The sequence below is a fragment of the Myotis myotis genome, unplaced genomic scaffold (genome assembly GCF_014108235.1).
Source record: "Myotis myotis isolate mMyoMyo1 unplaced genomic scaffold, mMyoMyo1.p scaffold_m19_p_10, whole genome shotgun sequence".
Classification (NCBI taxonomy): domain Eukaryota; kingdom Metazoa; phylum Chordata; class Mammalia; order Chiroptera; family Vespertilionidae; genus Myotis; species Myotis myotis.
The window spans coordinates 39780953-39921607 of NW_023416314.1; the positions used below are offsets into that span (position 1 = coordinate 39780953).

Genomic DNA, 140655 nt, shown 5'->3' on the forward strand with positions numbered 1-140655 from the left:
ACCTCACCTGGGCCTGTCAGGTTCCCTGGCCTCATGTGAGGCTGCTGGGAATAGCTTCCTGGAGCTGTGGACAGGCTCAGGCGTTGCCTAGTCTGTTACTTACAGCCCAAGGCAGCTTGGCTTCCCCAGGCCCATCTCAGACACACTGACGCAGGAGTCAAGGGGAGCCTGGGAACGGTGTTCACATGGACATACAATCTGTGTCACGCTCTATATTTACACAGGAATCTGTAAAGGATTCTAACACGTAGCTCTGGTTACAAAGCACTGGACTAGCACAGCCCTTGTTTTCCTGGTGAGGAAACTGCAGCCCCCACAGGCGGCGACCTGCTCGGATACCACGGCAAGTCAGCGGCAGCCTGGCCACCCACTCTTCTGGGTCTCCGGGGCCTCCCTTCGGCACAGGAGAGGGGGTGTCTGGAGAGCCCCGCGGCTGGGAAGCTCTTAGGTTGCTGGCAGGCCACCTGGGCTACAATGGGGAGCAGTCACTTGGTGTTTCTATTTATTTAAAATTCATCATCCAAAGAAAGTTAATACATGACTGCTTGGTAGCAAGAGAAACACAATCTAAGACCGCAATGACCCACCCACCCCCAACAGAAACAGAACCAAACACAAACCCCATCTGAAACCAGACCTTTGGAGCGGTAGCTGAAGCAGCGAGGGGGCTGGGGCTCAGACGGGCTCCTGTGGTCCAGGGGCAGGGGAGAGGCTGCCCTCGAGTGACTCCCAGTTGAAGAGGCCATGTCCAGCCCCTCGGCTTTGGGCATCTTTCCTGGAGGGGCTGCCCCTGGCAGGAGGGGTGTGAAGAGCGGGATTCAGTGGTCAGAGTGAGGGGGCTCCTAGGTCCACCCTCCTACGGTGACCGCATGTGCCAGTGCATGAGACACAGGGGTGGGGGCCACTGCGAGGAGCAAGGGCCTTTTCTCTTCCTGCTCAGGCCAGCAGAGAGCCCCGTCCGAGGCCCCATCAGTGTTCCCGAGTTCAGAGACTACTGAAGGCACCGTCAATAAACTAGGAAATGCCAAGCCTGGGGAGGCCCCCAGACGGGAGTCATTGTCCTCGTCATCTTGCTCTGGGTGACTGAGGGGACTTGGTCCTTGGCTCTGGATGCTGGAGGGCGGCCCAATCAGCATGAGGCTTGGAAAGTGAAGAGGCAGCATTTTAGTGCCCTGAACATGCAGCGTGTGTGTGTGTGTGTGTGTGTGGGCGCACGCGCGCGCATGTATGTAATGGGGGGGGATTGGTCCCTCCAGGAAGGCTTGGTTAGGGTCCTCGTTGGCCCCCCAGGGCAGGAATCGGGTTTTTTCCTTCTGTCATTTCCTCCAATCACTCCCTGCCCTAGGTCATTGCATAAATAAGTGCTTGGGAAGGTACACATCTAAAAAGAAACATAAATACTGTACATGGGAAAGGATTCCATCCCCCAGCCCTCCCACTGCCCCAGAAAACCCTCCAAATATTGCACATGGCCCTCCCCAGCCCCGTGGGGTCCAGGCCTCGCCGTGTCTTTGGTAGAAGCTCCAGGGACAGAGGTCTGGGTAGCCCTCGTGCCCCCCACCCGGCCCCCATCATGACCAGGAGCACGGGAGCAGCCAGAGGGTCAGGAAAGGCCTTGGCCCACTGGCCAGCAGGAGTTCCCTCAGCACGCTTCCGCGGACGCGGAGGAACCCATGCAGGCACGGCTGTGCCCTGGTTGGACACTCGGGGCAGAGTGCGTGTGGGTTAGGAAGAGGCAAGCAGGCTGCGGGCGGGTGGGCGGCCAGGGCCTGGGCCACTCGGCAGGGTCACACCCTCCACAGCAGGAGGTGGTTCGTGCTGTCGTCACGGCCCACGGTCTCGCTGCTGCCGCCGCCCCCACTGCTGAGTCGGAAGTCCTCGTAGCCGTCGCCTCCGCTGATAACCAGCATTTTTGGCCTGGCCGAGGGGGGTCCTCGGGGCCGAGGGGAGTCCCGGTGCTCCAGCGACGGCAGCTTCTCGGGGCCTGGGGGCAGAGGGAAGGGTCCCTTAGGGCCTAAGCTCCCGCACCCCAGAAGATAGGAAGAAAGACAGGCACACTTCCCGTGGGAGATCCCACTACCTGTTGGCCAAGCACTTCCTGTTCGGAAAGAAGTGCCCACTTCCTGGCCGTTAGACCACTTCCTACCTCCTGGCTGTACTTTTCAGGCAGAAGTGACATCATGTCCCTGGGCCAGGCCGCTTTCTGTCTCTTACTGCACAGATACTGTCCTCCTCGGACTCGCTTCCTGCGTCCAGTGCCCTTTCCCAGGTGGGCGCTTAGTCTGCACGCAGACACCTCCCGCCCGGGGCTGCCCTGCTCCGGATCCCCTGCCGTTTCCTTGGGACTATGGTTCCCTGCCCCGCCGAAGCCAGGCTTGGCTAATTGCTGCTTCCTTGGTGTACGTCATTTCCTAATAGGCTTCACTTTCTAATTGTCATAGTCCATTTCCTGTCCTATCTGCCACTCTATGTTCCACTCTCTGGTGTTATTTCTATCTCCTGCTCTGACCATCACTTCCTGCCCCAAACAGACATCACTTCTAATCCTGTGTTATTTCCTGTTGTATATGTCCCTGCCTGTGCCCTATTCTAATTCTTAGCTTATAGTCACTCCCTGTCCATGACACCTGTCTGGACAGTATTTCTCTCTCTCTCTCTCTCTCTCTCTCTCTCTCTCTCTCTCTCTCTCTCTCTCACACACACACACACACACACACACACACACACACAATTTCCTAGTAGGTTGTATTTGGGGGTTTCCATAGCCTACTTCAATTTTTTCCTCCCTCTTAACCCTCCTCTGGCAGGACACTGGGAAGTACTAGCCCAAATGTCCAGTACCCTGGGGTGGGGTAGGCTACAAGACGCACCTGTGTCTGGGGGAGGTGGTGGGCTGGGGCAGATCAGGCTAAAGCCATCTGGCAGCTGGACAGCAGCCAGGAAACGGACGTGGCCGGTGTGCCCCTGGCCTAGGCCAGCAGGGCTGAGAGGCGCCCGTGGGCAGCTGACGGTACTGGGCGAGGTGGGCATGGTGAGCACGACGCCGGCACTGGTGCCCACCCACAGCAGCTCTTCACACACCAGCAGTGCTGTGATCCGCAGGCAGGCAGCCTTGTGCTGCCGGATGATGGCGTCTGAGCCTGGGGCGGGAGACAGAGAGCTGAGGCCCAGTCCCGGCCTGGCTCTGCCGCGATGAGGGGGCGGGAAAGGCTCCGAGGGAAAGGAGTGGTAGACGGAGGCATTACCTGCCAGCATCCTGTGCACGGGAGGAGTGACGTCTACCTCTGCCAGCTGCTCGAACGTGTCTGGATGGTAGAGACACACATGGGCACTGCCTTTCAAAGTCACCCACACGCCCAGGCTGGAGTCCACCATGCAGGCCACGCTGCGGCTGGAATCCTGACCCACGCAGAACGTGTGCTGGGGGGGCGGGGGGGACCGGGGGGTGGAGGGGTTAGAGAGCAGATGGGTGACTGGCAGGCCTGCCTTTCCTGTCCCCTCCCTGCCTGTGCTTCACCAGTACCCGTCCCTCCCTCCTTATACCCACACCACTCCTCCCCAGAAAGCCCACCTGATGGACGGCAAAGGCAGCTTTGCTCCCTGGTCTGAGTGATAATCTACCCAAGCTTAAGGGGAGCCTCCCCACTTAATCCTCAGACATTGAAATGGAGGTGTCGCCAGAACCGGTTTGGCTCAGTGGATAGAGCGTCGGCCTGCAGACTGAAAGGTCCCAGGTTCGATTCCGGTCAAGGGCATATACCTTGGTTACGGGCACATCCCCAGTAGGGGGCGTGCAGGAGGCAGCTGATCGATGTTTCTCTCTCATCGATGTTTCTGGCTCTCTATCCCTCTCCCTTCCTCTCTGTAAAAAATCAATAAAATGTATTTAAAAAAAGAAATGGAGGTGCCTTTCCCCCATGACATTTGAGTGGTTTGGCCTCTCCCTGGACAGCTGGATACTTTTTTATCCCCCCCACCCCATAGTCCCACCTCCCTCTCTCGTAGGCCGGGCTCACCCTAAGTCTGTCCCCCCCCCCCCCCCCCGCCCCCATCCATCCCTATTGCTACCTCCAGCTGCAGGGTGTCAGGGTTGAGGACCAGGACTCGGTTCTGGCAGCCACACCATAGCCGCCCGCCCACAGACACCATCTTGGTGATGGGGCTCCCCTGAGCACCCAAGGTCACAGATTTGAAGTTCTGGGGGTCCCAGAAACGACCTGGAGTGAGAACGGGGTAAAGAAAACAGCAAATTCAGTTCAGTATTGCATTTCAGCTTCACCCTCTCCTGAAATGAGGTGCTAACAACCCCTTTTAAAAATGAGGACACCAAGGCCCAGAGGCCTGGGAGGTGCCCACATCTCCAGACTCACGTCCCCAAGGCCCCAGGCCCCTCAGGAGAGAGGCCAACACCCGCAGGGCCTCTCGGGGCGGGGGAGGGTGGACACGCACCTGCTTCTCTTTGGTAGACCACGAGTTCCCCATTAGCCAGAGACACAAACACCTGGTTGTTCAGATACCTGGGCAGGGAAAGGGAGGGGAGGGAGTCAGGGGCTTACAGAGACCCAAGCAGGTCACGTGGGGCCAAGGGAATCACAGACAAAATGGTATGGTTCCCACGTCCACCTCTCCAGGTGAGAACGCCCGAGTCTACGAAGGAGGAGTGACTCGCCCACGGCCACACGTGTGAGAGGCACAGCTAGCCTAGGGCCAGGCCTCCCCAGGAGGGACCTGGAGAGCAGGGGGACCCAGGGGGCAGGAGGAAGTCTGCAAGTGCAGCCGAGAAGGTCTGGACGGGAAGGGCCCCGCGGTGCTTACAGGATGCAGGTCACCGAGGCCGCGTGCTGGAGCTTCATGCTGTTCCTGCGGTCGCGGATGCTGTCGGAGGACTGGTACACGTGGACACTGTGGATCAGGGCGTGCACCTGTGACACGTGCTGGGCACACCGGTCCCTGGAGTCACCCCTCCACCGCTTTATCTCCGTCTCTCCACCACCACCTCCTCCTTGCCAGGTGCCTGCTCAAGGTGCTGAGGCCCCCAGCCTCCCTGTGGGTTTCAGACCCCGCAGCAGCCCTGGCTGGCAGTACCCCTGGGGTTTGAACCAAAGCCCTCCTGCTTCCCAAAGTGAGGAGCTCAGGGTTCCAGCACTGCAACCCCAGGCCCTTCCGTGTCCCTACCAGCCATCCTCAGTGCCCAGCCACACGGAGCTCTGATAGGCCTCAGGGTCAACGCTGAGCAGGTCCTCGAGGCTGCCCCTGGTGAAGGAGCCACGGCTGGAGCGGCGAAGGGCTCGCCCATCCATGGGGCTGGTGCCGCAGGGACCGCCAGGCCCGAAGGAGCCGGACAGCGGCAGGAAGCCCGGCTCCTGCTCCTCCTCTGAACTGGTCGTCTCTGCCATGGCCTCCTTGGAGCTCGGGGTCTCCTCATCTGAGGGAGACAAAGGTCTCTGTCCCCATCGCCCTCTGCCAGGCCTGAGCTCTGATATCTTTCTGGGCCTCAGTCTCCCCTCAATGCATCCCTCTTGGCGATGTCCCTCCCGAGGACCCTTCCGCAGCCGCTCTCCCCACCCTGAGGCCTCTGCATCAGCTCAGGCTCGTTACCCTGTGGACAGCCCAGCACTACAGGCTCCTTCCTAGTCCCAGCCTGGCCCCCTCCCATCGGCCGCCATACCATGGACCAAGGGACCAGCCACTCCACACCCTACTCCATCTTCTCTAACTCGTCAGTCATTCCAGCATCTGGCCTGACTGTCCCACTGTCCTCGGGGTCCTCAGCCCCTGCCCACCTTGCAGCCCCCTTGCTCTGTGTGCTGACGTCCTGAGACCTTATCCCAGGCCTTGGCTTACGCGGGTCCCTCCTCACCCATCAGTACTCTTGGCTGCCCCCCCTCTGGGCATCCACCCTGCCTGACAGCCCGCGTGGGGCACTCACTGCCAAAGCTGGAGGAGATGGTGGACCGGCTGGCCTGGCTCTGCAGGGTCCCCGAGGGGCTGGGCGAAGACTCATCGTCCGAGTCACTGTCAAAGGGCACCAACTCCGGGCGGGGGTCACCCTCAGCAGGGCCTGGTGCCATCTCAAGGCCCGATCCGGCAATGGAGATGTGCAGGCAGGGCTGGGGCCCTGGCTCGGCCAGCATCCCTGCTTCCTCGTCTGCAGCCTCGACTTCCAGTTCTGGCCCTGGAGGCTCAGGTGCTGACTCCTGGGGGGTCCTCAGCGATGAAGGCCGCTCCCTGGGAGACAAGGAGTGGGGATGAGAGCCCCCAGGAGCCCAAGCTCAGCCCCACTCCCTGGCAAGCCCCCCAGACCCCACACCATGGACACGCCCTCAAGGCCCCACCTACATCCTAGGGACACACCCACCCACACCCATTAGGAGGGACCTCGGTGTGTTGAGGTAGGAACTCCGTCCAGCAGCCCTGCCCACTGCGGGCCTCACCGCTGGCAGTGGGGCTGCAGGCCTGGCACTGCCCCGATGCAGAGGATGCGAGCGGAGCAGACGGCGATGCAGGCCTCCACGTCGGGCTCGGCGCGCAGGCTCAGCAGGCACACCTGGCCCACGTAGCCATCACTGTTGCACACCCACACCTCTGGCGCGGGCTCCGGGCAGCTGCTCAGGGTTGGGGCCGCACAGGAGAACTGCCAACAACACCAATGGGGAAGGCAAACGGAGGAATCGCTGCGAGCTCCCCACCGCAGGGCAGGGGGGCAGGCCCACATGGGTGTGTATGGGTCCCAACACAGACCACGGGAGCAGGTGCAATATTCAGGAATGTGTGTAATACGAAACAGAAACACATGAGCACGTGCTGGCTTTGAGTATGTGCACCCACGGGACCCGGGCACCTGCACGTACCTGCATGCCACTGCGTGTTTTCATGATGGGGATGGCCTTCAGGAACTCGGGGTCTAGGCAGCTTTTGCTGGATGCTACAGTGGGGATGGACAGACAGACACAGCTGAGCAGCCACCTCATCCTGGTTCCTACCTTGCCATTTCCTTTCCTCCCCTGCCCTCAGTCTCTCTCGAGGGAGAATGAGGTGGATGTGAATTATGCCCTGCTCGTCCCTGGCCTTATGCAGGAGATAGACCTAGAGGTCTCTAAGAATCTTCTAAGCCATGGACCTTGAACAATAGCTTTCTGTGACCCAGGCTTCCTCCCAGTGTGTGTGGAGACAAGGAGTTCTTGCCATGCACTCCCACACGGGGCCCCTGACATAAGCTGACCCTATCCGTGGAATCCCCTCCCTGCAGGGAGGCCCGGGGAAGCCCTGTTTTACTACAGGCGTCTAGTCCACCCTCCCCCTGCAGGGACTGGAGCACAGGACATGGCGGGCCTGGAATTTCTGGCTGCCAATGTCTCAGACAGCTGTGAGGTGCTGCCCACTGCCCACTGGTTCTGGGAGGAGAGCGCCAGCGTGGGCCCTGGCTTACCCAGTTTCCTCTTGGCCTCATCGAAGGCCTGCTCAAAGCCAAGGCGGGCATCAGGGTGGGGGAACTCGAAGATGAAGGAGTCCGTGCCCTCGGGCCGCGTGGTACACAGCTCCAGCTTGGTCGGGGGGAAGGAAAGCGCATAGCACAGCGCCTGCTTCTCGGACAGGTCCCGGTGCATGGCGGCCGAGAGGTCCCGAAGCACGTCGTCCAGGCTCTGTGGGGGGAAAGCCCAGGCCTCAGGCCCTCACATCTCCCCACAGCCTGCTCCTGCCCTGGGGATGAGGATGGGGACCTGCCTCTCCCTCCAGAAAGTGGGACTCTGTCGCCCCTCTTAGACCAAGAGGAAGTCTGCCTTCCCCCCCCCAGACAGGATGGGCCTCTCTCCTCCCTCAGCTAGGGAAGGACCTGTGTCTCCACCTCAGGCTTGGGATACACTACTTCCCTCTGATGGGGTGAGGCTGTTTTCCCTCTTAGATGAGTGACAGGGATGTCCTCTCCCTCGGATAGGCTCAGGGGATCCCCACCCTCAACTGCAGGCAGCCTCAGGCAGAGGACGCAGACCTGGTGGGGGAAACCGAGGCTCTCGGAGAGCTTGCTCATCTGGCCCAGGGTGGTCAGGTCCTCGTCGAGGCGGCTGATGGCCTTCTGGATGTTCTCCCGATTGGTGGCTTGGGTTGCCCCTGGTGGGACAGAGAAGGCCACGGACAGATCCAGAAACAGACAAGGTCAGGCTGGAAAGGCACTCCTCCCCTCAGCGCACGACTTGCAGCTGGTTGCGGGGAGCAGCCTCACCAACAGTAAACCCCACGTGCCCAGGAATAACGCTAGCGGGCAGTTCGCAGAGAGCCCCAGGCCTGGGGGCAGGGGGCTCGGCCAAGAGCTACACAGCACAGGCCGCGGGGCCCCGGAGAACCCCCTGGAAGAGCACAGATAACGAGCAGACGGCCCTGCAGGTTGTGCAGCACCAGCTGACAAACTGGCCTGTGCAGCGGCAGCCGCCCACGGAGTCCAATGTGCTGACTACGGGACTCAGAGCCTCCACAGAGGGAGCAACGAGCCGATGCCCTGGATTTCCCTGGTCCTCTGTGCACCTCCCCCTGCCGAGCAGCCGGCCCAGAGGCAGCTCAGCACCCCACGCCCCGCGTGCATGGCTGGGGTGCACGTGACAGCAGTGGTGTGTGCTAGACAAGTCGGGGCTGGGAGGTCTGCTGTTCCTTCGGAGGGTAACTTCCCACGCTCTCACCGTGTGCCTTCTTCCATGTGACCCTGCCCCACGCCTCGCCATAGCTGGCTGGACCAAGACTGGACACTTGACCTAAACATAGTCATGTTATCAGCTGGCCTGTTCCCTCACGAGAAGAGACGAAGTGGGCCAATAACCAGCTTGGATTCCTACACAGGGGCCTATGTGGGGCAGGCCTGGGTTCACCTAGGGCAGCGGTTCTCAACCTGTGGGTCGCGACCCCTTTGGCGGTCGAACTACCCTTTCACCGGGGTCGCCTAAGACCATCCTGCAGATCAGATATTTACATTACGATTCATAACAGTAGCAACATTACAGTTATGAAGTAGCAATGAAAATAATTTTATGGTTGGGTCACAACATGAGGAACTGTATTTAAAGGGCCAGAAGGTTGAGAACCACGGACCTTGGGGCTGATCGAGTCCTTCCTCACCTCGGGGACCACCCCAGGTGGTCTGAACTGCCTCCAGCCTAGAGGTGCCCACGCCACCAATCTACACCAACCACCTCGCTGAATAAGGTGAGCGGGGCATCCTGGAGCAGCTAGGCCCAGAGCTGAGGGAGAAAGGCCGATCGGAAAAGGGCATGGTGGATCATGGGAGTTATAAGGAAGCAGAGAAAGCTGAGAGCAATGAGGAGAGCAGTGAGAGAGAGAGACAGACAGACAGACACCACAGGCGCAGGTCCATAAAGCCGCCTCAGCTCCGACAGCCTCAGCCCCAAACAACACGGATCTTTCCAACCAGCCTGTCACCTGCACTGACCTCAGGACACTTGAGTGAGTCTATGTTCCCTGTGCACAAAACTGCTGGACCAGAACTGTGCCCCATCACCTAACACGAGGGGCTTACCTGAGTCAATCAATGGCTAATAACAGGATGTCTGTGCTCCCTGTACCCCCCAGCCCAGCCCCACCCATGTTAGGCCCCTGCCCAGTCAGAAGGTGTCTTCGTGGACAGGTCCTGGTCTGGCTCGGTGGGTGCCAACCAGATCGTGTGTGTGCCAGACCCCTTATACTGGATGGGAAAGTAAGGACCCAGAGCAGAAAGCAGACGGAGAGGCAGCCAGCCTGGCCACGCTCACACCCACTAGGGGGGCTTCTCAGAGGAGGACCCCACCGCCCGAAACTCCGGAGGCAGCCCCACCTTTGATGATGTCTGCGTCTTCCAGCGGCAGCTTCCACAGCAGCTTGTATTTGCTGGCCGTGTCAATGACGCTGGCTGCCGTGTACCTGTGGGGAGCCACGGGGTGCTCAGGCCGGGGCAGGGGAGTGAGCCCCGAGAGGGACAACTGCTCCCACTTTCCCAGCCCTGCCCCCCCCCCCCCCCCCAGCCACTCACAGACTCATGGAGCTGCGCCGCAGGGAGCCCGACTTCCGCTTCAGGGTGGTGCAGACGATGAGGTCCGTGAACAGAAAGAGGGACCGGTCCTTCTTGCCACCGACTGCCTTCTGTGGGCCAAGGCATGATTCAGGCCCAGAGACCCTCCCTCCTGCCCACAGGCCCCAGGGGACAGCCCGGCCCAGGGAGGGGTGAGGACTCTCCCCCAGCTGCCCAGAGGCAGAGGCAGAGTTGGGACTCGACCCGGGGCGCCTGTTGGGGCGGAAGAGCAGGGAGAGCCGTGGGCAGAGGGTATGAGCAGACGTGTGAACACAGTAGGCTGGGAGTGGAGACAAGCTCGCAGACAACAGGGCGCTTCTTACCACTTCAATGACCATCTCCTGCCTCAGGAACCTCCGCTGTGGGGCCTGGAGCTGTGGGGCAGGAGGTACAGGGTGTCTTGCAGCAAATTATTAATCCTCATCCCATTCCCAGGCTCTGGTGGCCCCTTGGCCCCCCTCCAGGGCCAGGCCATTGGAAGCAACACCCCATCCCCCACCCGACGCCGTCAGGCCATAGACACATGCTAGAGGCAGATGTGGAAGAGGAAGGGCGGACACCACTGTGGATGTGAACACAGCCATGTCCCAGGTGACCAAGATGGACAGAGGCATGGGCAGGGTCGGGCGGGGCTGCACACACATCCTCCATGCCCTCGATGTGAGCCTCGATCTCCTGCAGGACGCGGGCGTGCCGCTCTGCCTCCTCCGCGCTCCGCACGCCCTTGTTGATGCGTTCCGCCACCTGCTTGATGTTCCGCTGTGCGTCCAGCAGGAGTGGGTGGTCCGGGTGGTCCTCAGGGGTGTGCTTCAGGAGGTCCTGGGGTGGGAACAGGGACCAGGTCTATCTGCTTAGCTGCCCTGCTGGGCCCTGGCCCCACACTGACTGCAGCAGGAGGGACTACGGGCAGATGTCACAGAGGCCTTCCTTTCCCACCAGAGCCCTGGGGACCGAGCCTCGGAGCCCCCGGCATCCCCACACGCCTCCGGGCCCAACCCACCTTCACCAGAAGCTCATAGCGTGGGATCCGCTGCACGGGCTTGATCATGAGGTCGGACAGCGCCTGCTTCTCCTTGTTCTCACGCATGCTTTGCTGAAATCCCAAACAGGGCGGATGGGCAGCCGCGTGAGGTATGACACGCAAAGAAGAGACTACCCAGGAAGCCCCTCCAGCTCAGCCTGAGGGCAGAAGTTGACCCTGCTAGGGCTGTGGTGCCCAGGCTGGGAATTCCTGGGGTCCCCAAAGCTGGCCCAAGGTGTGGGTGGCTTCCATCCCCCCAGCCCTGGCCCATGGTACCTCTAGGAACTTGAGAAAGGCAGGCCTCGCCTCCTTAGCCACACGCACGGCATCCTTCGCGTTGAGAAAGTTATCAATGTAGGCAGAATAGATGTTGACCAGGACATCCTTGGAGAACTGTGGGTGAAGACACAGGTTGGGGACCCTCAAGGTGTCCCTTACGCCACCTCACCCTGTCCTGGTTTCCATTGATTCAAGAGTCAATGTTCTTTCATTGGTACAGTCCCTGAGAGATAAGGCATGTGCCCTTGTGTTGTGTGTACATGCTGTATGTGTGACTGTGTGATGAGGTGTGTGCATGTGCATAGACATACACATGTGTAACTTGTCTGCATGCGTGTCCGTCTGTGTGCCTGGATGTGTGCTGTGAACTCAGACCAGGTTCTCTCACTTCCAACGGGGGCACTTCCATCCCCGGGTCTCCAACTCCACCAAGTCCAGGCAGGCAGGTCTCCCTCCTCCCTCTCCTCTGAACAACACAGGCTTGTCCTAGCTGCTTGGCCTTTGCTCATGTAATTCCCTCCACCAGGAATGCCCTTCCCCTCCCACTCTCACCCGTCCTCGGGGCTGGGCTCCAGCTCGGCCTCCTCCAGGAAGCAGCTCTGCCTGGAACTACACCTGGCCCCTGGCCTCCCCTGACCCTCAGGACAAGTTTTCCCTCTCCAAGGAGACAGCTGCCCCATCCCACCCAAGCAAGCCCCGCTCAGGGAAGGCACACAGCTGGTGGCTACTACCTGCAGCTTGGCTGACAGCTGGGCTAAATGTCGGGGTTCTTGGTCAGAAGCCCTGGCTGGGAGCTGGGACACCCAGTTCCTGTGTCAGCTGCACTACGGATGACTGGGGGACCTGTGGTGGTGTTTCTGGTTCTCCTCTGAGCCTCCAAGCCCATGAGCCCTGCCCATTCCCAACTCCCCAGGTGTGCCTCAGGGTGGAGGCTGAAGCAGCTCAGGAAGGAAGACTGTCCCCACAAACTGCCCCCACCCTGGGACAGAGCACCCTATGCTGACCCCTCCCTGGAGGCAAGGACTCCTTTTGCACCCCATGGTCAGCATCAAGATCTGAGTGCCTGGCCCTGACCGGTTTGGCTCAGTGGATAGAGCATCAGCCTGCGGACTGAAGGGTCCCAGGTTCGATTCTGGTCAAGGGCATGTACCTTGGTTGCGGGCACATCCCCAGTAGGGAGTGTGCAGGAGGCAGCTGATGGATGTTTCTCTCTCATCGATGTTTCTAACTCTATCCCTCTCCCTTCCTCTCTGTAAAAAATCAATAAAATATATTAAAAAAAAAAAAAAAAAGATCTGAGTGCCTGGCTGGTGTGGCTCAGTGATTGAGTGTCGGCCTGTGAACCTGAAGGTCAGGGTTCAATTCCCAGTCAGAGGACATGTCCAGCTTGTGGGCTCCAGCCCGTGTGGGGCGTGCAGGAGGTAGCCGATCAGTGGTTCTCTCTCATCCTTGATGCTTCTCTCTCGCTCTCCCTCTCCTTTACTCTCTGAAATCAATAAAAATATAGGAAAAAAAATAAAAGATCTGAGTGACACTGAGGGTGGTGATGGGCTGGAGATGTCAGCACTCGAACTGGGGTCCCATCACGCCAGACCAAGGTTCTCATCACATCGGTTTCAGGCCAGCAGAGACCTCTGAAGACCTTCTTAGGCCCAAGGCCCACTCACATCATCACAAACACATCCACATCCCATAAAATTAGATGTTCTTTTTTCTGCTAGTATAATTTTTAGAAGGAGTTTTACAATTTTGCTTCTTGAAATTATTTGGCTCTGAGTAACCAATTTGCATTTGACTATAATTTATTCATCATCATCATGCATTCTCGGAAATTCTGGCAAAATAACAAATGAATTCTAAATTTAATAAAGAAAATGGCATGTTATGTTTTACAGACATTTGGCTAAATGCTTATTAGTTTTGTTTTTTTAACATGTTTTTTAAAAACTGATTTTGGAGAAGGAAAGGGAGAAAGCAAGGGAGAGAGAAACATCGAGGAGAAACATGGATCGGCTGCCTCCCGCACTCCCCTCCTGGGGACCAAGCCCGTGACCTGGGCATGCGCCCTGATCTAGAATCGAACCGGAACCTCCTGGTTCAAGCTGGCCTCTGTCTGAGTGTTGAAGCAATCCCTTTTCCAAGGCCCCCGTCTCCAATGCAGCTTTTTTTTTTTTTTAAATGAGCATTTATTTGAGCCGAACTGATGACATATGGCAGGGAGCGGGATCTCAAATGCTCCTGCAGAACCTTGGAAAGCGTGAAGGCGGAGGGTGAAAGGGAACACAGGGTGGGACAGAGCATGAGCTCTGGAACCAGGTTTCTGGGGGTTGAACCCTGCACCACCTGCTTACTACGACTTTGATCAGGTTATATTTCTCTACCACAGAGCCATCAACTTTAAATTCAGGGTAATAATACCACCTTCTTCCTGGCGTTGTTGATAGATACAAGGTGGGGCAAAATAGGTTTACAGTTGTTCATATGGAAAATAATACAATAATTAATAAAACAAGAATAAATTGTTTCATGTACTCACAACTGTAGATCGACTTTTGCCCCACCCTGTATACTATATCTAGACTAATGCCTGGCACATACTAAATGCTAAATAGTTAGCTATTATTATTGAAATATCTGGTGGAGAAAAGCTAGTCAAGGCAAGAGTTGAGGTTAGTACTAGCATCCCTTTGAGGTCTGGGGCAGCGTCAGCACCAATTCAGGGTCAGCAAACTGAGATGGGTCCAGGATCAGGTCAGTGTCTGGTTGGGATGGGGCATTCCATCAAGCCCTGGGATTGGGCAATGTCCAGGTTCAGGTCAACCCAGGGCCTGCGGTCAGTGCCAGTGTCTGGTCAGGTTCTGGGGTTACAACTGGGATCAGAATCATTGGCCAGGTGAAGTGGAGTGAGGTGGGGTGAGGGGCCCACAGCAGCAGCCAGCCCGATCCAGGAGGGGCCTGAGGTGGAGAGGCTGTGGGGGCTGTAGCCGTAGGCAGCAGGGCCACTCACCGACTGGATGAGCAGGTCTCCCACCTTCTGCTGGGCATGCCAGGTCTGCACGCAGTGCCGCACCTGCTCCAGGAACTGCTCGTGGTGCTCCAGGAGCTCCGGGATCTGGTCGAAAATCTCGTCCACCAGCGATGGGTCACACAGCAAGGAGTTCTCGGGCTGCTTCAGTGGCTGCATGTAGCCCTGGGGACCCACGAGGTCAGTGTAGGTCTCCTCAGAGATGGCACCCCAATCCAGTGGCACAGGTGCACACAGTCACCCAGGCCTGCAGCTCAGCGCCCTGCCTCTTGGATCTCCCTCATTAGACTCAGAGCTCTAGGAGGGAGATAGGGAGGCCTATCCGCACGCCCGCACTGCACAGCCAGTGCCTGGCATAAGATGGGCGTGAGGGGCTCAGGAAAGGTTTGTTGGATGCATGAACAAGCAGATTTGGGAGTGAGGAAAGCAAGAAGACTGGGCTCCCTGGAGACCCATAGGCACACACTAAGTCAGCTAATGTTTTACTGAGCACTTACTATGTGCTGGGCACCGTGCAGACTGGGTGACACCAGTGAACAAAAAAGAGAAAAATCCCCGCCCTGAAAGGGTTTATAATCTAGTCAGATAAAATACACAAATAAAATAATAAAAACAAAGCACATTTCATCAAATCTAAGATGTATCTTTAAGAAAAAAATTTGCTATCAATTAAATGATGATGTGCATTCAATTATAAAATGCACCTTGATTTCAGAGATGTGAAAATGTGAAGAAGGGGTCTTAGAACTGACTACCTGTGGACATCACATGGTAAGTCTAAAGATGATAACCCCTGTGGGGAAATGAAGCAGGGAGGGCACGGGAGGCCAAATGGGAAGTTACTGAGGCTGCTAGTGACACTATCTGAGCATTATTTTAACAGTTTTCAGATCTGCTAGTCAGTCTGTGACTAAACCTGTTTTTCACTTCAAATCTGCATTCAGTGGTGTGTCCTGCGCATAAACAGCCCTTGCTCGGTGGCTAGTGTGCTCGTGGAGAGGCCGCCCTCTACTGGCCCGAACTGTAACTGCAGGCCAAAGAACCCTGAAGAAGTATACTGTATGCAACATTGTAATAAAATGTATATTAAACATTTAAAACATCTGGCTTGTTTTGTAAGAAAAATTCCAGAAAGTAATGCTCAACAGAATCCTCTCACGTGGCTGGGATTCTGAAAGGGCCGGGGTGATGGTGAGGAGACAGGCTGACAGCCTTCCTCTCTCAGCACTGGCCAGTCTGAGCCAGTGAATCTGACTCCTCTACCTCATATAAGTGGAATCACACAGTATTTGTCCTTTTGTGACTAACTTATTTCATTGAGCATAATGTCCTCAAGGCTGATCTATATTGTAGCATGTGTCAGAATTTCCTTCCTTTTTAAGGCTGAACAATATCCTGTTGTTAGGTACATTCTCTCTGTGCACTTTTGCATCATCATTTGTCCTCATGTGTGGTCTGTCTGGTTACTGCTGGTCTCTGCCACAGGCTGTGAGCTCCGGGAGACAGGAGCTTCTTTCTCATGCTCACTGGTGGTTCAGCAGTGAAGCAGGTGCTCCGGAGTTTGTGGAGTGAATTAATGAATGTTTCCAGGGCTCTACCTTCTGCCCTTTGCTCTCACTCTGCCCAGGTGGCTTGAACAAACTCATCCTTAACAGTGAATGCCAGGCCCCACTTCAGCTGAGACCATGCTCTCCATCCTGGGCCCCAGACCCACTGGTGCATCTCAGCTCCTGGGCTATCCTCTTCCCACACTCCCTCTTTCTGACCCCAAGCTCACCATCTTGCCCCACCTTTCCCAGGTGGGGCTCCATTAGTGCCTCAGTTGCCAAGGCTAGGGGCCCAGGCGTCATGCTGCACTTCCCCACCACACCCCCTACAGCCAACCAGTTACCATGCCTGGCCTGACCAACCCACCTCTTAAATGTCTGTCCCCAACTCTCTCTCCCTGCAGCCTCTGCGCTGGTCCTGGCCTCTCCTCCCTCGCCTGACCTCAGTGACTTTGACCTGGCCTCCTCTTCTGCTACCCACCTTCCCAGGAGTCAAGAGACTTTGTAAAGCATCAGTCATGCTACACACTGCCCCTGCTCAAAGCCCTTCACTGACTCTCCAAGAGCCTCGACAGAGTCCAAACCCTCTTCCCATAGGACCAGCCCCTGGGCTCTGCGCTGGCCACACAGACCTCTGGATGTTCTCCTTACTGGACTGTGCACATGCTGTTCCCGCTGCGGAGAAGACAGTTCAGGAGGAAGCCAGATGTCCTCCCAGGAAAATGCGCTGATCCCATGATGCACAGTTGCCCCTTCGATGCCTCAGGAGTGCCCACAGACTCACCTAGGCCCCCAGCAGGACTGAGTTCCCGTGGCAGGGGCTTGTCTCTCTTGTTTATCCCTGTGTTTCCTGCCCCTGGAGGGCCTCACATACAGGAGCTTAACGTTTCACTCCCCTCAACAAATACTTGCTCAGTCCATGAATAAAATGGAGAGGGGGTACACCAGAGGGCTTTACAACCCAAGCTCAGGCTCCGGCTGCCTTGGGGAGTTGGAAGGGCAGTGGGGTGAAGGAGCCTCTGCCCTGGCGTAGCCTGGTCTGGCCTCATGAAGGCCCTCTGCATTCTCTCCTGCCCTGGACGAGGCTTCCTCCCCTGGGGTAGCCACCTGGGGAGTTCTCTACGGAGGGCGGTGTGTCACAGGGTCACTCCTCTCTACCTCTGACCCGGCTCCCTGCCCATGAAGTGTGAGCCTGGGAGGGCTGTGAGCCTCACCTGCATCAGGGTGCGCAGCGACTCCACATACGACTGCTCCGTGTCCAGCAGGGTCATGGTCACGTGCTTCCGCATGTCCTGGGGAACAGAAGGTAAAGGGTGGGCAGTGCACATGGGCCCAGAGAGCCCACCCACACTCTCTCCCTGGCCTTTACGGTTTGCCACCACCCAGGGCTGCTGGCTGTGCTCCAAGGTGCCCTGGACCTCCATTATGCCAGCTCTCTGCTCACATGCTCCTACTGCGGGGAGGACCCTGCCCGGCATCTCTCTCCTCCCCAGAGTGCGCCTGGCTCTTCCACCCCCTCCCACGGTCGTTTACTTTTGGGCTCCCCTACTGGGCTTCTGAGAAGGACTCAAAAAAAAATCAATAACCTCTCGAATTTGCAAAGGCGGATGCCTCCAGGCCATCCCCCACTCCAGCTGCCAATTCTGAAAACCCCACCTCAGGCTCAGTGCTGTGGGGTCAGACCCCACCTGGCTGTGCTTCCCCCTGAGAGTAAAACTGTCACCCCTGCTACAGATGAAGACAAGACGGCCCAGAGAGATGAGGATGGCCCCAAAAGTCAGAGCCGGGAGGGGCGGGATCAGACGCCTCAGACAAGGCTGGGTCCCAGTTCTCTCATTAAGAGCTTAACTGAGCCCTACTCCGTGTTAGGCTGTTCTAAGCATTATATATTATTTCGTCTCTCTGACCACCCTGTGAGGTAGATATTACTATTCTTCCCGTTTTAAAAACAAGGAAAAGGAGACCCAAGCACCAGTGCCTCCGTTCTGAAAATCTGACGAATTGTAGTAGTGTCCCTTTGGGATTTCCCAAACTCTGCACCCACACCCGCAGGGACAGGGCAGCCCCTATTCTGTGGGAAGACTTTTCTGGAAACCAGCCTGGGATGCCTCCCCTGTGTCCAACTTCCTGGGACTCGCTTCCTACGGCCCCTCGCCAGCAAACCCTGTGCCTCTGTGGCCCCTCCTCCAGGAAGCCTTCCCAGGCGGACTCCACCCCGTCTCCTGTAAGTCTCTGGAGTGGTCCTGAGCAAGGCCCCTAACTCCTCTGGGTCCCAGACCCCTGGGGCCTATTCTTCCCTCTCCACTCCCTCCCAGGCCTCAGCTTGGCCAGAGCATCCACCTCAGGACCCAGCTACCGAGGCCTGCTGATCAGAGTGCACCGGGCAACACAAGCTGAGTGTCCTTGTCTGCAGCATCCCTCCATCCCCACCCCAAGGAGGCCCTCAGGGTAGGACTCACAGCGGTGCCCAGGGTCTCTGTCAGCTGAGCAGACCCAAGCCCAGGACTGTCCAGCCTCCTGTTCCAGCCACTGCTCACCCCTTTGGCTTGTGGTATGCCTGCCTCAGGCCCCTGCCCCCCGCCCCACCTCTGACTCAGGGACTCAGGGGTTAGGCATGTCTTCAAACCTGTCCTATAATGAAGCACACTCAGAAAAGTGGGCTCCTCTTCTAGAAGATCTGGGGTGGGGTGGGTGCTGAGACTCCCTTCAGCCCTGTGCTCTGTTGGACGAGAAGGCACCAGGCCCTGCCTCAGAGCCCCCAGCTTCAGACCATCTATTCACAGCGCTTCTGAGACTGTTAAAAAAATCAGAGCAGCTTCCAGTAGAAGGTAGCATGAGCTGGGCCCACCCTAGGATGGAGTTTGGGAGAGCATCCAGGCCCAAGGAAAAGCCCAGATCACCCCGCCCGCCTTGTCCCCCAGGGACATCTCAGCACTTCACAGATATGGCCTCATTCCAGCCTCACGCTCAGAGTTCTATGACGCGGTGCTGTCATCTTCACTTCCTATAGGTGAGGAAGTCAAGTTAGAGAGGAGGCATGGCTTGCCCAGGTCACACAGCCAGAGCGCTGTCCTGTAGGGCCAGGACCAGCATCCCCTCAGCTGCCTCAATCTGACTCTTAGGGCCCCAGCACCCGGAGTTCTTGCCCAGATTGACCAGCCAGCTGCGGGCCATGGGGTCTCCAGCTCGGACCTTACCAGCTATGAGACTTGGGTGGTTACCTAAGCACTTGAGTTTCCACATTCTCCTCTACAAAATGGAATAATACCTCCCTCCCAGAACTGTGAAAACAAAGACACAGGGAGAGAACAGCGCTCTCCAAACACACTGGGCCTGCACGACCCCGTCTTCCTCCCCCTCAGCGAGGCATTTATCTACGTCTGTCCGTCTCCCTGCTGGCCACAGGGCTCCCTGAGAGACGGACCGGGCCTTAGGGGCGCTTACCCCCTGGCCCAGCCCTGCCAGGCTCAGCAGTGAGGGCCATGCAGGGAGGCCTCCTAAGGGAGGCAGGGCTGATGCTGGGCCATTAGGCCTGGAGGCTGGGGCAGTTCATGCAGGGAGGCTGTCTGCAGTGCCTGCCGTTCCCAGCCTCCTCTCTGCTTAAAAGCACAGCAGGCTGTCACTCAGCTGTCAGGTAGAGGCACAGAAAACAAGGCCAGCTCCCTGTCACTGCACAAGCACCCTCTGCACATGCCCAGACACGGGTGAGTGTATGTGGGGGTGGGGGCTGAGGGGAAGCAGCGATGGGCAATGCAGCTGTCAACCAGATCAGCAGGCCCACCTGTTCTGGGCGGGACAGCCCTGTAGGCCCAGCCTCCCCTCCGAGTCCCTCATCCCTCAACAGCCCCAGCCCCAACCCTTCACTACATGGGGCGCTGAAGTGGGAAGGGAGGTGGGGGCTGAAGGGGTACAGCAAGAAGAGGGGAGAGGGGGGCTCCTCCTACCTGTGTGCCTGGGACATCACGACCCAAACCCGAGACCCCAATAAACAGGGCATGAAGACAGAGACACATGCACGCAGAGAGAAGCCATAAAGGCCAGACACTCCACAAAGAGACAAAAAATGCAGCCAAGTCACCCAGCTGAGAACCAGGGCCTTCAGCCCAAAGATGAGGTGGTGGAGAGAGAAACATACAACATAGCACAGGAAGGAAGACAGAACCACAGCCCCCCCTGGAGTTGGGGGAGCAGATCGATCCAGGCCCAGACACACAAAGCCATGGACACAGCCCCTGAGGCCTCCTCGCCTCCTGAGGGAGCACATGCTGACCCAGGAACACCCAGGACACCTCAGCAGGACACCTCCAGGGCCTGTGGGTGCAGTGGCAGGGCGCCCCCTCTCCCCTCTCAGCACATACATACACACATACACATACTAGTACATGCATACACCATACTAGTACACACACACACACTAGTACATACATACACACACCTGCAGACTCCCTCAGGCCCCTTCTTGAGCCGCGGACCCAGGCCGCCCCAGGCAAGGGTCGCTCACTGCAAGCTGACCATATCACCGTGTGAAGCACTACTAGGTCTCGCTAGGCGGGTCTCAGGGTGCAGGCCTCCCATCCCAGCTGAGTTTGCCAGCCGTTCTGCCATCCTAAGCTTGCATCCTGGTGGCACCCAACCCCAGTGCTCTGCAGCCACACCACCGCTGCCCGGGCTCCTCACACACTTCCAATCCTCCCTGCCCCCATCCCTTGCCACGGAGCCTCCAACCCCCCGGTCAGGCAGCTGATGTGTCTGATCCTATGTCCCCCGGTCCCGCGCCCCAGCATCTGTCCATGTCTCCCCCAGGCCTGGATCAGATGGATTTTAGGCCTTGGCCCAAGTTCCTGGCTGCCCCTCCCTCTCCCTCTCCCGGTACCTGGGCCTCCCCAGGTTCCTCAGCGTCTGCGCTGCTGTTCTCGGCGGGCTCCCCGGAGGCGGCGGCCGGGCCCAGATCGCGCATGTCTTCCAGCGCGATGGTGAACTGGGCCAGGGTCTTCACCATCTGCAGCATACGGCCGGCCGACCTGCCACCCGGGCGGGCGGGACGCCGGGGTCGGCGGGGCCCCTCCCTCCCTCCCTCCCTCCGAGGGCTCAGCCCTGCCGCCGCTGTGCGGTCACAGCGTCAGTTCCAGCATCGATCCGATCGCTACGCTGTTACCTCCACCGCTCAGCCAACGCGCCCGCGAGCCTGGCGCCGGCGGCGCCGGGGGCTGAAGGGGGCCGGGGCGGGGTGGGGGTGGGGCGTGGCGGGCGAAGTCCCGCCCTCTGCGCGGCCCAACCGGGTCTCTCCGGTCCAGCGGACACATCACCTCTGAGCACACGCCAGGCGGTGCGCGCCCATGGGCAAAGGCGAGTGCACTCGGTGACGCACTTTTTGTCCCCACCTGCACCCACGGAGGCACACGCAGGGGCATGCACATACCTACACAGAACAGGCCCACATACATGGGCACCTGCTCTCCTGCCTAGGTTCGTATCCACGCGTGGGTGAGAGCCAGGAGCACATACATCAGCACAGTCCTGTACAAACCTAAACCCTGACAAGCATGAACCCGACCCTGTGCAGCACCCAGGTGCACACGTGTTTCCATGTCCACACTACTATAGCCAGACACAGACATATTTAGAGATGCACACAGACGCCTGCCTGAACACGGACACTGTCCTCCCCTGGCGAGCACTCGGGCCTGACCGAGGGGCTACCAGGGAAAGGGCCCACCCCCAGTATCCCTCCTCCCACCCCACCCCGTCGACCAGTGTCCTGTAGTGGAAATAGTCCTAGAGAGTTCAGTCCTATCCCTCTCCACCCCCCACAACCCACCCCCATGGGGAGGGGCTCAGGCATTTACACCCCGCACCACCACTGGCCCCTCAAATCCCAGGTACTGTCAGATCCTATCCCAGACCCCTTAACCAGGACGGGGGAGGGGGCGCGGGGTGAACTTGTTTTGCACCAGCTCCCACCCCCCACCAGGGGGCCGCTGGTACACCGGCAGCTGACTGGGGGGAACCCTTTGCTGTGCCTCAGCTCTGGCTGGCTTCAGACTTCATGCTTCCCTGTGTACTGAGAGCTCCCACGCTCACCAAACCCTCAACTGACTCCCTCCTTCAAACCTGCTTGTAGCCGGATTTCCTGCACAGCGGAGACCTCCTGACTCCATCATCCAAACTCCATCCACCACCTCCCGCCCCCTGCTTAATAACTTCATCACTTCTGTTCTAACTTGTAGAAGCAGACCAGACTCTCCTGCCTCACTCAGGGGCTTGGCCCAGGCCCCTTCCCTCTCCTCGGAAGCACTTTCTCTTTTCTTTTAAGACTGTCTTAGTGCAAATGTTACCTCCTCAGGGAAGCCCTCCCTGATCCACAGATTAGGTCAGGTGCACTTGCTCTCAGATTCTGTTTTTCTTAACCAGGTGTCATTGTTTGTAATTTACATTTGAGCAACTGCCAGATTGATGCCCATCCCTGGGAACTGTAGCTTACCTCTGGGCCATCCCACTCTGCACAGAGCGCTGGCTAATACACAACCCCCCATTAACTCTTCCTTTTCCCTTCTCCTCACACAGCAAGCCAGCCCAAAGTTCTTGCTCACAACCTCCCCTGGCATCCCCATGGAATAGGCTCAACCTCTCCTGCTGGCCCTTTCAGCCTCCTACCCCCTCTGCCCCACTGTCTCCCCTCCCCCTGTTCAGCCCCCAACTGGGTGAGTCCACGCCAACCCATCCGCGGGAATTATTCCTCATCCTCTCCTGAGAAGGCAGGACTCAGGCTCTGGCAGCCCTGGCCAGCTCAGAGTCCAAAATATCTAACACTAAAAATTTAACTCCCCATAGACAGCTCCCAAGTAGCCAATAGTCAAAACAGGACCAGAGAATTCCCCGAGAGAACTAGGGTGACCCACACCTGGCAGCAGGCCCCAAAGCAGTGAGCACCACACAGGTGGGGATGCTCCCAGAGGCTGCACTCGGGGGCAGAGCCTGACACCTGAGAGGTGCTCGCCAAGTGCTAAGTTTGTGCCACATAAATGATGGACGAACTTCTCCGTCTCCCCTCGGCTCCAGGAGGGCCTGGCCCACAGTCACTGTTGAATCAATCTGCTGAATGAAAGAATGAATGAACGGCCTGGCCAGGCGTAACTCAGTGCTTGAGCATAGATCAGGGATGGCGAACCTTCTGAGCTCGGCGTGTCAGCATTTTGAAAAACCCTAACTTAACTCTGGTGCCGTGTCACATATAGAAATTTTTTGATATTTGCAACCATAGTAAAACAAAGATTTATATTTTTGATATTCATTTTATACATTTAAATGCCATTTAACAAAGAAAAATCAACCAAAAAAAATGAGTTTGTGTGTCACCTCTGACACGCGTGTCATAGGTTGGCCATCACTGGCATAGACCTATGAACCAGGAGGTCACGGTTCAATTCCCAGTCAGGGCACATACCCTGGTTGCAGGCTCAATCCCCAGTGGGGGTGTGTCTGTGTGTGCAGGAGGCAGGCGAGCAATGATTCTCTCTCATCCTTGAAGTTTCTCTCTCTCTCTCCCCCTCTCCCTTCCTCTCTGAAATCAATAAAAATATATTTTTAAAAAAAGAATGAATGAAGGCATGAGCGTGTGCTCTGTACAAACTGCCCTTCTGGTCCCACTCCGCAGTCATTCTCAAAGTGTGGTCCCTGGACCAAGAGCTTCATGCCTCCTGGAAATATATTAGGAATTCTCAGCTCCCCCCACACCCTACTTACTGATCTAAAACTCTGGAGTGGGCCCAGCAATCTGTGACTGGCAGCATGAACTTCAACACCTACAGCCTGTCTGGTCATCACATCCTGCTCTGGGAGTGGGTTCTTGCCAAGTCCCCTCTGCCCCTGGGGGGCAGGAACAAGGGTCCTCCTCTGCCTCCAGTTTGGACCAAGAAAACCAGTGAGTCCTCTGCCTCTTATCCTCCCAATGGGATGGACTGTGGGCTTCCCGGGGGTGAGGCCCGCTCCTCCTCCCTCTCCTCTCAGGGCTGGACACAGGGGGCAGAAACTGGGACAGCCAGGCCAACTGGCTGAGTTACGGTTTGAGCAAGGAGGATGGACACACCTCTTGATCTCATCCAAACAGCCAGGAACCAAAAATAATCCTATACCAGCATGCGGGCTCGTGGTCAGCAGGCCACCCCTGGTCCACTGCTCGATCATTATAGCTATTTAATCACCGTTAGCTTTCATTCAGAACACCTTTCCCCCACCTGACCCTCTCCAGCTGTATAGGGCCTCATTTCCTGAGTAGTTGGAGGGAACGGGGAGGCATAGCTTGGGCTCCTAAGTGAGGTGTATCCATTCCCTCAACAGCTCCAGCAGGCCTGGCCCTGCAGAAATAAATCCACTCTGGCTGGTATCTAGGAGCTCTCAGACCACACTCAGAAGGCTCAGCAGAGGGAGTCACTGCTGCCTTGGGGGTACAGCGAGGGCTTCCTATAGGAGGCAGGGTTTGAACAAGGTCCTGAGGTCAAGAAATCTGAAGATATGTGGGCGCCCAGCCTGGAGAAGGGGGTGGGGATTGGTGCCAAAGGCACTGCTTGCTGCTGTTTCATTAAAGATGGCTAATTAGATCCCAGCCTGTTGCCATGGCAACAAAGGGGTGGGTGAGACTATGAAAGGAAGCTGATAGAAGGACCAGGAACACACAGCTGCGTAATTCGGATGTCCAGGGTGTCCATATCGCAGCACTGGAGCCTGGAGCCTGTCAGGTGAGGGATCTGAGGTGGGGCTAGGGAACCCCTTGTGCAAGTCTGCTTCTGTTGTTCCTCTGAGCTCCTGTTTCAGGCATTGATTTTTCCTTTTGGGTCCCTGCAGTTGTTTGGGTGAGTCTGGCTCAGAACAGTTTTTATAAGTGTATGAGGTGCTTGGTAAAGGTCTACCCAGCCCTCCTCTCCACACCTCACACCCCACCACAACACATACACCCCTTCCCCCTACCATGTGCCAGCTCTGAGAAATACCTAACCCTCCCTACCTCCACCAGGTCTGCTGATAGCTTCCTCATCTCCGACAGAACCCCCAAACCTTGCTTGCCTGCCTCTGTACACACCCCCACCCTGCACTGGGACACTGCCCACTTGGGGCCACTTGGTCTTACAGCTGGTGCTCGACCAATTGGGGACCCAATGATGAGAAAGGACATATGGAAGGACAAATGGATGGATAATGAATGGCTGAATAAGTGAAAGGATGGAATGAGGCTAGAGGAGTAAATAAATGGATTGGTGAACAGAATGATGAATGAAATGACAAATGGAGGCACAGATACATATGTCAATAGTAGTTCACTGAGTTTTATTTTATTCCTTTGTTGACTAGTTCAATAAATATGTATTGAGTACCTTCTAGGTACCAAGCACTGTGCTAGGGATTAAAGGTGAGAAAAGAGGACTGTGCCTGCTGGGCACAACAGTGTGTGAAGGAATTGAAAAAGAAATGGCAAGTGCAGTGCGGGTTATGAAGGAGAAATGCAGGCTCTGAGGCAAGGGTCCCATCTAGCCTTCACATCTGCGTGGCTCTATAGAAATATCTGCCAGGAGAGTCTGGGTTCTGGGGCCACCCAAACTGGAACACTGGGAACTCCATAATCTTAGAATTCTCACCACCACTAATGCTGTTTGAACATTTGTCAGGTGCCAGGCATCCCAGGGCTTTCCAAACCCCGGCTGGCTCCTTTAATCCCCAAAGCACCCCAATATCAAAGGATGGTTGGTTACTGTTACACCCCATTTAAGGTTCAGGGGGGGTCACCTTACTGGAAAGGGGAGGAGACCAGTGGCCGCCTCCAGGCCCCATGTCCCTTTTTTTTTTCATTTTCACCAGAGGATATGCTTAAGAGAGAGGAAAGGGGAGAGGAGGAGAGATGGGGGAGGGGAAGAAGAAGAGAGAGAAACATCGATCCGCTGCCTTCGCCACTCTGGAGACCGGGGATCAACCCGCAACCTAGGCATGCGCCCTGACCCCAGAATCGAACCAGCAACCCCGGCAACACTTGGGTGCACCACAGGCTGACGCTCAACATAAGGGTGTGTTCAGAGGCAGACAAGCAAGCCACTGAGCCACTGTAGCTGGGCTTGTTTTTTATAGGCCCCATATTGTTAAACCACCACCTCCTGGGAGAACCCCCTCCACCTCCCCTGGCCTCACGCACTCAGCTCAGCCTCATTTGTGCTGAGGCAGCGACCCAGCAGGTGCTCCTGTCGCAGGGGGTTTTGGTGGGAGACAAAATGCTGCCCATGAGCCATGCGGAGACCCTCTTCGCTGGGAACCGAGCCCTGGCTAGTAGTCCTCACGGACCACCTGACGGTCCTGACCCCACGGTGTCCATGGACACGGAGTCAGTACCGGATGTTCACAATCTAGTGGGCCATCCATTTCACTGATGGCCGCTCATGTCCTTAGCTTCATCAATGAGACAAAGGTTCCAGAAGAGGGACTTCTTGGTATAAAGACTGAAGGCCAACTTGAACAAGATAGCTGAGGCTCAAATTCTGGCTCTACCATGTCCTCATGATGTGACCTGAACCAGATTCTTCCCCTCCTGGGGCCTCCGTGTCTCCATTTGTTCCTGAGGCCCCTTCCCTCTTTTTCCCTCTCTTCCCCAGGCAGGCCCACGTCACAGCCTGTCCCCTGCGAACCCTCCCGTCTGGAAGGAAGAGTCTCTCCAGGCTCCACAGAGTTCCCAGGCTTCATAGGCAGCTGCAAGGGCAGCGTCCAAGCCGCAGGCTCCCTGGGGACTGGCTGTTCCGGGTAGCCCCAGAATTCTGTGGAATGAGCTTTGGGAATAGAAAGGAGCGATCAAGTGCCTCAGGAGCCTCAGGTCCTTCCTGTCAAAGGGCCACTGCCCTGCTTAGGTGGCCTCTGTGTGCACTTGGAGGTGCGGCTATGACGGACACCACATGCGTCCCGTGGGACACATCCCTGTGTCTGTGTATGCCCGTCAGTGGTCTAGTGCAGCCGTCTGCGGACCACCGGCTGGCGACCGCTGGTCTAGTGCACAGCCTGTCTGTGGGTGATGGTCCGTGCAGTTCTGTGGCAGAGTTGGAAAATGAAGGGCCCACTCCAATAATAACCCAAATAGCTGTAACTCCTGTTTACTAAACACTCACTCTGTGCCAGGCAGGAGCTAAGTACTTTACATCACTCTCATTTCATCGACGGAGTTATTATTTCATTGATAAATAGTCCCTAGTCCTCCCAGGGAGGTGCAGCAGACTGCATTTCTCGGCGAGCCATCACATTTCCCACCCCACAGGCTCTTCCGACAGTGGGGCACTGGCCCTCTTCCCACAGGGTGATGAGCGTTAAGTCCCCTCTCCTTGAAACTGGATGGACCTTTGTGACTGCCACGGCCAACAGAGGACAGCAGAGGGATGCTCTGTGACCTCCAAAGCCAGGCCACACAAATGCCGTGTACAGTCAACTCTTGATTTTGCGGCCCTCGATGTAACAAATTTCAGATTTAACAGACAAAATTTCTCACCCATATGTCATGTGAAAATTAACACCCTGTTAATTTAAAAATGCTATTAACCAAGATTTGCTTATCACTAACTTAACAGGTTTTTTTGGTTATTAATTCACTGTTATTTTAAACAAATTTGAGCGAATAGGCCAAAAGTTGGAAAAAACACTGTAGTAATTTCGCTGGCATTAAATATTACATATGTATAACTATAGTCTACATATTTAAATTCAAGAGTCACCGCTCATAAACGATGTTGAGCAAATTATTAGCAGGTGATCACACCAGGCCCCTTGTGGTAACTGGCTCCCTCGTTGTATAGTGTGACTTTCTACAGCGATTTCAACAGTGGGGGCTGATGTTCTGACATGCGCTAAGCCACGCCCAGCCGTGTGCAGTGGTTTACTTGAGATGATTGGTGAATGCACGCTCTTACCAGACCTATTCAGCATAAATTTAAAATTACTGTAATACATATAGAAAACTTGTCTGTGAAATTAAACTTTTCATAAATACTTAATTTTTAAAAATATATATTTTTATTGATTTCAGAGAGGAAGAGAGGACAGAGAAAGAAGAAACATCAATGATGAGGGAGAATCATTGATCGGCTGCCTCCTGCACGCCCCACACTGGCAATTGGGTCCACAATCCAGGCATGTGCCGTGATCGGGAATCAAACCATGACCTCCTGGTTCATACATTGACGCTCAACCACTGAGCCACGCTGGCCGAGCATAAATATTAATTTTAATTACACAAACATGTCTACATAAGTAAAAACAGGTAAACTAACGAATTTGTCAAATTTTTAACATATGCATTCGGAAAACCTACTTTATCATGTAATGGACTTTCAGCTTTAACAGAGAGCCCCTCGCCCGAGTTAGTCCTCATATCGGGGTTTTACTGTATCTCCACATTGCTCTCTCGAGTTTCTCATCCTTTTTGAAAATATATATCCTCCCCCGAGGATATTTTTCCATTTTTAGAGAGAGTGGAAGGGAGAGGGAGGGACAGAGAGAAACATCGATGTGAGAGAGACACATTGGTTGGTTGCCTCCCACACGCACCCAGGCCAGGGCCAGGGAACCTGCAACCAAGGTACTTGCCCGTGACCAGAATCGAACCCCGGACCCTTCAGTTTGAGGGCCGACGCTCTATCCACTGAGCCAAACCAGCAAGGGCAAGTCTCTCATTCTTGGGACCCAGCTGCCACGTTGTGAGGAAGTCCAGGCCACATGCAGAGGCCATGTGTGGGGTATTCCAGCTGACAGCCCCGATGAGGCTCCGCCCAGATGCCAGCAGGAATGTCAGATTTGTGAGGGAGGATGCCTAGAAGGTGATTCCAGCCCAGCCACTTTCATGCTCATTGAATCCTAATACCAATCCTCTGAGCTAGTATTACCATCCAGGCCTTGGCAGATGAGTAAACAAAGGCGCCCGGAAGTGAAGCTACTTGCCTGAGGTAATGAAGTCTGATGTGGAATTTGATTCTGACACTCAGCACACCGAGAGGCCTGAGCGATGGCACCACGGTAACAAAGCACATAAATGAGGAGTCAAGCCAACCCCGAGCACCTGGCACAGGTGGTGGTGGGCTGGGGTCTCTTCCCGGGATGACTGGGAATAGCGAGATGGAATGGGAGGGAGGGCGCTGTGGCTGCCTCCCCACCACTACAAGGTCAGTAAAGGCAAAGACCTGCTCTCCCCGTGTTCACAGCCGTGGCCCAGACATACAGTAGGTGCACAATACGTATCAGTTGACTGACTGACTTGCTCTGTGACTTTCACCAAGTTGCTCCCCACTCTGGGATTCAGCTTCCCCCTCAGTGAATAAGTGAGGGGGGAGGGGCTCAGGTGGATGCTAACTTCCCCACCAGGCTCCCTGAGGGAGGCGGGTCAATGAGGCCATGCTCAGAGGTGGCAGATGGACAACCTGACCCTCCCCCCAGATGTCCCTGCCGGATCCAGGCTTTAGTGAGGAGGCTGGGGCTCCGGAAACTGAAATTCTACCAGATGCCCCACAGGTGGCAGCAGAGGCCCGCATGGCAGGGGCTATGGTGCATGGGTTTGATTTTAACATGTATTTTTTTACACATGGGTTTGATTTTAACATGTATTTTTTTACACGTGGGTTCATGGGGGTTTCCCCCCCTTTTCTTTTTTCTTTCCTCTCCCCTGCCCCTTCCCCTTATATTCAAGAAGATACAGCTAGATCTTCCAGCCTGGGAAGAAGTTTCTTAACGTCATGATAACGGCCTGAACCAGGAGGTGGGGGGGTGGGGGGAAGAGGGTGGATGGATAGACAGATCCCAATAGATATGAAAACATCTCCTGATGAGCCAGTAAGCTCTGCATAGCTTCACCTCCAGGGCCCAAGAGGCTGGGACTATCACTTCCATTTTACAGGCTGAAAAAAACAAACCCAGCTCTTCTAGGCCCTACATCTGAGTCAGGGGGCAAGTTGCCCCACCCTTGAGGGGAAGAAGAGATGCCATTGGGAATCTGATGAAGTCTCGGGGTAGGATTTGCTAAATCTGGCAACCTTAGCTCCCAGGAAATGCACCCACCACTTCTGCCCACAATCGTGGTCTGGCCTGTGGTCCCAGCTCTGGATCAGAATTTGTGGATAAGCCAGCTTCCAGAGTCTTCCCCTCCCAGTACTAAAAGTTATTTCATTCAAAGCGTTTAAACTTGGCTCATCGTATATGTGCTGCCGAAGCGAGCACATAAACTTTGCTCATCACAGAACACCGCACAGCCAGTCGAGCCCATGCAGTTGGGGGCCAGTGCCACTACCTTCTTGCTGCTACAAACATCACTTCCCTTCAGCCTATTTCCTGACTTGAAAAATGAGGGCGAACACCTACTGCACAGTAGGTGCTCTGCCAAGAAGGGCTCCTTCCCTTGCCGCCACCCAGTTCTCCAGCCTGCAGGGAGGCTGGGGTGAGGGATCGTGAGAACGGAAGTTATCCAGTGTCTGTGTCCAGCCCCTTCTGTCCTCTCCTTCCCTCCCTCGGACACAGGCACAAGCTGGGAGGAGGGGATGAGAGCTACATTTGAGTGTGTGTTGTTGGGGTGGGATGGGGTGTCCCGCCTCTAGAGCGGAAGATGATTCATTGGGCTATGGGCCAGGCACCCTGGGAAAAGCCAGGCCAGCCTCAGGCCAGAGCCCCAGGGAGCTAAGAGGCAGGGAGGAGGGAGGCAGGGCCTGTCTGAGCTGTAGCTATAGTCCTGGGGTCTCTCGAACCCCTCCCCCGCCACCAGCCAAAAGAGGCCATCTTCCCCACTTACCAGGTGTGAGAAATCTACTCAGACACCACCAAAGGCCCAGGGGAGACTGAAGTGTTATCAGCTCCTACTAACCTAGTAATCTGACCTCTGTTCTAGACTAGGATACTGATATAACAAGGCAAAGGTGCTCCCTCCCCTTCGAGCTCAAAGACTTCAGCATCGTCTGGCTCACAGTAGGAGCTTTGGTACATACATATTTGCGAATTAGTGCATGGATGACAGCAAGTATCAGTGTAATGAATGCACAGAGCAAGTCTGGAATGTCCATGTTCAATCCTCTCTTGAAGATTCCTTCTCATTTTACATATGGGCACCGAGGTCCAGAGAGGAAAGAGTCTCGTGACCCTCCAGGGCAGCAGGCAGTCCGCCGAGGGTAGATCCAGGCCTTTGGGTCTCTTCCACTATAGTTTGTCCAAAGGGGATCAGCCAGCTGAGAGGCAGTGTGGCCCCCATCTTCTCTGCCCCTCCCCTATTCTAGGACCCGGGGACATTCCCAGAGGGGAGCAAGCTCTATCCATCAGCCAGTCACTCTGGCCCTGCAGTGAGCCTTGGTGACCCTGGCCCAACCCAGAGCCCAGAGAAGCCCCCCTCCTATCATACGAGGCAAGTCTAGGATGGTGGAGATGACCAGCGACAGTGACCATGCCTTGCCCAGGTCCAGATCCCTCCACCCAGCCTCCAGGGCGCTGTCACTGGGCCTGGGCCATGCTGGCAGAAGTGGTCTCTGCCCTGGGCTGATCAGAGGCAGCCTCAGCTCCTAAGCCTTTTTGCTCTCTATCAGCAACTACTGTCCAGCCTTAGTGCCAGGGCAGCAAGTCATATGTGCGTGTGTGTGTTGCACAAGATTCACAGCTGAAGGTCAGCTTGAGCAGGTCTAGACTCGACTCTCCCAAGGCCCCAGAGCTGGAGCCACCTCTTCCAGGAAGCTGTCCTGATAACTCAGATCTGCCAACTCCCCTCCTTCTCTGAGCATCTTGGGCTTCTGGAGTTGCAGTCTTGAAGCCTCAGTCTCTCTAGGCTTACGGCTGCAATGTTGCCAGTAAATGGCACCACCTAGCACTTCACAATCTACTAAAGCAGTGGTTCTCAACCTTCCTAATGCCTCGACCCTTTAATACAGTTCCTCATGTTGTGGTGACCCCCAACCATAAAATTATTTTCGTTGCTACTTCATAACTGTAATTTTGCTACTGTTATGAATCATAATGTAAATATCTGATATGCAGATGTATTTTCATTGTTACAAATTGAACATAATTAAAGCACAGTGATTAATCACAAAAACAATATGTAATTATATATGTGTTTTCCAATGGTCTTAGGCGACCCCTTGTGAAAGGGTTGTTCGACCCCCAAAGGGGTCGCGACCCACAGGTTGAGAACCGCTATACTGAAGGCTTGAATGACCCATCGAATCAGATCCTCACAGCAACTCAGTGGGGAAACCAAGGCTCAGTGAAAAGCCGTAACTTGCCCAGGTTCTCAGGACTAAAGAGGTGGTGAGGCTCAAAACCCCCTCTGCCACTGACCGGCTGTGGGAGCTGGGAAAAGCACGTAACCTGTACCTGAGGACAGGAAGAGAGCAATGACAGACAAATAGGAGTGAATCTTTCTTGAGGGGCTCCCATGTGCTGCTTACAGGTATTTATTTGAACCTCGAGTGAAGCCTCCTGCTTTACACAAGAGGATGGTGGGTGCAGGGAAGAGCCTGCTCCAAGTCTCACAGCAGACTCCTCCAGTGGCCGAGGAGGCAGACTGTCCACATCTATTCCACAGTGAAGGAGAAGGGGGGCCTTCCAGCCCAAGGGAGTAACCCAGATAGCAGCCCAGACTCCCAGCACCAGGAGGCCCAAGGAGGACGCCCACAGCACCTGCCTTCATCACAACACTTAGGGAGCTAAAACGCCAAGGAGAAATGTTCCGTGGAATAATAAAGGAAAGAAGCATGAAACATACATGCTGTATCATCTCAACATTATGAAACATACACCCATATGTACCTGCAAGGAGAAAAGGCTGGCGGCAAACGCCATACACCAGAATCTAACAGTGGGCTGGGTCCCTGGAAGGAGGGCAAAGCCAGAGACCACCCTTACCGATGGCTGTTCCGCCCTCCAGGAAGCCCACATCTGTGCCTCCGTTTCTTCATCTATATAATAGAAAATAGGACTTACTGAGCACAGTGTCTGGAACAAAGAGTTCTCAATAAATACTGGCTGTTATGAAAAACTACAGAACCTTATATCAGAGGTTGGCTGGGCCAGCCCCGGACCCGGGCTGGCTTCCCCCAGCAGCCCTTGCTTGCTACCCCGAGACCAAGGATCTCACCCTCTCCAATGGTACCATGGTAGCTCCTTCCACCATGGGCAGGTCTGCTTGGGAGAAAGCCCAAGCTGGGCTGGGCCCCATAGTCCCTGGATGGCCTTAGAAATGGATGGTGGAGACCTTAGGATCTCCCATCTCCCATTCGAAATCCTCTGGTTTTAGACTCTTCTATGGGGTGGTTCTCCAGTGAGAGGTTGGGAGAGGCTTTCTGGGGGGGGGGGTCCCCTTGTCCCAACCCAGGTGACCACCTCTGACCCTCCACTGTCTGTGGGATAACAGAGTAGCATTTGCTGGCAGCGCTTTGTGCCTTTTCCATTTTCTCCTTTGGAAAACACACGAGAAATCAGTTGGGTCTGACCTCCTCCCTATTCCACCTCCAACCCCTCCAGTCCCCCAGGGGCAGGAGGCCCTCTCTGCCTCCTCCCTGGACAACAGCCTGGTGGAAAGCCCTGAGAGGAGGGGCCCTGTGAGCTGGCTGTTGCCATGGCGATGGCAGCCCTGGAATTTGACCACTGGGGCCCAGGAGTGGGGGCGGGGAGTTGATACAAGCCATGCTGGGGGCAGGGAGGAAGGTCCAGAGGCCCAGGAAAGTTAAGAAGAGCAAAGGGCAGGGGGCAGGGTCCCCTCTATGGCCTCAGTTTCCCCATCTGTAAAAGGAAAGAGGCATGGACCTCAAGATCTCTTTCCAGCTCTAGTCCAAATTGGAACCTGGGTGAGGCTGGGGGTGGGGGAAGTAATGAAAGCAAGGCCAGTTGCCCCTTTGATGGATGGAGACCAGAGGACAGGGACTTGCCCCAGGTGGCACAGCAAGTCCATGGTAGCAACAGGACTAGACTGTGGGGGGCGGGGTCTGTCCACTCTGGCTTCCCGATTTCTCTACTGAGAAGACAAGGACGCCTGCTTCACGGCAGGGGGAGAGGCCCTTCGAGAATGGCCATGGCTGGGCCAGCCCACACCTCTGAGACAACAGACAATGTGCCTGCTCCCCCAGCATTCCTGGGTCGGAGGCTGGCAAAGGCCCTGCCCCTCCCTTGACTGCAGTGCCAGGCTTCGGTGGATATTTTCTTTTTTTTTTTTTTTCTTTAAATACATTTTATTGATTTTTTACAGAGAGGAAGGGAGAGAGATAGAGAGTCAGAAACATCGATGAGAGAGAAACATCGACCAGCCGCCTCCTGCACATCCCCCACTGGGGATGTGCCCGCAACCCAGGCACATGCCCTTGACCGGAATCGAACCTGGGACCTTTCAGTCCGCAGGCCGACGCTCTATCCACCGAGCTAAACCGGCTTCGGCCGGTGGATATTTTCAAATGGCTGCCCGGCCTACCCCTCTCTGCCTTCCCGCCTGCCCACTTCAGGAGTACAGTGAATTCTGCTGCCATCCTCCCTCCCCATTCCACTTTGACCAAGCCTGAGTGCCATCTGGGGCAAGACTCTCTGTCCTCTGGGGTCCCCATCCATCAAAGGGGCCACTGGTCTTGCTTTGGTTACTCTCCCCCCCGCCCCGCCCTCACCCAGGCTAGGTCTGTGGCCATCCTCTGTGCCCCCATCGTCTTGCTGGCTGCCTCCTCCCACACAGTCAGCCCAGGGTCAGGGCGTCTCCAGGGCCCCTTCAAGGCCCAGAGAGGGGCTAGGACTTGCACTGATGAGGATTTGGGAATGCTATGCCACCAGCCTGTGCCCCACCTCCAACCATCCATCGTGTTACACTGGTGTGGCCCCAAGCCCTTCCCCTCACCCCATTGCCACTGCCCCTCAGCCGCCACAGCCTGGCTCCTCCAGCTGGCCCTCACACCCACCCCAGGAAGATTCTCCCATTCTGACCAAGTCACTCCTCAGCTTAAAATGCCAGCCAACTGGGGAAAAATGGAGTTGGAACCATAACTCACGCTCCGCACCAGGATAAATTCCAAATGGATCAAAGATTTAAATGGAAAACAAAACAAGAAAGCATAAAACACCAGAGGAAAACATGAGGAAGTTGCTTTATAACCTTGGAGGGGGAGCGGCCTTTCTCACCATGACTCCAAATCCAGAAGCCATAAATGAAAGACTTGATAAATTAGACCACATAAAAATGAAACCCTCTGCATGGCAAAAATACACTGTAAACAAAGTCAAAAGTCAAGTGACAAGTCAGGAAAAAAATATCTGCAACTCATAACCCAAGCGAAGGACTAACCTCCCTAACATGTATTTAAAGGTTCCTAGAAATTGATAAAACAAAAAGGACAACAGCCCAATAGGAAAACAGGCAAAGGACATGAACTGTGCACAGAAAAGGGAAACCAAATGTCTCTTGGGCATGTGGGCAGATGACCAGTCTTACTCATTGTGAGATAAACACCAACTAAAACACACCAAGGTGCCATCTTCCACTTACAAGATGGGGAAGTACCCCAAGGTCTGACTTGGTGAGGCTGTGGGAACCACGTGTCTTGGTGGACTCCTGTGGATAGCATCAAATTAGAGTCACATATACCTCTGTCCCAGCAATTCCACTCCTAAGGTGCCCTCCAAATACACCAGCCTCCACGCAAATGACCTATGAATGAGTGTGTTCACTGCAGCCCTGTTTGTAACAGCCCAGGATGGAAAATAACGGAAACAGCCTTTACATCACACAGTACAAGGAAGAATACGGAAGCTCTGAAAGTGCTGATAGAGCAAGAGCTGCAAGCGATGCTGCGCGGAGAGCAGTGTGGACAGTGTGATGCCGTCTGTGAGGAAAGTGGGGAAAAGACCCGGCATTTGCTGGTATCTGTGTATAGGAGTCATGAGAACTAATACCCAGGTGTTCTGGGGTTAAGACTGGGTAGGTACTATGAAGCGGCTGACAGAAAGAGACTTTTTGATATTTTTAAACCATATGAATATTTATTCACATTTTAAAATATACAGATTGAATTGTTTAAAACTTCACCCCACACCCGACCAGCGTGGCTCAGTGGTTGAGCATCAACCTATGAACCAGGAGGTCACTGTTGGATTCCCGGTCAGGGCACATGCCCGGGTTGTGGGCTCATTCCCAAGTGTGGGGCATGCAGGAGGCAGCCGATCAATGATTCTCTCTCATCATTGGTATTGCTATCTCTCTCTCCCTCTCCCTCTCTGAAATCAATTAAAATATGTATTTAAAAATAAATAAATAAAACATCACCTCATAATCTGACCCCTGCTGCCTGCTCATGGCTCAGCTTTGAACAGCCTTTGCAGCCCTCCTCCTCCTCAGTCTTCAAAGGCTTCCCTTCAGCTTTCCTTAGGACCGGCCCTTCTGAAGGCTCCCTCCTGAGAGGGCACCCCGGGCTCCTCCAGCACCTGGGCATCTCTGTCCCAGTCCTATCACAGCCAGTGTCCCCATCTGTGTGTGTTGGGTACTGCCTAGCCTACGGAACAGGACCAGGTCCCAAGGGGGCTCCCAGTGAATGGAGGCTGGATGAAGGGGGTGGGGCTGCTCTGGGACCCTGAGTTTGGAGGCTTATTTCCTAACTGGCCTCCTCCGGGACAATTCCAGTCTCATCTGTGATGCCCCTACAGGACATTCTCTCTCTCCACATTGCAGTCAGAAAGGAGCTTGGCCTCCAGCCCTTCCTGCAGAGAAGTCAGATTCCTCTTTCACAGGCTACCCAAGCCCTCCTCAGGTCCTGGCAACCCTTCCCTCTTATTGGCCATAGATACCGTCTATAAAGTGAGGTTGGAAACAGGCAACTTTACAGCAGGGTGGGATTTCTGCCACTGGGAATCCAGCAGAGCCCAAGACCACAGAACACCACCCCACTTCTGCACAGCCCCCTAGCTCCTTTCCTACAAGCAACTGCCCGGGTGAAAACTCTGAGCCCCCCTCAGGAACTCAGCATACTGCCTCCCCCCAAAGATGACCCTAGGCTATTCTTGGTGATCCCATCCACTTTTCTCTATCCCTGGGACCCCTCCTCAGCCAGGCCAGGCCATCACCCTCCCTCCCCCTCCAGCTTGCTTTATGATTTCCCACTGATCCCCCAGTGGTCAGTGGTCCGGTCCAGCCCATAGGCATTATCAGATTTAATTTTCACAAAACCCCTATAAATAGGAGCCATCATCATCATGCCCATTTACAAGTGCATACACTGAGCCACAGAGGGATTACGTATTTACTCGTGGTCACACAGCAAAGAGAAAGAGCTGAATCTGAACCTACGCCGTCTGACTCCAGGTCTGTTCTAACCACTACACAACACATCTGGATGCAGGTCAAGTAGGAGCACTCAGGCTGACCCCTGACACCTGGATGACCTGGCCCTGGTTGACGCACCAGCATCAAATTTCCCCACCCATATCGCACTCTGGCTACAGTAGCTCCTCAACCCCTCACTACACACGGGGCCTCCACACGTGCTGGTCTCTCTGCTCGGTGCTCCCTCCCCGGCTTTATGCTTGGCATTCCCGACTATCCAATGTTTCTGGTGGCCAAAGAGGTGGGAGCCTAGGCTGTGGGGTAGGCCAGGAAGGCTGGTGCCTGAGGTGGGCAAAGCCTGGGTCCTGAAGGGCCTCGAAACGGCAGGCTCAGAGCTCTGGCTTTCTTCTCCCCCCGTTCACATCTCCTTTCACTCACTCTCATCTCTGGGGAAGTCTCCCTTATTCTCACCTAAATTACCTCAACCTAGATGAGCCAGGGGGATTCCTGGGCCTCTAAAGAATGTGCCTCCACCTCTCCCCGATCAATGACCAAGCTGGGCCACCTCCAATCTCTCTCAAAGGGCCTCCCAGGGTGGCACAGTCTGCAACTGGGGTCTTCTCATGGCGCCATGATCAGGTTGTCCTCCTGATCAAGTGGGGGTATAACCCAGCTCCATAGGCCCCTGGTGGGGGGCATCGCCTGCTCATAGGAACCCTGAGGTGCGGAGCCTGGCTAGGCTGAACTTCTGAGCCTGTAGAGGAGCTGAAGGAAGAGGCCTGCCCAGCCCTAACCTCTCCAGCAGGACCCCTCTACCCCAAACAGGGATTCTTTGCCTGAGTCCTAAGGGGCTCCATGGAAGTACATGGGGGGAGATGTGGTCAAAGGGGCAGACACACTCCCACCTTCGCTTAAATCAACAAAATGCCAAGTTGACCTGTTTTATGGTTCTGTGTCAAGATTCTTCTAAAAGAAAGGGCTCCACTGTTCTTAAAAGCTTGGAAATTGCTGCTTGGGATCAAACCCAGACTTTCAGGGCTGGTCTTCCGGCCTCCCCAGGACCCACTGACTTCTCAGGAACCAGGGAGCTTCATGGAGCCCCAGCTGCACCCGGGCTTTCCACCACAGGCCTTGCCTTCCCGGTTCTCTCTGCCTGAAGGGCCAGGCCCCATTTCTGCCTGTCAAGGCCCTGCTGGTCCTTCAAGGCTCCAGCCACTCCCCCGTCCCTCATAAGCCTCCCTGGTCCCCCTTGTTCTCCTTTCTGAGCCTCAGTTCTCAGATGGGGCTCCTGGGGTAGGAACTCCTTCCTATCAGTCCTATAGCCCACAGGCTAGACCCATGTATATATAGGCACCAGTATGTGGCAGTGGAACTGGAATTTCTTTTAAAATTACCCTGGGCTCCAAACCCATTATCCAGGCTGATCCCAGAGTTAATTACTCAGGGCTGATTAGCAAAGGACCAACTGTGCAGTCAGCTCAGTTATTCCGCCAGTGACAATGACCGCCAGTCCTCCATCAAATCGCTGGGCTTTTCCCCTGGGAGTGAGGCCCTGCTCCAGGCAGAAAGTGGGCTGAGGCTCTCCCCCCTTCACCTGATCTGGCATCCACTGCTCAGCGTAGCCCCATGATGGGAACTCAGGGGTTTCAGTGCAGGGACGACTGCTCTGTTCATATCTGTCCAGATGGATAATGCCTATTTGCATTACTTGTTGACATCTGGCTGTTCCTAACTATTCCAACTTCGCTGTCATCAAAGAAGGTATGAGCAATTCTCAGCCTGGGTCCTCACTTCCAATATCTGCACAGATGTCTTCATGGGTATAAGTTTGTCAGGACTGAAAAAGAGTGCATGTGACACATGTCGATGTGTCACACACCTTGGGCTTTGCCAATGCTGGGATGTGTGTGGGGTCTACAGTCAACTAAACCCTCAGTGTGGGAATTGCTGGTTTCAGGGCACACCCCCTCCATCCTGGCTCTCCCAGGGCTCCTCTCTACATCTCTACCCTGAGCTCAGGGCCCAACACTGGGTGTTCCCCAGCACCCACGGCCCAGGCCTGGCCACAGGGAAGGTGGCCTGATAACTGAGGGGAGGGTGCCACAATGCTGCCTGCGGCCTAAGAGCTAAACCCCTAGGACAGGGCTCAGGGCCAGGGGCCCAGTGGGAGACAGGACAGGAGGCTGGGGGTGGGGGAGGCGGCCGGGGTTGGCTGCGGGTCTGGGCCTCTCTGGGCTCTTTGTCCAAATATGGAAGGTTCTTTTGCCTCCATTTGAGTCATGCCGGCCATGGCCCAAGAGATCTGCTTTCCAGATACTGCAGGCAGGCGGGACTGTGCCAGCAATGCCTGGTCTACCCCCACCCACCTCTCCTTCCTCTGCCTGTGGCCCATCTCAGCACCCCTCCAAAATCCTGGGCACAGCTTTCTCCACCAGCAGGGAGCCCAACATCCACCTCAGTTGCTCTCCAGCACCAAGAGAAAGGGCCACATCGGAGAGGAAACACTCATTCCCTCTATCACCTCTTCTCACTTCCTGAGGGCCCCTCATATTAAACTGAGCTCGTCCATATTTATTAAGCAACTACTATGTGCTAGTTCCTGGGGCTAGGACTGTGATTGTAAATCCAGTTAGGCTCCCCATATCCAAACTGAAATTTGCTCTCTCCTCGCATGCGCCCACCCTGGGGATGACACCGCCCCCACCAGGCAGTCCTGAAAGCCAGGAGCCTGGGTAACAAGCAAGGATTCTGGAACCAGACTGGGTTTGAACGTGAACTATGCCACTTGGTTAGCTTTCCTAACCTGGGCAAACTACTTCCCCTTTGGTTCCTCTTCTGTGTCACCGGGATGTGGGCACCTCCCCACATGGTGGTGTGAGAACTAAATGAATACACAGAAAGTGATCAGACCAGTGCCGGGTGCACAGGAAGTGCTCTGCTACTGAAAGGGGGCAGCAATAGAATTTGGGGAACCAGCTAGTATTGTAAGAAATATTAATCATGCTCTGTTAACCACGATTGTTTTATTCTGGTTAAAGAAGGCACGTACTACCCTGGCTGGAGCTGACCTGGAGATGCAGCCCTTCCTCCCCATTTGGAGCTGCCTATTATCATGGGAAGATGAACAGTTATGCTGCAGAAACCACAATCGCCAGCCCTTTGAAGATCCCCAGCCCTTTTTGCACACCTGCAGGGCTTTGCAAACCTCCAGCCTGCTTACCTGTTAACTGCCCATCTGGCACGCCCTCTGGCTATTTCCCCATGTTACCTCAGCCCTTGCATATCACTAAGCCCTCTGAAGACCCCTAGTCCTTTTGCATATCTGTAAACTGCCCTTTTGCCTAATTTTCCTTTGTACTTTTACTATATAAGCAACTGGCTTATGGTAGGGTGCAGAGCGGATTTCTGTGGCTGACCTGCTGCTCTCCCATGCTGCCGGCAGTACTGGATTAAACGCTCATGTATGATTTAACCCTGTCTCTGCTTCATTGGCTCGAGTAGTGACAGGCAGCACGGACCCATGGTTTGTCCGGTTCACTACCAGTACTGTGACTCTCCACCCCCTGACTGTACCATATTCAGTCAGGTACTGTGAACTAGACCTCCTAAGACTTTCTATCAGCTTTCTCCTAGATCTCTGCTTTAGACAAAAGTGAGCCTTGCAGCCTTGGAGTGAGGCCAGCCTAGGTTCCAATACCACCTCTCTCCTTCTGAGCTCTGCGATCCAAGCTAGGCACCTCACCCTCTTTGGGCCTGTGTCTAGTTCCCATCCCCACCCCCAACTGGTACTGGCTTGAGACAGGACACTTCGCCCATCTGCCAGCTCCCACCTGCCTGGGTGCTCAGGTATGGTGGTGGGAAGACCAGCCTGAGAATTCCCCAGGGGCAGGCCCAGCCCATCTCCTCCTGCCTTCCTCACCCCCTCCACATTACTGTATTTAATAAATGTGTTTTGATGTCCCACCCTGTGCCAGGAACAGGAGGGTTTGGCATGGGGCGGGGGGGAGGCACCTGACCAGAACCAAGCATTAGGTCACAGGGTGAACTGGGGACCACACCCCCAGAGCCTTTGAGGTCTGTCCACCTCCAAGCAGAGAGAGGTTGCAATAGCTGTGAGTCCTGGGGTGGGGGAGGGTTCCTGACACCATTGCCTGGGATGCCAAGGGGACACTGCCCAATACAGGGCCCTCTTCCAAAGGCCTGGTCGTAGCCACGGACCTGTCTGGCTCTCTCGGATCAGGGAGAGACAGTGGGTCAGAGGAGATAAGAGACAGATGGAAAGAGCAAGACTGAGGGAAGAGGGCAGGATGAAGGATCAAGGAGGGAAGACTGAAAGCAAGAAGACCCCAGTAAGGGGAAAGAAAAGTCTGGTGTGAATCAGTAGAAGAAACGGTGGAGGAGGAGGCCCCGGTCCAGGTGAAGAGGTGGGGCCGGCGGATAAGGGCTGGCCCTGCCCCCCTCCTCCTCCAGCCATGGGGCCAGGCCCAGGGCTATTTTTAGTGGAAACTGAATTTAGCTGTTCCCTCGGAAATTCCTCACCCTCCCCAGGCTACGCCCCTGCTGGCCTTGGGAAGAGGCCTGGAAGCTCTGGTCCAGGCGGGAGGGGAGAGGAGCGCCCAGGAGCAGCAAGGAGCTAGAAGGGAACTTGGGCATCTGACGAGAAAACCGAGGCTCCAATCAGGCCTCAAATATGAGTTACTCCTCTTCCTACAGCCCCTGCCTCATTCTCCTCCAGGAAGGCCTCCTGGGCTGCAGGGCCACAGAATAGCACTTGTCTCAGGTCCAAATATCATGAGGATACTTTGTCTCCATCTATATGATCCACTACTAGCAAGACTGCCTGCCTGTCCACCTACCAGTCACTGTACCCCCACCTTCCCAGAAACTGCATGGTCCAGAGCTCTCCTGGGCTCTGCCACATCTGAACTCCCACTTCACAGATGGGGGGGCTGAGGCCTAAACAACTTGTCTTGGGTCACAGCCAGTGTGATGAAAAAGGGGTTCTATGGAAAGTAACCTCACAGGGTAATCTGATTATAAATTCCCAACTGGGAATGGTGGGTAGTCACTCTCTAGGCCTGTAACTTATTTAGCAAAAGGTTTTCAAGCAAGCCCTGTCCATTGTTCTTGTGCATCTAGGTTAACACACCTTTGAAATGCCAGAGTAATACCACCCCTTCAGCCTCCCTCTCCCCAAAGGCATAACCACTCTCAAGAGGACATAGAATTTTAACCCGTAATCTAATCCCGGCCTTGCTTTCTCCCACCTTCTTGTAATCTTCCTTCCTTCCTCCTTAATTTCAAATGCATAAAAGAAACTGCAAAACTGTCATTCTCCAGAGCATTTGAGATCTTATTTCCTGTCATGTCATCAGTTTGGCTCAAATAAACTCTTATAAAAATTCTCTACAGGTTTGGACGGTTCTTATGTCGACACCAGCAAGGCAGCACAGGCCTGCCTGCTCCTTTTCTCCCCACACGCTGCCTGGCTGCCTGCGTGGGCTGCTCCCAGAAGGGCCGGGTGGGGACGTAGCCTGGAGCTCTGCTGTTCTCTGGGGACCCCATTGGGAAGCAGGAGGGACTGGAGTTAGACCAGCAAGTGGGCACAGAGGCAGGGACCTGAGCTGGCTCAGAGCAGAGGAAAAGTTCTTCCATGAGGCAGGGGGATGACTCAGATGACCCCGCATCCTGTCCCAAAGCCTCATTGTCTAACCCCAGCTTCCGATAGGGCCCTTGAGCCTAAGTTTAAACCATCAGATTTTATGTCCAAATGATCTCCCTAGTGAGTGCTTTTCTCTCTAGCCCCACGTCACCTGCTCCCTCAGCTCAGGCCTCTCATCTCCCTGTTCCCTCCAGTCCAATCACCACCCAGAGCCAGAGGATGCTTTCCAATGCGCCAATCTCACATTGCCCCTCGAAGCTCCTAACCTCCCATGGCCCCCCACTGCCTACGAGACAAAGCCGAGGCCATTTAACTTGGCACTCATGGCCTGCAACCTGGCTCCTCCACACACACAGCCTCTCTCTGTAAGCTCTGGGCAGAAACCTCCCTGCACTCTTGGCCTCAGACATACATTGAGGCTTCTTTCCTGCCTGGCTCAGCAGTAGCCCCTTAGACCCACAGTCCAAGTGTGGGGCTACAGCGTGGTGAGGTGCCCAGGCAGACTACTGGGCCTGCTCTCCTACTGCATGGCCTTGGACAAGACCTCATCTTTTGCTGGGTCCCAGTGGCCTTTCCGAATAACGCAGGGTGAAAGGTGGTTAGAAGACACGGGTGGGGTGGGGTGGGGCTGGGGGGGCACAAACCTGGAATTCAAGACCCTGCCCCTCTTTCTCCTCCTGCCTCCTGGCCTGCCAAGAAGTTGCATGTCTCACCATCAGGCCCCACCCCAGGGACATAAGAAGAGAGAGAGGGGGACAGTGAGAAACCAGGAGTGAGACCTCAGTGACACAGGCAGCCAAGATGGAGTAAGTAGGACTTGGGGGGGTGAGGGGGGAAGGGGTCCCTTCCTGTGCTTCCGCCCCTTCCCTTCCACATCTGCTCCTTGACCTGCAGTGCCCCGTCCTGGGAAAGGACTGGATGTTTGTCCAAGGGGTTGGGGGGAGGGGGCTCGGCAGTCCCAGGAGGCCAGGCTATGGGGCTGGCTGGCAGCCAGGAGCCCAGGCCTCCCTCCTTCTAGCTCGGGGGCCGGGCCTGCTCACCCCCTGGGAACCAATAAACAGGAAACAGATACCAACCTGGCGCTTGCTCCCTCAGCCTGACCCCCTCAATCACAGTCCCTGCCACCAGTCTCCCCACTGCCCTCCCACTGGCCCAGGACCTGCGCCACCTCTCCCCAGCTTCAGAATCTCAGAACCAAGAAGTAATGATCTCAAATGATCTTAAACAAAACCAACTAAGAGGTACAACTCCTGGAAAAAACCCAGAATCCATTGCGAAACCACAAAATTCTGCACTCTGTACCGGCCGTCTCAAAAGCACACTCTTTAAAGTGGCCACATCTGAGAGCTCCAGACCTGGAGTCACGGGCTGAGGGCTCCACAAGCATTATCTCTTTGGCCTTCACAGTAACTCCTTCGTGTCCCCATGTTACAGAGCAGGAAACTGAGGCTCAGAGCTGACATGAGGTTCCTTATTAGGTATCACCTAGTGAGTTAGAATCAGGCCAGGTCTGAGATGTTAACCCTGATCAGTCTGACCCCAAAGTCCACCAGGCGCACAGACCCTCAGACTCCCTACCTTGCAAGGGACCAAGCCCCGTTTCACAGGCTGGTTCCAATGGGTCTGGGGCTCTGACCCAGAGAGGGCTTCTGCTGTGCCTCCCAGGTCGAGGCTGGTGGTAACGAGAGGAGAAAGGAGCTGGAGAAAAAAGCAAGGACAGTGGTGCTTCTACCCAACTGCCCAGCCCCTCTCCCCCGCCCACCTCCAAAGGCCCAGGCTGCTGGGCCACCTGGCCTACCCCACTTGCCCTCCTATTCAGGGTTTTATCTTGTGCTTCAAAGTTGGAAAAAGATGCCAAGAATCTGAGCATCTTGGAGTGAATGTCTCTGAGAATCTTAGAATCCTAACATCTTAGCATCTCAGTCAGGAAGGGAGGAACGAACATTTCCAAAGCCCTCTTAGCATTAGTTCATTTACTTGAACAATAATCCTTGGTGGAGTGAGGGGATAATTCACCCATTTTTTGGACTCAGCGGAGTCTGTAAATGCTTGCCCTGGGTCCCGAAGCCAGCCTGGGGGAGAAGGGATCTGGGCCGTGCACCTTACCCACGGCACCCTCCATGTGGCACCTTCTAGGGAGTACCCTGGCCTCTCAGGGCACGAAGGAACCTAATAGGTCTCTGGTCCAACAGCATCAGATTCCCCCAGGGCTACTGAAGGGGGGTCTTGGACGCCTCTCTGGGGACCCAGATACCCTGGCTCCTGGCACAGGAGGTTAGGGGGCTCCTCTCCACATGTCCCTTAGATCCACCTGGGATACCTGGCAGAGATGTGACTCCCACACCCTCCCTAGACCCCGACCTTCTGTCTTTGCCTTGGCCAACTACCCTACTTGGGAGCTGCTTCAGCAAACTCAGGGCCAGCCAACCTAGAAGCCAAGCCTGTCCACAAGGGACTCACTGGCTCTTCTGTCCCTCTACCACCAGCCAGCGCTCAGCCATCATCTGGACCCTACCCACCTCAGGAGCAGGGACCCTTGTTGAAAGCTCCGTGCACGTAGGGATGATGTCCAAGCTTTCCCTGTGTGTACTCACTGCCCATCAGTGATGAATGACCAATGAACATGGAAAGAAATGACTGCAGGATAAATGCAGTGGGCTTGAATTCACAGGTTCAGCCAGGCAACCAGCATCTACCAGAGGCTCTGGATCGCAGGAGCTGACAGCCCGGCCCCTCTGCCCACCTGTGGAAGGCAGAAGAAAGGTCCCCAAAGATGTCCACATCCTAATCCTCGGAACCTGTGAATATATTACCTCACATGGCAAAAGGGACTTTGCGGATGTGATTAAGGATTTTGAGATGGAAAGATTATCCTGGATGATCCAAGTGGGCCCTAAGTAATCACCAGCGTCCTTATAAGAGGGGGGCAGGAAGTTTGGATCAGAGAGAGAGATCTGAAGGTGCTATGCTGATGGCTTTGAAGATAGAGGAAGGAGACGAACCAAGAAGTGACAGTAGCCACCAGAAGCTGGAAAAGACAAGGAAACTGGTTTCCCCTAAACCTCCAGAAAAAATGAAGTCCTGCCATAACTGGTTTGGCTCAGTGGATAGAGCGTCAGCCTGCGGACTGAAGGGTCCCGGGTTCGATTTCAGTCAAGGGCATGTACCTTGGTTGCGGGCACATTCCCAGTAGGGGGTGTGCAGGAGGCAGCTGATCGATGTTTTTCTCTCATCGATGTTTCTAACTCTCTATCCCTCTCCCTTCCTCTCTGTAAAAAAAATCAATAAAATATACTTAAAAAAAAAATGAAGTCCTGTTAATACCTTAATTTTAACTCCATGAAACCCATTTCTTCTGATCTCCAAAACTGTAAGAGACCATTTGTATTGTTTTAAGCCACTAAGTGGGTAGTAATTTGCTCCAGAAGCAATAGGAAACTAAACGACCACCCATCTCCGCCAACCAAAACCTTGGAATCAGCTCATGTCCCTCCCACCTCAGGTAGCTCTGTAAGACCCTTCTCACTCTCTCTCTCTCTCCCCAGGGGGAGTCTCAGAGCCCTGTGACTTCCCCAAGCCCCAGAGGAAGTTTTAACTGGCAACAGCACTACCTCTGGGGACAGGCCTCAAGAGTGAGCCCTGCAGCCTGACACAGTATGGGGAGAGTCCTGGTCTATGAGTGTGTGCTGGGGAGGGGCTAGAGCAGCAGCTAGTGGTAGGGGAAAGGGCCCTGGGGCCAGACCACGGTGAGTCCGGCCTCACTCTCCTCAGTGGCCTAATGGGCTGTGAGTCCCCAGCTGCCAGCACTTTAGTCTACAAGTCAGTGCAGCTGCTGCCTCTCCCAGCAGCTCTGGGAGATTTTATTCTGCTGCTTAAGAGCATGGAAAGATTGTGGCTCTGAGAGGGAGATGGACATATTTAAGGACGCACAGCAGGAAAACGGAGAGGCGACGGCTAGAACCCAGGCCTACTAACCCTAGTGCAGACCTCCCATGTACTACGCCAGGTCATCCTTGGTTACGCCACAGCTACTAGAGGGACCGTGGACACCCCTCTGGGGGCTCTGATGCCCCTGCTGAGGCCTTAGGCCCTCCATGTCATAGGCTGGAGCTCACCACTGTTCAGGGACCGGCAGCCTGGCAGTCTTCTTCTGCCTCTGTTCACCCCTGGAATGCCCCAGAGGCTGGGGGTGGAAGTGGGGGGAGTGAGGAGGGATCAACACCCGCCCATTGGGGGTGACACCAGCTCCAACAGACTCCTGCTTCCCAGGGGACCCAGGGCCCCTGTTTCAGGGCCTGCCAGCAAGGCGCCAGGCTGCCTGGGCACACTTCCCAATAAGTACACCAGGGCTTCGAGCCTTTCTGGGAAACAGGCTCCCTCTTTCCCCGCCCTACCACCACCATCTCCGCCAACTCTGCTCAGTAGGAACCATGTGGGGCCAATATATGACCCGGGCATCAGGACACCTGGGGCCAAATCCCATACTTGAGCCAAGGGCCTTGGGGAACCTCTGCCCACGTAGGGCCCTGCTTCTTCATCCCTACATTGGGGCCATGGCAATGACCACCTACTTGGAGGACCAGATGGGAGGGACAGGATTGCCTTGTGGTGGCATGTGCTCTCTGTCCTAGGAGACATGCAAAATGGAGCTAATGGGTGTCATGGTGCCTGCAGAGGAGACCCCAATGGGATATGGCACTGACATGGTCCTCACTGGGGCCCTGTGACAGCCCTACGCTCCTAACCTTTGAGCTAAGCTGACGTAAGTCTGCAAGGGACAGCCAGTGCAAGCTACAGTCCCAATCTACCCTGGGGGCTTTGTCAATCTCCGCTTCCCCACCCTAAGCAACCCTCACACACTGCCCAGCCTCAGCAGCCTAAGTAGCTACATGTTCACCTTGAAAGCTAGAGTCTAGGCCAGCCGTGGGCAAACTACGGCCCGCGGGCCGAACCGGCCCGTTTGAAATGAATAAAACTAAAAAAAAAGAGACCGTACCCTTTTACGTAATGATGTTTACTTTGAATTTATATTAGTTCACACAAACACTCCATCCATGCTTTTGTTCCGGCCCTCCGGTCCAGTTTAAGAACCCATTGTGGCCCTCGAGTCAAAAAGTTTGCCCACCCCTGGTCTAGGCCCTCCCAAAGCCCTCTGCACTGCAGCAGAAACCCACCACCTGACTGGCCACCTCTGCCCCAGTCCAAGCCCCCATCAGCTCTTGCCCAGAGTATTCCAATGGCCTCCTGACTGGCCTTCCTTCTTCCACCGTGGACCTCTACAATCTGCCCCCACAGAGCAGCCAGAGCAGGTCTATGAAGGCCTAAATCAGAGCAGGTACTCTATTCAGAACCTTCTAACACAGCCTGCCCCATCTTACCTCAAATAAATGTCAAAGACCTTCCATTGGCCTATAAGATCTACCTGCCTGGCTCCAACCCATTTCCACCCTTCCTTACTTCCCTGACCTCATTTCCTACTCTGCTCCATCCACACAGTCCTCTTGACAATTTCTCACACACACTTTACCTCCCGGCCTTTGCACTTGCTGTTCTCTGCCCAGAATATCCTTCCCCCCAGACCATAACCTGGCTTGCTCTCTCACTTCCTCCAGGCCTCTGCTCCAACCTCATCTCCCCAAAGAGGCCTTCTCAGACCTCTCGATCTAAAATAGTATACCCTCCCCGCCTGGACGGCATTGCTCATTGGTTAGAGTGCCGCCGCATGCACTGAAGGGTTGAGGGTTCGATTCTTGGTCAGGGCACATACCCAGGTTGCAGTTTCAATCCCTAGTCGGAGCTTATGGGAGGCAACCAATCGATGTTTCTCACATCAGTGTTTCTCTCTCTCTCTCTCTCTCTCTATCAATGGGAGAAAAAAAATCCTCGGGTGAGGATTTAAAAAAACAAAATAGTACCCCCTCCCTGTCACTCTCTACTCCCTTATCCTGCTTCATTTTGCTGTGCAGCCCCTGCATCTCTGACTCACAATGTACCCATTTACAGACAGGTCTCCTCTAGTCTGGAAGCTTCATGAGGCCAGGCCTTAGTTTGCTGATGTATCCCCAAGGCCTAGAAGAAAACCTGTGTCCAGAGGCTAAGTGTTTGCTAAATGGATGAATGCATTGCCCTATCAAGGGTCACCCAAGTCTCTGAAACACACTCTGACTGCATGCAACCTGCCATATTCTTTCCAACCTCCTAGGCCCTGCTCATGCTATGCCCTCCTCCTAGAATCCTTCCTTCTCTTCAATTTTTTAAAAATATGTTTTTATTGATTTTTTTAGACCACCAGGAAGGGAGAGGGAGAGAGAAACATCTATCGGCTGCCTCCTGTACACACCCCGACTGAGGATCGAACCGGCAACCTGGGCATGTGCCCTTACCGGGAATCAAAACAGTGACCTTTTGGTGCATAGGATGATGCTCAACCAACTGAGCCACATCAGCCAGGGCCCTCCCTTCAGTTTTAAAGGCCAAATTCAAGCAGAGCCTCCTCCAGGAAGCCTCCCCTGCCAGCATGAGGCCAGTCCCTCGACATCCTACAGTCCCTTCAGTCGGCTTCTAGATTCTGAAAGCTCTGATGTTTCCGCTCCCCGGGCAGCCTGGGAGTGCCTCCCCTCCGCTGTGAGGGGGGCATGTGTAGCCTGAGAGATCACAGATGGGAGGGAAGAAAGCAGGAGGGGCAAGTTCTTACACTGGGTTGGGGGCTGGGGACAGGATTAGCAGAGGCTGCCAGCCTCCCAAACCCAGCTGGTCCCTGAAATGTGGGGCTGGAAAATGTCAGGCTCCACTCTGGTCCATCCTCCAACTCTTCTCTGCTGGGGGGTGGGGGGACCACTCCTGGGTCACACTCCCCCCATTAGCCCAGGGCCCTTCAGAAGGGAGTGGGGGCAGCAGGGAATAAACAGAGGAAAGGGACAGCCCTAGGCCTGTACTCCCCCTTCCCACCCTCCTCATGCCGGGTGACAAGACATTTAAATAAAGATATTTGGTACCGCTCAGAATTCCAAATGTCCTAATCGCCTCCCCTCCCAGAACCAGTTTCCATGGAAAAATCACAGCAAAAAGCCAAGGAGGGAAAGGAGAGCCCCCATTCCGAGGGTTCCCTGCCAAGGGGAGGCAGAGATGAAAGGTGACGCAGAGCCGCAGCCCAGGCCTTCCTCTGTGAGGCAGAGAGCTGACGGGGCAGGCTGGGCGTGGGGGCTGTGTCTGCTGGGGCAGGCGGTGAATGGCAAGGCCAGGGTTCTGGTGCCTGGGCCTGGCTCTGCCCTGCCTTACTGTGTGAACTTAGACTCAACATTCTCCTTTCTGAGTCTTGAAGTTCTTCCCACTCCAACCCCCAGGCTCCAGTGAATTAAATAACCGCCATAAAGGTGTTCAGGCTGTTAGGGGTGTGCAGGTGACTCCTCCATCTGCCCCCTAATCCTGTTCCTCTACCCAGATGGCAGGCCAACCCTACCAAGAAATAGGGACCTCTTGGGCCCCTTCAACTCAAAGACACCGACATTCGAGGATTCAGTGCGAGTCCAAGTCTGACATTCTAAGAATTCAGCTCTAAAGATTCCCACAGCTTTCACATTTGAAGAATGAGACATTCAGAGTGTCTGACATATAGAAAGCACTTAAAAAATGTTAGCCACAGTTACTGCTATTCCAACATGCTAAAGTTCTGAGTCCACCCATCTGATTCTGTCAGACAAGTCACTTCCTGTTTCTTGTCTGGATGTGGCGGCAGTTGTCACATCTGTCAAATGGGTATCAAGTACCTGAGGGCAGCAGGTTGGACCACAACACTGCTTTGAGGCCAAGGTGGGGGAAGCCCTAAAGAGTTGCTGATCGTCCAGGCTATGCTTTGTGGACCTAAGTGGAAATGCCAAGGGGCGTGGGAGGCTCCCACAGCTCTACCTCCCCCCCCCCCAGCACATAAGCAAGCAAGTATCCACAGAATAAAGCCACCATGCGTGCGTTATCCCTCATTCCCTGGGCTCCTGGTTCTTATGGCTCTTGCATAGACCTGCCTTCCTCTCTCTTCCAGCCACACGCCAACTACCCTGTAGGCTGTCCTTCCTATAGAGCCTCAAAGAGTAGACAGTCTAACCTCCCATTGTACAGATGGCAAAACCAAGGCCCAAGATGACTTTCTAGGTCTTACAGTGGGTCAGAGGCAGAGCCAGGCCTGGTACCCAGGTTCCCTGCTCCCAACAAAGGGGGAAGGAGGGGATCACACCATGTGAAGGGCAAATATGAACTCAGCTAGGAGAGACCTGAGAGACTTCGACACAGCCTGGGGTCAGGTCAGGGGCCCCCTCTACACCAGGGCAGCTCCTGGCCAGCCCCATCAGCAAAGTGTGAAAGCCTCTTCTCTTCACTTATTCTGGAGCCCACACCACACCATCTCCACCCACAGTCCAGGGAGCGTGACTGGAGCCCTGGGCCTGAAACAAGGGAACATTGTCTACTCCAAGGAGGCCAGCAGGAGGGGGTAGACAGCTGCTCCCCATCTTCTTGGAGCCAAAAGGAAGGGGACAGCAGGAGGGATTTAGGCTAGCAGATGGGAGAACTTCCAGGCTTTATGAGGGGATAGGGAATTAGGAGATGGTGAATGTCTTCTGAGCCAATTCATGTCCACCGGGTTATACTGAGGCCAGGACTGCCTAGCCCTGTGTTCAGAAACTAGTAGGCAGCGGGGAGGAGGGGCGCAGGCTGGTCACTGGAAGCAGCTGGAGTGGTGGAGCCTGTTTTTCCCCTCTCCTGCCCCCAGGAAGGAAGTGACTGTACTAGCCACTCACTGTACAAGAGCCTGTCAGACCCAGACCATTACCCCCATTCTACAGAAAGGGAAAGGTGAGGCATAGAACAGAGATGTGACTAATCCAAGGCCACACAGGGACTTGGAGCTGAAGCTCAAACCCTGTCTGCTATGAGAGGCTCACCAATTCTCTCCCCTAAGAGGGGACACCAAGCTGGGCCTGGAAAGGTGGGAGGACTGGAGCAGGCAAAGGCTTAGAGCTTGGAGAGAGCCTCCACTGAGGGCCGGGAGAAGCCTGTTATGGGCAGATATGTCCACCGCATAGGCCCTGGAGGGCAGGGGGACCCTAAGCTTCCCCCTGAGGTCAGGCAGGCAGGGAATGTGCTGGAAGGTATACGAGGAGCCAATTCTGCAAAAACTCCCACCTCCTCTCTGGATCTCAATGCCTCTTCATAGGAGTAACAGCCGCCCCCCGCCCCCCCCCCCCGGGCCCCCCATCCCAGTCTCCTCGAGTCCCTTGGTTCACCCCTGCTCTCTCCCCTAATTTAGTCTTCTCCCAGAGGAGATAATTATATAGGAAAGGAAGCTGGGGAGGGGCCCCTGGCAGAAGCTGTCCCACTCTCACCCTCCCCCAGCCCCATGTTCCAAAGACAACAGGGACTGAAGTCAGGGGCACCTGAGCTGCCTTACCAGGCTCAGAAGGAAGGACAGGCCCCAAATTTCCCCTCTCCCCATTCCCTGCCTGCTGACTCTGCAGCCTTTGGTCTCCGTGAGAGACACCAATCAGAGGCAGGACCAGGGGGAACTAGAGACAAGGAGAGAAAAACAAAGAGAAAGAAAATCAGAAGGGGCGTGAGAGCGCTGGGAGTGACCAAATTAGTCCAGCATTTAGCGGTTCCAGGCTCTTACTCAGGCAGGGAGCACAGTGGGAGTGCAGGTCACGGGTTGAAATAACCCCGGGGCCATCCCCGTGATAGGACCGGAACCCAGAGCCTCAAATCTAGCATCAAGCACCTGGAACTTATCTGAACCCACAGCCCAAACCCCAGGGGCCCCTGAAGCCAGGGGAAGGGGAAAGCATCTCAGTCACCAGGAAGGAGATGGGGGTGGGGAGAAGGATAATGGACCAGAACCTCCACCCTGACCCACAGAGGCAATCCTGCCTGTGGGGGTCAGAACCTCTCAAGGCTGCTGTCTGCTGACCTCCAGCCACCCCCCTCCCTGACCCAGCCCTTCTCTAGAGGCCCCCATTCTAATCAGAAGAGGCTCCAGCAAACCTCAGGCCTCAAGAGTGCCCCAACTCCAACCCATGACTCCCCCAAAATTTGGCATCACCAGCTGGAGACATAAAACCACCTTGTCCACAATCCCCCTGCTTTTATAATGAGGAGGTTAAGTCAGAGAAAGGCCAGGACCATCAATGTACTTTACAGAGCCCTCTCTGCTACTCCACAAAGTAATGCCTGTCTCTCTCCCCTTTCCCCAGGCCCAGGGACAGACCCACACTTTAATCTATCAGAGGAAAGCCACTGGGGGAGGGCAAACCCAAGTCAACTGTGGGCCCCCCAGCCCCAAACATCCTACAAGGGGCCCGGCTAATGGGGCAGCAAGGCTCTCTAGAAAGTTCCATCACCCTCCCATCTCCTTGTGTATTTATAACAAAGAACCGGATAGGAATCTCTAAAGTCAATCCCTGAAAAACAGCTGAAGGACAAGATTAAAACCCTGTGTCATTATCACCCAGAGCACCTTGGAGCAGGTAAGAAGCTTTGAGTTAGCACGAGCAGAGGCCTGAAGGCCCTGGGGCCTGAACAGGTAGAAGCCCTCTGTCATTCACACTCTGAAAACTGCCCGAGCACTTCCAGGACCAGAGAAGCACCCTCAGACCTGGGTACCTGCCCAATGAGCACTCTTAAAAGGCTCCTGCAGAAGTCAGCGCCGGTGGCCTTCCCTCAGCCCCACCCTGACGGCCCCCCACGAAGGACTCACCACCTGCGGCTTGCTGCAGCACTTGCTGGCCGGGGCAGGCTCTTCTGGAGTCCGGGTTGCCTCTGGGGGCTTGGCCTCAGCAGAGGGCGGTGCAACCACTGGAGTCAAGCATGGCATATCCACTGGCACTGGCACTGGGGCAGGCACCTCGCCAGAGTGGAGGGTCAGCATGTACTGCTTCGTGACATCCTCGAGGGATGGTGCCTGCAATGTGGGGTGGGCCCGGGCAGGAAAGCCCACGGGCTCTGGCACAGCCACAGGAGGGCCAACAGAAGTCGGTGGCTCAGGCACCACGATAGGTGTGAAGGTGGCAGGCACACTGGCATGGCGAACGTGTTTGGAGGAGGGTCGGGCCTGATGGCCCTCCTCTCTCGGTAGCTCCTGATGACTGCTCCGGGCTGGGCGCTTCTTGGAGCCACGGCGGATGAGCCGTGGGGACAGGACATCAGCCAGTTTAGGGTCAAGGTGGAAGTCATGGTGGGCACTGGGGCAGGTAGACAGGGGTTCAGGCAGAGCCATCTCAGACTGTGCCCGGCCCCTGGCAGGACTAGGCTCCCCTGGTTCTGCCTGTCGATCTGCAAGAATGGGCTCACTGCTGGATGGAGGCAGCGTGGGCTCAACCTCTCGGATGGGCTCCCCTCCAGGGCCCTCAAATCCAGGCCCTGCCAGCTCCCCACGGCGGCTGGGGTCACTCAAAGATTTCTTCTTGGGGGCTTTGCCAGCCACCCTGTCATCCACCACACGCCCCAAGGCACCAGGCTCTTGAACAATGCTCTGAATGACCTCCTGGTATCCCTTGCTCTCTTCACTGCCCACAGACCAGTCACTGTGGCCGCTGGTCAAGCCCTCATCCACGGCTGGGGCTACTGGAAGCCCTGTTTTGGGGCTCAGTGAGCCCAGGAGGTTGCTATCCACAGAAAACCCAGAGGGCTCCTCAGAGGTGGTAGCCCGGTGGCGCTGAGGAATTGGGTCACTTAGAGACCGGTAGGCCTCCCCTGCCTCCCCGTTGCTCAGTTCAGTACCACCTGGGCCTGAAGGTGGGACTTTTCGTCTCCTGCGGAGGGCACCTGGTGTGGGAGGAGTATCAGGAGCCACCAGGGACCACCCTCCCACACTGTCTTCAGTCCCAGGGAGTTGGTTGGTCTGGGCCGAAGGCGAGTTAAGGGGTCGCCATACCCCTGTGGTGCCGAGGCTGCAAAAGGCTGAAACAGGAGGCTCAGGGTCTGCCCCAATGCCCTCGTCCGTCAGGCTGGATTCCGGGCCGGAGAGCTCCTCCTGGGACCGCTGCCCGTGGGCCATGTCCCCTGCCCACTCAGGGCTTCCAGGTGGGATGTCACTTCCATCATCCTGCTGGGCACCCATGCGCTGGATCTTCTCAAACACCTGGCGGGCCTCTTGGACATACTGATCCTGAACAATGAGGGGCAGTGGGTCCTCCTCGGCGCCGGGGTCTGCCAGCAGGAGCTCAGAGGAGCTGGGCTTCAGGGCACTGGTGCGGGGATGGCGGCGGGCCATGGGCTTCTCAGAGCAGGTAAATGACTTTGTCCTTCGAAGGGTGGCTGTCAAATCCTTGAGCGTGGGGCGGGTGCCAGGTGCTGCTGGGGCTGCTGGGGCCATGCGCCTAAGTTGCCCCCCCATGCCACCCGCTGATGGTGAGTCTCTGCCATCTAAGGGGCTACTCCCAAGGTCCCCGGGGCGCCCAGCAGACTTTCGGACCCTCAGCTCTGAAAGGTCCGAGCGCAGGAAACTGAGCAGCGTTAGGGTCTCTGAGGCAATGTCTGGGTTTGACAGGGACTTGCGCTGCCGCCTCTTGTCCAACTCCAAGCCTCCATCCCTCAATGCCCTTGCGGTGCCCACGGGTCCCTTGGTGCGGGTTCGAGCCTGGGACCTTAGGAGGAGCCCTTCTCCAGCTCCAAAGCTCGGGGAACGATACACACCCCAGCTCCCAGAGCCCCGGCTAGCCCACAGGTCCTCATCCTTGAGGGTCTCCGTGCTGGAATAGCGGCTGCTACCACAGGAGCCGGATGGGCTGGCCAGGTAGGCGGGAAAGCTCACCTTAGCCACTCGGAAAGCTCCCCCAACAGTGTCTGACAAAGACCGATGTCCCTCCTGCGGGGGACCGGGTGCACAAGGAGGTGAGTCAGTACCCCACTCCCGGGGTCCTTCCTCGCCAGGGGCTCTGGGAGATGTTGGGGGCTCCAGGCTTCCGGCTCCCCTAACCGAGTCCATGCTGCTCAGGTTTAACCCACAACTGTCTGGCTGACAGTCCTCATCCAAGAGGGCGCTCCCCGGCCTGGGGCCCGGCCTCCCTCTCCAGCGGCGGCCGCCCTCACCATCTTGGTCCTCTTCGCTGCCAGAGGAGAGGCCTCCGTGGTAGGCCGGGCTCTGCGCCCCGGGCGGCAGCGGCGGCGGGCCCTCCTCTTCCTCCTCGCTGGAGCTGGCAGCCCCGCTGCTGCCGACAGGATAGGAGGCCATGGAGGAGGAGGAGGAGCGGGAGGCCCGGGTCCCGGCCTGCGGTTGGGAGAAGCTATGCCAAGAATGTAAACCATCCGCCGGACGCTGCGCCCGCTCCTGTTGCTGCTGCTGCTGCTGCTGCCGCCGCCGCCTCCCCTCGGTCCCCGGGCCGGGCAGCGGCCGCGCGGAACGCAGGCCCGCCAGGTGGAAGCACGTCCGGGGAGGCGGCGTCGGGGGCTGTCGGGGCTCCCGGGCCGGGAGATCCCACGCGGCACCGTCGGGGCTGGGCGCCCCCGAGGCCTCGGAGTCGGCACTGGGCCGCCTGGAGCCAGGACCCGCAAAGAGCTTGCGCATCTCGGTGACGCTGGGCCAGGCCCCGCGCACGGCACCTTCGGTCGCTTCTTCCACGGCCCCGGGGGAGACGCCCCCGTCCCGGGCCCCGGCGGAGTGGTCCGGCCGCGGCGCGTCGAAGCGCCGGGAGAGCTGGCGCACCGACGGCGAGAGACTGCGGAGCGGGCGCGGCTGCGCGGGGGCGGCCGGGGGCCCCGACGCCAGCTTGGACACGCGCCGGGAGGGCTGGCCCGGGACGGCGGTGACCGGCCGGCACGCGGCGCGGCCCCGCAGCCCGGCGGTGTCCGCGGCCCCCTCCTTCGGCCCGGGCCCGCCGCTCCAACGCTCCAGCAGCTTGAACGAGACGCTGCGGTACAGCGGGGGCCGGGGCGCCCCGTCCGCCATGGTGGCGGCGCTCACTCCGGGGGGGCTGGCCTCGGGGAGCCACGGCCAACCCCCCCTGCGCCCCCGCCCCGAAGGAGCGCAGCGGCCGAGGTCCGAAGGCCCGGGCCCGGCCGCCGCCGCCGAGGGGGTTGGCGGGGAGACGGCGCAGAGACCCGAGCAGAGCTTGATCGGCTGCGGCTCAAGTTTCTGCGGCCGCGGGCGGCTGCGGCTCCATCCCGCGCGGCCCCTCCCGCCTCAGCGCCGACCCCCCGGCCCGGCCCCCACCTCGGCCGGTGCGACCCGGAGCATCGCGCGAGGCCCAGCCCGGTCCGGATCCCCTTCCGCTGCTCCGCGCCCGCCGGCCGGCCCGCCCGCCTCCCTCCCCTCGAGCTCCCGCTCCAGCTCCTGTTCCCTCCCTCTTGGCTGCTCGATCCTCGCTCCCTTTTGTTGCAAATAAACTTTGTGGCGGAGGAAAGGGGGCGGGGGGCGGGGCCTCCTCCCCAAAGAGGGGGTGGGCTCCCCGCGCGCCCAAGGCTGGGAACCGAGAGTAGGGGGTGGGGAGGGAAGCGGGGAGGAGCCAAAGGGGAGGACAAGACCGCGGGAGCGACCCTCGCGGCCCGAGCTGCCCCCGAAGGACTCACTCCGACACCGGCCAGCTCTGAGTGCGCTCAGCTCCGCGGACGTAGAGCCAGGACGCCGCACCCCCTACGGTCCAACAGCTCCCGCCCAGGGACCAACATGGCAACCTCGGACCCACACACTCGTGCACACCGATACTCAGGTACGCGGCTCTCCCAGGCGGGGAAGGGGCCGGGCTCGCCGCCAGGGGGAGTCGTGGGCGCCGCGGGCGGACTCGGGCTTCTGCCGCTCCCCGCCCCGCCCTTTCGCCACGCCCTTTATTGGGCCGTCGGAGGAGAATCGCGCTGCGACTGCGACCCCTGTCCAGCCCCTCGGCCCCCAAACGCCCCGCCCCGCCCACCTCTGCGCCGGTCCAGCTCCGAGGTTCCCCCAACCAGTCCCACGCCTGTGACCACGCCCCCGCCCGCTCTCAGTTTTCCAGCTGCCCGCCCGGCGCCGGGCCCCCTCCTTCCCTTGAGCTCCAGGGCACGTGGCTCTTGCGCCCTCTACCGGCCGGGTTTGCCCACCCCCTGGAAATCCTGGGCAGGTAAATCGGAGGGTAGGAAAGACCGCTTCCTTTACTTCCTTTCAGTTGCCTCCTAGAAACATCAATGATGAGAGAGAATCATTAATTGGCTGCCTCCTGCATGCCCCACACTGGGGATCGCGCCCGCAACCCCGGAACGTGCCCTTGACCGGAATCGAACCTGAGACCCTTCAGTCCGCAGTCCAGCGCTCTATCCACTGAGCCAAACCAGCTGGGGCCTGGAGCTTTTTTAAAATTAATCCCTTCATAAAGTGCACTCTCTCCTTCGGCCTCACATACAGAAGGAGCTTGGATAGGACCGCCCTCCACTCGCCACAGCCAAACCTACGGCTGCTCCACCCTCCTTGACAGGAAAGGTGTGGATCGCTTCTCCCTCCTACCTCTCCCCCAAGCCTCTGCTCCCAGTCTGGTTTGGCAAGTCTCGCGTCGTAGGGAATACTGGGGCTTTCCCTTCCCTGCCTGCCTCTACCAGGTCCCATTCATTTTCCCTTGCCCAGTTTAAATGCATGACAGCGCTGCATCTGAGTGGACGAATGGGAATGTGTGCAGTGGCTTGGATGTATTGGTAATATTATTTCATTTGTTTTATTTAGTCCTTGAACCACCCTTGGAGGTAGATATTATTACCCCTTCTACGGGTCATGAAGGAGAAGTAACTTTGACCACCAGTGTTACAGCTAGGAAATGGCAGCAACTGCGATGACTCAAATTCAGATTTCAGGAGCTTCAAACACCATGTTCCTCCTGACAGCCTTTCCTGGCCCCAGCAGCCTCCTCCTCCTTGGTTCTGGGCTCACCCTCCCCAGGAGCAGAGGATCCTTCTGGTCCCCTCAGCCCATGAGGACTGAGGCTGGGCCTGACTCAGATGGGAGGACCTGGGAGCAGGGGGCCCTGGTCCAGAAGAGAGGGGCAGGGATGGGCAAAGGGCAGTGTGGTAGACACTGGAGGGATTGCCTGACGACCGCATGAGAGAAGTAGGACTCGCCCAGGCCCGCGGGCCCTGCTTGCTGCGTCCCTGGGGTTGTGGAAAGTCTCTGCAGGGAGAAAGCTCTTTCTCTGTGACCTGCGACCAGCCTCTTCCCTGTGAGTCCCTCACTGCAGCTTTGTCTCACTTCTGCCTTGAAAGGGGCAAGCACGTTTTTCTCTCTTTACTGGGAAATGGATGACAAGGAAGCAAGCCCTGCCTGGCCCAGTGCCGCTCTGCCCTTGCCTTGCTGTGTGACCTTGGGTAAATCCCTGGCCTCAGTTGCCACATCTGACAAGTGGGGAGTGGGTCTGGCCTCTCTCTGCCTCTATTTGAAGCCAGACTCTTGTCTCTTCTAGAGTTTTCTTTCTCCTCTTTTGAGGCAGTTGTAGTATGGCAGGGGCACCTTCATCCCAGGAGTCACTGCTCTCTTCCAATAATGATGTCCCCTGCCACCTGAAATGTATACTTTTCCAAACTCACACCCTGTCATCTTCTGTTTTCACATCACTTCTGGGGTAGAGGTTCTTATGTCCATTTCACAGATGGGCACACTGATGCAGAGTGGAGACTCGGGTCACAGGATCCCAGCCTCCTGCAGCTTGGCTGTGAGATGAACTGGCTTGGGGCTTTGGATCAGGAGTCCCCTGTTTAAGGATCCAGGCTGGGCCTCCAACAATGAATGGGGAGCTCACCCAATCAGAGAGTGGCTTGGCCGCTTACAGCTCCTCATGGGTCCTCCAACCTCCAGCCCCTTCTGATTCAGGGTGAGACACAGTTATCTTCCTGGCTCAGAGGGACCTGGGTGTTTTCAGTCCTCAAAAGACTCATCTAGGAGGGGCCTGGGAGCACTGGGCATCAGGGTGGAGAGGGGAACACTGTGCTGGGAGTCCAGAGCCGGGCCCAATGCAGTCACCCTTACAGATGTGCCCGGTGAACCTAGCAGGTCACTCTCCCTCCAGGACTCAGGCTCCTCACCTGTGAAAGGGGAATGAAAACAATAATCCATCTACTCGGTGAGTCTACTCAGCAAGATCACAGCTATAGAATCCATTGGAGAAATCAAGGTGGAAAGGTTATGGTGGTCAAAGTCATGGATAATGTTGGGCGTCAGGTCGTTAAGGGGGAGAAAGATGAGTAAGAAGCAATGAGTTCCGAAAGGAAACATATGTAATACTTTAAATTAAAAAAAATAATAAGAAGAAGAAGAAGCAGCAGCAATGAGTTCCAGGAAGAACTCTGGCTCCTGACTCCTAAGAAACCTTCTCTGCCCTCATATTGGGTCAGTGCCCCTCTGGTCCCCAGCATCTCCTGACCATTCCATTCCAAAATCAAATAGGAATGTCCTGAGATTATCCTGTTTCTTTTCTCTATAATTAGACCTCAAGGCACAGAATTGGATGATTCATAACCTTTTGTGCATGACACATTCTCACCAGTTATTTGACTCCCACGAAAAACCAAAACAACTAGGACCTTTACAATGTCCTACATCTCATTATATAGTTCCCCCACCCATTCTCCTACTGCTCCACCACCCAAGATAACCATCCCCTCCTGTGCCCATCATTCCCTTTTTATATAGTTTTTTTTTGCATCTGTGGATTTCCTTAAAGTGTACATTTTAATCTTAGTTGTTTTTAAATTTACAAAAAGAGCATCTTGCTGCATGTAATTTGGGGAACTTCTTTTTACTTAATATTATGCTGCTAATATTTATCCATATCGCTGCATGCTAGTGTAGTGCATTCTGGCTGCGTGCAGTATTCCAGTGTGTGAATATAGCATTCATCTACTCTCCAGTGGGTGGGCATTTGAATGTTTCCAGGTATTTGCACTTGTGAACAGTGCTGCTCTGAGTGTTGTGCACACTCCGGTGCACATTTGCAGAAGAGCTCGGGGCAGTAGGCGTTGTCAAGCTAGAACCAAATATCTTTCCTAGGTTTTTTTTTCTTTTTTCTTTTAATCCTCACCCGAGTATATTTTTCCATTGATTTTTAGACATGGCACGTTTTTGTGCAATATTTTGAAATATTGATGTGAGAGAAACACATTGATTGGTTGCCTCCTGCCTGTGCCCTGAACAGGGCCCGGGCTGGGGAGGAGCCTGCAACCAAGGTACGTGCCCTTGTCTGGAAACAACCCAGGACCCTTCGGTCCACAGGCCGACACTCTGTCCACTGAGCCAAACCGGCTAGGGCTTTTCTGGTTTTTTGATGATCTGCATTTCCTTTTCTATAGAGTGCCTCTTTGCGCCTCTTATCCATTCTTCTGTTGGGTTATAATACTTTGTTGTACTTCATGAGAATTCTGCTCTAACCTCCATGCTCAACACCCCTGGTGGCCTAGGGAGAGCTGATAGCAGTATCCATTTTACAGGTAGGGAAACAGAGCTCAGAGAAGTGAAGGGGTTTGTTCAAAGTCACAGGCCTAGTGACAGCCCTTCTTTACTGGGCTAATGCCTTCTGAGGCCTTTGGGCTTCAGCTAAGAAACCTTCTCTGCCCTTCACGCTGGGTCAGGGCCCGTGTGGTCCCCAGCATCCGCAAACTGCGGCTCGCGAGCCACACGCGGCTCTTTGGCCCCTTGAGTGTGGCTCTTCCTAAGCCTCAGGAGTACCCTAATTAAGTTAATAACAATGTACCTATCTATATAGTTTAAGTTTAAAAAATTTGGCTCTCAAAAGAAATTTCAATCTTTGTCCTGTTGACAAACTCATTAGTCAACAGAGCCAAATATCAACAATACTTAGTTATTAACTCCTAAGCTGGCCTTTGCTAAGAACGTCCTCAATCTGATTGAGGTACGTTCGCTGAGGTCGACGCCTTCCAACTCTCCCATCCTCAACTCGTGCATGAATCGCGCGCGCCTCCCCGGTGCTGTGTCTCCCATCGCCCGACCGACACCCCCCACTTCTTCTAACGCCACTTCTTCAAAATAGACTCGCCCAGGCCAAAAACCGACTTCTGGGCATGGGCCACGAAGTTTCAGTCGCACTGTATGTGCGCGCCCGCACGTGGTATTTTGTGGAAGAGCCACACTCAAGGGGCCAAAGAGCCGCATGTGGCTCCCAAGCCACGGTTTGCCGACCACTGGTCTGGGGAGACCTTCTGTGCCCCTGGCCCTCTGTATGTGTTTCTGAACTCTTCTCCTATTGTAATGATTCAGATGTGTTTGTGGTAATTTCATTATTGTTGTTCTCCATCAGACTAGGAGCTCCCCGGGGAGGGACCCATGCCAGCATGCTGCCTGGAATACAGTAGGTGCTCAATCAGTGTTTACTGGATGAACTGTCTGTCTCCTTGTCTGCATCCCCAGCCCCTTGGATTCTTTCTGAGGGTTGGGTCGGGGTCTGAGCTGCCTCAGGGTTCCCAGCACCATCTCCAAGGAGCACAGAGAATGTTTGTTAAATGAACGAGGGAGGGAGGAGGCAGCTGCATCCATTGCTAGGGCAGATCCAGTGCCCCCAGGCTTTTCCTACTTTGAATGGAAATCTCCCCAAATCAAGCCCTGGTCCCTGACTCCCAGGCTCCCCTGTCTTGGTCCTGTGCACCCCCCGCCCTGTCCTCAATTGCTGACCTTCCCTGAGCCTGGTCTCCCTCAGAACCATCCTTTCTTTACTTCTCCATCCATCACTTAAACTTCCTTTCCTCCAGCCCCTCCCTCCCTCACCCAGCTCCACTGCCTCATCACATCACCATAATTCAGAGACACGCCCCCGCCCCCCTCTACCTCCACTTTTCTGGCTCCTCCTCCTCCTCTCCAGTCCCCGAATGTTGGTGTTCTAGGACTCTATTCAGCTCCCTTCTTACTTTCTTCTTCAAAATCCCATCCACCCCCTCAGATTCCAGCCAAAGGTGAGGTAACCACGCCCCAGGCTTTGCACCTTTTCCAAAAACCCTTCCTGGATGTCTCCCGACCCTGTGGACTCCTCACTCCCACCAGGTGGAGGGCTCCACCCCAGGTCAGGACCCCGCCTGCCTCCACCCAGGTCTACTATCAGGATGGAATCTGAGTAAAGGGGTTTGTTTGGGCTGTGGGTAACAAAGATTAAAAAACAACAACTCTAGGGCTTTGAAAAAGTAGATACTTATCTCTCAGGCAAAGATCTGCACTTAGTGGCCCCAAACTGGAATGGTCAAAGACCCAAGCTGCTGCCCGGCTGGCGTGGCTCAGTAGTTGAGTGTCGACCTATGAACCAGGTCACAGTTTGATTCCCGGTCAGGGCACATGCCCGGGTTGCAGGCTCGATCCCCAGTGTGGGGCATGCAGGAGGCAACCGATCAATGATTCTCTCTCATCGATGTTTCTATCTCTCCTCCCTTCCTCTCTGAAATCAATAAAAATATTTTTTTTTAAAAAAGAACTAGCCTTTTTCTTCTGACATCACCATGTGTCTATCTCACCTTAGCCCCCAAAATCAAAGTTCCTTTTGTCCAAATTGTGAGCCTCTCCAGCCACAGCACTTGTAGTGGATTCCAAGGTGGGCCGGGCCTGGTTCTCCCACTTCCTCCGCCAGCTGCAAGACACCTCCATGGAGTTTAGCTCCTCCGCCCTTCTCTGAGTGCCCATTGCCCAACAGCCTTGGCTAAAAGGAAGATATTGAATCAGTTATATAGGCCTTCCTTGCCCTATCGCTCTGCCCATCCCTCTCCTCCCGCTACCTTCTGAAAAGGGAGACTTCGCCATGCCGGTTCTGTCACGTGCAGGGTCTGTGTGGTATACCAGCAGCCAAGGGCAGGCCGGACTGCTCCACAGGAGGGAATAAGGCCTAGAGGAGGAGTGAGGGGTGAGGTGGGGTGCCGGGAGCCAGTCCATCCTTGCTGTTTCAAAGGACCTGGCATATATGGCATACTGTTCTTAAAATGTTTTCTCACCTTCTTGGCACTATGTGTTTTAACCAAGGTCTCCTCTCTGAGAAAGGTTGTTTCCCCAGGTAGGGATTTTTTCCCTGAAGTCAGGGAGGGGATAAAACTCCTTAACTAAGTGCCAGGTGGGTAGTTAATCACTTTAACTACAAACAGTCATGCTTAAGCTACATAATCTTTACTCCCTGGAATGGAGATAAGAAACGCCCTAACCTTTGTAATAGAGATTGATAGGATTGAATCAACTGGTATAAATACAGATGTAATAAGACAGCAAGACACAGAACTTAGAACATGGACACAGAACCTGGCTGGCGATCCTAACCAGAACATCGCTGGAGATCCTGACCAGAACTTGGCTAGAGATCCTGGCTAGGCTGCTGATCAACTGAACACTGTCTCCGGCAGAACTTCGCTGGAGATCCAGACCAGAACTTGGCTGGAGATCCTGGCTAGAGATCCTGGCTAGGCTGCTGATCAACTGAACGCTGTCTCCGTGTCAGTCCTTCTTCACCGACTCCGTCCACGCCTTTGGGGACCCCTGGACCCGCTGGGGTTGGACCCCGGCAGTGGGGGAGGAGAGAAAAAGAGCAGAGAGGATGGGGCTCTGCAGAGGTGTGGCTGAGGGGAGAGGTGCTGGGGGGAGAATGGGTGAGGACCTGGAAGGGCCTTGCCTGGTATTTCCCTTTGCTGCCTCCTTGGACCTTCAGTGAAGATGTCTTTACAAGCCTTTTTAAGGCTCAGGTCTGTGTTTGAGATGCATCCATATGAGATGGCCTCCGGGCAGCCTTCCAGGCACCCGCAGGCCAGAATGATGGAGCTGAGAGGGCAGAACAGAGGAAGCCGGCAGAGCAGTCTGTCTTGAGACTGGTCAGCAGGCCCCTGACACGGGACCTCCATGTAGCAGCCTCCTGATGGCCCTGGGTGGCTCTTTCTCCTGAGCTGCTGACTCTCCTTTTAGAATGAAGCAATGTCCAAGGGCCACTTCCCCTCCTTGGAGGGGCCTGGTGGATACCCTGAGTCTGGAAGAGGTGGGTGGAGGGTAAGTGGGGTCTGGGGCTCTTCCTGGCATTTAATGCTCTGGTCTCACCCAGCTTCTTTTCTTAACACCCTACTCCTCACACACCCAAACCCTGGGCTGAGTTGAAGCTCACTTGCTTTACCTCCAAGTGCAGCGCATCTCTGCCTCTGGGTTTTGCATGCACGGTGCCTTCACCAGGAGCCTCCTCCCCACCTCAGGCTCCACCTCTTCTAAAAAGCACTCCCTGATTTCTCCTGCTGAGCCCCCTCCTGCCACTGGTTGTCTGGAGAGTGGCCATAAGACAGCGCTTATGTTTTCTGCTTTCACACACAGGAGGCCACATGCCGCCCACCCCCAGCTCCCTGCCTGTCTGCCCCAGGGCAGAGCCTAGCATAGGGCTGGCCCAGGCTGTACTAACATGCTCCCCTCTTCCGCTGGCAGAGCTCCCAACAGCCTTTAACATCTGGTTCAGATGCTCCCCTTCCTCCCCCCTCCCCCCAAAAAGATCTCTCCTGACTTCTTGATCTGGGTCATGGGCATCCTCCGAGCACTCCGTCCCGTCCCCACAGCCACGCTTCCCTCAGTCACAGCCTTTACGTCACTGCGTCAATACTTCCAGCAGTTGGGAGCCTGTATGGGTCTGGTTCCTTTGGGACCCACAACCAACCCAGGCCTGAACACACCGTGTCAGTAAAGGTTTGCTGAATGAATGGAACATCATACCCCGCTCATATTCATCCCTCAAAACCCAGCTCAAATGCCTCTTCCCAGAAGCTCTCACTCCTCCCCACCCCCATCTTCCCTCACTCCCTTATAAGTGACTCCAAAGCATGCAGCATACTCCTCAATTACAGTACATGTCACATATATTTGTGTGAGCAGCTCAACATGGCTTCTCCACCTCTCCATGGCTCACGGGACCTTCCGCAGGGCCAGGCTCAGGCTGCCCTGTGTCTGTGCCCACAAGGCCTGGTCCAAAAATGGGCTCAATAAATAGCTGTTGCTGAGATATTAGGGTCTGTCCTGCCCCAGGGGCTCAGCGCCCCTGCCGCTGCCACTTGGCTGTGAGTTTCTGGAACAATTCATGTGGCCGCTGGCGGAACTTCTTTTGGGTGAAGTAGAAGAGGATGGGATCCAGCACGCTGTTGGCACTGGCGAAGGGCCGCGTGCCTTTGTAGGCGGCTGCGAAGGCCTCCAGCACGGGGCAGGAGACACCCGGCGTAGAGCGCACCGCCAGGTAGGCTGTCTTGGTGATGTGGAAAGGCAGGAAGCTGATGGCAAAGACGGCTGCCACCACCACAGCCATGCGGGCTGCCTTGCCACGCCGCTCCTGGGCCACAGGCCCTGCGGGGCCATCCTGGCGGCACAGACGGCGGGCCAGACGGTAGTAGCAGGCCAGCAGGGCGGCGAAGGGCAGCAGGAAGCCGATGACTGTGAGCGCCATGCCATAGGGCAAGTATCGGGTGGCCAGGGCAGGCGAGCTCAGGTCGTAACAGACAGTGCGGTTACGCTGGATGCCTGTGGCAGCAAAGAAGGCTGTGGGCAGGCACTGGGTTGTCACAGCCAGCCACACGGCTCCACACACTATCCAGGCAGCCCGGCGGCCCCCACGCTTGTGCCAGGGGGCCAGAGGGTAGCAGATGCCCAGGTAGCGCTGGAAGCTGATGCAGGTGAGGAAGAGGATGCTGCCGTGGAGGTTGGCATAGAAGAGGAAGCGCACCAGGCGGCAGGTGAGGTCGCCGAAGGGCCAGTGGTCACCTCGGGCATAGTTGTAGATGAGCAGGGGCAGGGAGCAGGCGTACAGCAGGTCAGCCAGGGCCAGGTTCAGGGTGTACACGGCCGAGCGCGTCAGGGCCCGGCGGGACGAGCAGATCTGGACGATGACACAGATATTCAGCGGCAGGCCAGCCGCCAGCACCACGGAGTACACGGGGGGCAGCAGTAGCCGCTTAAAGTTCTCTCGGTAGACACAGGTGGTCGGCGGTGAGCCCAGAGCCTGGCTTGTGTCGTTGTGCCACTCCATGGCTGCCTGACGGGGCTTCCTACATCTGGAGAGGCTGCGGAAGCAACACACCATCTGTCAGTGACCACATTCACTGACCACCCAGTAGGTCCTTGTCCCTCTCCCCACCCGAACCATCTCTGATACCACCCCACAGAGACCCCACTCAGCCCTCACAAAACCTGGAACACAAGAGAGAAACAGGTTTGTTGTTCACTTATTTATGCATTCATTGATTGATTCTTATATGTGCCCTGACTGGGGATTGAACCCACAGCCTTGGTGTATCAGGATGATGCTCTAACCAACTGAGCTACCCAGCCAGGAGTAATTTCTATTTATAATATCCATTTCTCACCAGACTTTCTGGTGAACTTTTATTTTTAGTAAATATATATTTTTTAATTGATTTCAGAGAGGAAGGGAGAGGGAGGGGGAGGGGGGGAGAGAGAGAGATCAGTGATGAGAGAGAATCATTGATTGGCTGCCTCCTGCAGGCCCCCTACTGGGGATTGGGCCCACAACCCAGGCATGTGCCCTTGACCGGAATCGAACCTGGGACCCTTCAGTCCAAAGGCTGACACTCTATCCACTGAGCCAAACCAGCTAGGGCTGAACTTCCTGTCATCCTTCCAAATCTGAGTCAAATGTCTCGCTTCTGTAAGTGGAGATGGATGGACTTTGATTTGAATCCCATCTTACTTACTGGCTATGTGACCTTGAGCTATTGATAGACCTTCTCTGAGTGCCAGCTTTCCTATCTGAAAAATGGGGGAATGTTACTTCTCTATGTTACTTCTCAGGATGTTACGAGGTTAGAGGCACTAAATCATACTCTCCAGGGCTTCCCCGGGCACCTGGAGTTCGGAGATGGTGGTCCTGGTGGGCCTGCCTGTTAGACTCTCCTTCACAGATTGGGAATCTCCTGAGGAGAGGTGCCAGGTCTGTCTGAGCCCAGCCCCGGGCCCAAGGACAGAGGGCCGTGGTAACGCTTAATGAATCAACATGAACAAAATATTCACGCACCGTGAGCCGACCAAGGACAGCATCTACCTCCTTGGCCTGAGCTCCACCTTCCAAAGCCAGGGTCCTTCTTCTGGCTGCAGTTTTCTTATCTGTAAAATGAGGGAAGGAGGTGATTTAGGAGTTCCCTAAGCCTCCTTCCACTTGACTTAAGGCCACAAAGGCTGGTCTGGCAGAGCCACAGCGCCCTCTGGTGGCCACAGTGAAAACAGCTTTCCTGAAGGCAGACGGCAGAGGGAGCAACCGCATCAACAGCTTAATAGAAGGGGAATCCAGACGCAGTCGGGGGAAGTGGCCTCTTAATCTTAGTGAATTGGAGGCAGAGCCCAAGTGGGAGTTGGAGCCGGAGCCCAACCACCTGACTCAGGAGGCATCTTGGTGTAGCCCATGGACATGGAACGTAGCGGTTCCAAGCCCAGCTTCAGAGAATCAGGAGGCTTGGTTCAAATCCTGCCTTCCCTTCTGCCATGCTGTTCAACCCAGGGTTTCCACTTACCTTTTCTGGGCCTATGTCCTCATCAGAAAGATGTATGCTGGGCCTGACATGCAGCAGGTGCTTAATAAACACCATGCCTTGCTGTTTTTATCCTACACCTGATCCCTCCAGTCATCCCTTCAGGCTGGCGTTTGGGGGAGCCGGCAGCACAGATGCCTGGAGGACCTGCCCCTGGTGGATGAGCGATTCTTGTTGCTCACTTCTCAATTGGCATTTTCACATTTACTGGTGTCCACAGAGAATTCACTACTTAACTCCGTGGACCTGCCATTGAGATAGTGAGTCAAATCCTCCCCTCTCTCTGTGTTACAGATGGGAGAAACTGAGGCCCAGAAAAAATATGAAGTCCTGCAAATGCACTCAGAGGGTGCTAGAGGGTTGAGGCTGAGTACATGGGCTCTGGTCCAGATGCCCAGGTTCAAATCCCGGCTCTGCCACGTGTGAGCTGTGTGGCCTGAGGCTCCTTACTCAACCTCCATGCCTCCGTTTCCCCGTCTATAAAATGGGGTAATATAGTGCCTGCCTCATAGCGCTGCTGTGAAGATCAGTGCTTGGCACAGGGCAATTGGTATACCTAATGTGGATATACCTGCTAAGTAAAGTTATGAGATTTTAAAAAGTTATAATAGAGCAAAACGTAACTCCCCACACTAATTTCTTCCAACTTAAAATTTGATTTTTATGGAAATATTTTACCCAGATTCTGGGCAACTGCAAAACGATGATGTTTGGATTCTCCAGTCTGTTATATCATGAGCCATATCACCTTAAGTCACCTAAGATTCTTGTCGATGTCATCCCATGAGTTAGGAGTGCTGGGTGCCCAGCTCACCAGTTAGGCACAAGGGGGAGGCCAAGGAGGAGGCTTGGCGATACCCCCACTGTAGCCAGGAAGGCAAGATTAGTACAGTTTATCCATTCGCCTCTTCACTCATTGTTCAGGCCGTTCTTTCATTCATGCATTCATTTTCTGGTTTCTGCATGCCAGGCACTTAATGAGTACTTCTGCCTGCTGGGTGCATGAGGACACAGTATATAGATGCAGACGAAGGTAGGTAGATACAGATACAGAAATACATACGCACATTTACCTTTACTTATACAGGGTGCGGTAAAGGTAGGTTTACAAGAATAAACGGTTTACTCTTATATTTTTATTTATTAGTTATTGTCTTATTATCTAGAATAACAACTGTAAACCTATTTTTGCCCTACCCAGTATATGGACTAGTCTGAGGGGCGAGACCAGTGCAATCTATAGGGTGGAAGAGACTTTTCAGAGGATGAAGGATAGAGCAAGTCCCTGATGGTCGAGGAGGGTTGCCCTGGGTGGAGCGGGGTGTGAGGACGCTTGGGGAGTTCCCAGGTGGGGAGGAAGGTGGAGCAGGCAGGGCCTGAGAGGAGAGCAGCCTGCTGGGGCAGAAGGTCCTAGGGAGGAGGAGGAAGCTGGTGGAAGGAACCATGCTGTGCCCCTGAACCCTTCTTTGAGGGGCCTGTCACCCTCAGACACATCCCAGAGACCCCTCTGACTTCGGTGCAGGATGCAGTGCTGCACGAGAGGATCCAGGGCAAACCTTCAGGTCTGCTCCAGGCCTGGCCGTCACCTGCCTCCCGCATCCATTCTGCCTTCCCAGGACGTAGGAGGGGTGAGCTGTTCTCCCAGTCCTGGCAGGAGCTGGTTCCGAGAGAGAGAGAGAGAGAGAGAGAGAGAGAGAGAGAGAGAGAGAGAGAGAGAGGAAAGAGGAGAGAGAGAGACTCTGCCTCCATGTAGCAGCGACATTGGTTCCCACAGCCATCATATCTGTCACCCATTCTTAGACCCTGAGGCCCAGACCAGCTCAGACCCCAGCCACTTCTGTCCTTTGGGGAAAAGCTCAACGCCCTGTCCTGACAGTCAAGCCTCTGCTGAGCCTTCGAGCCTCAGCTGAAGTACCCCAGGCCCTCAGCGCTGCCCCTCCACCACACTGTTCCCAAGACACCGAGACGGCCAGCAAGCCAGGCTTCCTCCCCAGCCGCCCATCTTTACTGTTCCCTTCACACAAAGTGCCATTCGCCCCATCTCTGTTCCTCAAAACCCTGTGTCCATCAAGCTCCACATCCAATCTTGCTTCTTCCTTTCCTTTTTTTAAAAATACGTTTTCACTGATTTTAGAGAGGGAACAAGGGAGAGAGAGAGAGAGAGAGAGAGAGAGAGAGAGAGAGAGAGAGAGAGAGAGATCTGAGAGAACATTGATCAGTTGCCTCCCAGGAACTGAACCCACGAATGGAATCGAACTGGTGACCTCTGGGTGCACGGGAAGATGCTCAACCAACTGAGCTCACCGGCCAGGGTGCTTCTTCCTTTGCCGATCCCCCAGCTGTGTAGGGTCCCTTCCTCTGGGCACCCCCAACTCTGTGGACCTCCTTTAGGTCAGTGCTAAGCCCAGCCTGCCTGCCCAAAGTCACAGTCCCTGTGTCCGACCCCAGCCCCACTCCACGCTGGCCCACGGCCCCAAGATGCACCAACACTCACATGCAGCCTCCTGTCCCTGAAGCGCCGTGGTGGCCCTGAGTGTGTTGGAGCAAGGGGAAGCCAGACATGAGGCTCCACACCCTCAGCCCAGGCTGTGACACCTCTGATGGGCGGGCAGCTTCCTCTGTTTCCTGGCAGGGCTGTCTCGGACTGAAATAGCCCCTGTGGGGGACACCCCCTCCCTAACACCCCTAACACCAAGGTCTAGCGGAAACTGGGCCTAAGAGGAGCAAGGAGGTCGAGGAAAGGTCTCCTTCCCGGAACCCTCCCACCCCGGCGGAGGAAAGAGGGTGATGAGGAGTAGAGAGAGAGAGCGGGGAGTAGGGAGACCAGAGGCTGCTGATTAAAGGTCAGCCCTATAGATTCAGCAGCTGCTTTTCTCCTCAGCCTCTTCTCAGTCTTCTCATCTGTCAAATGGACAGGTTAGTGACTAAAGAGCTTCCGACTCCTCCTTCAGCTGTTACACCCAGAGCCATCTTCCCAGTCACTCACTCCTCCACCCACCACCCCCACCTTGTTCTCCATTTATTGAATAGCTCATTCGCTGACGTGCCCAGTCCTCTATGTGGCTATCCACTTATGCACCCTCTCCCTCCCTTTTTAGATCTCTTCCTTTTCTCCAAAAGCATTTATTGCACACCTACTATCTGCCATCAGATATTCCCACATTTCCCCTTTGGCCGGCCCGGAGCTCACTGGGAGTGATAGGTATGGGCTGTGGGGTTAGAGGTGATGCCTCTGAGAACTCACCTGAGTGAGGTTCTCCCTGCCTGTGCTAGTCCTCCCCTGACTCCTCCTTGCTGCCAAACCAGGACTCAAAGCTGTGGGCCCAGATTCTTGCTCTATCTTGGCCCCTATTCACTGTGTGATTCTGGCCTTCTTGGTAGAATGTGGTCATAATGGCCACCAGCAGGCGGTGAGGATGAGCTGCCACAGGGAGAAAGAACCCTTTTATTCTGCACAGTATAAGCACTGACCTCACCCCCGAACCCATTTTACAGGCCAGCAGAGTGAGGAACCAAGTCAGGGCCAAAAGTTTAAACCAGACTGAGAACATTCAGGTTTGAATTGCCGGTAAACACTTGGTCCGTCGTGCATGAATTGAACACCTACTGCATTCTCAGGTCTGCTAGGAGGCTGCTTGTGCAGGTTAGAAGCATGGACCTCCTGGCCTGATTTGAGCTGGGCTGGGATCCAGAAGGGCAAGGAGGCCTGGCCTTCAGTCCAGCAGCCAGTTCTCTGCGGAACTCCTGTGGTCACACCCACCAGGGTGTGTCCCAAGAATGGGAGCAGCTCCAAGGGATTCCTGGGGGTGTCAGCCTCAGGGCAGGGCTTGGGACTCAGTTCAGGTGTTAGGGCTCATAGGTACACCTGGGAGGGAGGGACCTGGAAGGGCCCCTGGAGAAGACATGTCTGTTGCTGGGCCTTAAAGGGCCAAGGGGACTTGGACTTGGAAAAGTGAAGAGACATCCCAGGCGGGGGCACTGAGGTGGGGATTGGGCCTACCTTGTGTGGGAAATGAAGGGTAAATATTGCAGCCAGAGCATGGGAGGAGTGAGCAAAGAGGGACCAGAGGGGAGGCCTGAGGGCGCTGGCCCATCATAAAACCCCCAAGCAGAGCCCCAGTGCCACTGCCCAGCCTCAGCCTTCCCCACCTGGCTTCCCAGCCGCTCCGCCCATGTGCAAGTTGTCTCCTCTGCCGGGACACCTTCCCCCTCCAGGTACTATTAGCAGAAACACTGAATGCAGTCTCTCACCCCACAGAAGGGACAACCTTTTTACAATTCCGGCAACAACCACGGGTCAGTTTATGCTGCAGAAGCAATTCAGTTTAGACGTAAGGAAGCGCTGACAAGGGTTGGAGCGCCTTGGGCTGCTTGGATCTTATGGTCTCAGGACACCCTGCAGATGACCTAGCAGCCTCCCTTCTTCCTCTGCCCCTGCCCCAAGGACCTCATATCTGGAAGGGATGAGGAGGCCTGCTGGCCAGGGGCAGGAGCTGGAAGCCTGAGTCACACCTGCCAGCCAGCCAGGAACCAGCCCAGACCAGGCTGGATGTGGGAAGAGGCCTCCCAACCTTGGCTGGCCTGGCTGCTGGGAAATTAGCCCGGAATCCCCCTTGCCCAGCCCCTGGCCTGTGAATCTAGCAGCAAAGGCACAGGATGGCGGGGGCAAGACTCAGCTTCCTTCCCCTGAGGAGTCAGACAAGCCGGGATCCACCACCAATTGCTGTGTGACCTGGCACGGGCTGCCTACCCTCGATGACCCTGCATCTCTGGCTGATGGACAGGGCGAATCACGGTGCCTCTCGGACAGGGTGATCACGTCCTCTATGCTCCAGTCACCAACCCATCCCTGCCCCAGGCAGCATCCAGCCCCCTGAAGTCTACCTCAGGCCAGCCTGAGGCCAGGCTCCCGAGGCCAGTATCTCTCTGGCACCCAGAAGACAGTGGGCAGGGGCCGAGCCACGTCCTTTTGGAGTTTTGGTCTCAGCTGTGGTAGCAGGCTGACCACAAAAGCAGGCAAACCTGGCAGGAGGAGGGCACAGGGAGGGCAGGAAAGCTGATTTCTCTTCTCTTTCCCACTTCCCCTCCTCACCTCTGTTTCAACAAGAATTAAAGCGGGAACCGAAACAACCATTTTGAGTGCAGGGAAGGGGAAGCTGCAGCTTTGGGGAATTTGGGGCCCGAGCTGCTTCCTTTGGTTTCTCTCCAGCCTCTACGGGCTGAGCAAAGAGGGAACTGGCCTCTCCCGCGCCTCTACTATGTGCCAGGCCCAGCTGTCCATCACTGAGCTCACGTCATCCCCACCACAATCTGGACATGGACTGCACCAAGCTCTGTGCAAAATGCTTTTCAAGCCACATCTCATTTCCTCTTCACAATGCCCATCTCCACGCTACGGATGAGGAAGCTGAGGTTGGCAAAGTCAGCAACAGTTCTGCCTTGGAAATGAGATGAGGAGGCCAGACACCGTGATGGCCCTGGTGAGCCCAGGGCTGAGAAGTCACAAGTGGCCTTGGGAGACAGAGATAGAGATAGAGATAGATAGAGATAGAGATAGAGATAGAGATAGAGATAGAGATAGAGATAGGAGGGAGAGAGAGGGAGAGACAGGGCTCAGAAGGCAGCAGTGACAGAAGAGGGAGAGTCTGTGGTGCCTGGTTTAACTAGTCATGCCCTTGGGGCGGCAGCTCCTCCCACCCAGGGCTCTGGGAGATCCCAAGACCCTCCCATAAATCCCTTTTCCCGGGAGCTGGTGTGGGAGGGTCTTTGTTCTTTGCCTGGACCCCCCAGGATGTTCTGTTTTTTCCCTGTGGAGATGTATCACTTGGGTCTCTCTTTAAGAAAGAACCAGCCATTTAGCTGCAAGCAGTGCAGTTGGCCGACAGCCTCCTTTGGTGTCTTCAGGACCCGCCCATCCTCCCAGATAGCCAGGCTCCAGTCGGCTGGGAGGAGGTGGCCCAGGTCCAGCCGCCTGGCCTGCCCTGCTGGCAGTCATCCCTCTTCTCAGTAGTTTCTTCCCACCCAATTCCTAGCCCCCCGCTGATGATTAGGGCCCCACCTCCTGTTGTTCCTTTGCGGGACCCCCTCCTTCCTTGCCTGGAGTCTTGAGGATCTGGGCGTGGTGGGCCTGTGACCCAGGCCTGCCAATGAGGGAAGAGGGGGCTCCTCAGGCCCCACCACTGGCTCAGGGGTGGATGGGAGGCCTTCACTGGGTGACTCCGTCAATTCTGGAGCTTTTGCTGGAACACTGGGAAGGAGGCAGATGTCCCACTGGGTTTGCAAAGCTGGTAGGAAGTGAGCCTGGAGCTGCTGGCACCGGGTGAACTGTGTGCCGGGCACGGTCCCCCGCTCTGCAGACACCGTCCGAGGTAAACCAAGGATGACAGAGTTGAGAGCTAGAGATGCACAGGTTCCTGGGCGCCCTGTCCAGCTGTGCCTGAAGCTTCACCTTCCATGGACCTGTGGGTGGTATCTCAGTCCATTTGACCTGAGGTTCTGTCACGTGAGATCAGGAGTCCTGCCTGTAGACCTGCAACCTCATGCTTCCCTCTCCTCTCCCCGCAGCATATATTCACAGCTTTGGGCCCTGAACCCTAACATTCCTGTAGGGGAGGCTAGAACTGACCATGTACCTGGAGGCCACCAGCAGAGGGGCAGGCGGGGACCGAGGGACTGTGAGGTCAAGCCTAATGCCCCCAACAGCTCCCAGAGTAACCACTGTGTCATCTCCATCGGTCCCGGGCAGGAAACTGGAAAGCTGGAAAGCTGGGTGCCTGTCCTAATTCACCTCCTGCTTGCTGTGTGACCCGGGAGGTCACCCCACCTCTCCGAGCCTCCCTTTCCTGAGCTGCTTCACTGCTACAGTCTTGGCTACTCGGCAGGTGCCAGCCACTGAGCTAACTGCTTTTACTGCAGGATCTCATTTGCTCTTACAGCAACCCTGTGTGGTGAGTTGTATTGTCCCAATTTTATTTTTTATTTTATTTTATTTTTAAAATATATTTTATTGATTTTTTACAGAGAGCAAGGGAGAAGGATACAGAGTAAGAAACATCAATGAGAGAGAAACATTGATCAGCTGCCTCCTGCACACTCCCTACTGGGGATGTGCCCACAGCCAAGGTACATGCCCTTGACCGGAATTGAACCTGGGACCCTTCAGTCCACAGGCCAATGCTCTAATCCACTGAGCCAAACCAGTTAGGGCTATTGTCCCAATTTTATTTTTTTAAAAATATATTTTTATTGATTTCAGAGAGGAAGGGAGAGGGAGAGAGAGATAGGAATATCAATGATGAAAGAGAATCATTGATTGGCTGCCTCCTACATGACCCCCACTGGGGATCAAACCCACAACCTGGGCATGTGCCCTTGGCCAGAATCGAACCTGGGACCCTTCAGTCTGCAGGCTGACGCTCTATCCACTGAGCCAAACCAGCTAGGGCTGTCCCAATTTTAGAGATGAGGAAACAGGCTTAGAGACTTGCTTAGGGTGGCACAGCGAGTCAGTGATGGGCCAGGACTAGGATGCAGGTCTGAATAATGATAAAGCCTGTACCCAGGAAGAGAGTGACAATTCCCTGTGGGAAAACAGAGGCCAGAGAAATTAGGAACTTGCCCAAAGTGTCTAGTAAACCCACCATGCCACCTGCCTCTCAGGAACACAGTGGCCTGAGAAAGGACAAAGAAATGGTGGCCAGGAGATAGGGGAGAAAAGACCAGTCCAAGGATCAGTGTCAGTCACACTCCCTCCATTCTGTAATTCTCTTAGGAATTGGGTACAAGGTCTGCTTTGTCCCTGGGGCCCCAGAGACCAGCATAGGTGCCAGCTCCCAAAAAGCGCAGGGAAATGTTGAAGGAGGGAACCCAGTCTGTACAGATGAGCCATGTGGCTCTGTCCTTGGTGCTGCCTGGATCAATAAGATTGTAAAAATCCTTTGTCTTGGATGATGACAGGGAGGACTTGTTAAGAGGGAAATAAAGCACCCCTGAGCCTTCCTGGGTACCCCAGCCCCTGACCCTCCAGAGGGCAGACCACCAGCTCTGCTTGAGGGTTTCACACACTGGGGCCCCAAAGGTAGGCAGCTTTGTCATGGCTCTTACAGGAAAGGTTTGGGTGTGGAGGAAGCCTGAGAACCGCTCCTCTCCCATGAAAGACAGCCCCCTGCCTTGGCCCTGCTCACCATCGCCAGCACCCAAGCTGACCTGGAAGAAATAGACCAAACTGGACCCCAACGTCCAGATGTCAATGACAGGACTCTAGCTCTGGACCCTCAGGGCCAGAGAGGCCTCAAGAGCATCTGACCCAGAGTTCTCCCCAGCCTCTGAGAGAAGGAGGCCCCCTGAATCCTCTTTGACAGGACTTGTCTGGCCTCTGCTTGCATACTTCCCATGATAGGGAGCTCACGCCTTCCCTCCGAGGCCACCACATTCCACCTTGAGAAAGCTCCATGGGAGGCATGCTTTGTCGCATGAACCCCTGAGATCTGCCCCTCGGCAATGCTTCTCCCCTAGTCTGGCCTGCCTCGGAGCCACCAAGCCTCAGGACACCACAGAGACCGCCCCAAGACTACTCATCAGCGGATCTTCATTCCCACTGGGCAATTCTAGTGCTGATGTCCAGCGAGGGATCCTGGTGGTGGAGCCCATAAACCAGGCATGAGGCCAGGGGGCCATGACCATTTCCCAATCTGAGGACAAAGCCCTTTGCCTCTGTCCTGTCTCATCCCCTGCTTGGGTCCTGTGGGGGTGGGGTGGTGAGAAGGGCAGCATGGTCTCTCACCATTTTTGGAAGAGGAAACTGAGGCTGCCAAAAGCGTAGAGTGTTACCAAGGCCCCAGTCACTCAGTGGTCGTCCAATCAGCTGGACCGCCTTCCACCAAGCCCCAGATCCTCACCCTCAAACATCAGCCACGGGGGACTGGGGCCCCATTTGTAGCCAACTCCATGTGGTGTGGAAGGAGCAGGGTTATATAGGCATCGGAGGGTGACTGGGGCAACTGCCTGGCTCAGAGTGTAGTGTGAGAGGTCAGCAGTGACACGGTGGTTCCTGGGAAGAAGAGTGTGCTGTTGCATGTGGAGAGTGTGTTAAGAACACAGGACCCCCTGCTGAGGCTTCTCAGGGATCTTTGGGAAGACAGAGGAGGCCTCTCTCCCTGCCTGGGATATCAAGGAAGGCTCCCTGGAGGAGGTGATTCTTTGGTGGAGTGTGGACAAGGAAGTGGAGAGTGTTCCTGGCAGGGTGAGCTGCTGGAGATGGGAGGGCATGGGGGTTCTGCAAGTGTTTGTGTTTATAGGTCATCAGAGCCAGGTCCGGATGGGCCTCACATGCCAGGCCACCCATTTGGCATCTGCATTGTGTGTGCCAGCCAAGGAGCCCTTCATGGCTTGTAAAGCAGGGCAGAGGTGTGATCAAATTTTGAGGTTTAGGGATCCCATGTGCTGCTGCATGGAGGACAGATTAGATGTGGTTATAATCCAGGTCAGAGACAGTAGGGTCTGAAGTGGGACCCTCCCCTGGAACAGAGAGGCTCCAGTCTGGGCTGGGGATCGGGCCCAATCAGGGGCCCCGAATGCCAGGTTCATAGCAACCTTTCATCCCTCTTCTACACACCCCTCCACAGCCCTGGCAGCCAGAATGCTAGAAAGACAGATTGGGAGGAGGCATGGCTTCTCAGAGATGCCCTACTCCAGTCCTCAGGTCACGGAGGGTAACCAGGGTCCAGAACAGACAAGAGGATGGCCTATAGCCCTTTAGTGTGCCCCTTGGGGCTCCTGCCTTGGGACCCCATTCCCAAGCCTGTTTCTCCAGTCTGCCCCCTCTCCTGGGGAAGGAAGGGCCTGGCTTTGGTACATGGGGACTTGGAGGAGTCTGGAAGGATGACTTGCTCCTACTGCCAGGCCCATGCAGGCCCTCCCATCTCCGACTAGGGAGGGAGCCCTCAGAGCTTCTGGAGTTCTCCCCTCTCCTTCTCCACACCAGCTTGCAGCTGGGGAAACCAGAGCTCAGAGAGGAGAGGCATTGGGCTCCTGGGATATAAACACAGCGATCTGGCCGAGGGGTGTCAGCTGTAGAAGACAGAATGCTTGGGTCCCAGACCTGGCCCTGCTGCCGGGCAGCTGGGTTCCCGATTCCTGAGGACACCCAGCTGGTGACTGGAGCTCCTACAGCACAGCCTGTCCCTGGCCTGTCCCTTGTGTTCAGCATTGTTCCCAAGGCGTACTCCCCTCCCACATCGGTCCGTGTCTCTACAAGGCATGGCCGAGGAGGACAAACAGGAAGGAACCACGTGCCACCTGCTCCAGGGAACTGTGGGTGTGGGCTGGTCCCTTCTCTGGTGGAGTAGCCTGGGCTCCACCCTGCCCAACAGAGTCCTATGTCCTATCAGCACAGCTCAGCCAGGGTGGGGCTGGTGGGGAGGCCTGGCTCTGGTCCCTGGGGCTGGCAGACTCGACCCAGCCTCCTCAGTGTCTGGCCTTGTGCTTGACTGGGTCCTACCTGTGTGGGGGATGGGCTGGGGGAGAACATGGGACCACACGGGAGATATGTAACTGTTTAACGTGGTCAGTGCCAGGTCCCTGGCATCTTCCAATCTCCCGGGAGAAGCCAGTGGGGCAAGGCCTGCTCATTGCCATTTCCCTGGTGGGAAAAGTGAGGATGAAAAAGGGTTCACAGGGGAGCTCAGGGGAGGCCTGCATGGCGGCCTTACAAACTCAGAGACCTAAAGTAACCACATAGGATGATCTGAAATGAAAACTTTCTAACTAAAAGCAGGTCATGGCGGGCAGTCACGTCCTAGGCCAGGATCGTCCCTGACAAAGGTCAATCTTTACCTAAACTGGCTATTATCTTTTTGCACGGAGGGTAACAGGCCTTTGGAATGTCAGGGTCATTTCCTTATTTTTCCAGACTCCCAAGGGCACCACCACTTCACCAGAACAGAGATCACAAACACCCTCATTGTTATTGTGCTAATTGTTGACTATTAACTATCCTATACCCACCAATGTGTCTAAGCATTTTATATTTTGTAAGATAAAAAATAAAAGTATGTGTTTGATCGTTTTATATGTATCCAATCCCAGAGGTCCCCGGCCCCTTTGCTCTCTCCCGTCTCCTTAATCTATCACCAATGAATTTCATGTAACCCCCTTACATCCTGCCCTTTGATCCTGATGTATAAGATAAACAGTAAAATTGCCATTTTCTGGAGCGTTTTCTCAATCCATTGAGATTTTACTTCCTGGCAACTATTGTCCGTTCGGCTCAAATAAACTCATAAAAAAATCCTTACAGGTTTGGACGTTTCTTACATTGACGAAACTGAGGCCCCATTTCAAATCAGTCACCACGCCCTGCTTGGTCTCCATCCTTACTGTCCCCTTCCGTGAAACTGTCCATGCTCTCATCCTGTTGTCCGTACCTCAGCCTGACTGCAGCCACCTCACGCTCTCCGTCTTCCATCTATCTCCCTGACCAGTCCACTTCCTTTCTGCAGCCAGAGGGGTATTTGCTCAGCAAAAATCTGACCTCATCACTCCGCTGCCCAAGTATTTTATGGCTTCTCTGTGCCTGAGAATCAAGGCAAACCAGCCCTGCTGACCTCTCTGTTCTCAACACCCATCCCCACGTGACCTGCAGGGCTCTGAGCCACTTTCAGTTCCTGGGACCGGCCGTGTTTTCCTTTGCTCCATGGTCAGTGCTGTTTCTGCCCCTAGACTGCCCTCTCCCCACATCTGCAGCTGGCAGGCTCCCGCTGTGGACTCAGCGACAAGGAGACCCAGGCTCTGTCCTCAGGAGCTCACTGTAGACAAGGGGCATGCACCTGAAGGTCCATAATCCTAGGCAGACATCATGCTGCAGAGTCCTCAGGGGGCTCAGGCGAAGAGACGGCTCTGCAGGCACGGAAGGCTCAGCGGAGGAGGCAACCATGAAATGGCCAAGCGTACGTGGGGGCAAAGACATTTCGGGCAGAGGGAACAGCAAGGGCAGAGGCTGCATGAGGCGCCTTGGAGGAAGGTGAACACAGCTGGAGCTGCCAGTGCACCAGTAAATGTGGTTGGAAAAGAGGTCCAAGCAGGATAATGAGACAATTATTGAACCTTACTGTGTGCCGGATGCATATTATACTTAGTCCCCGCGAGAGGACAAAACTGGTTTTATCTCCATTTTACACCAGGCACAGAGGGGTTAGCTGACTTGCCCAAGGTGGCACAGATAGAATGAATGGTTACTGGGCTGTGAACTCAAGCAGTTTAACTCCAGAGTCCATGTTCTTAGCTCCTGCAATACACCAGGGCTAGGAAAACCCACCGCTCTATTGCTCTGCCTGACTGCCTGGGACCCAGCTTGACCGGGGCTCACCCTCCCACTAGCTGTAGGGCTCCTCCTCCCCACAGCTGCAGGGCAGCTCCAGAAATGCTGTCTCCTCCAGGGACCAACTAAAAGGGTTCCCTCTACTTCTTCCAGTGCCCCCAACGGGAAGGTGAGCCACACGGGAAGGTGAGGAAGGTGAGAAATGCCCTTTCAAGGTGAACCTCATGACCCTCTGGAGAGGAAAGTTTGCCTGTCAAGCATTTCTTGCTATGGGGAGTCCCCTCCCCCATTCCCTGGTAACCTTGTTCATTCAAGGGGGGCACCTGACCCAAAGCTGATCAATCAGAGCATCCATCCAGACCCGTGAGCAGTGATTGGTTCGGGGGAAGCCAGTTAGAGTCTGTTCCAGGAGTTTTGGTAGAACCAGATGAAAGGTTCTCTCCCCTTTCCTCCAGGATGATTAGCTGTGAGGGCCCTGGACACCTGGTGCTTCTGGAAAGATCTTGGATGAGAATGTAAGAAGCTAGTAGGAAGTCATTAGAAAGAATGCAAAAGGAGAGTGCTGATGGCATCCTGTCAGTGCTGGCTCCAGCCATGTCTGATGTAGGTCTACTTTGGACCCTTTCTTTACATAATCTAGTACCTTTATTGCCCAAGCTAGTTGCATTGTCATTTGCAATCAAAACAGCCCTGACCAAAATGACACCAAAATCACAGGCAACAACAGAAAAAAAATAGATAAATTAGAATTTATCACAATTAAAAACTTGTGTCCACCAAAAGACACTATCAACAGAATAAAAAGACAACCCACAGAATGGGAGTTGGGGGTTGCATATATCTGATAAGGGGTTAACATTCAGAATATATAAAGAGCTGCTACAATTCAACAACAATAAACAGGACTCAATTCAAATGCTGGCAAACGACCTGAATGGACATTTCTCCAAAGAAAATATCCAAACGGCCAATAAGCACATGGAAAGATGATCAAAGTCACTAATCATTAGGAAAATGCAAATCAAAACCACAATGAGCCCTGGCTGGTGTGCTAAATGGTTAGAGCATTGGACTCAGCACTGAAGGGTTGGGGGTTCGATTCCTGGTCAAGGGCATGTACCTAGGTTGCAGGTTCCATCCCTGGCCCTGGTTGGGGCACATGCGGGAGGCAACCAATCAATGTGTCTCTCTCACATCAATGTTTCTCCCCCACCCCCTCCCACCCCATCTCCCTCACTCCCTCCTTCCCTTTCTTCTATTCTCACTAAAAAATTAAAAAAAAATCAATGATAAAAATATCCTTGGGAAAGGATAGCAACAACAACAAAAACACAATGAGCTACCACTTCACATTCATTAGGATGGCTATTATTTAAAAAACTAGGAAATAGCAAGTATTGGAGAGGATGTGGACAAATTGGAACCCTGTCCACTGCTGGTGGGAATGTAAAATGGTGCAGCTGCTGTGAAAAACAGCTGGAAGTTCCTCAGAAAAAGAAAAACAGAGTTACCATAAGATCCAGCAATTTCACTTCCAGGTGAAAAGAATTCAAAGCAGTGGCTCAAACAGATATTTATACACCAATGTCCACAGCGGCATTATTCACAGTAGCCAAAAGGTAGAAACAACCTAACTATCCACCAACAGAAGAACGGATCAACAAGCTGGTATATCCACCCATAAACAGAATATTACTCAGCCTTAAAAAGCAAGGGAATTCCGGTACATGCTACACCATGGATGAACCTTGAAAACATTATGCAAGTGAAATAAGCCAGATGCAAAAGGACAAATACTGTAGGATTCCACTTGCGTGAGGTACCCAGAAGAGTCAAATTCATGACACAGAGAGAAGAATAGTGGTCACCTGGGGCTGAGGGAGGGAGTGGTTTAATGGGCACAGTGTTTCAGTTTGGGAAGATAAAGTTCTGGAGATGGATAATGGTGATGGTTGCACAACACCGTGAATGTGCTTAATGTCACTGAATTACACATTCGAAAGGACTAAATGGTAAACGTTATGTGTGCCATAAAAATATACATAATTTGTCTTTGCCCCTGGTTCCTGACACAGAGCTCCTAAACCCCTTGGAATTTCCTGAGTGATAGAGCATCTCTTGTTCTAATGAGTTGACTCTTGGCAGGCCCCTAGGGAACTTCAGGATGGTGGCTGGTCGCCAAAGCCTTGATTTGGTCTTGGCACTGTCAGCCCCATCCCCTCATCTCCAGGGATGGAAGAGGGGCTGGAGATTGAGTTCAATCACCAATGGCCAGTGATCTAATCAATCATACCCACGTGATAATGAAGCCTCCTCATCACCCTAACCAACAGGGTTCAGAGAGCTTCTGGGTGGGTGGAGCATGGGAATGCCGGGAGGTGGTGTGGCTGAGAGGGCACGGAAGCTCCGCTCTGCACCCCTTTGCCCATCCCTTGCTCTGTGCATCTCTTCCATTTTACTGTTCCTGAGTTATTATCCTTTATAATAATCCGGTAATAGTAAATAAAGCGCTCTCCTGAGTCCTGTGAGCTGCTTTAGCAAATTATTGAACCGGAGGAGGGGCTGGGGGCAGCTCCCAATATGTAGCTGGTCAGTCAGAAGTATGGGAGGCCCAGAACTTGCAACTGGCGTCTTGACTAGAGAGGGTCTGGTGGGACTGGGCCTTACCTGGAAGGTCTGTGCTAACTCGCAGAGCTGGTGTCAGAACTGGTTGGTGTTAAGGAGGAGAAAACCCTACACGTTTGGTATCCGAAGAGCTGTGAGTAAAAATGTACATTTTACCACCAAAAAATAATGAAAATGTAAAATCTATGTTATACTGTACATATTTTACTATAATAAAAAATCATATAAACAAAAACAGCCCCGACCATTAGATCTGTGTGCCAGGAGACAATTCTCCATGGGTCTCTCAGGTTTCTGCATGGCCTGTGAGCAGAGACAGACTGCCCTTGTTCCAGACCATTTTTTCAAGGATGCTTGCATAGCAAACAGCCTTGGAGGACAGTGATAGTGTCTATCTCTGGAGAAAAAGGCCGGTTTGTTGACTGTCTAGTCCAGTGATGGCGAACCTTCTGAGCTCGGCGTGTCAGCATTTTGAAAAACCCTAACTTAACTCTGGTGCCGTGTCACATATAGAAATTTTTTGATATTTGCAACCATAGTAAAACAAAGACTTACATTTTTGATATTTATTTTATATATTTAAATGCCACTTAACAAAGAAAAATCAACCAAAAAAATTAGTGTCATAGGTTCGCCATCACCGGTCTAGTCTGACAAAGAGGATGTCTTCCTCTGGGGCAAAGGTCAGGCAGGCTTACTGCCCGTTATAAAATACCCGCGCTGCCCAATGTCCAGCTTTCTTTCTTGTAATGCAGCTCACTGCACATGCAGGTATTATTTGGCTTCCTTTGCAGTGCCTTGTGGGACTTGGGGCTTGAGGAACCTGTGCTAATGCTTATATTCTCCCTGTTCCTATCGCTGTGAAAAACAAAGTTCGTTGTCTCTAGCCAGGAGTCAGGTTTTCTGCCAGCACCCCGACACCGTAGCTGGCTAACTTGTTAACGTGCAAGTGTGGTAAACTGCAGACCCCTCACAGTTCTCCACACTGCTTGCATCAGAATCTCAGGTGGGAGATACAGGGAACTTGTGTTGTTAATTCAGTATGATAGGCTTGTGAGAATCCTGCCCTAGAACTAAGCCTTGGAAGAGTTGGTTTCCCTAAGGAACTGGCACTTTTCCTCCTCTTGGAGGCTGCTTCTCCCTTTTATTTTTTAATATGTATTTTTTTAAATATATTTTATTGATTTTTTACAGAGAGGAAGGGAGAGAGATAGAGAGTTAGAAACATCGATGAGAGAGAGAGAAACATCGATCAGCCGCCTCCTGCACATCTCCTACTGGGGATGTGCCCGCAACCCAGGTACATGCCCTTGACCGGGATCGAACCTGGGACCTTTCAGTCCGCAGGCCGATGCTCTATCCACTGAGCCAAATCGGTTTCGGCTGTATTTTTTTTTAATATCAGAGAGAGGAAGGGAGAGGGAGAGAAAATAGAAACATCAATGATGAGAATCATTGATCGGCTGCCTCCTGCATGCCCCCTCCTGGGGACCATGCCTGCAACCTGGGCATGTGCCCTGACTGGGAATCAAACCATGACCTCTGGTTCATAGGATGACACTCAACCACTGAGCCACATGGCCTAGCTGCTTCTCCCTTTTTGCTGTAGCTGCTAGGAAGCTCAAAGTCAAATGCCTGTGCTCTCCTACCTTAGGATCAAAGTTAGTCTTAACCTTCTGAGTACCTTATATATTCATGCTACTGTTTTCTTTTTTTAATTAGGACGTACTTCACCTACAATAAAATTCACCCTTTAAAGAGTACAATTCAGTGAGTTTGAGTATATTTACTAGACTGCAACTATCTAATTTTAGAACATTTTCATCACCACAAAAGAAATCCTATACCCATTAGCAGTTAGTCCTCATTCTTCTCTCCTTCCATCCTGTGGAAACTACGGTACTTACCTACTTTCTGTATTTGTGGATTTACATATTGTGGATTTGTCATTTTATTTCTGGCTTATTTTGCTTAGCCTGATGTCTTCAAGATTCACCTATGTTGTAACATGGATCAGAATTTCATTTTATGGCTGAAGAATATTCCATTGCATGGACAGGCCATATTTTGGTTACCTGCTCATCAACTGGTGCACATCTGGGTTGTTTTCACCTTTTGGCTATTATGAATAACACTGCCATGAACATTTGTGTATAAGCTTTTGCGTGAATGTGTATTTTCAATTTTCTTGGGTATATAGCTAAGAATGGAACTGCTGGGTCATATAATAGCTCTATATTTAACTTTTTGAGGAACTGAGACACTTTTTCAAAGTGGCTGCACTATTTTCCATTCCCGCCAGTAGCGTGTAAGAGTTCCATTTTCTCCATAGCCCCCTCAACCCTTGTTTTCATCTGTCTTCTTCATTATAGCCATCCTCCTCGATGTAAAGTGATATCATATTACAGTCTTGATTTGCATTTCCTTAATAGCTTCCTTTTTTAGATTGTCATTCCCATTTTCCCATTTTATTTTATGTATTTCTGATTTAAGGCCTGACATCTTTTGTGGACAAGTACCCCATGAAGTAGGAGAGGCATGGGTGTCAGGCAGTCCTGGTTTTGAATCCTCCCTCTGCTTCTATTAGCTGTAACCTTGAGCAAGTTATGTAACATGCTGGGTCTCAGTTTCCCTGCTTATTGACCATGGGTTACAGTATTAACATTTCATGATTGTTGGCTCCTATTGTAAAGACTAGGGGCCCGGTGCACAAAATTTGTGCACATTAAAAGGGAATTAATTAGAGGAAACATTTTAATATTGCTATTTTCCCTTTCTCTATAATGGAAGTGTCAGAGATGAAAGAAAATTAGTAAAATGTATATAAAAATCTTCCTCCTGTCAGAGTCTGGGGCATGCCACGGGACCCAGAGTCAAGTTCCCGCCCACCCACGTGCACCTCAAAATCGTGCGAGACCCAGACTCAGCTGGCCCCATCCCCATTGGGTGAGATCCAGACCCGGCCGGCCCCACCCCTGTCAAGCCTCGCTGGACAGGGGGGTGCAGCCTCAGGTCCCCCATTAAGCCCTGCTGGGCGGGGGGTGCAGCCTCAGGTCCCCCTCCCCGGTCCAGGTGCCACACAGGCTCAGGTCCCTGCTGATCACTTCTTACAGCTTGTTACGGGAATCCCGCCTCTGCTGTGGCGCAGCCATCTTGTGATGGCGTGACGGAGGGAGGGCCAATTTGCATATTGCCTCTTCATTATACAGGAGGATACATCTGTGTTAACGTCATGGTGGGGCCTGGCACAAAGTATGTGAACCTCACTGTGAATCTGGGAGTCTGGCTTGGTCTGGAGACATAGGCTGTGAACTGTTTACGTTTTACTGTATTATCTGCTTTATCCTTTTACAACAGAGGCACTTCAGGGCGCCTCAAATATCAGCCTTTCTGTGCCTCTATCTCCCCTTTGTGACATGAAAAATGAGACTCCGCACTGCAATGTCAAGTGTTGGTGAGTCCGCGGGGTTTATTCTAACATCTTACCAATTTTGTCTCTTGCCTCAACCATCAGACTAGCTGCTGCCTAAAGGCATGTCTCCGCCTCGGGTGAAGGGCTCTCCAGGGGAGGAGGGAAAGGAACTAAAATTTCCCAAGAACCTACAAGTAATGTTACGTGCCTTATCTTATTTTATGCACTCTCTGAGCTGGTTAGGTAGGTTCTGTTATCCCATTTTACAGGCTGGGACGCTGAGATTCCAAGAAGTTAAATAACTTGTCTGAGAAGCCAGCCAGCAAATGCTGGCCCTGGGTCGAAGCCTAGCTCTTATTTCAACATGCGATTTCTTTTTTCCTGTGCGAGTGTGCCTCCTCATCCCCAATGGAAAGCACTCAGGGGACGTCAGGCTGACCTGAATAGCCGGTTCCCATTCCACTGGCATGACAGAGAAATGTCACCCTTCACTCTGTGCACAGATCTGCCTTGTAGATGTCGCGAGTCAGCTCTTCCCTGGGGCCACAGAACAACCCCCGCTCCACTCCAGCCCATGAAAACAAGCTCTGCACTGGGAACCAGGATGCTACGCTCTGCCCCGACTCCTCCTGACTTAGCCCACCGAGCCCATCTGTTCTTTAAGCAGAGGACTGGATCGACTAGCCCCTAGGTCCCTAGGCCCATGGTCGGCAAACTGCGGCTTGCGAGCTACATACGGCTCTTTGGCCCCTTGAGTGTGGCTCTTCCACAAAATACCGACTTCTGCACACGGGCCACGAAGTTTCAATCGCACTGTACGTGCGTGCCCGCACGTGGTATTTTGTGGAAGAGCCACACTCAAGGGGCCAAAGAGCCGCATGTGGCTCGCGAGCCGTGGTTTGCCGAGCCGCAGTTTGCCGACCACTGCCCTAGGCCATCTCTATAGACACGTAACTGCATCGTGCACAGGCGTGCCCTCCGATGGGGGCTGTTAATGACAGGGCAGGGGGACCAGGAGGATACTTCACATGCCCTGGCCAGGGCACTTGCCCTTACTACACATGCCAACAATCAGAGGGAGAGTCAGAGCTGGGACAGCAGATCCCTAACCCAGACTGAAATAGAAACTCATTTCAGAGACAAATGGGGAAATGGCCCTAGACAGGAGGGGCTGGGGTGGCGTGTCACCGGGGAGGGCCGTGTAGACACACAGCCTCTGCCACCATGGGCACCTGTCACCAGGCTCTGCCGACTCACCCCTCCTCTAGGGAGGGCAAATGGCCCCCCAGGTCCCACACTGAACAAGATGCTTTCACTTCTTTGAACCCCAGCCTCCTCAATTGCAAAACGGGGATAACAATTATCTTGGCTGCATTTGCTTTCAGGTGAAGCACTTAACACATGTAGGTGCTTAACAAATGACAGCCGCTGTCAATATCACTTAACCTTCTCTTTCAGCTCAATATTGACCAAGTGATTTATTTATTTGTCTTTATCATTCATGTATCCATTCCGCCCACCCGCCAGCACACGCCCACCAGGCAGGCCACAATAGTTTAAGAATAAAGTTTTTGGCGTTTGGTAGGAGTGAAAACCCCAGCACTGGGGGGGGGGGGGGGGGGGTAACTCTGGGAGAGCCATTTCCTCTCCCCGAGACTTCATTTCCTTGCCTGTAAAATGGGAATAATAAGAGCACCTCCAGCGGGTGCTGGGATGTTGACAGAGCCAATGGGACAATGAAGTGAGAGCAGCCAGCGCAGAGCCTTGAAGGGAACAGCGGTGGCAGGTGGGCTGCACAGAGGAGTGGGCAAGGGAGGGAGGGGAGAAGAGTCAGTAGGCTCAGAGACAATTGCTAGGTTTCCGGACCATGGACCGATCCCTTTCTGGTAAACTAAGAAACAGCGAGGAAACACACAAAAAAAAGACTTTTAACAAGTTTAGAGGAGAAAAGCCCAAGCCAAACAGGGAGCCGTGGGCGGTGTGGCGTGACTGCACCCCACCGAGCCAGGGGAACATGCGCACTCACACACATTGCACACACGTGTGCACACACTCACAAGCTGCACATTCTCACTTGTGCATACACACCCAAGGGCTTTCCGCACACATGCAGATGTGCCATCAGAGGCAGAGCACTTTACAGTTTGCAAAGAGCCTTGTCATGAATCATCTCATATGATAACAAGGGGTGGAGAGACTGTCCTTGAATTGGCTGAGGACCTGGTCTAGAGACGGCAAGAGATGTGAATCCCAGAGATCCTAAGAGGCCAGGACTGTCCCATAGGCTGTGCTGCCTCCCTTTTCCCCAGGGGTGGTGTCAGCGAGAGTTGAAAGGCAACAGAAACCCCGGAAAAGTTTACCCCTGCTCCCCCAGATACACTCGTTTACCCTGCCTTGTTCCTCTTTAACAAGTCACACCTTGACTTAGGAACACACTTTCCCTGCCGGACATGGGGTCAGCTTCAGGGTCTCTTGAAATGAGCTAGGATGGCACAGGCCAGAGCTTCCCAAGGACCTCCTTTGGGGACTTCCATCTGGTCACCTAATCATGGCAGCCCCTCCCCCACAGGCTCCGCCTCAAGGAACCCTCACCAGCACAGGACACTTAACAGTTTTCAAATACTTGGGGGGAGACCACTGTTATCCCTGTTTTACAGAGTAAGGAATTGAGGCCTAGAGAGGAAAAGTGTCCTATGTCATTCAGGACTCAAACCCCGGCTGAGGTGGTTGCCAATCCTGCCTCCACTATTCCACTCCCGCACCATGGCCCAGCCCCGGCCCCATATCTCCATCTCCTCTGCCCTCCAGGCTGCATAGGCTGCAGGCTCCAGGCACAATCAGGCAGCAGAGGGAGGAGGAGCCCCAAGTCTGCTCCTGCTCCTACTCCAGTCTGCGAGACGCCACGATGGCTGCGAGCAGACTGTGTAGGGAGCTCTGAGAGGACGTCGGGGCCCAGGGATCCTCACAGCGTTGACCCAGGGCACTCACCCAGGAGTTAGTGAGCTCCACGTTGGCCGGTGAAGTGTTGGAGCAAATTCTGACGCCTGGAGCAGCCCCTACTGCTAGCCAGTTTCTGCGCCACAAACTGTCACGTGCATGTCTCCCAGAAGTCCCAGAAGACAGCCGATGAGGAAACTGAGATATCTGAAGGGGGAAGTAACTGGCCGCAGCACAGAGCTGGCAAGGTGCAGGCCTGGGACCCAACGCCCAGGAACATACCAGCTCAAGTCCCTAACACCAAGGCTGACTCAGCCCCTAACCAGCTGCAAGCTGTCACTTCACCCTGAGTGTGCTCATCAACTCAGCCTTGAGGGCTGTGGGGAAGACTGAGTGAGGTGACATTTAAGGACCAGGGCTTGACACAGGGTAGGCGCTCATCAGGTGACCATTTTTCTCCTCCTCCCCTCCACCCCACCCCTCAGCCCTCTCCTGGCCTTTCTCAAGTCTGGAGAGAGCCCTGGTCCTACTCATTGCTGTCACAGGGAACATTTAACCTGGTTTTCTCAGCAGTGCCTGGAAGGTCCATTAAGAGCGGCTGAGGCCCTGAGATGAATGGCTCTGTTGACTGCAGCTCTGACTCCACTGGTCCAGATGCCACCCTGTCTCCTTGGGGACTGAGGATGGCTCTTCAGATTGAAGGTGACTTGGAAGAAAATCTGAGCCCGGTCACCATCCCCTTCCCTAGCTTCAATCCATCCTTGAGCTTGGACTTGATGCGAAGGAAGCCAGGGTGGCTCTGCCTCGGGCCAATGGTGGACTGGACGGCCCCTCCCATTCGAAGATGAGTCCTCCTCCTTCTCTTTCTCCTCTTTTTATTTTTTTTATGGGCACTTATTGGGCACCTTCTCTGTGTAGGTAATGTTTAAGGCATTCGAGAGCATAAAACAAGGAACTGCCCTTGTAGCACCTACATTCTAGCGTGGAGACCAGTTTATTTTAGTTGATGAGTAGTAATTAAGAACTATAGCAGCCCTAACCGGCTTGGCTCAGTGGATAGAGCGTCGGCCTGCGGACTGAAAGGTCCCAGGTTCGATTCCGGTCAAGGGCATGTACCTTGGTTGCGGGCGCATCCCCAGTAGGGGGTGTGCAGGAGGCAGCTGGTCGATGTTTCTCTCTCTCATCGATGTTTCTAACTCTCTATCTCTCTCCCTTCCTCTCTGTAAAGAAAATCAATAAAATATATTTAAAAAAAAAAGAACTTTAGCAAAACATAGGGAGGGTAAGCAGCAGAGAGCTGCAATTTCAGACAGGCTGTCTGGCACCGTGGGGATTTGCTGGGTCCTCTTCTCACACCACCTCCTGCCCAGCCTGGAGGAGCCCCCAGGCCCTGAGCCCCGTCTCTGTGTCAGGCCCTGTCTTGATTGATCTCAGCAGCAGGACAAGGGCCAAGGCTAGGGGCTCCCTAGGCACAGGTTCAGCTCAGGACTACCAGGGCTTCCTTTACAAGCTCAGAGAGGGAGTGCATTCTCCAGCCAGCCCCAATGTTCCACTGTAGAGAGAAGACCTTGGGCTCAGAGGGGGGCAGAGACATGTCTGGAACACACAGCAATGCAAAGGTGTCCTTGTTCCCCTTCCTGCCCTCTTCTCTGGCATGTCCACAAGGGTGGACGACGGGCTGAGCCTCACAGCAGAGCGCTGGCCTGTGATGGGGCTGTCTGTGCCCTCAGCCAGCTCCTGGTAAAGGTGTGTGAGGTGCTCCTCTCTTGGGCCCACCTGGGGGTCCCAGCCTGCCCCAACCTTCCAGTTCTTATTCTCTAAGCCCCAAGAAAGCGAAAACTTCTTCCAAGCCCAAGTTCAGGAGACGAGTTTTGGCCAACTATGCCTCATGTTGCTGTGTGACCCCAGGCAGGTCCCATCCCACTCTGGGCCTGGGTTCCCTCATCTGTCAAATGGAGGAAATGAAGGCGCCTACCTCTCAAGGCTTTCATGAAGAATGAGGAAGACACTGGAAAGAAGGCAGTTTGCAAAGCTTAGGTGCTACCCAGATGACAGGGCTTGTCATATGTTCAACAGCCTGGCTTACCCGAATCCCTCTTCATGCTGTGAGGCCCTGAGTCAGCCCCCAGAGCAAGCCCTTGGCCTTTGACAGGAAATAAGTGGAAATTCCACAGAACCAGTTCTTCAGAAAAGACAAAGCCACATCTGCTCCCAACCATCTGGCAGGCAGCTCAGGAAGGGCCCCTTCTCTGTCCTTGTGGTGAGAAAGTGAGGAGGGAGCGAAGGGAAGGGGCAAGGCTGGGAGGCCTGGGGAGCTTGTGCCGGGAAGAGAAGGCCTGAGGGAACTGAGGGTCAGGCATCGCCCACCTCAGGCCCTCAGACTGGAAAGGACGTAGTTCATAAATGTCAGGCATATGCATGTTTGCATGGGGGGTGGTGGTGGTGGTGGTGGTGTCAGCTATGTGTGGGTCTGACCTGGAAGTTGCACATGTACTCACATGTGTTTGGAATAGCACCAATGTATGTTTTCCTGTGCCTGTGTCTCAGCATGTGATGTACACACATGCACACACATGCCTACTCCTGGGGAGCCCACAAACCCAGTTCACAGGCCTTGTTTTCCCGGGGTGGGGGGGGGGGGGGGGGTGGGCAGTTTTTGTCACAATCCCAGGCTGGCTCAGATGCCACAGGCGATTTGTGGGGTTCCTGGTCACTGCAGGTTCTCAATTTTCCCCAGGAACAAAAGCACTTAGACAAGAGGGGGAGGAGGAAGGCTTAGAGGATTAACTCGGGCTCTGCCAGGTCAGGCCTGGGTGTAGGCTTCTGGAGAGGGTGGTTGGGAGGGGGGTTGGTGTGTGCCCAAGGCCAAAGCCCTCCAGGGGTCCTCAGACCCTCCACAGCCATTCCTTCCTTCAGTCACAGCAGGAACCCCTCAGCCCCTGCACAACAGTCAAGCACCTCACAGTTTACACCCTGCATGTCCTGTTGCACCAGCATTACACCAGGTTGACCTTAGACCCTGCCTCCAGAGCCCCCACCCCCAAGCAGCCACTGCCAGCTGGGGTTCAGGGTACCTCCTCCTGGCTCTGGGCTGGGCTCCCTGTACAGCACAGGCCACTTCATTGGGTGGGTCTCACCCCTTCCTGAACCTTGGTTTCCCCAGCTGCAGAGTGGAGTTATTCCTGCCCACGTGAGTCAAGGGCTGACAGGAATACCTCGCACACATCTGGGCACCCGAGACCACTGCCCATTGGTCCTTTGCTGCTTCCAGAAGCCAGGAGGAAAACGCTACCCTCAGCCCTCTGTCTGGGACAGCCTGGTCCTGGTCTGATAGAGCAGACTCGGTACCTCTGGGATTCAGGTCAGATCCTGAAGAGAGCTGCCACCACTTCAGCTTTGCAGGCAGCATGCTTGGTGGTCCCGCAGACACGGGGAGGCTGGTCCCTCTCGCTGCACCTGTTTTCCTTCTCTGCAACCTGGACATTTTGCAGTTCTGTCCAGAGTCTGGGGTCTGTTGCTTACCATTGCAGGAAAGCACAGAGGAGCCACAGAGACCTGGCAGAAGAGGAAAGAGGGTGTGCCCGCGGGTGCAATCCTGCACTGGGGCGTGCACAGCACACCCAGACCCTGACGCAGCTCCATACAACCCACACAGGTCCACATGTGTGCATATGCCCAGGCACCTGCCATCCCAGAAGCACATCACTCCCATCATGCACACCTGCCCGCACGGGTATGCATCTGCATGCAGCTCCGCATACACATGGCTCCTGAGCAGCTCAGCAGCAAGTTTCACACAAGGAACTTTCAGGACCAGGAAAAGGAGGGAGGGAAAGAACTGAGTCCTCAGCTGCCCAGGCTCTTTCTCGGCTCTCACCAAGGGGTTACCAAGAACACAGATGTTCAGTTTTTCCTCCTCAGCCATCTGGCACAAGCCCTTGCCAGAATGCTCAGAGGCCCCTGACCTGTCCAGCCAGTCACCAGCCCTGCTTGTCGCCAGCCTAAAATGAGGCTGTAGGCTAATTGATCACTGGATTTGGAAGCTCAAAGGACAGAATGTGGGAAAGTGGAGTTCTAACAGGGACAGGGCCATTCCCAGGCAGAGGGAGCACAGCCGCCGCCCTGGAGCCCGCACCTCACTAGACTTTAGGTTCATTCACGTACTTAATCCTCTGAGCTCTTCTGAGTGCTGGTGACTTAGTGGTGAAGAGCACCCTTGTCTCAGACTCAGCTCAGGGTCCAGCCTCCTCAGGTCTTCGGGATGGGGTGGGGGCCCCAGTCCCAGGCTTCTCTATCCCCCTCTGGATCTCTGGGATGGATCCCAGGAACAGCCTGACCTAAGTGCTCACGTACAGACCGAAGTGTGAACTCTGCTCAGGATCACAGGCATCATGTCAGGAATTCACGCTGAGGCCCCACCCACTGACTCAGACTTCAGGCACAGATGTGCACACTGACATTTGGGAAGCACGAATCTAGAACATTCCGCACAGAGCTGGCCCCTCCTCCTGCCAGCCCTCCCTGGATGGCTAAGGGACATTCGGGTCATAACTGTACTGGCAAGAACACAGTGCCTATACTATCTCGTTTAATCCTCACATGCCCTTATAAGATAGGTACCGTCATTATTCCTCTATTACAGATGGGAACATGAGGCACACTGAGTGCTTAATAACTTGCCCAAGGCTCTTAGGGATAATAGTAGCAAAGCCAGAATTTGAACACAATGCTTTGAACCAATACACTGCCCTTTCAGCAGCAATAGCTCCATGTCTGGGTGGGGGTCAGTGTGGAGGGAGAGGCCATAAAGAAAAGTGGCCTGGCTGGTGCGGCTCAGTGGTTGAGCATCAACCTATGAACCAGGAGGTCACGGTTTGATTCCTGGTCAGAGCACATGCCTCGGTTTCAGCCTCGATCCCCAGTAGGGGGCGTGCAGGAGGCAGCTGATCAATGATTCTCTCTCCTGAATGATGTTTATATTTTAACCTCCCTCTCCTTTCCTCCCTGGAATCAATAAAAATATTTTTAAAAAATAAGAAAAAGAAAAGTGAAAAATCAAAGGAGCCAGTGGGCCTTCTCATAACAATTAGGAAATACTAGGTTTTACTTATTGGTTGCTTTAGAATTTACAACTCTGTCCATAAAGGAGCTCAGACAATACTTCCATACTACCAAAGAGCCTATTAGACCAGTGGTTCTCAACCTTCCTAATGCTGCGACCCTTTCATACAGTTCCTCATGTTGTGGTGACCCCCAACCATAAAATTACTTTCGTTGCTACTTCATAACTGTAATTTTGCTACTGTTATGAATCATAATGTAAATATCTGATATGCAGGATGTATTTAGGCGACCCCTGTGAAAGGGTCGTTCGACCCCCAAAAGGGTCGTGACCCACAGGTTGAGAACCGCTGTATTAGACAAAGGACAGAAAAAAGCAGCAGCAGAAACCTAGACTAAGATGGCAACTGATCTTCCTAGCAGCCAAAGTAAAAAGGAGGGAAGGTTGGGGCTGGAGGTGGGGAGGCTGCTGTGAGGATTCCAGAACTCGGCCAAAATCACCCAACAGGGTGGAGACAAGGGGACCAGTGAAGAGATATTTGGGAGGCAGGTTCAGTGGGACTTGACAGTTACATGGGGGGAGTTAAGAAGAAGGAGAAATGGAGGAAGACGCCCAGGAGGCACCCAAACCCGTCACTCTTGCCAGGTGGCTGGCTGAGGACAGAGAACACCCAGGTAAGGACTGAGCACCGTGCCTCACAGCAGTGCCTGGTACATGCGTGCCACCTGCACGGCTCTGTATTCAGGCCAACACCTGCTCAGGTGTGAGCCATTCCCACGGTCACCCTGCCTCACGCATTGGCCTCCACTCTTCCTCCAACTTCTTGGGGGCTTCTGCTTACCACACCGGCCCTCTGATGCCATAGCTCCCTCCTTCAGTCACTAGCTCGGGGGCTGGGGCAGGGGTTGATGATCATGGGGAGATAATCATGGAGAGTTTCATGAATCCACAACCCTGCTGCCCGAGGGCCAGGGCAGGGCTGGCAGGAAAAATGCTGCAGGGCAAGGGGTGACACCCAGCAGTACCCACCCCGCCCAATCTCTTACACTCTCAGCCAATCCTGGGTTCTTCCAGAGGACAGCACACCCCCCACCCCCACGCCCCACCGCCAGTTCTCTTAGTTCTGAGATCAATTTCTCACACATGGGCTGAGGCTGGGTGGGGAAGAGGGGAAGGGAGACGGGAGACATGCCTTATGCTGCATTTTCACATCTCTTCATCTGATCCTTCATTTGCTCATTCATTCCTCACTCGTTCAACCGTTCAACTGTTTACAGACTGGTCAAGGTCCAGGCATTCCACAATAGTGCTGATGTCCCAGTGACGGGAAAGAGAGGTCAGGGAGTTTCAGCGCTGTGTGTCGATTTGCCAGATGAGGAAAATGAGGTCTGGAGAGGGACAGTGACTTTTCCAGAGCCACACAGCTGAACGGGGACCGGCCATCAGCTGTCCACTCCCCAGTCCTTGCTGAGTTCCAGCCGGGCTGCACATAAATGGTGCTGCTTCTGCTAACTCCTCAGTCCTTTATTCCTCTCCATGTTCCCTCCAGGAACCGGAGACCCTACCCTTCCTGGGACGGATGACGATCTGGATCCGAACCTTTCCCTCTCCTGGGCCATCCTCGCCTGAGAACCACAAGTTGCTCCAAGCACCCCCACTGCCCGGATGGGGAGGGGCCTTTGTTACCCATCCCAGGGGGCATGTGGCCATTTCCCAGGGAACTTCCCTCACCCCAGAGGAGCCGCAATGGCCGTGGCTGGCTATAGAGGGACCTTTCCTGGGGCTTGTCAAGTAATTTTGCAGAAGTGACCCCCTAGTAAGTCTTCCCTGGTCGTTTAGAAGCTAGAACGTGTCCAACTGCCAGAGCTGGGCCAGAATCCTCCGACATTAGAACTGGGATCAGAGAATGTTACAGCCAGAGCACAGAAAGTTAGAGTTCGGGCCATAAATTTTCAGAATGTTTGCATTGAGATTATGGACTCTTTGGAGTAAGGCTGTTAGGATCATAAACAGTTATAGCTGGGGTTGTGGATTAAAGGCAACTGGGGCCAGAAGTGACGCCACATCGCTCTGTCCCACGTCACTGGAAGCTGAGAAGAGAGAGCCGGCCTTGTCACCTTGCCAGTCGGGGCTGGACCAGGCCTCCTGCTGCCCGGCAGAGTGCGTCCTGGAGACCTCCAGGAGCAGCACCCAGGGCCTCTGGGCCGAAGCACTCCTTGCCTGAGGACATGGGGACAGTGGTCCGCCTCTGCCCTGGCCCCAGCCTCACCGCCAGCCCCTCAGAGCACCCCGTCACCACAGTGGATATATTTAGGCGCCCTCCCCAAATATGTTCCCACAGCTCCCAACACTGCCTTTTATGTCCCCTCATCCTCTGAGGCCTCGGGGCACCTTCTCTAAGCTGACCCGATAAAGTCACTAGGAACAAGGGCTCCTGCTCTGCCAACACAAATGTTTTCCCTCCCAAACCCTCAGCCTGAGGATTTTCCTGGCCCACGTTCGCCTGGAGCTCAGACCCACCTGCTCTAACTCTGACCTCGCAGCCTCCCTCCAGCTTCCAGAGCCTGCCTTGATTTTCCTCATTCTAGGCAGAGAGCACGCCTACCCCTAGCAGTCCACACACACACACACACACACACACACGGGCAGAGGCAAACATTTTTCTGTTCCTCTGGTATTTGTCAGGAGAGAGAGGCCTCCATCCAAGCTCCATGGCTGCCTCTGCATTTGTTTTTTGTTTTTTTTTAAATATATTTTTAATGATTTCAGAGGAAGGGAGAAGGAGAGAGACAGAAACATCCGTGATGAGAGAGAATCATTGATCAACTGCCCCCTGCACGCCCCACACTGGGGATTGAGCCTGTAACCCGGGCATGTGCCCTTGACCAGAATCGAACCCAGGACCCTTCAGTCCACAGGCAGACGCTCTATCCACTGAGCCAAACTAGTTAGGGGCCCCTGCAGTTCTCCTCCGGCCTCTGTCCCATGCCCCATCCCAGGCCTTGCCAGAGACTTGGCACCTTCCCATTTCAGACTGCATCTTCTCAGAAGCCAGATAGTCACTGAGAGTTCAATACTGATAGAGCCGGGGGACAGGAATGGCTACCCCAGGCAGACTTTAAATGGTGGTGGTGGGGGGCTCTCAGATTCCCACCTGCCTGGCTTATGGGGAATCATTGGTTCTGTGGGCAGGAACCCACTCCTGTCAGGGTGGGGGTGGGTGGGTCCATCATTATTATCATAGTTTTATTACCAGCTGTTAAGGGTTCTTAATGTGTTGGAGACGGTGCCAAGCACTTTATATCCAGAGACTCAGTTCTCACTATAACCCTACAAAGCAAATACTGTTAACGTCTCCATTTTATAAAGGAAGAAACTCAGGCACAGAGAGATTTTCACTCCAAGCCCTCCATGTACAGAGCGCCGGAGCTGGGACTTAAACCCAGCCTGGGTGACACAACTCCATCAGCTGCATCCGTGCTTCTCACCTCCATTACCTGGCTCAGCACACACAGGGCTATGCATGTGCCACACACAGGACACACATCTCACAACACGACAGTCCCAGGCGGTCGCCGCTATGGGAACCCCCTCCCCTGTGGTCCTCTGGGGTCCGGCAACCTCTTCTTGCCCCGCCCGTGGAGCAAAGGTGAGAACCTCATTGGTGGTCAGGGCTCCTCCCCAGAAGCCAGCTCCCCTGTCCCCACACTAGAAATTATCAAGACAGAGCCCACACTGTCCCCACACCACCATGTCCCCCTCCGTCATACACAGCACCGATGGCCTCACACAGCTCCCGCTTCCGGCCACACAACGGTGCTGACACATGCACACAGCACAGCCGCACGGCCACCTCCCTCCGCAGGCCTGGGTCCTGCTGTCCCTGCTTGGAGGACAGGCAGGAGGTTTGTGCTCTCCAGGTGCCGGAGGGCTCCCAGCACGGGACAAACCTGCTCGTTATCCAGTGAGTCAACTCACTGGATGGTAACTTCTCAGACCGACATATTTACTCCAAAAGAAATGCAGAAATGTTACAGAGGAATGCAAAGTCCACATGCATTTTGAAGAGTGAAAGATGAGACTCCAAATAAGCTTCCAGGGTGTGAGAATGCATGGGACTATTTGCACTTCCTCCACCCAGATCCGGGGTGAACTTTTACTCTCCCAAGCCCTTAGGGGTGCCGGGTGGAAAAGTCAGAACCATCCTGGGGTTGTGGTAACAGTTATATCAATGCTTCTCACCACCATTACCCGGCTCAGCACGCCACACAGGGCTATGGGTGTGCCACACACACAACACACACATATGCACCAATGTGCCTTGGCTCCCGACATATATCATGGACACACATATGGAACCCCTGGGTTGCCTTGGCACAGTCACCCAAAGCTATAGATAAGTACCCCATACACTTCTTGCACGCTGACACACACCGCAATCCATTGGTTATACTGGGCACACCACACACACCGCACACTAATCGCATACAACCCAGCACATAAGCACTGCCCACTCGAATCTCTTACATACTGCCCCCATCACACACACACACACACACACACACACACACACACACACACACACTCTCTCTCTCTCTCTCTCTCTCTCTCACACACACACACACACACACACACACACACCCAGAATCCCACCGGGGCCGCAACGGGAGCCTGGAGTGGACAGACCTACACTGCAGCCCCCTCCTCCCCCTCCACCCGCGCACCCGCACTCCTGCCCCTGGGTCTCCGCCTCCGCACAGCCCTTCCTCACCTGGGCCGCTCAGCACAAGCAGGGGTTGAGCCAGGGACGCACTCACTGAGGCGCTGGGAAGCAAACCTGCAAACCCAGGGGCAGCACAGGCAGCGGCTGCAGCTCCGGTCCCAAGTGTCTGGTCTCATGCACCCCGCGTTCCGCTCCTCCAGCGCAAAGGGGCGGGGCAGGGGTGGGGCCAGACCTAGCTGGCCGGGCCAGGCTACCCGCCCCGGGGAAAACAGGCGTCAGGGAAAGGCGCTCTGGGCTAGGACCTGGGACTCCTGGATTTCCACCCAGGTCCCCTGGCGACTCCTACCCTTCTCTGGCCTCAGTTTCCCTCTTTGCATTGGGGACAGTGGCTTAAGGGGTGATTCCTCAGACATGGGATGGTGGGAGAGAAGGAGGGATAATACTGTTATTTCTTGAGCACTTACTATGTGCCAGGCACCTCATTTAATCACCATAGCAATTCCAGAGGAGTTCTTTTTTTAATATATTTTTATTGATTTCAGAGAGGAAGGGAGAGGGAGAGAGATAGAAACATCAATGACGAGAGAGAATCATTGATCAGCTGCCTCCTGTACATCCCATACTGGGGATCGAGCTCACAACCCTGGCACGTGAACCTCCTGGTTCATAGGTTGATGCTCAACCACTGAGCCATGCTGGCTGGGCTCCAGAGGAGTTCTTAACTCCATTTTACAGGAGGGAAAACCGAGGCACAGAGAGCTGATGTGACTTGCTAATAAGGTCACATCAGCTAATAAATGGCAAACCTAAGATTTGAATCCAGGCAGTCTGACTCCAGAGCCCAAGCACCCCTGCAGCGTGGGCTGGTGGTGCTTTCCACACTGTACATTGCTCCCTGGTCCTCATAACAACCCCGGGGCTTGGTGTGACAAATCCATTTTAGATTTAAAAACTGAGGTTCAGGGAGATTATTTCACCCCAGGTCACCCAGGGGGACATCACACTACAGAGGGGATGGCGTCAGGATAGTGTAATGGGACAGCACCTGGCCCTAGTGCGTGCTTGTCAGTGTCAACATTCCTCCTGAAGGGCACCCCCCTTCCCTTTCTTCTTTTCTTTTATCTTCTAATATCTTCTATGGACAGTGGACACCAATTCCATCATCCCTGAAACCTTCCATGACCTGTAGCCCTCAGACAAGCTGGGCCCTCCTCTCAGCAACCATTGCAGCTTTTATTCAACAGTATGGAGCCTTGCAGGGCATCTCAGTTGGTGAGAGCATCATCCCAACGTGCCAAGGTTGTCGGTTTGATCCCTGGTCAGGGCACATGCAAGAAGCAGCCATTGAATGAGTGGAACAACAAGTTGATATTTCCCCCTCTCCCCTTCTCTAAAGTCAATTAAAAACAAACAGACAATTATTGAGTTCCTACTATGTGCTAGATTCTGCGCTAGGCGCTGAGGATGTATATGAACAAAACAGTCCAAATAGCACTGGGCTCATGGAGTTTATAATCTGGTGGGGAACACAGATGTCAAACAAAGCGTCACATACATTTATACATAATTATACACTGTAGTAAGTGTGAAAACGGAAAGTAGAGGGCTAGAGGAGCTATTACAATGGGAGGACATCTAGTTTACATTGGGAGATCTGGGAAGGCTTCCCAGAGGAAGTGCCATTTAAGCTGAGACCAGAGTGAGAAGTTGGCCTCAGCAGGTGACAGTGAGGGGAAGCGTCCCAGGCAGAGGGAACTCTTCAGAGGGCTTGAGACAGGAAAGGGTTTGTCACGGTCCAGGTAATAAAGCACAGCCAAAGTGTGTGTGTGTGTGTGTGTGTGTGTGTGTGTGTGTGTGTGTGTGAGAGAGAGAGATGATGGACAAGCCAGGAGGCATTGTTGGAGATGAGGCCGGAGGAGCAGCAGTGGCCAGCCCAGCAGGGCCTTGTGGCAATGGTCTGGAATTTGGCCTTTGTTTGAAGAGCTGTGGAAGTCACCGAAGTGTTTAGAGCAGCAGTGACACAGTCAAATCCCATTTTAATAGAGCTTTCAGGCTGCTGGATGGAGAATGAGGGAAGAATGGGAGGGGCCAGGTGGCAGGAGGAGCCCACCTAGAAAGCTGTTCCATCTGGGAGGCGATGATGGTGATGGGCTCAGGGACGGGGTGGAGGGTGGAGATCTGAGGACAGACCCAGGGGTGTTTGGTGTCATGGGCTGTGGTTGTGACCATCTCTCTCTGAAGAAGGGGCCTTAAGGCTAGGCCTTACCTGCCAGCCTCTTGTAGAAAGGTTTTTGCTTGTGACTCAGTGGACGTGGTGGCCCTTCCAAATCTTCCCTCTCCACAAGCCTTAACTCCCCGACACCTCGATCTTAGCGTAGTGGATTCCATTTTCTACCTTATTTGCCAAGACAATTCACCCATCAAATGCTCACTAGCCCTTCCCTGGGCCAGGCAGACAAAGCTCAGTGGAGGGGGCTCTCTTCAGGTCCTGCCCAACTTTTCCCAGCATCTACCTCCCCAGGTTTCCAAGAAGTGGCTCTTCCTTCATCTGAAGGTGAAAGCCCCAACCCTACCCAGAGCTGCTGTTCTGCTTCTGTCAGGTCCCCACACCCTTGGGTTCCCCACCTTCTCCTGGTTCCCTTCCCTGCAGGCCTGTTATCAACAAAAGTTAATTGCCACCAAACTAATGTCAACAATAGTCTCAAATCTGGGTGCAGAAAAAGAAGAAACTTTAGTCAGATGAACAGTTTGCAAAGCTTGGAAACAGCCTCCAGTGGAAACAGAAAGTGCACTCAACTGAGACAAAAGGGAGGCTGCCTTTCAGAAAGTTCCCGCCCTGGTTACTAATTGGTCCATTTTATTCAAATAGAGATTCCAAATCTGCACTGTCTAATTGGTCCAAACCTCATAGTCCTGATTGGTTAGAATTGTGCATTCTGATTGGCTGTTATGGAGCTGCTCTGATTGGACAGTATAATTTTATTTATTTATTTATTTATTTTTTAATTAAATCTTTATTGTTCAGATTATTACATTTGTTCCTCTTTTCCCCCCCCCATAACTCCCCTCCTCCCAGTTCCCGCCCCACCCTCCGCCCTCACTCCCCACCCACTGTCCTCATCCATAGGTGCACGATTTTTGTCCAGTCTCTTGATTGGACAGTATAGATGCAAATGAGGATATAGCTGTGCAGTTCTGATAGGACAGGGCAGGGTTCAGTTCTATCGGTATAAAGACAATGCCAGGGTTGACTCAGTTGTCAGGAGCACAATGCAAGAGGCTGGCAGCTCAGTCTGTAGCTTTCCCCTCAAATGCCGTGTGCTTGAGAGGCCTCTGTCAGCAATGGCTGCTAGACTCTGGTTATGAATTTGGGCCCAGTTAACCACAAGGAGCTCTTGGCAGATACAGTCCTTCTTGGGGCTCACACAATGAACACTCTCCAGCAACTCCCCAAGCCCTGCCTTAGAGCCACGTCCTCTGGGTATTGCTCCCCTCTCTTCCCTTAACTGCCGGGGGTTGGTCAGGGAGGAGTTGCCTACTCTGCAGTCCTCTGCCCATTTATCTAGCCTCTATGCCCAGACACTCCCAGTGACCTCCATGCCTCTGAAGGAGTGCATAAGAAGTCACCCCACAGACACATTCAAGAACTCTCCATATGGCCCCACAACAATCTTCCCCATCCTCCTCCTGCTTTCCAGACACCTCCCAGGGCTCTGTGTCCCCATCTTTGCTCACTCTACACATTCTCCCTGGGGGGGGGGGGGGTCGTGTGCTGGACAATTACAGTCCCCACATTCAACCAGCCTTTTCATGCACACAGACCTACTGCTCCCTGGACAGCTCCCTTTCGCTGATTAAAGCGCCCTCTTCACTACAATAACCCCCCCCCCCCCCCCCCCCCCCCCCCCGCCAATGTCCTCGTCTTTGTGATGACACTGTCAGCCCTGGTAGCTCCGCCCAGCACCTGCATCACTCAGATGGAAACCAGGCCCTCCTTCCATCCCAACTCATAGCCAACATTTATTGAATTCCCACCATGTGCCAGGATTACTGAAGAATTTCTTAAACAAAACCAACAACAAAAAAAGAAAAAAAATTATGAAGGAAAATACTGGTAAACTCAAGCATAATAAAAATTTTTTAAATTCTGTTACTCCAAATACACACACACACACACACACATACACACACATGAAGAGACAGACCACAAACTGAGGGAAGATACTTGCAACACATATAACAGACAACAGATTATTATTCAGCATATATAAAAAACTCCTATATATAAATAAGAAAAAGCCAAACAACCTAATAGGAAAATGAGCAAAAGACACGGACAGTCATTTCACAGAAGAGAAAGCAAGTATGGCCAGTATACATATGAAAATATGTTAACCTCACTATCAACCAGGGAAATTTCAGTTGAAACCACAGTGAAGTACCATTTTGTACACACGAGATTAGGAAAACTGAAGAGTTTGATAATACCAAGTTTGTTGAGAGTGTGGAGAGATAGACACTTTTGTGCAGTGCTGGTGGGACTAGAAACTGAACCAACTAAGATGAAAGAGCAATTTGTCAATATCTAGTGGCTGAAGATGCACATAGTCTAAGACTAAGCCGTTCCACCGCAACGTATATAAGCAGGAGCAACTCTGGCAGGCGTATAAAAATCCACACCGCAGTGTTATGCCTAAAGCAAAACATTGGGAACAATCTAAATACCCCTCAATAAGAGGATGGAAAAAAAATACATTTTTATTCAGGTATCCCTTGCTATTTGAACTCTCACTCTCCCAATATTTGTTCTAATGACTTGCAAAAGTTTTACCAGTAGAAAACCTGTCATGACAAATCTGTGGGTGCTCAACGGCATGATGAGAGGATGTGGAGTGAGCCGCAGTTGTAACTCAGCTGTTCTGATAGGATAGGATCATGCCTCATACTTATGTGGCTTACACTTGTTTGGTACATAATTGTTGCCATCTCTCCCTCATTATTAAGTGTCTTCTAAGAAAGTCGGGAAGCCTGACAAGAAAGTAGGTGAGCCCGAGAGACTTAGAAAAGCCCTTACTTAGACGAAAATATGGAAGTAATAAAGCTCATTGAAAGGCTTGGCCAGGTACACCTCCTTCTCCATCACACACAGGAACTGCTCTATGTGCAAGGAAACAGAAAGTGCTTGTTCAGTATTAGATACCACAGTAACCAGTGTTTTAAATGCTTTAGAAATTTCTGCAATGATGGAAATATCCTGTATCTACTGTCCAATATGATAGCCTCTAGAGACCCTTGTGGCTACTGAGCACTTGAAATGAGTCTAGTGCAACTGAGGACCTGAATTTTTAACTTTTTTTTAATTAAATCTTTATTGTTCAGATTATTACATTTGTTCCTCTTTTTTCCCCCCATAACTCCCCTCCACCCAGTTCCCACCCCACCTTCCACCCTCACTCCCCACCCACTGTCCTCCTCCACAGGTGCACGATTTTTGTCCAGTCTCTTCCCACATTCCCCACACCCCTTTCCCCCCCAAGAATAGTCAGTCCACTCCCTTTCTATGCCCCTGATTCTATTACATTCACCAGTTCATTCTGTTCATCAGATTATTCACTTGATTTTCAGATTCACTTGTTGATAGATGTGTATTTGTTGTTCATAATTTGTATCTTTACCTTTTTCTTCTTCTTCCTCTTCTTAAAGGATACCTTTCAGCATTTCATATAATACTGGTTTGGTGGTGATGAACTCTTTTAGCTTTTTCTTATCTGTGAAGCTCTTTATCTGACCTTCAATTCTGAATGATAACTTTGCTGGATAAAGTAATCTTGGTTGTAGGTTCTTGGCATTCATCACTTTGAATATTTCTTGCCACTCCCTTCTGGCCTGCAAAGTTTCTGTTGAGAAATCAGCTGACAGTCTTATGGGTACTCCCATGTAGGTATCTGTGTTTCTTTCTCTTGCTGCTTTTAAGATTCTCTCTTTGTCTTTTGCTCTTGGCATTTTAATTATGATGTGTCTTGGTGTGGTTCTCTTTGGATCCCTTTTGTTTGGGGTTCTCTGCGCTTCTTGGACCTGTTTCTTTCACCAGGTGGGGGAAGTTTTCTGTCATTATTTCTTCAAATAGGTTTTCAATATTTTGCTCTCTCTCTTCTTCTGGCACCCCTATAATTCGGATGTTGGTATGCTTGAAGCTGTCCCAGAGGCTCCTTACACTATCTTCGTATTTTTAGATTCTTTTTTCATTTTGCTTTTCCGGTTGGGTGTTTTTTGCTTCTTTGTATTTCAAATCGTTGACTTGAGTCTTGTGATCCTCTAGTCTTCTGTTGAGAGTCTGCATAATATCCTCCATTTCAGTCAGTGTATGCTTAATTTCCAGTTGGTCCTTTATCATAACATCGAGGGTCTGATTAGATTTCTTGAGGATCTCACTACATTTATTGGCGGTCTCACCAGTCTTTTCGAGGGTCTTACTAAATTTATCGGCGGCTTCTAGAAAGTTCTTGAAAAACCTTAAAAGTGTGGTTTTGAACTCTATATCCAGTCATTTGCTTTCCTCCATTTCTGTCATTTGTGTCCTATTTCTTTGTCTCCGCATTTTTTGTGCTTCCCTGTGTTGATGGAGTGGCTTTCTGTGCTAGGTGTCTTATAAGGCCCAGTGGCTCAGCCTCCCCAATTACCTGAGGTGGACACTCTTGGTGCACCCCCTTGTGGGCTGTGTGCACAGTCTTGTTGTAGTTAAGCCTTGATTGCTGTAGGTATCACTGGGAGGAATTGACCAATTGGCTGTGAGAATCAGCTGTGTCTGCAGTGGGAGAACTTCTGTGCTGGAAACACCCCTCTGGGGCAAGACTTGCTTCAGTGGGGCTTTGATGCTCACTGAGTCTGCACCCTGAGTGTGTCCCTTATGGGTCTGCGGGGTTGCAATCTGGATGGTCCCACTCTGACCACCGGGTACACTGGCTCCTGGATCTTTCTGGAGGTGCTAATCTAGCCTTTGCCTTAGGCTACTCAGCAGGAGCTCAGCTGTGAAGGAATGCAAGTTGCCCCGGGGCCTTGGGCCAGCTGCAAGTTTGTTAGGTAATTTTCAGATTGCAAAAGCCTCCGTGCACAGCTTGGGCCAGGTGGGGTCCCAGGGGATCAATAGGGTGGAGCAAACAGCTATCAGCCGGTCCTTCCCTAAGAGGCCCCGAGTCTCAGTGTCTGGGTAATCACTGCAAGCACCTCTGAGAGAAAGCCGCCCTTGAGATGCAAACGATGCCAGACAGTCTAGCCCAGCCGTGGGCAAACTATGACCCGCAGGCCGGATCCGGCCCGTTCGGCTGTTCTATCCGGCCTGCGGAGCCGAAAGAGCAGAGGGTTCTCTTGCTCTCCCCTCCGCTCCTTCACCAGCAGCAGTGTTAACGTGGCAACGTCGGGAAACACGGCTGCAGCTCCTTCATCTGAGTCCAGTTTAAGAACCCATTGTGGCCCTCGAGTCAAAAAGTTTGCCCACCCCTGGACCCTCTCTCCGTATCAGTCAGGGTCCCCAGAGACTCTCCTGGAACTGGAGTTCAGAGCTTGAGACTCCCTCCTGATTGAAAAGCCAACCGTGTCCTCAGCCGCCAGCCCTTTCCACGTCCACCTCCGTACCTGTGCACTTAACTTCCGCACCGCAGCTCCTCTGAGTCCCGGTATGCTTTTCTCTTTCCTTCTAGTTATAGTATTTCCACTCAGCCAGCCTTCCTGTGGTCTGGATGATGTCCGGTCTGTCTTTTAGTTGTATTCTTGAAGTGGTTGTGCGAGGCAGCAATCTCCGGTGTTTACCTATGCCGCCATCTTGGTTTCTCCTGAATTTTTAACTTTTAATTAATTTACATTTTAACTTAAATAGCCTCGTGTAGCTAGTAGATATCATATTGGACAACATAGCTTTATACTGTGCATAAATCTTTGGTGATTATTAATAATTTTAAAGAATTTGAATGATATTTGTGAGAAATTAAGGGCCAGTCCTTGCAGGACCTTGAATGCCAGGCTGGGAAGATTGATTTACTCTGAGAGTGATGAGAGCCATGGAAGGGTATGAACAGGGAAGGGACATAATCAGACTTGTGTCTTAGAAAGGTCTCTAGCTGTTGTGAAGAGGGGAAGAAGAGGAGGCAGGGACCAGTGACAAGGCTGGGCCAGTAGTCAGTCGAGTGGTGGCCAAAGCAGTGGGGATGGAAGAGGGGTAATAAATGAGGAGCTGACTAGACGGTGGATTTCGGGGCTCTTTGGGATGAAGAATCAGCAGGACTTGGGCAGATTGGATGTGCGTGTGAGGGAGACAGAGCAGGTATCTTGGTTTGGGTTCCTCTAGGAGCCGACCCTGAGGCATGGATTCAAGTGCAAGTAGTTAACTTCTGAGATGATCAGTAGAGGGCTGGTTACATGAGACAAGAAAAAGAAGGAAGACTATTCAGGGTGGTCAATGAACAGATTATCATTGGGGGCCAATCCTATTGGGAACTTCTGGGAGACAGCATTTATCTGTCAACTCTAGCCATCGTTGCTTAAAGGCTGGTCCCCGAACTTTCTAACGCTTCTGGCCAAACGTACTGCAAACATCCAGAGAAAGCCCCCAGCAGAGTCCCAGGGCCCTCCGTGAGAAGCTGCGGGGGTGTAAGTAATAGTGAGTGCTGAGGGTCATAGGCAGAGACCTGCTCCAGCACCTGCCACAGGGCAGAGTGGAGCCCCATTTACTCCTAATAGGCTGAGCCCTGGTTCTCCAAAATGGGCAGAATTTGTGTTGAGTTGGGGGTATGGGGATTGGCTTAGCGGCCCTTATTGCTCCCCATTAGTCTTCCCTCAGCCCTCAGTCTTTCTTGCCCAGGACCTCTAGGGTTTGAAGACTCTCAGTTGATTTCCATGGATCCCCGGGAAATGCCTGTTCTGATGAGCATAGCCAAGTGGTTTGATCCCTGCACCTACATCAAGTCAGAGAAACTTGGTGGCACTTTAATAAAATCAGATCCCATCGCCCAGGGTTGGCAGTAGCTGGAGACACAGATCTGGGACTTAACCAGCTTCATGCTTGGTTCTCTGGGCTGTAGGGTAGAAGAGAGAAAGACTGAGAAGGAGGTTTAAGATGGAGCCATCCGGTAAAGGAGGGAAGACAGACGATGAGGGATGAGACTGAGGAGCAGCCAGAGCAGTGTGCAGAGCACTGTGGTGTCTCTAAGGCTGAGGGCTCTGGAGGAGGAGGGAGACTCAGAGCTGGGCCCGGGAGCCAGGCCTCATCCCCCCTGGCCCCAGAAGAGATGAACAGAACCCTCCATTAAACCGTGTCTGGCAGCAAACTCATATCTCCTCTTTTCCTCTCCCTTCTCCTCCTCCCTTTCCCTGCCTCTATGACCTCAGAAGCTTTAGCAGCTGGCAGGTGTCCAGTGAGACCAATGGCTGGACGAGCTATGTCTGGCATTTCTAAAGACTCCTGAGACTTCCCCAGCCCCTGTCAGCCCCAGCCTTGATGCGCCTGCAGCCTCCTCGTGAGGCTAGTGCTGCTCTTTCAGCCCCAACCCCTTCCCTGAGGTCCAGGAGCCCCATGGCGCTTCTGCTCGCCCTGTCAGTCCAGCAGCCGTGGCCAGTCCATGTCCTGAATAGGGGCACCACTTCCTGAAAGTCCCCCCTTTCACATTCCCACCACATTCCAACTGCCCAGCCAAGTGTTAACTCAAAATTCCTGATCAGGAATTCTGTCTGGGCTCTGAATTCCTCCCTGCCTCCATGAACACCGATGGAAGATGTGGGTGAGTCATTACCCATTTCTGGGTCTGTTTCCTCAACTACAAAATTGGGTTAGCCATCCCGGCCCTGCCTCCCTTCTGTGGCTGGCTCTGAGAGTTCAGACTTTGTAAATTCTGCTGTTTATACATGCAATTCTTTATCTTCTTAGTGAGTCCTGTTCATCCTTCCAAGTTCTACTAATAAAACATGCTACCATTTATTTCACATGTGCTCCATGAGCCAGCATTGTGCTAAGTGTTTTGCATATATTATCATGCTTCATTTGTACATGGTCTGAGTAAATACTATGATTATTCCCATTTCACAGATGAGAAAACGGAGGCTCAGAGAGTCTGCATGACTTGCTTTAGGTTATACATCTAGGAAGTATGGGTCAAAACTAGAACTCAGGACTTCTGAGGCAAGATTTAGGCCTTTGTCTTTTCAGCCCAGCTCCTCCCTAACAGAACCATGATCACCAGAGCTATTCCTGATTCAGGAGTTAACATGCATTAAAGGGAGCAGAGTGCCCGTGGGAGAGGAGGTGACAGTCCACAGAGGTCTGCTGCTCAAACTGCCTCTGGAGCCTCATTGGCCTCTGCAACACTGCCTGCTGCTGGGGGCCTGAGGGGGTAACAAAATCAACAGGTGGAGCTAGACGCCAAATTTCATGAGAGCTGAGCCTGTGGATCAGGGGACAAATCCTTCACTTGATACCAACAGATTCCTGTCCCTTTTAAGTCAGACTTGTACATCCTGACATTGTTTGGTTAAACAGTTTACACTTCATAATGAAGAGAGAGCTGATGTTTTCATTAATTTCAGCTCTCTAAAAAATCAACAAATCAATGTCCAAAGATTGGAAATGACCTAAATATTTATTCATAGGGGACTGGTGAAGTAAATGATGGCTGTAAACACAGCAAGTAAGCCTTTTGTGTACTAGTGTGGAAAGACCTTCGAGAAATCAGCAGAAAAAAGTTAGAAGTATGTGTGTAAGTATGCAGCCTTTTGTGTATAAAGGAAATAAAAAAGAGTACATGGCTTCTAGGGCTCCTATATGCATACAATTATCTGAAAAGAGAAAGGAGAAACCATGAATGGTGGTTACTTACTAGAATCAGTGAGAGAGACTCTTAACTCTTTACCTTTTGGTACTTTTTTGTTTGTTTGAATGGAGTGAATGCATTATTTAGTTGAAAATTTAATAAAAAACGAATACATCATTTTTAAAATTCAAGATGTCACATTTATTGTCCCAAATACTCTGGCTTAATAGTGTCCCATTATTGAGAAAAATTATAAACAAAAATTTATATGGGGATTTGCTCTTTTCTAAGGAGTTTTGCATAAATTAACACATCCATCTTCTTAAGCCTTATAGAGAACAGATGATTGCTCTCATTTTTCAGAGGAGGAAACTGAGGCTCAGAGAGGTCAGTGGTCTTGTCCAAGGTCACCCAACCTATAAGAAAAGAAGCTGGAACTGGAGCTCAGAGGGCTGGTGACAGGCACAACAGAAAATGCACAATAAAGACCACACCTCTGCCCGTCAGAATCAGTCACTCATAAAAAGGAGAATATTTCTGTCCCCTCGAGTGGTTTGAGGATTAACTGAGGGGACGTACGTAAAATTCTTAACACTGTGCCCAGCAGAGTCAATAATTAAAACCTTTCTTTATTACTTAAATAATGGAGTAAGATGCTCCAATTCAACTGATATGTCTTTCTTTTTTTTAAAAATTATTTCTTGTTTACCGCTACATTTATATAAAAAGTTTGATATATTTGGTAAAAGAAAGCTGCAGTGTATATAAGGAAAGTTGTAGGAAGTTAAAAAATATATGGTTTTAGTATTTGGAAAAGCAGTTACGAATTGCTTCTTGGGTTTATTTATCCAGGTGATCAAAATTCTGGGTTTGTCAGAGAAGTAGGGAGAGGGAGAGATAGATAGAAACATCAATGATGAGAGAGAATCACCGATCAGCCGCCTCCTGCACACCCCCCGCTGGGGATCGAGCCCACAACCTGGGCATGTGTCCTGACTGGGAATGGAACTGTGACCTCCTGGCTCATAGGTCACCGCTCAACCACTGAGCTATGCCAGCCATGCTCAACTGATATTTCTTGAGCTCCCTATATGACTGCTGTATAATTTAAGAAGGGGAGAAGCACTAGAGAATGAAGGGAATTTAGGAAACAATCTTTGCCCTAACAATACTTATGGTCTTATTGGTGAGAGGACGTTTAAGGGGACACACCCCTCTCTTCTAGGGCCAGTGTATTATTATCAATGTTTATCTGATTTTTCCATGTTAAACCTCACTGTAAAATTAAAAAGCAGCTGAATTGTTTATCCAATTTTATGTGCAGTATTTTTAAATGGCAAAATTTGCAGTGAGAACGAAATGTTTTTTTCAGAATATTTGATGCCATTTTAGATAGTGTTGTGTGAAACTTTTATGCTACCCTCCACCCTGACGTCCTGGGCACATACCTAGTCCTCTAATCATCCTGCATTAATACGGTTTTGGGTATTAATAGTGATGTTGTCCTGTGTTATCTCCATTATCTGAAGTGTTGTTTTATTGACATACATAATGCTTACATTTGGATTTTGACAATTCGCAAATCAAAAAATAACAGAAGAATGCTGTTTTCCACTAAAAATGATTATATAAGAAAAGAACAGTACTGTTCTTTCCTATTTGATCCCCCCCCCCCCCCCCCACCCACAAGCTTGAGAATAAGAAGATGTGAGTCACAATTCCAACGAAAAAGCCGTGACGACTTCCTTCTCTCGTGTGGAACGGACCCAGATGTCCTTACTCAGCAGAGAGCCTGGTTTGGTGGAAACACCTTCACCTGCCACCACGTAAAGATATGGCCGCCAGAAGCCCTCAGATGTTGCCACTCTTGGAAGTACACAGGAAAGGCCAGAATAACAAAGGCAAGGGTAGCTAGGATAATGGACCAAGGTCAGGAGGGTTTGCGTCCACCTTGAGCTGCTTAAGGTCCGGTTGGGAGAGAGGCATTTCATTGGAATCCTGCTGCCTCTTCCAGTAACAAAACTGACCAGAAAGAATACCTCCATAGTTTTTGGTACTTCTGGGTTTAGGTAAGCAAGCTGCAGCATTCAGCTTTTCTCCAGGTGACTTATAGACTCACTGAATATGTCCAGGATTTGGAAAAGAGCAGGAGACAGAATGGTGCCTGACAGTGATAAAACATGTCCAGGTCCCTTTCTCATCACCTGTGCACCTTGTAGACGGGGTTGACTAAGTGTTGTTAGTCAACCCCGTCTACAAGGGGCACAGGTGATGAGAGAGCAAGGAACGAGCCAAGATTACCTATGAGGGAAATGATGGAAATAGTCTGAAGAGCCTGGCTAGTGTGATTCAGTGGTTGAGCATCAACCTATGAACCAGGAGGTCACAGTTCAATTCCAGGTCAGGGCACACGCCTGGGTTGTGGGCTCAATCCCCGGTAGAGGGCGTGCAGGAGGCAGCCAATTGATGATTCTCTCTCATCATTGATGTTTCTATCTCCCTCTCCTCGCCCTTCCTCTCTAAAATCAATAAAAACATATATTTTTTTAAAAGTCTGAAGAAAGACTGAACATTCCTCCATATAAAATGAACACAGGAACAAAATCTCTCCATGGAAAAATATCAATAAATAAAAATTTGGATTTCCTTACATTATCTCTACTTTCCCGGACTTTAACCAGCATCTTTCTTTTTTCCCCAGGCTTTAAATAGGGGGTCAGCATGGACCCTGCATTGTAATAGAAAACTCACCAGTTCATATGCCCCGGAGAAGAATGTTTAAGATACATGAATACTACTGACCCAAAGAAAAGAGAAATGGCATTGATGTGAGAGCTACAGGTGCTGAAGAGTTTTGATTTGACTTGAGCAGTTTAGATTAAATGAAAGAAATTAAGGCTGGATACTGTGATATTAATGCCTATCCAAATGAAAAGTATCACCTCAGTGACATAGGTGCTGGTGCAAGATGTTTAGAGGACCAAGAAGTTATCGTACAGGTAATGGCTGAGACACTGCCCTTTCAGAAGGTTGGCCTAAGCATATGCCTTGTATGGTCAGTGGCTCCAGCAAATCCCATCACACACACACACACACACACACACACACACACACACCTTCAACACCAAACATACCTGTGGCTAAAAAGGGGGCACTATAATAAAGCTAACTAAAAGTATCCTCACAGAGCAATCTAATCATAAATTCCTAAGTGGGCAGGTCATGGTAGGTAATCACGCCTCAGGCATATTTTATTTCTTTAGTACAAAATTTTCTTTGCCTTAAGCAACCCCTGTCTGTTGTTTTTGTGCATCTAGGTTAACACACCTTTGAGATTCCTCTTACCCTGGCTGGGTGGCTCAGTTGGTTGGAGTGTCGTTCCGATACGCCAAGTTTGCAGGTTTGGTCTCCAGTCAGGGCCCATACAAGAAGCAACCAATGAATGCTCTCTCTCCCACTCTCAAATCAATTTAAAAAAATAAATAAATTCCACTTTTTTAGACTCCTTGGAAGAGAACCACCCTCAAGAGAGTCATCTTAACTATCCTGTAATCTAATCCCCACCTTGCTGTCTCACCTTCAAATAACCTTCCTTGCGGTTTCTCCTTAACCCTTTGAATGCCAACCAATATCCTAGGAACTATGCTAAAATTGCCAAGGCATTTTTGCTGATTTTACAGTTTAGGAAAAAAATTATGAATTGCAAGTAAAAAATTAGGCAGATAAATGCCAGTGGTCAATTTTAGAACTACAAACATTCGGCATCATAAGTAATCTGCACTTAGGTGCCATCTGTCAATAAAGAGTGAACCACTAGCATCTAACAGTGACACTGCAGGAGGAGCGCGATCGCGCTCCCGGCACTTTTGGAGAAAGACAGGAGGAGCGCGATCGTGCTCCCCGGCACTCTAGGGGTTAATTTCAACTGCATAAAAGAAACGACAAAACTGTTATTCTTTGGGAGCATTTGAGATCTTGCTTCCCAGCATGACTATCAGTTTGGTTCCAATAAACATAAAAATTCTCTGCCGGTTTGGACATTTCTTACATCTGATACAATGATGAATTACAGGTGGCTACAAAGCAATCCTAGGTCATTAATGTCAGCACATGGTATTTAGACATGACAATAAAGAGAAAAAAAATCAGCTGAGTCATGCAACTGATAGAGGAGATGATGTTCTTTGACTCAGAGGTCTTCAACATATTGGGGGTGAACACAGAAGTCAGTGAAGCATTGGTTGAAGAGGAAATAGAGCATGGAGGTGTGAAGGTCAGCATTTAGAACAATTAAGAGTGCTGAAGGCCAGCTTCACCACCTTGATGACTTGTTGACAGCTTGTTAACCCAGTAAGGGTAAGTTCAGGCCCTGAGAAGTACATTCTACCAGGCATCCCTATGGGGGGAGAGATGTGCAAAGAAAAGGCAGCCTTTTCACCTGTAACAGACCCCTGGTTCTCATGAGGGCCTGCCCAGCTGAGTGGCAGATGCCTTGGCCTGCTGCAGCTGCCGTAACAAAATACCGTGGGCTGGGGGCTTAAACAACACAAATTTAATTTCTCACCGTTTTGGAGGCTAGACGTCCAAGATCACAGTGATGGGAGAATTGGTTCCGTCTGAGGGCCGTGAGTGAACTACTAGCATCTAATAGTGACACTATTAGACACTAATGGGCCGTTCCAGACCCATTTCCTTGGCTTGTAGATAATCTGTCTTCTCTCGGTGTCTTCACATCAACTTCCCTCTGAAGGAGTCTGTGTCTGAATTTCCTCTTCTTATAATAATACCAGTCATTCTGGATGAGGGTTCACTCTGGTGACCGCATGGTAACTCAATTACCTCTTAAAAGACTTCTTCTCCAAATAAGGTTACATTCTGAACTACTGGGTATTAGAACTTCGAAAGATGAATTTGTGAGGGAACACAATTCAGCTTCTAACAGGGGAGAAAAAACAAAATGTGGTCCAGTCTCTTCTCTGTTTCAGATTTCCTCCCGTGCGTTTCTTCAAGATAAATGGCTGCTGAGAGTTTAGGGAGTCGAGGCCTTACCCTTTGTCCCAGTGAGGGGAGGCGGGACCTTGGCTTCAACTTTCATTCCTGTGTCTAATTCCTATGTCTGCTCCTTTGCCATGCCCCCCATTTATTTAGGAAGAGAACAGATTGTTTATCTTGTGAATGTTCTCAAGTTCTGGATCCAGCTAACTGTAGAATGTTGTCATTTCCATGTTGTCAATGAGCATGTTCTCCAGTACCCTGTATTTCCTGGAGAAAACTGGTAGTTAAATCTAGAGGTGTCATCAGATTCAGGTTTAGTTCTTTGGCAAGAACTCATAGGTGGTGGTGTGTACCTCCTTTAGCTAGGTGGCATGACCCCCTGTAGTTAACGTGGCTGGCACCCTCTTATGAAACCAGCTGACGTCAGTTCGCCCAGGAGGGGTGGGCCCGTATCACCTGAAAGGAATATTCTTATGCAGAGAAGTGGGCCCATTAAGTTGTTTACTGCTTTGGAGGATACAGCTCCTAACAAGCACGTACTGTGTGGCTACAAGCTTCCTGTGTCAGCAGGTGCCACTTGACTATGTATAACAAGCCTCATCCACTTTGGGGGGCAGCAATCCCTTGTCTTGCTGTCGCCCAAGACACTGCTTCTGTCCATAGATTCCCTTAATAAACCCCTCTCCTCCCCTCCCTGCCTCCCAACAGCCTCCTCCCCAGAACCTCTATGAAGAGAAACTAGAGGAAAGGAAAAGTCTTTTTAACTTGAGTAGGACTGTGGGTGAAATGCTCTTTGGGGGTGACTCTTCCCTGACAACCTGGAGTTTGACCTTGTCCTCTGTTGGTGGCAGGCTGTCCAGCAAGGACTCCTGCCCCTGCACATGTGTGTCTGTCTGTACCCAGGGAGATGAGCCAGTGCGGTGGTCAGCAAGTCTTCACTGAGGAAGCGTTTTGGAAGTGAGCCTCGGAGGAGGAGGAGACGTTTACCAGGGGAGCAGGGCACAGTCCATCGGGGGCACTGCAGCCAGAGGAGCAGCACAGGCAGAGGCAAGATGCCTGGCACTGATCCTGCCGTGCACCCAGGGCCTGCGGTTACTACTCAGAGAGGCTGTGCTGACTTCCCTGGCGCCCAAGACATAGGGCCATTTCCTAATCTATTTAATAAAAGACAAACACTCTGGTGTCTGCTCAGTTCAGCCCAGGGTCTTGGAACAAATGGACCGAATTAAAAGGCCATCATAGGGGGACTCAGGGGAAGAGGAAAAAGCCATTGATCAAATCAACGCCCAGCTGCCCTGGGGCTGGTTTGTGACCCGCGTTAGCAGAATCCTTCCTCGCACTCTGCTCTCTTCTCCCAGACACTGCCCTAGACCAGTGGTCGGCAAACTCATTAGTCAACAGAGCCAAATATCAACAGTACAACGACTGAAATTTCTTTTGAGAGCCAAATTTTTAAAACTTAAACTATATAGGTAGGTACATTGTTATTAACTTAATTAGGGTACTCCTAAGCTGGCCTTTGCTAAAAACATCCTCAATCTGATTGAGGTACGTTCGCTGAGGTCGACCCCTTCCAACTCTCCCATCCACACTCGTCTATCTGAAACAAGTATACAAGACGAGTGTGGATGGGAGAGTTGGAGGGGTCGTCCTCAGCGAATGTACCTCAAAACAGTGTACCTCCCCCGTGCTGCGTATCCCGCGCCCGCCTGCGCCGCGTCTCCCGTCCCCCGACCCGACACCCCCCCACTTCTTCTAACGCCAATCTTCAAAATAGACTTGCCCAGGCCGAAAACCGACTTCTGCACATGGGCCACAAAGTTTCAATCGCACTGTATGTGCGCGCCCGCACGTGGTATTTTGTGGAAGAGCCACACCCAAGGGGCCAAAGAGCCGCATGTGGCTGTCGAGCCGCGGTTTGCCGACCACTGCCCTAGACCCAGGGACCTTCCCGACGCCCCTCCCCTATCCTCGGCTCCTTTGCCCCGCCCACTGGCCAGCTGTGTGGCACCTCACTAGACCTTCTCTGGATCGCAGTTTCACTGCCTGTCAAATCTTGCAGGAAAAAACGATCAGGAATCCTATTGGCTATTCCTTCAAAATACGTTCGATTTTGATCCATTTCTCGCCTCCTTGTGGGGGCAGAAACATAATTTTCCTCCCACCTTCCTAAGTTCTTCTGGCTGGGCTAATAATCAAATGAATGGAACAGAAGAAAATGACCAAATTTATAACGTATTTACATACCGGATCCCATAAGACTATGCAACCCGAGGATACATTGGGCAGTCGAGGCTTATAAACCATTCCGCAGTAAGGAGAGAGCAACAGGGGTCTGGGATTTCAAAGGGATAGTAGACAATTCAAAGGTAGATGAGAAAGAGCGAATATGCGGTAAACAAATTCTCGCATTCTCGCTGAGCCACCCAAACAATGGGACACACGGGGGAGACTAACGCTTGCTTGGGTCCTCCCTGTCTACCAGTGAACTCCGATATGCGATATGCTAACGGGACGACGGTACCCTTCCAGAAGCAGGTTTTTCTGATTTCCTTTGGGCAGGTAAAGGGGGAGAGTCATAGTTCTTTCTGAGCCTTTGGTTTCTTACTAACCAGCTTATATCCTCAATACCCACTGGGAGTGGAATTCTTGCAATATCCCAAGAAAAACAATTTTCTGAGACTCGCGTGGTAGAATGAGTGATCTTTATTTCTGTGGAATCACATCCCTGAGTCTCCAAGGTCCCATTCCCCCTCGTTCCACAAGGAGGGCGTGTAGCTCTGGCTTCAGTTGGGCTAAAATCAGAGCCAGTGTCCAGAGTTCCCTCTCCGCGCTGGAGCGGACCATGCAGCATCGGGCTAGCTTAGCTTGTGTTTCCATCGGCTCATGGCACGTGGGGTCTGCATGGCTGTGGGCCATAGGCTGAACGCAAGGAAGCCAGAACGAGGGAGCCCCCAGAGCCGAGAGAGTGCCAAGTGCACGGACCCCTTTGTTAAGGGGATTTTCTATTCCCAAGTTTTTGTGGGCTTGCAGTGGCTCCACCCATCCTGGCCAACAATCTCTGCTCCCAGGTATGACAGGCACCCTCTCTATGTCTATGGTGAGGACGTGAGGGAGGGGCCCAAGGGCTGGCTGAGACTCCCTCTCTCATCTTGGTGTTACCCACCCCACCCCTAGGGCTCCGCCCTTGGGCCTTTCCCTCCCATATGACTGAGAGCCAGATGCATTTTACCTGCTGATGTGCTGGGGGGTCCACATTGTGGGGAGTGGGTAAAGCCTGATTTCTGCTCAGATGCAGTCACACCTCCCAAGGGATAGAATCCAGTTTTGGAGGCGGCCATGTGAGGAGGCAAGGACTTCTAGGGGCAGGCAGAGGGCGGGGCCTCTGGTGGGGGCAGGGGAGGTAGCTGGGTGTGCCAGCCTGGAGGAGGGCCAGCGTGGGGTCATGGTCACAGCCTCCCATGCCTGCCCTGAGCTGAGGGCAGAGATGCTGTGTGCTCCACGCTGAGCTGGGGGACAGGGCCCCTGTGAGGAAGGCTCTCCACCTCTGAGAGGGAAGGAGGTTCTGGCTTCCCTTCAGAAGAGCTCCCAGACCAGAGGGCGGTGCTGGTCCTCAGCACCTGGAGTGCAGCCTCTCCTTTGGGAGGGTTGCTGTAGCCTGTCTCCCCAACACTCAGCTGTGTTCTCAGGCCCAGGGCTTGTGTGTCTTCCTGGCAGTAGAGGTGGGGAACCCCATCTGGGGCCTCCTTGAAAGTAAGCAGGAGGTCAAAGGGACGCCCAAGGCCAGACAGAGGACATCATGGGGCCGTCTTCAGGGAACCTCCTCCTAGCGGAACCAGAGAGGGCAGGCAGCTCCTTTGAAACTCCAAGCTGGGAGGCGGGAGGCAGCGCCCCGAGGTCGGAGCAGCTGTCTGTCCCTCAGGCTTGCCTTTACAGCGTCATCAGCTGGACACTGTGTGCTCTTTTGTGGGAATAAAATACCCCACAGTGTGGAGTGCTGTCCTGGCGCCAGAGACATCATGTTGGTCAGCCAGGGGCTGGGGGCTCTGGATGGGACAGTTCCTGGGGGGCAGGGAGGCTGGGATTGAGAGCCAAAATGTTACGGGCTCTCAATCTTTTCCCCAGGAAGAGGCAGCACCTCTTGTCAATGCTAGGTAGCCCTTGCCACCAGGGACACACCTGTAGCCAACAAGGCAGAGTTTATTACTTACAGCAGCAGACTTCACATCAGGGGTCCCTGGGGTGCCTCCAAAAGGGGGAGTTAGGGAAGGGTGCTTATAGGGTTGTGGGGCTGAAGTTAGTCAAAGGGTGGTTTTCGGCAAGGTTTGGTCAGGATTTGCAAAACAGGCTGTTGCTGGAACAGCCTGCGATCCTGGCTGAGAACACAGGCGTCCTCACGGAGCGTTTCTATTAGATGAGGTTGTTTGTGGTCTTCTCTTGGAACATGCAGGTCTGGACACAGGGTGTTTATGAGTGTGACTTTAGATCGCCTGAGCTAGACATCATGGCTCGGTCAGGCACTTGGTCAGTTTTGCAGGCCAGGGTATGTTTTGCAAATTATTTCTCCTGTTTTAATTCTTAGTCCTACCTCCATCTCACACCCCACAACAACCTGGTTGCCAGCAGGATCATTTTCTTCTCATCATCCTCAGGTGAAGGTCTGCACCCCACTCCTGCCTGTGCAGCCAGCTCTGGACACCAGGGGGCAGCAGGGCCGCATGCATGCACCTGGAGCCCGCAGTAGACTGAACAGCCCGGGAAGGGCACCGAGCCAGCCTCAAGGGTGAAGGAATGAATGGGTCTAGTAAAGCTCTCAAGTGCCCTATTTGCTTCCCTTTGCTCCCAGGAATTCTGAGCAGGGAGCACAAAGAGGAGGAAAATGGGAGGGGGAAAGGGGGACTGAGGGAAAGGAGGAAGAATAGGAGGGAGGGGAGGAGGGAGGGGAGGAAAGGGCTCCACAGAGCTGGCAGCTGGATCTTCTTCCCCCTGCCCATCTTTTCCTGCCATCCCCCAGGCTGGCTACTTTCATGTCCTGGTTTTAGTCTGACCTCCTGGCAGCCCCTCCTGGTCCCTCTCTGCCTCCCGCAGGCTGGCCATCCACCTGTGGCCCATCTGTCTCCAGGTGCCAGTGGGGACTGCACCTCCCCCTCAGCATTCACACACACACGCACACACACACACACATGCACACGCGCACACGCACACACACATACTCACACGCACAAACACAAGCATTCACACACACATGCACACACGCACGCGTGCGCGCGCACACACACACACACACACACACACACACGCACCGCGTTGTGTGATGAACCATGCAGCAGGCCTTTAATTTCCTCCCCCACATTTTGCAATTGCTTTGTCACAGTGGCTGGTCTAACAGTTTAATCCCACCATCAGGTGGGACTTTTCAAATGGCCACTGTTTGAAATTTGGCTCCAGGACATAAATCTGAGGACACACAGGGATAAAACATCCTACTTTCTAAAGGAACCTGAAAACAACTGGGGCCAGACACCTTCTCAGAGTTTACCCCAGCCTCTACCACCTTCCACTGTGGGGGAAGAGGAGGAGTGAGCAGTCAATTAAGTAGGGACTGGAACGTTAAACGGGACCGAACTTTGTTACTCAAAAGTGACCCAAGTTTTGGAGTTTGCCAAATATTCAGTTTATGGACGGGGAAGAGCAATTAGACATCCTTATACAGAGAATTGATGGGAGGAAAAGAAAATAGCTGTATGTCTGTGCCTTACTGCACTCTCACTGTTCAGTAACTTGGGGGAAAGAGCTATCATCAGCCCCATTTTACAGATGAAGAAACTGAGTTTATGGTCACAGAGCTGGTGATGGCTGGCCTGGGCCGAACTGTGCTCCTCCTGCCTCAGCTTCCCTGTGTCCCCAGAGCTGCTACTTTGTAACTGTGAGTTCAGTGTAAGCCAAAGCCATAGCTGGTAAAAACAAACAAACAAACAAACAAACAAACAAGACTGAATAGGGATCTCCAAAGTCAGATCCCAAGATATACCCTTGCCTCCCTCCCATGTCATTCAGGCTTCTTTCCAGGACACCCACCCCCAGCCTTGAAAGTGAGCTCTCACTCTCAGGAGGCACCGACTAGCCCTGGGGAAGGCAGCCGAGGCAGGAGCAGCCCGAGGACCCTGGCCTCACATGTAGCCTCCATGCTGACCGCTCTGTGACCTTGGGCAAGGCACAACCCTTTCTGGGCCTCCAGTCCTCTAAGCAGCCAAAAATCCCTGGGGTCCCTGCCAGGAGAGGAAACGGATTCCAAGTGGTCATGTCTCCCAGGGAACTCACGTGCTGTTTCGCTGTGGGCCTCAGGAGTTCACAGCCCCAGGAAGCAACGTCACGGTGGGGAGGGGACGAGCAGGCAGGGAGGCCCAGGAGGTAGGGGCAGGGGAGATATTTTGAGGCAGGCAATATCCCCCAATCACTGCTGGACAATAGTCCAGGGCAGCCATTGTGCTGGGAGTGGAAAATCCTTTTCTGACTCCATCTCCAAGGGCTGAAAATAGTCCAGGGTGGAGCCCCTGGGGACTGGGTTTGGGGCAGATGAGTGACTTGCCCGGACTGGCCCATTGTTTCAGGATGGGACAGGGCTGGGACAGAAGACCTGGCTAAGCTGGAGCTAAGGCAGAGGCAAGCCCAGGAAGCCCCTGCTAACGGAAGAATCGCTGGACTGAGCCAAGCCCTACTGAAGATGCAGACACCGAAGCCGAGAGAGAAGGGATTCAGCAAGTCACATGGTGTATCAGGGCTGAGGAGGATGAGAGTTTGACTTCTGGGGCTCATTTCCCCCCATCACCCACCCCCCACAAGCACATTCCCCATGGGAAGGCAAGAAAATTCCTCACCCTGCAGCCACTTCTGGCCAAGCTCCACCCACCAGCTCGCAGGAGACAGGAGCATCAGATTGGACTGGCTCCGTTCAAGGCACAGTGTGGTGCCAATGGAGTCACTTTACCTCTCTGGTCACTTGATGCCAGAGAGACTCACTACCCCCACTCAGGTTCTCAAAACTGAGAGCTCAGCGGGCTTTGGGTATGCCTGGAGGAGCAGCTGTTAGCTGTGCCTGTGATGAAAATCTAGATCGCTGATGCCCTAATTGAGATAGGGAGAACTGGAACGTCGGAGGCAAGTTCTGCAGAACGGCCCAGAGAGGGAAGGCAGGTGGCCTCAGATCACACAGCAAAAGCTGCCTATTCATTGCCTGCTTAGGCCCAGATCCAATCCAGCACTCCCACACGGGAATCTTGGTTGAACCACAGAGTGGCTGCAGCACCCCATGGCAGGCACCATTAGTCAGAGAGAAATGGCTTAATCTGCTTCCATGGGTGGGTGGGAGCTCTCTAGCCCAAAGGGACTGGCAGCAGAAGCTTGAGATCAAGGGCATCCTCCTCCCCGTCGTCCTCCCCCTCCTCCTCCCACGGTGCATTCTCCCCGCTGCCCTCCCAAGGCCAGACACCTGGGCCAGGTTCTGTAAACATACGGACCCATGTGCCTGAAGGCTACACGGTGCCAGGTTGGGTAGAGGGTGGTCCCACCCCTTACTCCAGAAAGGACCCCTCCTCCTACACCCCGGGGAAGCCTTGGCCACAGGAGACCCGTGGCGCTCACTGGCCGGACACGCTGTCCTTTTCTTCAAATAGCGTATACTCATGTGGTTACATATTAAATTATGTCAACTCCATGAAGGTAGGGTCTGGCTGGTTCGCCTTCGTAGCCTCTTGCACAGTGCCTGCGTGAGAACGTTTGCCACGTGCCAGGCCCTATTCGAAGTGCCCCATGTGTATTAACTCAGGTAAGCCTCCCAGTGACCTGCATGGGGGGCCGTGCTTCCTCTTAGAAAAGAGAAAACCGAGGCACTGCCAGATTAAGTAATTTGCCCAAGGCTCCAGGGCTGGAAGAATTGGAGACCATACTCAAACCCCGATGGTCTGGGCGTAGAATCTGTGCTCTTAACCCCATTCTCACCAATGGCCCTCCTTCCCCATAGGGGTTTCGAGTGGCCAGGGATACTGGAAAGGGAACTAATCTGGGCCTCAGATGGACCTGGGCTCAGTCTCGAGTCACTTAACTGCCTGTATAACTTGGAGCAAGTCGTCACTTCCCGGAGCCTGTCTCCTCATCTGCTGAACGGGGATAAGAATGTCTATTTCACACGGTTGTAGTGAAGAAACAGTGACATAATGGATGTGATAGGGTCTGGCATGGTGCCTGGGGCATGGATTTGTACATGAGTTCCCTTCCTCATGCACCTGATTCGGAACAGATCAGCTCAAATCTGCCTTGACAAGGGGCCTAGACCGGAGCAAATTGTGTCTGGGGAGTATGTTGTTCAGAGCCTCTCCTAGCCTTGCAGGGTGAGAGTGGTAATGTCTCTGGGACTCCCCCTCCCTCCTGGGCCCTGGGATACCTGCTATCCAGGGCAGAGACCCCTCTGTGCAGGGTCCCTGCCCGGGTTGCAGGGAGCTCCTTGAGAACAGCTGCTGCTGGCAAGTCAGCAGGCATTTACTTCCCCCACCCCACTCTTACCCCAACCCCCTGCCCCTGTCCCTGGCCTCGGCTGCAGCTCTGTCCACTCGGGGCAGAGGTGACAGCAGGATTCCCACTAAGGCACCAACCTGCAGTAAAAGAAGCAGGGCAGCAGGGCCAGCCTGAGCCCTCAGCATATGTCCAGGCGCCATCTGACCTCGTGAGTGATCTTGGGCAAGGCCCCGCCTTTCTCTGGCCTTGAGTCTGCAGCTGGGCTGGATAATCCCTGGGGTCCCTCCCTGTCAGGGGGCTGTGCCCTTTCACAGTGGCCTTCAGGAGTCAACAGCCTCAGGAAGTGATGTCAGGGTGAGGAGGTGGGAAGGTGAGGAGGGGCAGGGAGGCCCAGGAGTAAGAGGAGATATTTTGAGAGCCGGCATGTCCCCCCATGTCACTGTTGGACAATGGTCTGGGGCTGGGAGTGGAAAATCCTGATCTTGCTTGAGCTGAAAATAGCACAAGGCAACAGGATCAGGAACCTCACCCACCGGGCGGGTGGCCTGGGCACTGAGCTGCAGGCCAGATGTCCACACCAAGGGGGCCAGGCAGTCCAACTGGGGTCCAGAGGTGGGACGCTGGGCCTGTCCCTGGGTTCCTTAGGGTCTCCATTCCCCACTCTCTGCCACAGATTAGGGGGTGAGTCAGCCACCCTGTGTCCCGTAGGTCCTGTGTCCTTAGAAATCTGCAGGTAGCTGGGTGAAGGAAGACTTCATGGGGCTCGGCCATAGTGTTGTCTCCATGTGCTGTGGTGTCCTGGGTTTTTGGGGTCTCCAGGGCAGCTGCTGGTGGGGTTGTTGGGCAAGATATGAAAAGAATGGGGACTAAGGGACCTTGGGCCCACGGTGTCCACAGTCCCACCCCCAACCACTGATGTACTCTCAAGAGTCCCCCAAATCATGATATAGAACCCCTGATTCTGGATCTAAGAAGGGCTAAGGGAGTCAGAGCCCAACATTTATACTCCTGGCCAGCACAGCATCTTACCTGGGTTGGGTGTCCCTATACACTGGGGTGGGTTTCAGCCTGAACAGCAGCCAGTAGGAAAAAGACAGACTCAAACCTACAGGAAAGGTGCAAAGACAACCTGAAAGAGGTCATCACGAAAAAAGTTCTTAGGGACTCGGGTTACATTAACAGAAGTATAAGACCTAGAATGTGGGAGGTAAGCCTTTAACTCTATTCTGGGCAGGTCACCCACATTGTATCATGCAGAGTAATCATTTGGGTCATGGCTTGTGATGGGTCCCTGTCACATGAGGAGCTGAGAAGCTAGTCTCTAAATAGAGCAACCTTTGGGGGTGCCCCTTTTTGCCAAGGTGGAGTGGGAAGGGTGGAGAAGTCATAGGAGGCTGGGAAAGTGAGACGAGGAAAGAGCCTTATCTCAAGTAGAGTGGGCCCTTAGGGAGGGAGGGAGTCCTTATCCTTGAGGTTAACTGTGAGGCCTGTCAGTTTTGCCCCATCCCTGCCCAAAGGCTAGTGGTCCCTGTCCAGCTGAGCTCCACAAATCTCTAAAGTGGTCCTGGCTGGACCCAGAACCTGTCACAGGTGAGATCCATCTCCCCCACACTAAGCCCTGACCCAACCGTAACACCAACCATTTTGCCATGTAGCTGGATTTTCCACGAAGGCAGAGGACTGGATAGAAGAGAAGTGAGTCTCTCCCACACTTCTCAGTGCTAAGGGAACCACATGATCAGGTCAAGGAGGGAGCCCTGACTTGACCTCCTTGTGACCCAGCCCCCACCTCATTCCTGCTTTTAGCTTGGGCACCAGCTGCCCAGCCTGCTTCCAGTTCCTGCACACCCTGCTCTCCTGGCCTCATGTCTTTGCCCAGGATGTACCCCGCACTTGGATGTTTCCAATGAACTGCTTTCCCCAGAAACTATAGCTTGGGAGTCCACAGCCCCAACCATTCAACATTGTCCAGTGATGTGTTGGAACCATCTGTACTGTTTGCAAGAGCCAATTGTTAAATTCTCAGGAATTCTGCAGAAGGTTGACATTATATTGGTAGTCTGAAATTGGCCATTGTAGGGGTGTTTGCAGCACGGCAATTGGCAATGCTACAAATAAGGGGTTCCCCTCACCCACCTGGAGGGTCAGTTAAATGTTTTAACATTTACCAGTACATGATTGCCATTAAGTCCTAAACCGGGGGATCCCAAGGACTGGGACCCCACCTGACTCCTCTCTGGGCCAGCAGAGCTCGGTACAAAAGCCAGTTAGCTTGAAGGTGGGGCTGACCTGGGGTCTAGAGAGGGGACACCTGATATGAGACCACCACGGAGGCAGCTAGTGGGAAGGCAGGTGGCTGATGAGAACAGGTTGGAGAAAGAAACCTAGTGTGCTTGGTGAGAGCTTCTCAGGCTGCATCCCCATCCTCCAACCACACAATAGGGCACAAGCGCAGCAGACAACAATACTTTTAGTATGAGTTACAGCCTCAAACTGGCTCCCAGCCCATAGGAGCCTCCGGATGGGCTTATGAATCAGTTTCCAGATGTTCATCTCTTGGGCTGCGGGTACTTCTCATTGCTTAGTCCACTGTGGCACCCAGACCTGCCCCAGTTCCCCTGTGGGAAGCTCTGGCTCAGCACTGGCTGCAACCAGGGTCCTCTAGTCAGCCTGGGACCCCACCCTCCCAGGTAGCTCAGGCCCAGAGCCTCTGTGTGACGTTGGTAAGTCACTTGCCTCTCTTGCCCTGTTTCTCTATTTGACTTGGCTCAGCAGGGCTCTAGCCTAGGTCCCTTGGCAGGCACGGCCACCTATTTTTGTGGGTGAGTCAGGCCCGGAACCCTTTCGTTCCTGAAACCTTATTCCCCAATTGACACATACAAATGGTGATGGGGCTGAGGGGGACTGCTGAGCTCGCTGGACCACGGTGTCCTGAGCCCCTGCCGAGTGACAGAGTGTTGGGGTCATGGCTCCCTTGACCATCCAGCATGAGTCATGATGACCCATATCTGGGGAGACCACCTCATTTGAGCAAGTCATAGCCCCTACAGAGTCCCCCATACAAGCTTGCACAGGCCGGAGGGGTTTAGGCCTTATAGCCTGATGTCCTTAGTGTTCCCACCACCAGCCAACGGGGACTGCCTGCTGGAGTTCTCACTGCTGGCCGACCCGTCTTCTGCCTTGGGGTCAGTTCTATGAAACTTGCGCAGGTCCAGCCTGCGGCTAGCCTGGGCAGTAGGAGTGGGATTCGTGGGTGGCTTGGAGTCCCGGGCAAAGCGCACAAGCCTCTGCCCAGCCAGGAAGTAGAGCACGGGGTCAAGGCAACTGTTGGCACTGGCCAGCGGCCGGGTGATCTTGTAAGCCATGTTGATGGCGTTGAGGGTGTGGCAGCTGAGGTCCAGCGAGCGGAAGGAGTAGTAGAGGGTTCGGGTGACGTGGAAAGGCAGGAAGCAGAGGGCGAAAACCGCCAGGACCACGGCGATGGTGCGCACGGACTTGCGCTTGGCGCGCGGCAGGCCGCCCGCGGTGCCGTAGGCCGGCTTGAGCAGCCGCCGCGCCATGAGCACGTAGCAGACCAGGATGGTGGCGAAGGGCACCGCGAAGAGCAGGCCCAGCATGACTGAGATGTAGACCAAGAAGTGGCCGAAGAGACTAGGGGCCGAGGTGTCGTGGCAGGTGATGCGGTTGCCGCGTGTGCTGGTGGTGACGAAATAGAGCACAGGCGCTTGGCAGGCCAGCACCAGCACCCACACGGCGGCTGCCACCCGCCGGGCATAGCGCGCCCGGCCCCAGCGCAGCGAGCGCAGTGGGCGCAGGACCCCCAGGCAGCGGTGCACGCTGATGCAGGTGAGGAAGAGGATGCTGCAGTAAAGGTTGGTGTAGAAGAGGAACCGCACCAGCTTGCAGAGCACCGTGCTGAAGGGCCAGTGGTCGCCGCGGGCGTAGTAATAGACCAGCAGCGGCAGGGAGGCTGCGTACAGCGCATCGGACACCGCCAGGTGGAACATGTAGGTGGTGGAGGCGTTCCATGTCTTGAGGCGGCAGAGGAAGATGTAGAGCACGGCGACGTTCAGACACAGCCCGAGCACGCACACCACGCCGTAGGACACAGGCAGCAGCACGTACTTGAAGTCCTCGTTGAAGCGGCACTTGTAGCCCAGCTCATCCCCATACCACGTGTCATTGTTGGTGCCGTTCCAGAGGCCCGCGCCTGCGGCCATTGCCCTGAAGGAAAGGGGGCGGGGTGGGGAGAACAGCGATCAGGGTTTTGTCCAGGGCTCATCGAAGAGGCCTGACACACCCACCTGACCAGGGATACGAGGGACCTCAAGTATTAAGCAGATTCCTTTGGTTAAGATCTGCCCAACCACATTCAAGGCCTTCTGACCTGGCTTCCTGGACCCAGAACCTCAGAACCCTGGAACCTCCCAGAGGACCCAGAACCTCAGAACCCTGGAACCTCAAAAATGCATGAGAATGCATGAGATCCATAAATATCAGGATCATACAATTCTACAACTTGAGAACAGATTTAGGCAAACTACACACTAAAGGTCAAATCCAGCCCAATAAAGCTTTATTGGAATACAGCATATCCATCTGTTTACAAAGAACTGAACAGTTTCGACAAAGACCATCTGTTCTGCAAAATCTAAAATCCTTACCATCTGGCCTTTTACAAAAACAAAGTTTGGCAACTCTATTCTAGAACCTCAGGAGCACAGCATTCTAGATCTGGGATTCTGAACTCTAGAATCGGAGGATTCCAGAGGGCATAATTTCAGATTCACGGACAGGGGCCTTTGAGGCCTATAGGCTCCACCTCACACCCAGTGGCCCCTGCCTTCTGAAGCGTTTCTGGCCAATGGGCAGCCCATACCTTCCTGGGGGCATCAGAACATTCTTTCCTTTAGCTTATTCTTTGGCTCCCTAGGGAGGTTCTGGCCCGGTGCCTGGTATTTTGGTATTGAGGAAGTATTTCCAAGGGTCTTCCTCTTCAGTCACTCATTCATTCTCTCAGCAAAGATTTTTTAGATACTTTCATGTTCTGGCACTTTCTGCATCTGCAAGCTGCTCTCTGGAGTGTGAGTCTACCATATGGGACAGTGAACCTCCTGAAGATTCCAGAGAAGTCTGGGGTGGGGGTGGGAAGTTTGGGGACTTCATTTGTGAGTCAAATTCAACTTCCTCAAGGCTTACCCAGCTTTCCTTCCACACTATCACTATCTTGAGGTTCCCCTACCTTGTCCCTAGTGGGTATATAACATACCCACAGGGCCTGACTGCCCAGTGAGCACCTGGAGAACAAGGTATGCACCTTCCTCCTCTCCAATGTGACCAATAAGATCTCTCACTCATCTGGGAGGTAGGAGACAGATATCCCAGAATGGAGGGTGATGATGTGCCTAAAGGTCCCAGAAGGCAGGCTGGAAATCCTAGCAGGAGTCCCTGGTGGATAGTTTGGGACAAACACAAAGAATAACTTTCTAGCCCAGCCAGTGTGGCTCAGTGGTTGAGCATCAATCCATGAACCAAGAGGTCACTAGCTCAATTCCTGGTCAGGGCACATGCCCAGATTGTGGGCTTGATCCCCAGCAGGGGGAGCGCAGGAGGCAGCTGATTGATGAGCCTCTCTCATCACTGATGTTTCTATCTCTCTTTCCCTCTCCCTTCCTCTCTCTAAAAATCAATAAAAACGTATTTTTTAAAAAGAATGATTTTCTAACAGTGAATGGGCAGAGGGGGCTGACTTTTTCAAACCATATTAGTCTATGTGCTTTATAAATGTCACCTCATTCCGTCCTTACAACATGCTTCTGGGAGCCAATAAAGAGACTGAGACACAAATCATTCAAGTTATTTGACCAAGGTCACAGGCTACAATTCCTATCCGGGAATCTGAAGGTGCTATCAGAGGGAGATAGTGAAGTCTCTGCTATAGGGTTGTGCAAGCAGAGTCTTCAGGAAGGCTCATCCTGCATGTGGGGGTGTGTCTGGGAGGACACAGAGGGCAGATCGTGTGTGAGTCCTTCCTACCCTGATAATCTGGGGCTGTCCAATTCCCTTCATGTTGGAAACTGGGGTCCTGAGAGGCTGGGACTTGGGGATTCTGTCGGGCCAGCGATTTCCACTCCTTTAGACCCTAAGCTTCATGCCCAGCCTGGCCTCTTAGCAGCAGTTCAAGGCCCTTGACGTTGAGGTTAGGGGGGTTGAGGGACACATAGGTGCCTCAGTTTCCCTTATTTCCAAATACTCCACTACCCCCCAACCCCAGAGCTTTCCTGTCTCCTGTTGTCAGCAAAGGTGCAACCAGGAGGAAGGGAGCCTATACTGGTGACCTCCCTCCCATGGTCATAGGCTCCTTCCTGAGGAGCCAGAGCAGATCCAGGGTGAGGAGGCAGGGAGAAGCCTACGTGGTACCAAGTTGAGAGGGAGCAGGGATGGAGGGGCTCTGGAAGCGCTAAACTGTGGGGCTCCCTCTTGCCTGGGGCCTGGACTCAGGACCTGGCATTAGAGCATTTCCTGCCTCCCACCCCTGCTCCAAGCAGCCCACTGTCGCCTCCACCTTGCCGTTGGAGCCACTGCATCAGCCTCTCTGCCTCCAGCCTCAGTCCTCCCCAATCCAGAGGGGTCTTTGTAAAAGACAAAGTCATTCCCCTGCTTGAAGCCCTCCATGGCTCCTGCCTGCTGTCAGGAGAAAGCCTCTGCCGGCCTCACCAGCCCCAACCATCCTCTGTGACCTGCAGTTTCCTGAATGTGCCCAACACTTCTCCTCTCTCAGCCTTAGTTCATGTTGCTCCTTCACCCAGGAATCCACTCACACCTTCCATATCTACCTGTTGAAATTGCAACTCTTTATCCTTCAGAGCAGCAAGCCCCAGTGATAACAAAGAACCTGGCCTCTGGAGTCAGACCTCCTAATTCCACTTCTATAAAATGGGTGATTATTGGAACCGCTGTGAGGATTAAGTGAGTAATCGGTATAAAATGTTTGGAGCAATGCTTGGCACACAGTAGGTATGCTGTGGTGTTATGAGCTTCAAGGCTCATCAGCTCAGATGTGGCCTTCTCTTAAAATCTTTGGGATGCTCTCTCAGGCCACTGGTGGAGGAGCAACAGATCTTGACTGAAGGCAGGTGAGTGTGGTGGGCCAGGGGAATGCTGATGAGCCCGAAGCTAGGGCCAGGCCTGGGACCTCTGAGGGGAGAGATCTGAGAGCTTTTTGGGAGAAAGGCTGGAGAGACTGGCCCAGAGGAAGTCTGGATGGAGTTGGGCAGGAGAGAGAGGCAGACAAGAGGCCCGGCTCAGGGGTTGGGAGGAGGAGCAGGAGCGGGGAGAGGAGGGATTCAGTGTCAGACATTGTAAGTGTGGGGAGCCCTGAAGGGGTATGGTGGGATATGGGCATGGGTGAAGGCTGGGGCCATCAGATCTGACACTTTGGGAGATGGGCTGGGAGTTGCTGGCTTGCAGAAGCTGCAGAAGGAGTGTGGAGGCCCAAGCATGAGGCTGAGGGCCTGTAGAAGGGCCACCAGCTTGGGGTGTCCAGCCCTGCCACAGAACCTCAGTGACATCAGGCATTTCCTGCCCTCCTGAGACTCAGACCTCTCACGGGCCGAATTCCCTGGCCTTGGAGAACTGCGGCCATAAAACCTCCCTCATGAGGTCCTCTTCCCACTGGAGGTAGGGAGAGTGGTCCCTCCAGGACACCCCGTCCCACCTCTGCGCTGCTGCTTTAGCTCCAGCCCCAAGGCAGGTGTCTCCTCAGAGTCGGGCCAACTTCCCATTGCTCTGCACAATGTTCTTGCTAATCACTTGTGGTGGAATCTCTGACACTAATGAGAGGGGTGGAGGCTTCCTTAAGTTTCCAGTGAACCTAGGGAGCTGCCTTTTCCACCTGCTCTAAGATATCCCGGCCTCCTCCCTCCCGGGACAGCTGGGGATTCCATTGCCATGGCCCCCATCCAGACTGACTCTGCCCACCCCCTCCCTCCGCAGGCTGGCTCACCAGCCTGTGATTACACCTTTCCTGCCTCCTCAGCCTTTGCTTACGGAGATAGCCAAGTCCCCAGCCCTGTCTTCAGCCTTTTCTGACCTCCGGTGTCCTTGGGACCTCACTCCCTGCTCTCTTGGGACTGGCTTCTGCCTAACTTTGTCTAACACCACTCACCAGTCCCTCCGTGTCCAGTTCTGGCTGGCCCTGCCCTGAAGAGCTCCTAGTCTGGAGGGTGCTATGAGCCGTGCAAGTGCCCTACCAGGCTTCCTTGCCTTTGTGCGTGCTGTTCTTTCTGTCTGGAAACCCACCCACATTGCACTCCATCCTGCCCATACCTCAAGGTTCTTTTCAAATGTCACTTCATCTCTGAAGCTGTCCTCCTAACACTACCCCCAGGCATTCCTCATAGCCTGTTAGTAATTTGTCCATCCACCTTCTACCGCAACACATTCCAGGTACTCCCAGAGGACTGGGACTATCTGATTCTTTTCTCTGTCCTTATCCAGCAAGAGGCCTGATTTAACACGTTAAGCGCCCAGCCTGTTTTGTCTTCTGGACAGAAAGTATAGTGTCAGTCACCGATGACTGACATGGGGCTTAACGTGTTAAAGCAGGTATATAACATGAATGAGATAATGAATGAATGAATGATTAAAGCACAAAAGGCTATGGGAGCCCAGAGGAGGATGACTCTCCTTTCCCTTATTCCTCTGAGAGCCCCCCCCCCCCCTCAGAGGACAACGGTACTTAAAGATTTCTTGGCTGCTGACCCTGGGTGGCCAGGAGTCAACCCAGCTCTCCTGGGGCACAGCCCACCTAAGGTTCCTGGACTGTCTCTCTTTCAAGAGGTGCAGAGAAGGCCCTGCCCTTCTCTGGACAGAGGGAGGGTAACTGGACCCAGATATTCTGGAGCTGGGTCAGCATCTGAGCTAACCACATTCTTCTATTTCATCCACCTCTGGCTCAGATCCTAGGCCCGCCCGGGTCAGGAGCTCCTGACCCCGGAGCCCCATCCCCTCACTTTGTAAAGGTCAAGCCTGGGATGAGCAGCCTCCACACAGCATCTCAGTTTTATTCCCCACCCTCATTCCTCAGCAGATACTGCCACTGAGCTCTTTGTTCAAGGTCACACTGCCAGGAACTGGAAAAATTGGGCTTAATACCCTGGGCTGTCTGGCTCCAAAGCCTGCATTTATCACAGCCTGGGATGAGGGAGCAGGCAGGGATCCCTTTGATCTACCCCCGGTTCAGTGTATACACACACATGCACACACCTGCCCCAAACTCCAGTGGGCCCCGCCCTCGCACGTTCGTACCTGACCGGCCCCTGCTCCCGCTGTCAGGATGCTCAGTGCCCGCTCAGGTTCCTCACTCATGAATGCACAGGCTTGGACAGGGCTGCAGGGAACTCTGCAGGAAACAGGAAAAACAGGTCCCCCGCCTGGGGCCGCACCCAGCTTCCAGCATTTCTCAGGGTAGGCAGTGGTGTGGGCTCCTGAGACACAGGGAGGTGGAGACAGTGTGGGCTCTGGATCATGGGAAGCCAGCCAGGCCAAGCCCTCCCGGGGCCACCTGCTCTGCTCCAACCTTGGCCTGAAAGAGGCAGAGAGGTGACCTGGTGTGCTGGTCCCAGTAGGGGTCTCCTCTACCCACCAGCCATCCACTCTCAGCTTACAGGCTCCAGGCATGGCTGTTCCCAGCCTCCTTCCCCAGGAGCCCCCTTTCACAGGAAGGTGGCTCTGCCAGAGAAGGTCTCCCCGTGTCCTGCAGAGCTGAGCTGAGCCTCTGAAGCCCCTTTCCTTGATTTTGGTTCTATGCTTCAGCCCCACAACAGGAAACAGTCAATACCCTCCTTGCCCGGTATACACTTGACAGTACTTCAGCCAACCCAGTTTTGCTCAAGCTGAGTCTCTATCTGGAATATCCCTTTTCCCTCTAATCATTCCTCCATAGGTGTTGTGAACACACATGGACATTCACAGGCATGGACACACCTAGATACACAGCTACACAGAGGTGTATACAATCACACTGAGATGGACACGAAGTGCACACACACAGTCCTAGTCAGAGCCTGAAAAAGCCTTTAGAAATCAGTGTGCCAAACTCCCATTTGACAGAAGACATTGAGACTCAAGGCCTCACAGTAAGTCAGCGACGCAGGCAAGACCAGAAGCCAGGCCTTCTGGGCTCTGGCCCTGGTTTTTGTCTTGCCTGGGAGCCCCTCACACACAGCAGGCACAGGGCTGCAGTGAGGGTGTGGTTACCTAGTAGACCCTCTGTGTGGACAGGTCCCAGCATCCATCAGAATCTCAGACACATCACAGGGGGAAAAGAACATCCCTTTTCTGTCGCCTTCATTTCTCCACAATGGGGAAGTGGGGCTCGAGATAGCCGAGGCCAGGTCCCCCGGCTGGGGTGCAGCACGAGCGTGGCGGAAAGTGGAGAGAGGAGATGGGAGGCTGCAGGAATAGGACGGGAGTAAAGGCACTGGGAAATAACCCTGGGCACTGTGTTCCTAGTGGGCCCTGCCCCAGGATCCCAGGCTGACCTGGGCCAGTGGGCAGGTAGCTATGTGTCAATCTGCTCTGGAGTCTAGTGACAAGATGAAAGAACTTCACCTTTTCACCCGCCCCGCCCAGGGTCACACCCTGTCTTCTCAGGCGAGGCCTTCACTCAACAGACTAAGGTGGAGCACAACTCTTTCTCAAAGCCACCCTCCGATTTCTGAGAAGGGTCTCCACCATCTATCTTTCCAGGCTTCAAACCTCTAATATGCCCTTGACAACCTCTCTCTGTCCCACCCATGTGAAAACCATCACTCACCAGCTCCTGTCAGTTCAACCAGTACAGTGACTCAGGGATGGCATTTCCCCCACCTCCTGGCCTTAGGCCTGCATTTCTCCTCCACATTGTACCAACCCCCTCTCTGGTCCCCTTGCCTCTGCTCCTGCCCTCCTGGCCATCTTTTGTACGGCAGTCACAGGTCTTCTTAAAACATGAACCTGACCATATACTGTGGAGCTCAGAACCCTTCCATGGCTCCCTATTACCCTGACTATGTCCAAGCGCCTGAGCCTGACACTCCAGGCCCTGCCAACCCTCCAGACCAGTGGTCGCCAACTGGTGGTCTGCGGACCACTGGTGGTCCGTGAGGTCCAAAAGGTTCGCGACCGCTGCTCCAGACAGCCCACCCTCTCTGCCTCCGCCCTCATCTTCCTGTGCCAAGCACAGCAGAAGCAGTCTCATGGTCTATCTTTGCTCAGGAACACATCCCTTAACTTCTAACAGTAATATAACCAGAGAGGAGTGCTTTCTCTGCCAAGTTCCATCTTTGGTGGCTTCACAGATCCCTTCTCATTTAATCCTGAGGAGCTTAGAGAAGCAAAACAACCTCTCCAAGGCCACAAAGCTAGCAAATGGCAGAGCAGCCTGGTCTGTCTGACTTGAGGAGCTGTGCCCCTGACCACCACCTCCTTCCCTCCAAGGCCTAGGTTCTCCCCTCCAGGAAGCTCCCTGACTAGCCCTCAGTGAGCCCATGGCTCTGCTTTCCTGGTCGGTTCTCCACCACAGGGAATGCCCTACAGGCAGAGCCCAGGATCTACTCTTCCTGGCACTTTCTAGGTGTGAAGCAGCCATGATGGTTTTTGTACCCATCTCACAATAACTAAGGCCAGAAAGTGCCAAGCCAAACATGCGGAATACCTGCCCCACTGACTTGGCTCTGCCTCTACCCACCCTGGGTCCCAGGCCAGTGTGCCCAAGGCCGGGAGGAAGGGCTGGGCAGTTCCCAGGCCAGCAGAGGAATTTCCAGGGTGGTTAGAAGACATTCCAGCTCTTCCACTAGGGTGGCTGTGGAATGTACCCGCTCACCCACCCACCTAGCTGGCCCTGTCCAGACTGGAAGGGGATTGTGACCCATTACCATTCGGGAAACCTCTGCTGCCTGCTTCTGCTGTGAAGGGAAGCAGAAGACCTGGGCCTGGAATATCATCGAGGGACAGGGGAGGGCCCCAGGCAGGTGGAAAATCCCAGTTCTGTCATTCTCAGCTGTGGGACCTGGACAAGTCTCCTCTCCACAACTGAAGTCTCAATCCCTTGCCATCTAAGAACAGTATCTTAGGAAGACAAGAGGGGCAGGAAACCCACAGGAATTTGGGGCACAGTAGCAAGGTCACAGATCAAGTTTCCCACACTGAAGGCCACCCTCAGGGGCCCCCAGCAGGAACTTGATCCCACCACATTTCTTCACTCACTCACCCTTTTACAGAGGTTGTCACGTTGATGCCTGTCCCTGTATAAGGCTCTTGGGATTCTAAGGTGGGTCACTGTCAAGGTTGGCGAAGAAGGGGTAGGTAGCACATGGGAGAAGACCCAGGAATAGGTAATAACAACTCAGGGTGATCGGGTCCGAAGAAAGCAGGGGCAACATGGCTAAAGCAGACAAGAGGACCCCTAATGGGAATGGGGAGGTGGTCAAGGAAGGCTTCCTGGAGGAGAGGACGCCTGACCTGTATTTTGGAAGGGGTCAGGTGAGCAAAGAGAGAAGAAAAGCAGAGTGAGCAAAACCCAGGGCAATAGAGCACACAGTATGTTTGGGGAACTGTTAGTCATCCCTGTGGATTGAGGGGAGAAGAGAGGACAAGGCTGGGTTAAAGACAGGGAGCATCTTGGAAGTCATTCTCTGTCCCCTCCCAAATCTCACCCACAGAGCTGAAGGCCAGTGGGCCGCAGCCTTGCCTGGAGTGCTTTCTACACCAGAAGCACTGGACTCATCTGGGGAAGTAGCTGAGGGGGTAACCTCAGATGTTATCGACAGGTGCAGTTGCAAAGTAAAACCTCTGCAGCCTCTCCAGGAAGCCCTTGTGCTCTGCAGCCCCCCTGGAGGCACTCTCCCTCTTGGGAGCCCTTAGAATCTTGGCTGTGGGAGCCACATGTTGGGGTTGAGCTCAGAGCCTCGGAGTGTGTGGGTCTCAGAGCAGCCTGTCTGGTCCTCCCACCTCAGATCAGGTAACTGAGACTCCTTAAGAGTAAGGGCCTTCCTCAAGGTCTGGTGTTCTAATTCTAGTATTTTCAGTGTGGAGTTGAGCACCTCCACCCTCACCCCAGGGCAGGACTCCAAACTACCTGTCTTACTACCCCTGGCCTGGCACGGTCCAGCCCAGCCCCACCCAGCACAAGGCTATAGAGATGCACTGCTAAGCTGAACTAGTTCAGAACCACAAGGCCCTGGACTTCACATCATCCTATCACAATCCAGATGCCTTCAGCCAGACTCAAGAGGCAAGAACCCTGGGTTCAGGCTCCAGCTTGGAACTGCCCATGCTGTCAATCTCGGTCAAATTGGTTCCCCTCTCTGAGCCTTGTGTTCTTCAGTGGTCAATTGGGGACAGTCACCACTACACAAGACAGCTCACGAGGAATGACAGGTGGGTGATCCACGGGGCTAGCAAATCATGCTCTGTCCTGCTGTGCGGGCTGCATCTCCTGTCATGGCAGAGACACTGAAACACTTCTCAGCAGGGGGCCCTCCTAGGTGATCCAGCAGAGGGGCCGTGGTCAGGACAGTCAGGGGGAAGTTCCTGGAAAGGGCTGTGATCAGGTATGAAGAGAAGCAGAAAGAGTCCAGATTGGCCGAAACCGGTTTGGCTCAGTGGATAGAGCGTCGGCCTGCGGACTGGAAGGTCCCGGGTTCGATTCCGGTCGAGGGCATGTGCCTGGGTTGTGGGCACATCCCCAGTGGGAGATGTGCGGGAGGCAGCTGATCGATGTTTCTCTCCCATCGATGTTTCTAACTCTCTATCTCTCTCTCCCTTCCTCTCTGTAAAAAATCAATAAAATATATTTAAAAAAAAAAAAAGAGTCCAGATTGGAAGGAAAAAGGGAGAATGGAGGACCCAAAGTAGAAAAAGGGACAAAGCTGTAGAATGGGATACAAGTGAGTCTGTGATCCTGAGACTGTCTCATTCTGAGTGCTTCCAGGATTCTGGGTTCATTGGTACTTACAGTCCAATTGCAAGAGTCTCTGGTTCTTGGAGTAAATGCTAAATGTTTCTTTAATTCTGTTACTTGTTGCTCTTGAGATTCTCAGAGCAGCAGCAGTCTGGACCCTCAGAACAACATAATTATGAGTCATTTTCCTAGGAGCCAAAGTCTCAGCAAACACCTGCCAATGCCCCCATGGGCCTGACCTCAGAGGGACCCTGCAAATCCAGACTCAGATCAGACTCAGTCAAGCCCTTGAAGAGCTCCAGTCTGAATGGGAAGAAAGCCACAGACATGGATCAAGTCTACTTGGGTGATCAAGTCATGACCAAAGGAAGCCCAGGGGCCATGGAGCTCATAGAACCCCTCATGAGCCTGGTAAGGTGGCCAGGAAGAGCTTCCCAGAGGAGGGGTCATTTGAGCTGGGTCCTGATAGATGATTAGGAGTTTGTTAGGTGGATACAGACGTAGGAGAGCATTGAAGGCAGAAGGAAGAGCAGGTACAAAGACTCAGTGGTGTGATAATGTGGACTGTTTGCCTAAAGCCAGGGGTCATGTGAGGCTGGAGTGGAGGGACAGGTGGCACAGAATGTGTATGTGTGAGGGGGAGAGCTGCAGGACTCACATGGAATGCCAGGCTGAAGAACTTGGCCTCTATCCTGAGGACAATGGGAAGCCATGGCAGGGCTTAAGCAGGGAAGGACATGGTCTGAGTTGACTTTTGTAGAGATAGTGCCACATGGAAGGTGGTTAGGAGTGGGGAGACTCCCCCAATGCAGGGGGAGAGGGGAGGGTCATGTGGGCCCCAAGAAGTCTGAGGGAGGCCCTTCTCCCATGCTCCAGGGCCCAGGCAGTGTCATTGCCAATACAGTAACAGTGACAGGGCCGAGGAGGAAGTAGTTGCCCAAAAGGGCCCAGGCTGCCCACTCTCACAGCAGGAACTCTAGTTATTCATCCTGAAGCAGAAATGACTCAGGGCTAAGATATGCTGAGGCGAGGGAGTGGAGGAACTCCTCTGCTCAGGAACCAACTGTAGCTCTCCATGGAGCAAGGCCCTCCTCTTCCACTATACGTCCACTTTCACCTGGTCATTCATTTCCCAAACACTTACTGGCATCTCTTTTAGCCCAACCTGTGTGGCATGATGTGGACATAGAGGGAAAGCAGGCCTGGCCTGGCCAAGTCCTGCAACTGATCTCTCAGATGAGTACAGAGGTCAGGATGGGCCCCCACACCGGCCTCCCCACCGTCAGGCCTGAACGGCTGAGAGGCCAGGCCTGAGATCACAAAGGCAGCCCAAGAAGAAGATGTAGGCCAACGGGCACACTAGACAGGTCCACAGAAGGCAGTTCAGGGAGAGGAACGATTTCATTAGGGGCACCTCTATCTCCTCTCACCAGATCAACAAGGCTTCCCTAGTCCTGAGGGCAGGCCTGAATGGGCATTAGATTATCAGCAACTGGGTAATCAGGCCGCAGCACGACCTAAAGACAGGTTTTCAGGGCATGATTCAAACTTCCTTCAGCCCAAAAGCCGGAGGGCCGGGCTGCATCTAGATGGGGCTTCTGTCTTGAATGGGGAGATCTAAGCTGGGGCAGGTAGGCAGGAGCCCAGCTTTTACCTTGGCGTTGTGACCTTGTTTCCTGAGCCCCTATTTGCTCATTTGCAAAATGGAGATAATAATTCCTCCTTAACAGGGGTGGTGGAGGGACATTTATAAGCTAGTCCTAGTGAGCAGAGGTGGCACAGGCAGAGGAGGGCAGTCAACAGTTAAAATTCCCCAAACAGTTAACGTGATCCCTTGCTATTGCACCTATTTTCTGTTATTGTCTTCAAGATGCCTTTCAGTCTGTGAGTATCACACTTCTTCCCTGTGCATTGCAGCTTACAAAGCCCTTTCTTGACCACTATCTTAAGAATCCTCACAGCACCCTAGCATTTGAAGAGGTAAGGATCATTGGCAGCCATTTATGAGGGTCTCCCACTATGATCCTCCAACCCATTTGGCCAGACCTCAAGACAGCCCAAGGCAGGAAAGAGAGAAGAGTGACAAGAGTCCATGCCAGGGCCTCCCCACGCACAAATTCTCAGCACAGGGCCTTACCGGTTCTAGCCTCCTTTTAGAGACTGGCGAGGTAAGAATTGCCCCAAGGTCACCCGGCAAGTTGGGGGCAGAGCTGGGATGTGATCGATCACTCACTGGTCCCCTGGCTCCCTAAGGGGGAAGGGAAAGTCCTAAGTGTCCTCAAATTCCTCAGCAGAAGCATCTGAGGGGTCAGGGAAGTGTTTAAACAAGGGGGTAAGGGCTCATAGTTGAAACAATGCCTGGATGATTCCGGTATCAATATCACAAATGCCCTGACCTCCATGCACTTAGCACTACTCAATCCATTCTCCACCCTGCAGCCAGAGAGCTTTCTGAAATGTGCTCTGAACACGAATCTCTCCTGCTCATAAACCTTCCATGACTCCCTATAGCCTTCAGATGAAATCCAAGTTTTCAGCCTGTTTACTCTGGGTCCAGTAGTGCCCCAGGACACACTGTTCTGATATCCTGTGCCACCCACTCTGATGACCTAGTTCTGGTTTCCCCTTCTTTGTAATGACATAGAGCTCCACTGTAGAAGGCCTTCATTGGAGAAGCTGGGGACAGGGCAGAGGATAGGTGCTGCTGTTGCTTTCTCAGTTCAGTTCAGCCCTGTGCAGGGTGCAGGCAACACAGAAATAAGCCCAGTTCCTGCCCTCCGGGAGGCCTCAGACCTGGGGATTGGAAAGGAGACAGACAGAGGCCATGATAGTCCAAGTGAGAGCAGGGCTGTCAGCACTGGGACTGCAAGATCCCAGAAGAACCTAAACTAACTGGGGGATCAAGGAGGGCTTCCCGGAGGAGGAGACATCTGAACTGGGCCAAACTGAGGAAGAGGAGAGGAGGGAGGCATTTCAAGCAGTGAGCTGAGCATACACAGTGATCCAGAGGCAAGGAACT

The 140655-nt window shown here is 53.6% G+C and overlaps 3 protein-coding genes and 1 long non-coding RNA gene across 22 annotated transcripts in view; 1 reads left to right on the forward strand and 3 right to left on the reverse strand.

Annotated features, from left to right (window-relative positions):
* Positions 1-485: 485 nt before the first annotated feature.
* Positions 486-57316, reverse strand: ARHGEF17 (Rho guanine nucleotide exchange factor 17). 2 transcript variants are annotated; one of them, XM_036325039.1, is made up of 21 exons: positions 53592-57267; positions 17138-17215; positions 14359-14541; positions 11349-11465; positions 11052-11144; positions 10694-10870; positions 10375-10425; positions 10013-10122; positions 9818-9903; positions 7991-8109; positions 7430-7643; positions 6852-6925; positions 6435-6634; positions 5930-6228; positions 5176-5425; positions 4816-4902; positions 4450-4517; positions 4069-4217; positions 3246-3420; positions 2871-3140; positions 486-1984 (listed from the first exon to the last, which is right to left on the reverse strand). In XM_036325039.1, the coding sequence occupies exons 1-21, from the start codon at positions 56778-56780 to the stop codon at positions 1788-1790; spliced, it is 6186 nt and encodes a 2061-aa protein (XP_036180932.1). In that variant the 5' UTR covers positions 56781-57267; the 3' UTR covers positions 486-1787. The 2 variants fall into 2 exon arrangements, with proteins under 2 accessions (XP_036180932.1, XP_036180933.1); XM_036325040.1 differs by lacking the exons at positions 486-1984; positions 2871-3140; positions 4450-4517 and having other exon boundaries at positions 3283-3420; positions 53592-57316.
* Positions 57317-57332: 16 nt separating this feature from the next.
* LOC118664674 lies at positions 57333-63646 on the forward strand. Its single transcript, XR_004970388.1, has 3 exons — positions 57333-57540; positions 58206-58280; positions 62095-63646. It is a non-coding gene; the product is annotated as an uncharacterized LOC118664674 (long non-coding RNA).
* A 683-nt stretch (positions 63647-64329) lies between these two features.
* On the reverse strand, positions 64330-99569 carry P2RY6 (pyrimidinergic receptor P2Y6). Of its 7 annotated transcripts, none has more exons than XM_036325043.1 (3): positions 99438-99552; positions 67804-67892; positions 64330-66832 (listed from the first exon to the last, which is right to left on the reverse strand). In XM_036325043.1, the coding sequence occupies exons 2-3, from the start codon at positions 67824-67826 to the stop codon at positions 65812-65814; spliced, it is 1044 nt and encodes a 347-aa protein (XP_036180936.1). In that variant the 5' UTR covers positions 67827-67892; positions 99438-99552; the 3' UTR covers positions 64330-65811. The 7 variants fall into 7 exon arrangements, with proteins under 7 accessions (XP_036180936.1, XP_036180939.1, XP_036180937.1 ...); XM_036325046.1 differs by lacking the exon at positions 99438-99552 and adding an exon at positions 92953-93226; XM_036325044.1 differs by lacking the exon at positions 99438-99552 and adding an exon at positions 89656-90063.
* A 26573-nt stretch (positions 99570-126142) lies between these two features.
* Positions 126143-140655, reverse strand: part of P2RY2 (purinergic receptor P2Y2) — a 17386-nt gene continuing 2873 nt past the window's right edge. For 3 of the 12 annotated variants that reach the window (XM_036325058.1, XM_036325050.1, XM_036325055.1), the window contains exons 2-3: positions 133001-133179; positions 126143-127915 (exon numbers count right to left, since the gene is read on the reverse strand). In XM_036325058.1, coding sequence (XP_036180951.1) covers positions 126784-127911 — 1128 coding nt within the window. In that variant the 5' untranslated portion in view covers positions 127912-127915; positions 133001-133179 and the 3' untranslated portion in view covers positions 126143-126783. Of the gene's footprint in view, positions 127916-133000; positions 133278-133951; positions 134147-139773; positions 139885-140655 lie in introns of all 12 variants that reach the window. The other 9 variants (XM_036325054.1, XM_036325048.1, XM_036325049.1 and 6 more) reach the window with 5 other exon arrangements.

Bases quoted from the DNA above. Each gene is read 5' to 3' on its own strand.
- ARHGEF17 (XM_036325039.1), bottom strand. From the start codon at position 56,780: ATGGCGGACGGGGCGCCCCGGCCCCCGCTGTACCGCAGCGTCTCGTTC. The intron at 10,123-10,374 runs GTAAGAAGCGCC...CTTGGCCCACAG, and splicing joins AGGAGATGGTCATTGAAGTG to AAGGCAGTCGGTGGCAAGAA. The intron at 9,904-10,012 runs GTGAGTGGCTGG...GGCTCCCCACAG, and splicing joins CGGCGCAGCTCCATGAGTCT to GTACACGGCAGCCAGCGTCA.
- P2RY6 (XM_036325041.1), bottom strand. From the start codon at position 99,565: ATGAGACCAGACACTTGGGACCGGAGCTGCAGCCGCTGCCTGTGCTGC. The intron at 66,833-99,437 runs GTGAGGAAGGGC...TTGCTTCCGCAG, and splicing joins GCTTGTGCTGAGCGGCCCAG to CCTCTCCAGATGTAGGAAGC.